Source organism: Suncus etruscus, chromosome 18, assembly GCF_024139225.1.
Source record: "Suncus etruscus isolate mSunEtr1 chromosome 18, mSunEtr1.pri.cur, whole genome shotgun sequence".
Lineage (NCBI taxonomy): Eukaryota > Metazoa > Chordata > Mammalia > Eulipotyphla > Soricidae > Suncus > Suncus etruscus.
In genome coordinates, this window is record NC_064865.1 from 41,202,644 (window position 1) to 41,346,822 (window position 144,179).

Consider the following 144,179-nt stretch of genomic DNA (forward strand, 5'->3'; position numbering starts at 1 on the left):
TTGCTAGTCATTTAACCATCTCCCTGATGTCTTTGTTAGTAAAGTAAAAATGCAGAAGAAACCCAAGTTTGAATTGGGGAACTCATGGAGCTTTATTATGAAGAAAGAGTTTGGGACAAGCTACTGAGAATAAGACAGGTGACAAAATTGAATGAGTTGCTGGATATGAACCATCAGTGCAAGAATATATTTGAAATTTACACTTTCAGTGGTGACAAATAAAATGCTTTATTTGTGGGGGAAAATACCCAGTTTCCAGTAACTGGCTATGAGTCATCAATTCTCCCCAAAATGGGGAGGAGAAATGAATAGACACTTCTCTGAAGAAGATACACAAGACCAAGAAGCACAAGAAAAAGTGCTCACCATCACTTATTATCAGGTAAATCCAAATCAATAGATAGGTATAATCACATCCCAGTTAAAATGGCACATGTCAAAAAATGGGCACAATTTGTGTTGGCATGGATGTAGCAAAAAATTAACTCCTATCCACTGCTGGTAAAAATGATATCTGTTCAGCTCCTATAGCAAACAGTATAGAGATTTCTCAGAAAATAAGAATTGAACTGATCTGTGTGACCCAGTAGTTCCACTTTTACGTATCTAACCTTAGGACACAAAACACATTTTTTCAAAAGCACATATGCACACCATTATTCACTAAAGTACTTAGCACAATAGTTAAGCTTTGAACTCAACCAATGTGTTCAGCAGAAGAGTGTATTTTGAAGGTGTAGTGTACACCTTCCATTGTACCCATAAAATGGAATGCTAGGCAGCTTCAAAGAGCAATGAAATCTGTAATTTACTGCAATATTAATGGAAATGGAGAATATTATGTTAAGTGAAGTAGGTCAGAAGGAGGATAAACCTAGGATGATATGACTTATGTATGATATATAAAATAACAGGATAAAGGAAAACATCATATTAAAGGTGAGATACCTATGTTGCCCTAATCTCTGAAGTGAAAGGACAGAAAAAAGAAAGAAATCAAGTGGAAATTAAGAAGAAGTAGACATGAAATAACAGTACTAAGTAGGGACTTTGGTATATTAGTAGAATAGAGACACAATATTTCTATATATCCATATATCCAAATCACTGAGAGAGAAGAATGCTGGAAGCACAAGATCCTAACTACAGCAATCAAGGAGGCAGATTGGGGGTTGGGAAGAAACCTGGGGACACTGATAGAGAAATGTTGATGTCAGTGGCTGGATTAGTGTGGAAAATTGTATGCTTAAAAAGCAACTATGAATAGCTTTGCAAATTACAGTACCTTAATAATAAAAAAAAAAAACCAGCCTCCAGTAGCAAGCTATGAATCACCAATTCCTCCATTCTTTTCCTTTCTTATTTCCATAAAAGCCCATACCATAAATTATAAATAATGCATGTTTGTTACTGGTTGTTTCTATTTATCTTTCAGAAAATCACTGTTAAAAGTTTTGAGTCCATTTTCAAATTTGTGTCTACAACCAAGTCATAGGACTTATTGTAGTTCTAATAAGTCCACTTTTTCCTGAGTAAAAGTGGAAAAATAGTGGTCCTCAAACTATGGCCCATGGGCCACATATTGTATTTATATTTGTTTTGTTTCTTCATTGCAAAATAAGATATATGCAGCGTGCATAAGAACTCGTTCATAAGTTTTGTTTTTATTATAGTCAGACCCTCAAATGGTCTGAGGGGCAGTGAACTGGCCCCCTGTTTAAAAAGTTTGAGGACCCCTGCCGGAGAACTTCAATAATCAGAAGTCAAAGATATACCCCAAGTTTCCCGGTCCCTCTTATTTATAACCCAAGTTATCCCAGTCCTGTGATTGTAGGTGACAGCTTTGACTATGATAGAATTTCACTTTATTCTATGAATTTATGAAAAAGAGGATGAATCTGAGCTAACATAATGAAGAAGCAGAATCTTGCTTAAGGGAGATTTGAAATCACAGAGATACACTTGCTGATTCTGAAAAAGCCAACCTTATTGTGAACTGTCTATGGAGGAGAAGATCTATGGGCAATCCAAGAACTAGAGTGTAGCCTTCATTAGTTGACAGAAAAAAGTAGAAACTTAGACACACAATTGCAATGAATACATTCTGTTGTAATCTGAGGGTAAACATAAGGAATCTCTTCTCCATTAGCTTCCAGGTGAGAAAATGATATAGCTGGCATCCTGACTACAAGCTGATCAGTCCCTAAGCATAGATCACAGCAAAGATGGTAACAGAATTTTGACCCCCAGAAACTTTGAGGCAACAAGTTTTCATTATTTTGCTTTAGATGACTCTGCTAAATGAATCTGGTTACTCAGAAAACTAAAATAGTTCTTAGCACTGCATATCAGGTAGAAAGGTGGGCAAGTGGACATTTCCTTTTCTCCTTGTCACCAATTCCGTAACACAGGCTTAGCCAACCAGATTTACCCACCTGGAACTGACTGTAGAGGGCTTCGAAGACACAAAAATTCCAAGAAAATTTAACCCTCTCAGAGGGTAGTGACAAATGAACAATGTCTAGTAATGGTGGTCTGAGACAGCTTTGAAAACACATGTGATTATGGCATGACTTTGCATTAGTCACAAACAAGTTTCCTTAGTCCTGACAATTCTTCATTCTTTGCTGTTTATGTAAATTCCTCACATACACAGGATAAAACAATGACAAATCCCTGACTTGTGGGTAATAAAACTCATTACTATGCAGTGGAAGTAGAGAGAAGAGAATGATAGGTGGAGTAGAAGTGACTTAGAGACAGAGGTAGAGGGTCTTGGGCACTTTGGTGGTAGTTGTGTGCAGTAATTTTTTACATCGAGTGCATAAACATTTGCGGGATATTATAAGCACATTGCTTTAAGCTATAATAAAAACTAGTTCTAAAAAATCCCACTATTTATATCTACCCATTATTTTTCAAGTACATTAATTGCTGCTCTAATTAACCAGAAATGACCTTTGTTATTTGCTAAGAATTTAATTATAACTCATGTAAGCAAAAGTGGCCTGTAAGTCATCCAATACCATAATGTATTTAGCATAAAATGTGTTTATGTTAAATACCTTATAATACATACATTCTAGTATTTAATGCATTATAATACTGTATTGTAATTTAATTGTCCTCTGCTTTCACTTTCCTGCAGGTTCCTATATATGAACTAAGATCCTATCTAGTTTTAATATTTACCATCATCACATTGATAGTTCAATAACTGACCAGTCTGTATAGAACAAAAGACACATTTTCAAAATAATTGAGTCCACAAACATAAATACTCAGAATAGAAGTGATTTCTTTGGAGTTTGAAGGACTTACTTAAATTGAAAGGAGTTGCCTTTGGCTAAACTCAAAAGTCAAATAGAACAATTGCTGTCTGTCTTCAGTCATGTCAGAAACAAAAGCTTGCTGCGAGGGCTTCCAGTAAAGATGCTTCCTAAGTCTTGAGAAGATAACACACATGTTCTGAAGGGTTCAAAATCATATCTAGAATTCATATTTTACTTGCAATGAACCAGAGTCTGTATATAACTGTATGGACTTCCTGCATTCCTGAAACTGAAAAATGCAGAATGAGGAGTAATTGTGATGAGAGGCATCTATTTGAAAATAAATTCTTCTCTGTCTTTCCTGAACTCTGGAAGCTCTCCTCAGAGCCCTGGGAAGCAAACCCCAAAGAAACTACATTCGGAAGCTACCCAGCCAGCCAGTGAGTGAGTGAGAAATGGCTGCATGTGGGGGTTTCCAGGCAGAGTGCTGATTGCTCTACCTGCAGAGTCTCCACCTGGCTGTGCTTCTTCTGAGGAACTGAGCACCGGAAGGGAGCCCTGTCTTACCCTTCTCTGTCTTTCCTGAACTCTAGAAGCTCTCCTCAGAGCCCTGGGAAGCGAACCCCAAAGAAACTACATTCGGGAGCTACCCAGCCAGCCAGTGAGTGAGTGAGAAATGGCTGCATGTGGGGGTTTCCAGGCAGAGTGCTGATTGCTCTACCTGCAGAGTCTCCACCGGGCTGTGCTTCTTCTGAGGAACTGAGCACCGGAAGGGAGCCCTGTCCTACCCTTCTCTGTCTTTCCTGAACTCTAGAAGCTCTCCTCAGAGCCCTGGGAAGCGAACCTCAAAGAAACTACATTCGGAAGCTACCCAGCCAGCCAGTGAGTGAGTGAGAAATGGCTGCATGTGGGGGTTTCCAGGCAGAGTGCTGATTGCTCTACCTGCAGAGTCTCCACCCGGCTGTGCTTCTTCTGAGGAAACTGAGCACCGGAAGGGAGCCCTGTCCTACTCGTCTCTGTCTTTCCTGAACTCTGGAAGCTCTCCTCAGAGCCCTGGAAAGCGAACCCCAAAGAAACTACATTCGGGAGCTACCCAGCCAGCCAGTGAGTGAGTGAGAAATGGCTGCATGTGGGGGTTTCCAGGCAGAGTGCTGATTGCTCTACCTGCAGAGTCTCCACCGGGCTGTGCTTCTTCTGAGGAACTGAGCACCGGAAGGGAGCCCTATCCTACCCTTCTCTGTCTTTCCTGAACTCTAGAAGCTCTCCTCAGAGCCCTGGGAAGCGAACCCCAAAGAAACTACATTTGGGAGCTACCCTGCCAGCCAGTGAGTGAGAAATGGCTGCATGTGGGGGTTTCCAGGCAGAGTGCTGATTGCTCTACCTGCAGAGTCTCCACCGGGCTGTGCTTCTTCTGAGGAACTGAGCACCGGAAGGGAGCCCTGTCCTACCCTTCTCTGTCTTTCCTGAACTCTAGAAGCTCTCCTCAGAGCCCTGGGAAGCGAACCTCAAAGAAACTACATTCGGAAGCTACCCAGCCAGCCAGTGAGTGAGTGAGAAATGGCTGCATGTGGGGGTTTCCAGGCAGAGTGCTGATTGCTCTACCTGCAGAGTCTCCACCTGGCTGTGCTTCTTCTGAGGAAACTGAGCACCGGAAGGGAGCCCTGTCCTACTCGTCTCTGTCTTTCCTGAACTCTGGAAGCTCTCCTCAGAGCCCTGGGAAGCGAACCCCAAAGAAACTACATTCGGGAGCTACCCAGCCAGCCAGTGAGTGAGTGAGAAATGGCTGCATGTGGGGGTTTCCAGGCAGAGTGCTGATTGCTCTACCTGCTGAGTCTCCACCGGGCTGTGCTTCTTCTGAGGAACTGAGCACCAGAAGGGAGCCCTGTCCTACCCTTCTCTGTCTTTCCTGAACTCTGGAAGCTCTCCTCAGAGCCCTGGGAAGCGAACCCCAAAGAAACTACATTTGGAAGCTACCCAGCGAACCAGAAACTGAGCACCTGAAGGGAGCCCTGTCCTACTCTTCTCTGTCTTTCCTGAACTCTGGAAGCTCCCCTCAGAGCCCTGGGAAGCGAACCCCAAAGAAACTACATTCGGGAGCTACCCAGCGAGCCAGTGAGTGAATAAGAAATGGCTGGATGTGGGGGTTTCCAGGCAGAGTGCTGATTGCTCTACCTGCAGAGTCTCCACCCGGCTGTGCTTCTTCTGAGGAAACTGAGCACCGGAAGGGAGCCCTGTCCTACCCTTCTCTGTCTTTCCTGAACTCTGGAAGCTCTCCTCAGAGCCCTGGGAAGCGAACCCCAAAGAAACTACATTCGGAAGCTACCCAGCGAGCCAGTGACTCTTCTCAGAGTCCTGGGAAGTGAACCCTAAAAATACAGCATTCTGAAGCTGCCCAGCGAGCGAGTGAAAACGACGCCTGACCAGTGGGGCCCGACTGTGAAAAACTGTGAGTGCTGCCTGTGTGTGTCTCTCTGCTATCCTGTTGCGTGAACCTCCTGAGAGTGGGCTGAAAAGAGGCTCCAGAAGGCACTTAGCTCCACTTCGCTACGCAGCCGTGCGCTCCTTCTAAAAAAAAGAACACCGTCACAAGAAGAAAAAAACCACACTAAGAACTGTGCTGGATCACAGAAGCAAGAATTTCTCTCCAGACTGTCTTCTCTGCTGCGTGCTTGGGCCTAAGGTTTGATCCTGTGTGAGGCTTCATCCACAGAGGACTCCCCTACCTTGGAGGCAAGTCGGCCCATCCAGAAAGGGCGGAGCCAGAGAAGTGTGTTGCCTGCATCATATAACCAATGAATACCACCACAACATGTAGAAAAACCCACAATACAAGTGTGACAATGGGGAAACAACGCAGGCCAGCATCAGACATAGAGAATGAAGATGACAATTCTGATGACCAGTTAACGACCAACCAACTAATCAATCTCTCAGATAAGGACTTTGAAGGACTTTAGAGTTTAGAGTAGCAATATGGAATATACTCAAAGAACTCAAAGAAACCATGAATAGAATAGAACAGAACACTAATAAGAATCAAGAAAATATAAAGACAGAAATCACAAAACTCCAAACTGAAATAACAGGTGAAATAACAGGCCTGAAAAAATCAGTAAACGAAGTGAATGACAAAATGGATAAGCTCTGGGACAGGGTATCAGAAGCTGAGAATAGACTTGGTGCTGTGGAAGATGAGATATATAACAATTCCATACAACAGGAGAGATTGGAAAAAAAACTTAAAACAAATGAACAGACAATGGAAAAATTAGTCAAAGAATGGGAACAGATGAAAATAGAGGTCTATGATAAGATCAACAGAAACAACTTAAGAATCATTGGAGTCCCAGAGACCCAGGAAGAAAATTTCCAGGAAGAATCAGCGGTCAAGAACATCATTAAAGAGAAACTCCCAGAGCTAAAGAATATATGTGATCAAATCCTGCATGCTCGAAGAGTACCAACCAAAAGAGACCCAAGAAAAACCACCCCAAGACACATCCTAGTCACAATGACAAATCCCACAGATAGAGACAGAATTCTGAAAACAGCAAGATCAAAAGGGGAAATTACATTCAAGCAAGCATCCTTGAGATTTACAGCAGACCTGTCACCAGAAACACTAAATGCCAGAAAGCAGTGGTGGGATGTAGCATGAAATAATTAACGATGGTGCTGGATGGCGATGGATGGAGGCCTTTGTGCTTAGGCCCCAACCACGTGGCTTCATCCCCATCCAGCTGGCGGATTCCAGGCCCAGGTAATCGGCGTAATCAAGACTCACTCACATGCAGGCTTCAGGAAGCATTAACTTTATTCATGCCCTATTCACCACATGTGTGTGGCCTATCTCATAACCTTTTAAGCACTAGTTATTCTTGGCCCTGCATCTAAACTCCTTTTAGCCATCTTCCCTTTGGGCTCCATGCTGGTCAAAGACCAGAACACAGAAACCCAAAAGACAGAGCGCCCAGCAGCGCAGAACGGGCAAAGAGCCAAAAAGGGCAAAAAGCCAAAAAGGCCGAATTCCCTTGGTCCAAGCCTTATCTACCTTTTCCCCGACCCCTCCCAGGAATGGGAGGGTCTAGCAGGTAAGGTTACACCTACTATCCGGTTTCCAAGACCCCTCCCCGAAATGGGTGGGTCTAGGGTCTTAAATAGGTACACCCACAGTGGGATATTGTGACAAGACTGAATAAAATGAATGCTTCACCTAGAATACTGTACCCAGCAAAACTCACTTTCCGGTTTGACGGAAGAATACATGGTTTCACAGACAAAAAACAGCTCAGAAACTTTACAGACTCAAAACCAGTTTTAAGAGAAAAACTGAAAGACCTAATCTAAGACAAGACTGACCAAAAGACACACCAAATTTCGATATAAAGATGGCATTAAATCCCGGGACAATTCTTTCTCTCAACGTCAGTGGACTAAATGCACCAGTCAAGAGACACAGAGTGGCTAAATGGATCAAAAAACTCAATCCAACCTTCTGCTGCCTACAAGAAACGCACCTGAATAGTCAGAACAAACATAGACTCAAAATAAAAGGCTGGAGAAAAGTTATCCAAGCAAACAACACCCATAAAAAAGCTGGAGTGGCCATACTAATATCAGATAATGCAAACTTTATACTCAGGAAGGTTGTAAGGGACAAAGATGGACATTTTATATTAATCAAGGGGTATGTAGAGCAGGAAGAAATAACTCTCCTAAACATATATGCACCAAATGAGGGGCCAGCAAAATATTTAAAACAACTGTTGACAAATCTGAAAAACAATATCAATAACAACACAATAATTGTGGGGGACCTCAACACTGCTTTGTCAACACTGGATAGGTCAACCAGACTGAAACCCAACAAGAATATACTAGACCTGAGGAGAGAAATGGAAGAAAGAGGCCTAGTGGATATATATAGGACACTCCATCCCCAGAAACCTGGATACACACTCTTCTCCAATGTACATGGGACATTCTCCAGGATAGACTACATGCTGGCACATAAAACATACCTCCATAAGATCAAGAGGATAGAAATTTTGCAGACTACCTTCGCTGACCACAAGGCTCTGAAATTATTTGTGAATTCCAAAGGGACTCAGAAGAAAAACTTTAACACCTGGAAGTTAAACAGCCTCATACTCAATGACCAGTGGGTCCGAGATGAAATCAAGAAGGAAATCAAAAGGTTCCTGGAAACAAATGACAATAAAGACACAAACTATCAGAACTTATGGGACACAGCAAAAGCAGTACTGAGAGGAAAATTTATAGCTTTACAAGCACACATCAGGAAGGAAGAAGGAGCTTACCTGAGTAGCTTAATGACACAGCTAATAGAACTAGAAAGTACTCAACAAAAGGTCCCAAAAATAGGAAGACAGAAGGAAATAACAAAGCTGAGAGCAGAAATCAACGAAGTGGAAACCCAAAAAACAATCCGAAAGATCAACGAAAGCAGAAGTTGGTTCTTGGAAAAAATAAACAAGATTGATAGACCACTGGCAAACCTAACAAAGAAAGAGAGAGAGAGAAACTTGATAACTCGTATTAGGAATGAAAAAGGAGAGATCACTACTGATATGACAGAGATTCAAAGGGTAATCAGAAACTACTTTGAAAAACTCTATGCCACTAAAAATGAGAACCTGGAAGAAATGGATAAATTCTTGGACTCTTATAATCTTCCACGGTTGAAAGAAGAGGATGTAGCATATCTAAACACCCCCATCACCATTGATGAAATAAAAATGGTAATCAAAAGTCTGCCCAAAAACAAAAGCCCAGGCCCAGGTGGATTCACTAATGAATTCTATCAAACTTTCCAAGAGGAACTACTACCAATCCTGGCAAGACTCTTTCATGAAATTGAACAAGTGGAAACACTCCCAAATAGCTTTTATGAAGCCAACATCACCTTGATACCTAAACCAGACAGAGATGCTACGAAAAAAGAAAATTACAGACCAATATCGCTGATGAATGCAGATGCAAAGATCCTCAACAAAATCCTGCCAAATAGGATTCAATGCCTCATTAAGAAGATCATCCACTACGTTCAAGTAGGTTTCATCCCAGGAATGCAAGGATGGTTTAACATCCGTAAGTCTATCAACATAATACACAACATCAACAACAAGAAAAATAAAAACCACATGATTATATCAATAGATGCAGAGAAAGCAGCAAGGTCCAACACCCATTCTTGATCAAAACTCTCAGCAAGATGGGAATGGAAGGAACCTTTCTCAATATAGTTAAGGCCATCTACCACAAGCCAGTGGCAAATATTATCCTCAATGGAGAAAAACTAAAAGCCTTCCCTCTAAATTCTGGCACAAGACAAGGCTTTCCTCTCTCACCACTCCTATTCAACATAGCACTGGAAGTACTTGCTATAGCGATTAGGCAAGAAAAAGATATCAAGGGAATCCAGATAGGAAAGGAAGAAGTCAAGCTCTCACTGTTTGCAGATGACATGATGCTCTACTTAGAAAACCCTAAAGACTCTACCAAAAAGCTTCTAGAAACAATAGACTCATATAGCAAGGTGGCAGGCTACAAAATTAACACACAAAAATCAATGTCCTTTCTATACACCAATAGTAATAAGGAAGAAATAGACATTAAGAAAACAACCCCATTCACAATAGTGCCACACAAACTCAAATATCTTGAAATCAACTTGACTAAAAATGTGAAAGACCTATACAAAGAAAACTATAAAACTCTGCTCCAAGAAATAAGAGAGGACACGCGGAAATGGAAACACATACCCTGCTCATGGATTGGCAGGATTAACATTATCAAAATGGCAATAATCCTCAAGGCGTTATACAGATTCAACACTATCCCTCTAAAGATACCTATGACATTCTTCAAAGAGGTAGATCAGGCACTTTTGAAATTTGTTTGGAACAATAAACACCCTAGAATACTAAAGCAATCATTGGGAAAAAGAATATGGGAGGAATTACTTTCCCCAACTTTAAACTTTTCTACAAAGCAATAGTTATCAAAACAGCATGGTATTGGAATAAGGACAGACCCTCAGATCAGTGGAATAGGCTTGAATACTCAGAAAATGTTCCCCAGACATACAATCACCTAATTTTTGATAAAGGAGCAGGAAATCCTAAATGGAGCAAGGAAAGCCTCTTCAACAAGTGGTGTTGGCACAACTGGCTAGCCACTTGCAAAAAATTGAACTTAGACCCCCAGCTAACATCATGTACGAAGGTAAAATCCAAATGGATTAACGACCTCGATATCCGACCCCAAACCATAAGATATATAGAACAACACATAGGCAAAACTCTCCAGGACATTGAGACTACAGGCATCTTCAAGGAGGAAACTGCACTCTCCAAGCAAGTGAAAGCAGAGATTAACAGATGGGAATATATTAAGTTGAGAAGCTTCTGCACCTCAAAGGAAATAGTGCCCAGGATACAAGAGCCACCCACTGAGTGGGAGAATCTATTCACCCAATACCCATCAGACAAAGGGCTAATCTCCAAAATATACAAGGCACTGACAGAAATTTTACAAGAAAAAAACATCTAATCCCATCAAAAACTGGGGAGAAGAAATGAACAGACACTTTGACAAAGAAGAAATGCAAATGGCCAAAAGACACATGAAGAAATGCTCCACATCACTAATCATCAGAGAGATGCAAATCAAAACAACAATGAGATACCACCTCACACCACAGAGAATGGCACACATCACAAAGAATGAGAACAAACAGTGCTGGCGGGGATGTGGAGAGAAAGGAACCCTTATCCACTGCTGGTGGGAATGCCGTCTAGTTCAACCTTTATGGAAGGCAATATGGAGATTCCTCCAAAAACTGGAAATCGAGCTCCCATACGATCCAGCTATACCACTCCTAGGAATATACCCTAAGAACACAAAAATACAATACAAAAATTCCTTCCTTACACCTATATTCATTGCAGCACTATTTACCATAGCAAGACTCTGGAAACAACCAAGATGCCCTTCAACAGACGAATGGCTAAAGAAACTGTGGTACATATACACAATGGAATATTATGCAGCTGTCAGAAGGGATGAAGTCATGAAATTTTCCTATACATGGATGTACACAGAATCTATTATGCTGAGTAAAATAAGTCAGAGAGAGAGAGAAAAACGCAGAATGGTCTCACTCATCTATGGGTTTTAAGAAAAATGAAAGACATTCTTGCAATAATAAATTTCAGACACAAAAGAGAAAAGAGCTGGAAGTTCCAGCTCACCTCAGGAAGCTCACCACAAAGAGTGATGAGTTTAGTTAGAGAAATAACTACATTTTGAACTGTCCTAATATTGAGAATGTATGAGGGAAATGTAGAGCCTGTTTAGGGTACAGGCGGGGGTTGGGTGGGGAGGAGGGAGATTTGGGACTTGGGTGATGGGAATGTTGCACTGGTGATGGGTGGTGTTCCTTTTATGACTGAAACCCAAACACAATCATGTATGTAATCAAGGTGTTTAAATTAAAAAAAAAAGAAAATAAATTCTTGCGAAGCACAGTTTAAAACTTCTCCTCCCCTGTTCCCCACCCCATCACATAAAGCCTCTCAGTGCCTTGGTTATAGTATGGAAAGAAAAGGAAGAAAGTTCAGGTGATTAACCAAACTCAGCTCTGGTTTTATTGTTATGCTCATAGATTTACTGTTGGGATTTGGAGGCTAAATCAGTTTTGAGACTCCATTTGATAGCAGAACTCTTCGATTCTACAACTCCAAGATGAAAGGGTCAACTTATCTATGGCCAAAGGGGTCCTAGGTATCTCGGATGATAAGTTCTGTACATAAAATATAAAAATCACTTTATTTACACTGGAGATTGAACTCAAGAGCTCATACATGTGAGGCTGGTCTATATCCCCTTTTCTAGTTCTTATAGGGGTTAAGAGACAAGACCAAGAGATCATTTCTATTAGTCTCCAGCCAGGGGAAATATTTTTTGCTCTCTCTGATCTCTGACCAGAGAGTTCTTGTGGAGCTGGAAGTTCATTTGGAACTGGAGGCAGGTAAGAAAAAATGTCTCAGAGCCAGAAGTAAGGGAGCAGGAGAAAGAAGAACTAGACTGTTGAATGTTTTTTGGGTAGCTTCTCCAGCATAACAACTTGAGGACTGGACTTCATTTAAGTTTCTAAGGAGAAGAAAAGACAGTAACAATGACCTCAATAGAGAAAGTATAAAAGTAAATAAGTACAGCAATCTTGGCTAGCTGTTGAGCTGTAGCAATTGGAACAGAAATAAGAACAAACAATAAAACCAAAACCATGGTGCCAGAGCAGGAACTGACTATGGACAGCCCCTTATCTTCTCTGGTGGGAGCTATTTTTCTGAGGATCCTAATATTGTTCCAGTATTTTAGGATTTTTCCAGCACAGGAGAAATCAAATGGCTAGGGGACTTGGCAGTGTTTGGAGTTTTGAGTCATCTCTGGGTTTGATGTTTTACAGAAACAAAAGTATAATTATAAGTCATAGTTTTGTGCTGATTGATGCCGCTGAATAAAGGTAATAACCACCAGCTTTGGGGTGATTGAACTCAGAGCAGCTATTTGTTCAGTGTATGAACATGGGCTGTGATATAATGAAACCTCGTAGCTTTTAAATTTGCTCTTGAAATGATGTTTTCAGTGCAAGATCATCTCAGCACCCCAAGGCTCAAAGGACCACCAAAAATTAGTGGAAAGGAATTTGTCTCATTTCATGAAGAATTCCATTTCATAAAGCCCTAAGACAGGCACTTTATATTCAGAATGAACCTTGCTTGAAATACCTCATTCACATAATTCAGATCATGAAGTCAAAGCAGCAAATCTGAACCTAAACCATTGAAAGATTCCATCAGAGAATAAGGGAAACTGATGTTTACAAATATTTTGACGTAGTGCTGGAACCCTACGTGACTGACAACAGCCTCTTCCCTAACGCATGTTCTAGTTGGCAGCTTTCGTTGAAGCTTTGGTATGGCTGAGAGGGAGAACATAAAGTTTGATAAGGAGTCCTCCTACCTCCCAGGGAGTGACAAATGTGTCAGGGATATAAATATAAATAGGAACATGTTGTGACTCGGCCGAGACCAGTCATGGCAACTCTCTACTGAACATTTCATCGATGCCAGCAACTGTACTGAATTTTTGATGAGTGAGAACTGGGTCTTTACAATCGGCTGTTAAGTTTTGTTGTCTCTGTTTTACAAGTCAATGGGCAACATACCTAAGAATATAGATGGTCAGTACGTGGTCAGATGCTGCTATAGACCATAATTGTGATGACAGTGATAATGAGGAAAACAACTGAGATGAAATCTTATCCATAACCATACTTTATGTTAACAGAATACATTTTAGCTAAAGAATTTTATTGGCTCTCAATAGCACTCAAAGAAATCAGGCAGGCTTAGTTAATAATTTTATTTCTTTCATTTGAAGCTTTGTACTGAAACTACATTAAAAACAATATTTTTACTTTGCCTTTTTTTTTTTGTAGGGGGGACACCCAGTGGCTCAAGCACGGCTCACGACTCTGCGCTCAAAAATAGCTCCTGGCAGGCTCAAGGGACCATATGGGATGCTGAGAATTGAACCCAGGTCTGTCCTGGGTCAGCCACAAGCAAGGCAAATGCCCTACCGCTGTGCTATCGCTCTGACCCCAAAAAGTAATATTCTATTTTTTTTTTTTTTAGGTTTTTGGGCCACACCCAGGGGCACCAGGGGTTACTCCTGGCTCGCTCCTGGCAGGTTCAGGGGACCATATGGGATGCCGGGGGATTGAACCGCGGTCGCGATCTTTCCTTGGCTAGCGCTTATAAGGCAGACACCTTACCTCTAGCACTACCTCACTGGCCCCGACCATATTAGCTCCTGGCAGGCACGGGGGACCATATGGGACACCAGGATTCGAACCAACCACCTTTGGTCCTGGATCGGCTGCTTGCAAGGCAAATGCCGCTGTGCTATCTCTCCGGGCTCCCCGACCATATTTTCTTATACCAGCTTTTTGAAGTGCAAGGTGTAAAAATGATAATTATAAATTGTTTTGTATTGTTGGGTTTGATAAATGCTAAACATTTAAAAACAGTTGTACTATATATTTTAAATTCCTTAGGTCTTTTTCTCCCAGGATTCTATTTTACAAAGCTGGCAAAAATACTTTCAATTATAACAATAATAACAACATTTTTAATAATCCTTGGCCCAGTAGTGTGGCTTGATGGTCCAAGGCTAGGGACACAGTGCTTGAGGGCCACATAAACTTCATTCTATAGTGCTTAGTGCTCATACAAGGAGAGGGCTTGAACTCAGAGCCTCTTATATGCAAGTCCTGCTCATTAACCTTTTAACCTATTTTCCAGCTCCAGTGAATGCATTTTGACCCAATAATTCGACTTCTCTGTGCATCTTTACAAACAATAATTCAAGACCTCCAGTGACAGTACTCAAAGCAAAATAATTTTCTTTTCTTTCTGCATCATTGAAGTCTCTTAGATCTTGGTCTGATCATTTTATGTTATATCATTTATTTGCTACCTTTAAGGAGTTTAGAAATTATTTTATTAATTAATTAATTTTGATTAGTTTTACGGGAAATGGGATCAAATAACTGGTTATTTTTAAGCATGGCGAAGGAAAAAAATTGAAATTCTCAATAGTCTTTTTCATCATTTGTAAGTCTAAAATTATATGCCAAGTTGAAAAGTTTCACTATATAAAAATGATGAGTAAGGAAATTAAAAAGAAAGAAGTTAGGGAGTGACCAACTAAGAAGAAATATTTGAAACTGATATAAAGAAGCTCAGAATCAAGAGGAGAAATTAATTCCCTTCACATATTAAAAGCTAAATATTATGATGAATTTATATATAGTAAATTTCCTCAAAATTTAGCAGCTTAGGGCCTGGAGTGATAGCAGAAAGCAAGTAGGGCATTTGCGTTGCACGCGGTCGATCAGGATTCAATCCCTAGCATCCTATATGGTCCCCCGAGTCTAATAGGAGTGATTTCTGAGCACACAACCAGGAGTAATCTCTGAACATTGTTAATGTGGCCCAAAATCAAGCAAATAAATTTAGCAGCTTAGGAAAGCAGATGTATATAACTGAAAGCAGTTTGGTTTCTAGCTTTGAGTTTGTTATATGTTGTAGTTCAGGTGCTGGATTGGGCTGCAGTCTCATCTGAAGGTTCAGATTGGGTGTGATATTTACTTCCTAGTTTTTTCACACAACTCTTAGTAGGAAACTTAGATTCTAACTGACCACTTGTTGGAGACCTCATCATAGGCTCTTTTTCATCAGCAAATCACTGAGATGGCAGCTGATTTTCTCCAGACAAAAGAGTCAAGAGAAGGAGCCACCGAAAGAGAAATTTAGGTGTTTTATAAGTTTATCCTGAAAATAAAATATCATCCCATTTTCCTTGTACCAAGGCTTCCTGAGCTTGTGACCCCTTTTCACCTGAGAAACTTTCACACAACCCAGGGCTGTTGGATGTAAAATAGATACGTAAATAAAATATTTAGTCATAGTTAAGTCATGTAGTAAATCCTGATAATTAAACATGTACGGAAACTATTATAAAATCAAGACATTTATTTTACATATCATAAAATCAAGATATTTATTTGAAAATACTTAGATATTTTAAATTTATTTAATTTTTTTAATTTAAACACCATGGTTTTAAGGTTATTCATATTACAGTTTTTTTTTCCATTGACAAAGTTGCTCATGATTGAGTTATAGCCATATAAGGTACAACAATCTTTACCAATGCGCATTTCCTGTCACCAATGTCAACCGTTTCCCTCTCACCCTCCCTGAAGCCCTCTATAAAATAAGTATTTTAGACTTTTTACAACATTCACAGTCAGTTTAAGAAGCAAGGCCATATATTCTTGACCATTCAGCCCAACGCTGGGAGAGAATTATGCAAGGTCATGAACACCAAAGTTAGTAAACAAGTGGGACTTTCTTGGTGATTACCTACTACAAGTTCCTACCATTCAATAAGAAATAAAAAAAATTTCAACAGTGAAAAAAAAAACTCTCATAGTCTACTTATAGAAAATGCCTGCTAACATATCTTAAGTATAAAACATTTCCAAACTCACTCAACATCAGAATAATGTGTTTGAATCATATCGATACTCCATTTTTATCCAGAAGATGATGTAATAAATTGCTTTTCTTTTGAAGATTTAGGAAAATAAGACCTCCTATTTTGTCAGGTGTTAGACCTTTGGAAAACCTCCATGATGAGTAATTTGGAAATAACTATCAAAAGTAAAAATACACATTTTACTTGATCCAACAAATTCTATTTTTAGGAATGTATCTTAAGCAGATTTTGCCACATGTGCAAAGTGATGGTGGTATGAAGGTATTTCCATATCAACTTACAATAGCGAAAGATTGGGAACCATCTGAATTTCTGTCAATAGAGAAGTGATTGCATAGCTATGGTAAAATATATATAATATTCTGTGCATTTTATTTTAAAATTCAGACAGCCCCCTTTAATTTTTCATTTTCTTCTACGTGCACTAAAAGATGTAAAAACAAAGTAAAAAACTGAAAATATACATCCAAATGTGCTTACATGTGAATCTGGTAAATCTGGAAGCAAATGTTAGATATTAGAATTATAAAATTGGGTTTCTTTCATTTAAGAAGGTGGAGTCAATTGTTTTATTCATAGCACTGCAAATTTTAATTTTTTTTTTTTTGGTTTTTGGGCCACACCCGTTTGACGCTCAGGGGTTACTCCTGGCTATGTGCTCAGAAGTCGCCCCTGGCTTGGGGGGACCATATGGGACGCCGGGGGATCGAACCGCGGTCCTTCCTTGGCTAGCGCTTGCAAGGCAGACACCTTACCTCCAGCGCCACCTACCCGGCCCGCAAATTTTAATTTTTAAAGTGTATGCATGCATGTATTAGCCATTAAAAATAACTATTATTATGACCATCTAAAATGATGATGCTTAATCTAAATTGGCATCACTAGAACTTAAAGAAGTAGAATGGTCAGAACATGATAAATCATTGGCTTGGAGAAACAAAGAGTCAAAATGGTGCTTAGATTCTTGCTTTCATAACTCAGGTGGATAGAGAACCTGAAAGAATTTGGAGATCTGTGGACTGGGATGATGAGCTTATATTGTGACCACAGTATTGGTGGGGTCCCTCTTAAGGTCCCCAGTACCATCAACTTCAAGGCCAGTATGTCCTTGAGGTTTCTTACCAATTGAGCCTCTTGTTCAAGAGTTACATGAGTCTATGTCATTGGCCACTGTCATTGGTACAAATATGGTGGAAAATTCTATGGAACATAATGGGAGTGACTTCCAGGTCTTCTGGAAGTACGAAACTACTGGGTTGGTAGAGGCACCCTGGCCTGGCTCCAAACTGTGCCCAGAGATGTCAGCCACAAAATTGGCATACCTGAAGTTGTTGGCAGCTAGGAGATCCTCAGAGATCAGTGGAAAAGTGGTGAAGTGGGCATTGGCATGACAGTGGTAATAGGGTAGGTCTGAGCATGCAACTTCAGGGTTTCAAGATATTGGCTATATTTAAAAAAATTAAATTTCTAAAGATACGTTATATCCTTTCAGAAGGCAGATTAAGTATCCAGATACTTGCAGTGTGGTTATAGAAAAGATTAAAGTTAAAATATCTCATCTTTTCTTTAACCTGAGTGTAAGGCAAGTCAGATAGAGAAAAGATAAAGTTCATGAAGCAAGTTGCTAATTAAAGACTGAAGAGATAGTACACTGGGTAGATCTCTTACCTTACACACAGTCAAGAGGGGTACAATCCCTATTATTCCATATGGTCCTCTGAGCACAACCAGACCAGGAGTGATTCCTGAGTACAGAGCCAGGAGAAACACCTGAAGACAGCTGCATTTATCCCCCACTTTCATCCTCTTAAAGGAAACATTACTAATTGGAACATGGGACTTAGAAAACATTTATAAATATCTTTTAAGATTTCTCAGGAAAGAAAACAATCAATTTAGCCACCAGAGGGCTCTCACCATTCTTTTTACTTGTAGGCCTACAACTATTCATGTTACAATGGAAAATGCAGTTGAAAACCAGAAGAGTATAATATATATTCTCTCTTACTCCATTAACTTTATACCACCACTGTCAGGGCATTCTGCCAAGGCTTCTTATTATAAGATGAAGGCATTGAAACTCAGCAAATGTGCTTTAAATACTATGTCTCCAAATGTCAAAGAGGGCCTCCTTGTCTTTTATGGATAAAGAGTATATATCTCTAGTGCTTTGCAATGCATGAACTAAGAAGGAGGAATTCCCATGTTGGGTGGCAAGAATGTGGAGATTTCAAGTGCCTGTGGCTATGCTTGTTGAAACTTTAGTCCTTCATAAAGATGTAGAAAAACTACATCTAGGATTGTATTATTTTGTATTTGTTTACTTAAATGAGAAATTTTCTTTGATAACATTTCATTTCTTTTTTCAGACACTGTGGTTTACAGAGTTGTTCATAATTTCTGGTATTCAATATACCACCACAAATCTAAAATTATTTCCAACCTGGTCATCAGTTTTCCAACCTCCCCAAAGCCTGCCCCTTGGCAAGTAGGAAAAGTTTACTTAATGTTTGTGTAACACTACTGGGAAATCAAAATAAAAAGTATTGGTGTTGTGTGCTCACTTGCACATCCTCATGGTACACATACTTGAGAATCTGCTGCATTGGGCTGATATGTTGGCAGCAGTGATTCATAGCTGATCACGTTGGACTAGCTCCAGTGTGATCAGCTGCAAGGCTGGCATGTCCATGAATTTTTCTTGCTAGTTGGGTCTCTTTGTTGAGAGTTAATTCAGTCTATGGCTTTAACCACTTGTGCAGGCATGGGGGAAGGCTCTGGTTTGTTTGCTTGGCTGCCAGAGGCATTTGGAAGTACAGAGGGGTAAGGATGGGGGTTGGTTTTGGGGGCCCAACCTGGCTCCAAGGTTCCCTGGGGATGTCAGCTCCCAAACTGGCAAACCTGGAGTGTTTGGTTTTAAGAGTCTCTGTAGAGATGAGTGGAGAAGTGGTGAAGCTGGGCCATTGGCATGGAGGCAGTTGTAGAGTGGGTCTTTGTGTGCAGCTCAACGGCTTTAGTAGAGCAGAGAACTCGCCCCTGGCCCCTCTGAAGGGCTCCAGTGCTATCAACTGCGAGGTTGGTATGTCCATATGCTTTTCCTGCCTTTCAAGAGTTCCATGAGTCTATGGCGTTGGACACTTGCGCAGACATGGTGGAAACAATTGTAATAAGTTTTATTGCCCTTTTCCTGTTTTGTTCTGTTGAATTATGTGTATAGTCTTTTATTTGTATTTCAAGTAATGGAATGGCTCTAGGAACATGTAATTGAAAGCTTTAGATTGATTTTTTGTGACGTTATGCAAACTATTTTCCCTCCCATTAAAATCTTACATTTTGTTTTTGTTTATTTTCAGCCACACCCAACAATGCTTAGTGCTTCGTCTCTGATCTTTGTGTGCTCAGGGATCACTCTTGGTGGAGTTTGGGGGGACCATCTTGGGCACTGACATCAAATTATCCTTGTGCAAGGTAAGTACCTTATTCACTGTACTATTGCTCTAGTCCCTAAGGAAATTTTTTGACCCATGTTATCCTCCAATTATTTTATATAATTCAACAATTAACTGATACCTAGGTTCCTTATAAGATTCCATCTGTATAATAACTCTAATGCAAGGTATTATACCCCAATCTACATATAGAAAATCCACCTTTGAAAGGTTGAATGACTAGCCATAGGTGGTAAATGCTGTGGAAATGGGACTAAGTCAATTTTGCCTAAAGCTCACATATATTCTAACATTGCAGTATTTTTTCCCAATTCCTTCATTTCTCCCCAACAAAGATATGGGCTTATGTTTTGGACTACATTTATCTTCTAAATATCATCCTCTTCCCAAACCATTCTGAATTCATTGAAATGCTGGTTCATTAATGGACTGCTATGGTTGTGTGACCTGTAGCCTTTGCATGTCTATTGCGAATGTGGTTTAATGGTAGGGGCAACAGCATCACAACATCCTTTTTTCATGTGATAGGAAGTAAATGGTAGTACCCCAAATCCTCTATCACCCACAGTGCAGAGAAACTGATTAAATCCATCCAAGAGTTTGGCATTAACTGCCATAGGTAACCATGCACACTCTGCTCATTTTAGCTACTAAAAGCCTCTGATCCTGTGTGGGGTAGGGCAAATGGGCCACTAGGCCAGACACACTGCTTTTCGCTGCAGATTTCATGTATTAATCACTTGTGTCAAACTTGTATAATAATAGGTCTTGTTTCCAAGGGAATGCAGAGGGGCCCACTGCCAAAAGGACAAATGCGTATGAGTTTGCTACTTATCCTTCTCATCAATTTATCTGGTAAACAATGAGCAGGATGATATATGAGGTTGATTATAAAAATCTGTCTCCATGAAGAGTAGGTATCACAATCAGGAAGCTATGTCCAAGGCCATGTCCTTGTGAGCATCATTAACCCATGTGAAAATGCTTTAAACACAAATATGAGTAGAACAGACCCAAACTCTCACATTCTAGCTTCTAAGACTGAGCATTCTGAAATACCAAGTCTTCTTTTAGTCACATGTGGAACAGTCTCAGAAGTGAAATTTTAAAGCAAAGCCACACATTTGGGTTTTCTTTCTAAAATCTGTTCCACCGAATGGGCTCATCTGAGAGAGGACAGATTGTTGTTCTCTTGATTGGATGATGTAGAATTGCAGGAGACTCTTGAATGGAGAGAAGAATTTGACAAAGGTTTATTATAGGCATATGAGTCACAGGGATTTGTAGACACATTTTTTGAGGAGAAATGAGAGAGACACAAGGTACAGAGCAGTGCTGGACAGATGGAGAGAGGGAAGAAAGATCAGAGAAAAGGGAGAGAGAGTTGTATGAGTCAGGGGTCTCCAGAGAAATAACCCATGGAATGTTCATGTAATTTTTATATGTCTACATCACCTACATCTGTCTATCTATATCTATATCTATATCTATATATCTATGTCTAAACTATATTATATGCAGGGGTCTTAAACTCACGGCCCGTGGGCCGTTTGAGGCCCTCCATACAACATTTTGTGGCCCTGCCCTAGAGGAATCTTTTTTGTTTTGTTTTGTTTTAGTTGTTTGGGTCACACACACCCCCATGTTCAAGGCTTACTACTAACTTTGCACTCAAGGATCACCCCAACTTTGCCTCCTGCGGCCCCCAGGTAAATTAAGTTTGAGACCCCTGATATAGGGTTTTTATAATAATTTCTTTACTTAATAACCATTGTTACAAAAATGTTCATAGTTGGGTTTCAGTCATTAAATTTTACCACCCTTCAATAGTGTTACTTTCCCATCACCAATGTTCCCTGTTTCCCTCTTCCCCCACCCCGTCTGTCTTTGGTACAGGCATTCTATTTATTTCTCTCATTGTCATTGTCATGGTCGTTGTTAGTGCAGTTATTTCTCTAACTGCGCTCACTACTCTTTATGGTAAGCTTCATATCATGGGCTGGTTCTTCTGGACCACATCACTACTGTCTCTGGGTATTGTCATACTGTCTTTTATTTTTCTTGAATTGCACATATGAGCGAGACTTTTCTGTGTCTTTCTCTCTCTGACTCATTTCACTCAGCATGATAGTATCCATGTCCATTTATGTATAGGCAAATTTCATGATTTTATTTTTCTTAACAGCTGTGTAGTATTTCATAGTGTAAAAGCACCACAGTTTCTGTAGCCATTCATCTGTTGTCAGGCATCTGGATTGTTTCCAGATTATGGCTGTTGTAAATATATATTTTGAAGGAATATATTATTTATTTCTATAAATAAAGAAAATAAAATACTGTTATTTTAGGGATTGATAACTCCAATATCTGTGAGGTGGTACAGAAGGTTGGAGATTGTGGAGAATCAGTGTTACAGTGTAGGCCTATAATAATTGACTGGAGATCTCAGAAATAGTTGATGCTGCTTTTCAAGTACCTAGGTTGATTGATGGCAGAATTCCCACAATGAGATTTCACTGTGTTCTTCCAGAATAGGAACTCTTTCACTGCTAAGGAAGTTGCATATTTGGGAACTGCAGATAGTGCATGAAAGATCAACCAGAAAATTCTGCAGAGGCCCCAGGAACTATTCTAAGAGATTGATCCTATATGTTCTTCATTCACTTCTAGTATTGTACTTCTAGTATCGTAGAGGTACCAGTCATAAAAGTGTTTGATTTGATAGTGATCAATGGTACTAAAATGTTGATAGTGGTGTGATATACACACTTATCAGGATATAAAACTATATTCCCGAAAAGTATACAGTATTGTCAACCAAATGGCAAATTAATTAAATCAAAAATAAAGTAACAAATCAGACCATCAAATTTGTCAAATTCTAAAATGGCAGGGTAAGAGAAGGCAACTAGAAAAAAAAAGATGGCGACTCTTTTAGGTGATATTTAAAACAATCTGGTGTATGTGTGTGTTTGGGAGGTGGGTGTTGGGGAGAGTTTATATTCTCAGTTTATGTCCCTCAATACTGCTGAGTCTGACTCCATTCTCTATTTCTAATAATTTGAAAGTTCCATTATTTAACCTTTACTGCTGTGAAAATCAAAGAAGTTTCAAAAACAGATTCCCATGTATAAGTATCTCTAACTCTGCACATTAGAAATCTTTTGAAAACTCCTAATGACTATTCCATAGCCCAAATGCAGAATCTCTGGAGGAGGGATTTGGGCACACTGACTTTTATAAGCTTTCCAGATGACACCAGAGCTGAGTAGTTCTGCCAAAGACCTTTCAGTAGACCTTATGGATTTTCTCTCCCTCTCAATGTGAAGCTCCCCTTATTTAGATAATTTTCATGGCCATTGTAGCTTTTTACACACAATTATGAGATTTTTCTCAGAGCCTGGACCTTACCATATGCTTCTTTTTTTGTTTGTTTTTGTTTGGGGGAAGTAGTATTTAGGGCTTACTCCTGACTTTGCTTAGGCATTAATCCTGGTAGGGCTTGAGGAACCATATACGGTACCAGTGATAGAACCTGAATTTACTACATTCAAGACAATAACTTTATTTATTGCTCTGGTCCATATTAAAAATTCTAACCATTGACCTTGTGAGAGAGAATAAAGGTTGTTTTTGTCAATGCATCATGAACAATTCAGATAGGACTTGGGGTATTCTTCCTCATAAAAATCTACAATAGAGCCTTGTTATAGCCTTAATTTTGAAATAAATAAATAAATAAATAGTGGAACTGTAATTTCTATCTTTCAGCAAAGAACTATGGAGAAAACTATGGGTAATGAATGTTGAATGGCTGTCCTAAAGGAGTTGCTCACAGGTGTTTTGATTTGGAGAGGACAGCTTGAATTAAGACAAATGAGAATAAAAGCTGAAATTTTGTATCTTATGACCTCTTGGTTTCTTCATTTATAGTGATAGTTAGGTTAAATAGTATTCCCAATATTTATATCAACATGTAGCTAGCTAGCTTCAGAATATGACCTTATTTGGTGGTTGTGAAAAGGTTGAAGATATGAATAGTTAATTTCAACACAACATTTTCTTGGACTTAGGGTTGGTCCTAAAACTAATGACTGGTGTTTACATGAGAGGGATGGGTCCAGAAAGGTAATAGAGTAGGCAGGACACTTGTCTTGCAAGTGTCTGACTTGAATTTGATCCTCTGCATTCCATATGAACAACTGAGTGCCACCAAGAGTGATCCCTGAGCAGAGAACCAGGAAGATAAGCCCTATATAACGGTGGGTGTCCCTGAACCCAATCCCCAAGGGAAAAAAAAAAAAACCGGGAGAGAAAAATGTTGGACACAGACTTCAGATTTTCTTTGAAAGTGTGTACTACAGATACTAACATGCCAGAATGTTATATAAAGATGGAAGCAGAGACTGGGGCTAGACATTGGAAGTCGCCTCTAGAAGGGAGATTCTTTCCAAAAGTCCTCAGAAAGTTTGTGGTACTGTGTTTCACACTGTTAGCTGGCAGCACTTCCAGGGAACCAATTTGTGTTGTTTTTAAGCCAGCTAATATGTGGTCTTTTGTGACCAAAAAAAAAAATACATACAGTATAGATAAAAAAAAAAAAAAAACAACTATACTATTTCTAGGTTGTTTCAACACAAATTAATGTACATTTAAGTAAGTACATGTTAGTAATGGTAAAATTTTTGCTTAAGTGTTCACAGTGAACATTTAGATACTGGATAAATAACCTAGCCTGATACTATTCTGTAAGAGGAGCTAAAACTATGTGAGAAGGAGAAAGAGAAATAACAAGTGCTGAGCGTGGGAAGGGACCAGGTAAGGTAACAAGTTGAAACTAAAGAGTTGCCTGTCTTGGGCAATTCTACTTATTAACTTATTATTGACTGCCCTTTGATATCAAACACACAAATGCAACTCTTTGTAACACTCATGACACCTTCACAGGCAAATAGACGAGAGCGTCATTGGCTTCTGTCCTCTGAGATTGTACCTCGAATTTACTTTCCATCTCTTCCCGAATCAGCTGATTACAATGGAAGCTGAATTTACAGAAAATGTGTCTTGAACATTTTTAGTAAATTCTTTAGACTGCTCAGGAAAGTTTCTCTTCATCATTGTTAATATTTTCACTGTTAATATCATCATTATTAATATCCCTGTTTATAGGCCCACATGGACTCCAGTTCATCTGTGAATGTGTTTTGCTTTTTTGGTTGAAAACCAGCCTTTAAGTCCCCTTATTTTGAGATTCATATCAAAATTCACAGTTCTAAACTTCAACAGAGGATGACTGTTGACTAAAGTAGTGACAGACAGATCTCCCCTTAGTTTTGGTAGCATCAGGGTACTAAGAGGTGGGCATGGGAGGAAGAGACTAGCATGGAAATATACAGACACTGTCAATGCAATCTCTTTACAATGAAAATAATTTAACTTAACATTTTAAAATTATGGCAAAGCTGTGTTAATGTACCTATAATATAGCCGCATGAGTGCATTTTAGGAGAGCTGGAAATCTTTTTGTATGGAATAAAGCACACATAGGTTGAGAGTTTTCAGAATCACTTACCAGATTCCTGGCAAGGTAAAAGTCATACTGTATTTGTTTTCCTGCCTCGACATCATCTAACTTCATAATTTGAATCTTAATAAAATTAAGTGTTGAGTGAAAACAAATCCCTAAAGTGTAACCAAATATATCTGCTCAGGCCAGACTTAAGCCTCAGCGGAAGATTTTGTAAGCTCTTGTAGTGGAAGCATTTTTTTCTCTTCTTCCTGTCAGCATCTCAGAGGAGCTGAGTGTAACAGAACAGCTGCTAACAGTGAGCTGGAAAAACAAGACTTGGTTCTATGTTCCCAAAGGTGCTGCAGGATGGAAGGATGGAAAGCTCTAATCTTAAATGCAAATGGTCCAAGCGATGACAACTACATCCTTGCCCTCAGGCCATGCCATGTCTCTGGTCAGGGTCAGACATGCTAAAATGCCTTATTCAGTACATGAATGAATCTTACAGCACTGAGACCTATTTTTGGACTCAGAAAGCTCTTTGATGATCAATACATTAAAAATTTAAAAATAGGAAATAATGGGTCATAAAATAAAAGGATCTAAATTACATATTAAAACTTTTGTGTTTCTAACAGATTGTGAGTAAATTGTATTTATGAGGGTATCAGTGAAGAAGATTGAAACCACTGGAAAAATGGAGATTATTGAGCATTTGGGTCAGATAAGTGTTTGGATTTTTAGAGGACCATATTCAGCAGTGTTGTGGGGCTTGGGACATGTGGTCTTGGGCCCCAACGTGAAGTTCCCCGTGCAATACTGTCTAGTCCTCTGATCCATTGTCTCAGCCCGTGAGCTTGAATTCTGATGTCAACCCAAGACCACATTAAACATGAGTGCCAACTTTGTGTTTAAATCTGTTGTAAATTATGCACTGTCACCGTGTACTGTGTGGAGGACACAGTGGTGTGGAATAATTCCCTTGGCAAAAGCAGTCAGTGTGTTCTTACTAAGTGTCAGTCTATCTTCAACACTTCAGGATCTCTGGGACTGGTTGATAAGATTTTAGGGGTAAAATTCATCTTAAGAAAGTTGGACTCTGGCTAAAACTCTTCAAGAGACAATGGAATCTCATTCTCCCCCTTTGCTTTGCTCTGTTTCCGCTCTTAAAAATGGTGGCAGCCCGGTACCACATTTTATCCTCAGCCATTAAGCAAGTCTAAATTCCTGTCATGCCAGCTCCAGAAAAATAAAAACTGGAATTAAACAGAATGGTATGTCACAGCTATGCCTCCTCTTTCCACTCCTCCAAAGGCATGCAGAATGTTGTTGACCCATCATGACTGTATAGCTCTATTTTGGGATGTTCTATGCAGAGTGAGCTCCCTCAGGGAGGGGTGTAAAGCCAAGACACTACTCACATGGTAAAACATGGTGGACAAAATGAGTTTTGTTCTCAGAGTCAGCACGTAACCCTTCTGTACTTGGTCTTTTTCTCAGACTATACCCATTTTTACACAGCCAAGCATATCTTTTCTCACATTAAGCCTTGCATTTATCAAATATTCTTCTTTAGATCATTGAACATGAATAAGTCAACAGCTTACCTCATATATTAGATTTGTCTCTTGGTATAAAAGGGATGACTTAATCCTTTGAGAAAAACTCTCTGGTGCATTAGTAACATTTTGGGTGGTAGAAGAGAAGGACCTTTCTGTGGTCTCAGAGCACTCAAACCATTGGAGGTCTTGGTTATGAGGAAGTTAGAGTCAGACTAGATCAGACTCTACTGAGAACTCATGTCAGCTTCAACATGAGTGAGCAGGACCTAACAAAACATAATTTCTCATGAAAAAATAATTGTCTTGTTGGGGATATAGGCAAATAGACATGCCTATTGCAATCTCTCAAGGGATTTGCAAATAGGGTCAGGTGAGAGATATTGGTCCTGAACATTTGCATTCACTACTTTAAGCAGGGCCTTATTTAATCACATGACTTTAAGGAAATAAGACTCAAAAAATATAAAAAATTTTTTTGGCTCCTTTATAAACAGTGAGGCATAGGATGAGGATTTGGATCCAGTTTATATCTTTTCAGCATTCTATGTTGTTGTGGAGATAGATGTGAAGAGCCGATGAAGACTGATGGAATGCTCGTAAGACTGCTGTGGCCATAGTTGAAGAAGGGGATAAGCCTAAGAGCTAATGGTAGAACATGTGCTGGCCATATGCAAAACCTGAGATCAATTCACAGCACCATATGACCTGTGTGGCCCTGGTGGTGCCTAAGAATTGTCATGTATGGCTCTTACAAAAAAAAAAAGCACGCAAGAAAGATAGTACATTGGGGTAGATGCTGTCTTGCAGGTGGTCAACCTGGGTTTGATCCCTGTCATCCCATATGTCCCTGAAGTAACATCAGAAATGACCCCTGAGCATAGGGCCAGGACTAAGCTCTGAGCATTGCCAGATTTGACCCCCCCCCCCACACACACACAATAAATACAATAAAGAGAACTTTCTTGCAGGGACATTCCATTAAGTTCTGATTCCACAAAGGACAACTTATTTATTCCATAAACTGGCAGAGGAGACCTTTCAAGGCCAGGAACCACTTTAAAGAGAATCTTGGGATAGAAATAATAATGTGCTGAAGGCAAAAGGAAGGAGATTGGATTAAAAATTCTTAAGGAGACAGGGAATGAAGAATTTTCATGTGTAGGCCATACTCCTTTTTTTTTTTTTTTTTTTTTTTTTTTTTTACCCTCATCCTAATTTCTCCAAAGGGAGCAAAGAAAAAGTAGAAAAGTCTACAGTTCAAGAACAGGATCTTTCAACACTGTGCTCTGAACCCAATGCCTGTGAGGAGGAGATGGTTCAGGGACACCCCCCCTCCCAAGGCTGGACTGCACTGCAAGCTTTCTGGGGGGGCTGCAGGAAGGAGCCAGGTGCTCTTCTCTTCCCTTTCAGAATCCTGGCCTGTTTCAATTTACATAACACAGCTTAATCCCCAGAAACAGGAGCCTCCAGGTAGGTCTTTCTCCTTTTTTCCTCGCCAAGACACGGAAACCTTTATTTTCTCCCTACACCACAAACCAGTACTGTTAAATAATATTGGATAATTGCACCTGTCGTACGTCCCATATTGTGCTGAGGAAAAATAATTGCTGGTTTTCTGCTTTGCAGTTTAGCTGTGACTCCATCATTTGACTCGGAGCATGTCATTTTCTCCCGTTTTAAACTGTGTACAGTCAAACCGTGTGAAAGGACTCACGGATAGCAGCCCTGCGTGTGTGAGTGGGCGCCGGCCTCATTCAGCAACGATTTCTAATTTCTACAGCAGTGAAAATCCACAGCTATAAATAAACAGTACTGACTGGCTTTCCTGCCTACTCAAATGCTTTATTAAAAAAAAAAAAAAAAAGGCACCACCAACTGCCTGAGACAGAAAAACAATGTCTGGCTATGGACTCTGATTTCTGACACTTGGATTTGGGGGCGTGTGTTTGTGGGGGTGGGAGGGGAGGGCACCCAGACAGGCTGACGTCAGTGCTCTGCCAGGCAGCCTTCAGGGATGCTGGCCTCTCTCCTCCTTCAACCCCCTCACCAGTCCCACATGCAGGCCCAATGAGTTTGGGGATTACGATGTATGAAACTGACTTCCTGTTATGACAAGTCTTGCAAGCAAGTAGGTGCAGGCGAGCTGAAAATAGCCTGAGAAATGCATGACCCTTTTGTGCAGGGAGGATGAGGTTAACGTAAAGGGGAGGCAAACTCACTTAGTTGCCTCCTCCAAATTCAAATTGGTGGCCAAACGTGACATCTAGAACCTGAGCATCATTTATGCTTGGACCAGTCTATGCAGCAGGTGGGTCCCCTTTTCCTCTGCCTGGATGGGTGAAAGTTTTGGCCGAGGTGGAATTCCTGACTGTTAATGGAGCATCTGTTAGTAGAGCCTATGGCTCCAAAATGAGGGTCTGGTGAGATGCAAGCCTGGAAGCAAACGTCGATGCAGGAAATAATCCACACAGTGAAGAGGTACAAAAATGGGTTCAGGAAATCCAGTGCTCAAGCAAGGAATTCAACCACCCAAGCTTTACGTTCTTAAAATGGAACGCAGCTCAGTGGAATAAGACTGAAGAAATGAGCCTCTGCCTTCCTCAGATCCCTTCTTTCATTGACAAGAATCTGGCCCCACCCTAGGGTGGCAAAAGAATACCAAGTAGGAAATAATCCAATATTCTATCACCAGTTCATACCCTATGGTGGATTATGAATATTGATTAGGATAGGTAACCCAACACCTTCTTTGGTCTTATATTGTAAACTCATGCATTTGAAGTGCTAATAAAGGCACTATAATGAATGCATCTATAATAAAGATATCAAGGTTGTTCTCATCATTTTTCAACTCTGTACAGCTTGGTTAAGGCTTGTACCATCAGGGAGTGCTTAAAGGCCTTACATTTTTATTCTTCCCCAAGATGACTTATATAGAATTTCTAATACACAGTATCAGAAATTGTACTCTCATTGACAAAATGAGGACGTAACAATATTTGATTGAATATAAAAGAGATGGCAAGGTACACATGGTTGTAAATTATACTATGCAATAAAGTTTTATTGCCAATATTAAATCATCATTTTCTTTTTCTAATTATGATAGGCCTAACACAGTAGATGAATACAAATACAAGAAAACTTTTAATGGATGTTTCAACAGGGTTCATTGCTTGTCTTTTGTGGCTCCCGTCTTCTGCTACTGCAGTACTGATGAAACACTGTATACTTGTGTCCAATGGGAAATGGGTATGAGGTATATTTTGGTGCTGGAATAGATATTACACAGAGGCCAGTCATGCAGCAATCAAAGTTTAATTTGGTCCTTGGGACAATGAAGCCACAAATAGAATTGTGAAGGTTGACTACAGTCAAAAGCTTGGTGTGACTGAGAAGTATATAGTCCAAGTCATCTTTGGGGTGTGGAAAATTTAGGTGATCCCCTGTGAGCTTCACACTTGGGGAATTTCCACTGTGACAACTGTTTCTAGGCTCTTGGGGAGATCAAGGGCTCAGAGCAGGCAAGAAACAGCAGGTGTGGGTAGTGTTTCTAGCTCAGTATAAAATGATTTCAGGACCATATTCACATGATAGTATGAAAGTGTAGGAACAAGCATGCTTCTTAGTTCCTGTCTTAGACATCACCTGAATTACCTGTCCAACTGAGCTAGCTGCTCTCTTATCTGTTTGAGATTTCTCTTGATGTCCATTTTATCAAATTCTCTTGCATATTTTTATGTTGCCTAAGACCCAGCTCCTCTGGACTGCTGACAATAGACTTGAATATATTTGCCCTTTAGATAAATGTGAGTTGAATATTTTTCCCCAAAAGATGTGCCATAAATAAAGAACTGTAAAATTCTACTAGAAAAAGTAGAGTATGAGTCATTAATGTGTATATTAAATCACCTAATAATCTTCTTGTTAAACCATAAACTCAATAAGTATACAATATACTTATTGTATACCTTTGTATAAGGTAACCTCAGCAAGCTTCATTAATTATATCACTTTCTATTCAAATTATGTCCCAAATAATATGTATATTTATTTGATGACTTAATATTTGAGTGACATATATATGCACACATTGGTTTTGGGGTCATACCTGGTGATGTTCAGAGCTTACTCCTGGGTCTGTGATCAGGAATTATTCCTCATGGACTTGGGTGACCATATGAGATGCTGGGAATTGAACTCAGGTCATCTGTGTGCAAGGAAAATGCCCTACCTTCTACAGTATTTTTTTGACCCCCGGTTAAATACATTTTGGCATGTTACTGCATTCAATGTTTATAGCTGCTAAAAATACCTCTTAACAGAGGAACAGAATTCCCACTATGTTTTATAATTTTTTATTTTGTACTAAATAATTTTGCTATCACAACAAGTAGACAACTTCAGGTGAAGTCATTTCTATTTTGAGCAAATAGAGACATCAATAAACAATCCATAAAAATAGCTAGCACAAGAAAATGCATATTTTAAAGAATGTTGACATCATTCAAAACTGGCAGAGAACTGGGAATTAGAGTATATAAGATCAAAAGCTATTCTCTTGGTTCTGACATCAACTATCTGGCTTCATGCTGGTGACTTATCTAAGTTATTAGCATCCTCCTTTGAAAAAAGTGAAGAATTTGGATGATGATCCACATTACTATGCTTTCTAAACATTCTCTTTTATCAAATTTATGTGAATTCTTTTGGTCTTTGACCAAAGACTTTGACCATAGCTATTTTCCAAAGAAGTCAGATGAAGGTTACAAATTCTGAGCAGCAAGAATTGTTAGTGTCTTACACTAACGAGTCAGAGTAATAGTATAGTGGGTACTGAAGTAATTTGCTTTGCAAGTGACTGACCCAGACATACTTCCTGGCATCAGATATGATACCCTGAGCACTACCAGGAGTAATCTGGTTGCAGAGCCAGGAGCAAGCCCTGACAGCTCAAATGCCCAACAATCAAGAGACCACATGACCACAATCAAGCTACCTTTACATTGAATTCAAATATAATCCCTTGTCCTTTCTTTCTATTTCCTATGCAGTTCAGTGCTTCCCTCCATAGCAACCCATACCACAAAAAAAAAAAAAAAAGAAAAAAACCTAAATTCATGTTTTCTTCCTCCTTAATTCTTGGAAAACAGTGTATCACTTCTTCTTCTCTGACTGTGTCACGCCACCTGCACAAACAAGAACAAAGAGAAACCTCAGACTCAGGGTTTCCCTACCCAATATTCTGGTATGGGCAGATATCAACACTAAGTTGGGTCAGTAGAAGGTTGAGGAATTTTCTGCAAGGCAAGAATGTATACCATAAGAATATACAAAACCAAAATCAAGCAAGAAATCAAAAAATTTCCCATCACTACTACCAATAGGAGAAAGTAACATTGCTGCCCCTCCCTTGTGCCAATTATTCATCTTTCCAAGGAGAGGTAATGGCTTTTATTTTGTATGGTTCTGCTTATTTATTTGCTTCTTTATGTATTTATTAAAATTTGGGCCATCCCAGAAGTACTCAGGATTTATTCTTGGCTTTACACTCAGAGATTACTTATGATGGGGCTTGAGATCATATGGGATATTTGGGATGGAACCTGAATGAACTATGTATAAGGCAAGAGCCATACTAGATATATTTATATCTTTCTGGAATTTTAGGGGTTTCATAGTTTCATTGAAGTTACCAGAAATTGATTCCCAGGGCCTCACACTTCCAAGGCACACACTTTACTGTAAGTCACACTCCTGGATTGTGGCTCTGTGTATTTAATGTGAAAAACAGATATGGTTACTTCTGCCATATATGCACAGGCTACATACATGATACATCAATTAAGGTTGACAATTGTAGATAAAAATAAAGAGAACACATCAAATTAGAGAAAAAGAGAAGAGCAGGAAAGTCCATATTCTCATGACAAATCCACTTATTGACTTAGTATTCTTGATTTGCTTTGCTTTGAGTATTTGTGCATTGATTTGCTTAGAGGGTCTTTGTGCTTCTAAAAATATAGGATTTGATATCCAGGGTTGTTTTAGTCTACCAATAAGTAGTACTACCATATCCTATGATCATAAGTTTTTGTATATGCTTTAAAATTTTTAAAACTTCTTGTTGCCAAGCACAGTCAAATCTACCTTAAAAACATGTCATTTATTTTGAAAGATGAAGCCTTCTTTTTTTTTATGGTGGGGGGGTCACATTCAGCAGCCTTCCTACCTAGTGTGCTATCACTCCAGCCCCCCAGATGAAGCCTTCCAAAGATCTTGACTTGGTATTTGCTACCATGACCTCAAGCTCCCAATTACATGCTTCATCCTCCATTAATTATACTCTAAACAAAACATTAAATATATTCTTATAATTTTATTTTGCTGGAACTCTCCTCAGGATTTACAAAATAATAAAAGTATGGGCCCGGAGAGATAGCACAGCGGTGTTTGCCTTGCAAGCAGCTGATCCAGGACCAAAGGTGGTTGGTTTGAATCCGGTGTCCCATATGGTCCCCCGTGCCTGCCAGGAGCTATTTCTGAGTAGACAGCCAGGAGTAACCCCTGAGCACCGCTGGGTGTGGCCCCAAAAATAATAAAAGTATTACCTGTGATTCCTTCAATACACTGATTTCCTGGAACAACCCTCCTGGCCATCCTTTTAATCATGCCTTTTAACCATTTCAAGGGCAATCCTTGCCTCTTTCTTCTACCAGTCAATTTATACTATCCCTTTTCTAATTTATCTAGCATTATAGGCTTGATGCTCTTTTAAATTATGCTACCACTTATCAGAGAAATATGATGTGAACTATTTCTTCTCCAGTTAAGTTTTATTTTTCTTTTTGATCTCTGAGCACAAACAGAACCTCCTTATTTCTGAAGTTTATATATTGGCCTTTTATGAGTTCTTTTTCAGTTAAGTAACATAATTTCCTCATGGTCAAGAGCTCAGTTAATATAAACTCTCCAATTTATTCTATTGCATGAAACTTCATACATATTAACTAACCCCAGGCCCTAGAGTCTAACTTCATTCTTCAACCCTAAGAGCCTAGTATTAAGAATACTTCACATTAAAAAATGCTAACAGAATATGAAGTGAAGAAGTCAGGCAAAGAAAAGATGATAAAAAAATTCCTTTGAATGGGAAGAGAAGGTGGCTTCTTTCTTTGGACAAGTCTCTCATATCCAACATTACATACACCACTAGATGTAACATTAAGAAACTCCCACATATCCAATATACAAAAGAAGTAGCCTCTCCAAATGTGTCTCTGGGTAGAGCTCAACAGTTACTTATGCTGTAGATATATGGTAGAAATAATTACAGAAATTATATTTGCAAATGGGTAGCTAATGGAAATGATTCCTCAGTTTACATTTCATTGAGTTGAGAAATTTCTAAGCTTCTTTGAGTCTTCAAAATTGCTTGATGGCCATATTTATATAGTAGTCATAGACAAGGATCTGGAGCTAAGGAGCTGGAGATAGGAACTTTTGACTTAAATTTTCTTATTAAAAAATACACAGAATGAATGTTCAACTTGGGGGAAAGTATTGTTTGTTATCACCTATTACTTCATTGAGGAGAATTTTCTCCTTTGTGTTTGGGAAATAGTTAAATAATAATAGTTAATAACTAATGACTATTTGGTTAATAGTTAAGATCAATCCTGTCTTATTTTAGTTCCTTATTTATCCTGCTAGATAATAGTATCAAAAAGTAGAGGTATTTTTAGGACATTCTTAATGTTCATCTTGTGTGAGTTTATTGCTGACATGAAAAATAAATCATTTATAAGTCAGTATCAATACACATTCTGTTCATAATTATGTGCCTAAGCATTTTAGTGGATCAAAGAATAAATAAAAGCATTATTCACAAATATTTACATTTATGTATAGAAAATCATACAACTGCTAAGCATTGCTGTGAAAATTTCAAAAACATCTACATAGTGTTAATGGCTGACTTATACAAGGATAAGGAGGCTGATAGTTTAGTTGGGAGCATGAGAAATTTAAGGAATGAGGTTTGAGCATAGATGACTCAAAATCTTAGTGCATAAGTAATTGATGAATATGTTGTCAAAAGCTGACTGGACAAAATTTTGTAAAGGGTGAAGCAAGAAAAGATCCTGAGTAGACTGTCTGAGCTTAAGGGGAAGACATTATGACAAGAAAGAAAATAATAGGGGGATGAGGAAAAAAATAGATCTATTTTTCTTAGTAACTATTCTGAGAGCCTGTGAACATAGTTTCTTTAACCATACTTTCCAAGTTTACATTTGATTCCTGATATCACTTCCAACCAGGCTCTTGTCACTCTTCAATTTTCACCCACTTACATGACTCAACAGGGACAAAAATGAGAAGGCATTCTGCAACTCTGGCCATCACAATCCCTCAGTCCAGTAACTGAGTGGGAAAACCTAGACAATAATGTCTGCAGACATTATTATCTAAACTTGGAGGAGTTCTGGGTCCAAATGTATTCAGGACTTGCCCTCAGACCAACACTGAGTCTCTGGAACCCAAATCACTGGGATAACTAATTTTTTGTTTGTTTTTGGGCCACACCCAGAGATGCTCAGGGGTTACTCCTGGCTATGTGCTCAGAAATAGCTCTTGGCTTGGGCAAACATATGGGATGCTGAGGGATTAAACTGCAGTCCATCCTAGGTTAGTATGAGCAAGGCAAACACCCTACCACTTGCACCACCACTCTGGCCCCAGGGATAGTGGTTCTTAATCCCAACTACAAACTCAAATAATAGGATTGAACAATATATATATTACCGGTTCTTACCTCCACAAGCATAAATTTAATATTGATATTTTATTTATTTTGTTTTGGTTCTATACCTAGTGGTACTCAGGGCTTACTCCTGGATCTTGCATTCAAGGGATCATTCCTGGTGGGGTTTCATGGATCAGATGGAGTTTTAGGGATTAAATATGAGTCAGTTAGCTGATTGCAAGGCAAATGTCCTACCCACTGTATTCTCTATCTAGCCCCGAGAATTGGTGCTTTAAAGCATAGTGATTATAATGTAAAGTCCAGGTCAAGTCCAACTATTGCCAGATGTTAATTGTGCATATTGGGAGAGTCTTGGTTGATATTTCGTGGCCACTCAGTACTTGGCTGGGCACACTGTGTCTCCAGATTTTAGAAACAGAGATTCCAGTTAATTCTCACTCTGATTAGCCCGATCTCCTATTTCACTCTGTCAATTCTTAAGTAACTGTAGAATCCTTGTCAACATAAGCCCCATAACTTCAGTAAGGAAGTTGTTGCCTTTAATCATTGTCAGCTGGGAAAATTGGTAATCCATGCATAAAATTGGAAGTAAAGAGTGGAATATCAGATAGAAAAGCTCACTAATTTGTGTGTGTGTGTGTGTGTGTGTGTGTGTGTGTGTGAGAGAGAGAGAGAGAGAGAGAGAGAGAGAGAGAGAGAGAGAGAGAGAGAGAGAGAGAGAGAATGTTAACAGCATTAGTTATAGGCCTAGTCCTAGACACCAGACCTAATTCTTAGCCATTGACTAAAGACATTTGTGGCCAATAATACATTAGAAGGAGGGCACTAGGGCACTAGTGTTCTCTGCATGATGCATTAGTAAAAAGCTACTGAGCTCTCTGCCCAGAATTATAGGACTACAAGTAGCAATACTGTTGCCTCCCCAATCTGTCACTAAATTACTCCTTCAAACTTCTGGTTTCAGCTCAAGCTATAAGAGGCAAGAACACAGAATTAGTCCTAGATTTTGAGAAAGTAGGTAAAAAAAAATCTTGTTTATATAGACACAGAAGTATGGAGGTGGAATCTTAGATAGAGGAATAACACCATTGATCAAGTCAGATTAAGGTAAAATCCCTTGCTCATTGGTAGCTGGTTAGAAGCAGAACTTTCCTAGGTAAACTGAGTGGCTGCAGGACTTAGTGGTCAGCCTCTAAGCTACAGTGCATTTTCCTAGACTGCATGGTTAGATTGTGGCCAGGGGAGGAATGTAGCTATGATGTTTGATTCTGTTTTCAATGTTCTTCCTGTTTTTGTTATCTTCCCTTTAGATTTCTTTTTTCAATAATGCTCCTATCAGTGTACCATAGGATTATCCTGCCATCTTCTTAGACTCTTTAACCAATACTTTATTCTCCAATCATTAGAGTCACAGTGACCACTTTTTCCAAAATTCCTTTGAACAAAATATTTCTTTTAGTCCAGAGAGAATAGCTCTGAGGTGTCTTTCTATCGACCTCTATTGACTCAGTAACCATTGGGTAAGTTAATAAAAAAGGAGGTTCAAAATGAAGTTAATGAAAATGGGAAATCGTGGTTCTAAATCTTAAGAAATGAAGACTCGGTTGTAAAAAACAAACCTCTGGACAGACCTGGGAAGATTTCTGGGGTAAGAGTTGATGAGAGGATGTGAATTAGACAAAGACTGTATTACATAAGTGACAGAAGCCCATGGGCCAGAATTTCTTTACCCATTTGTCTTTTCTTGGACACGTGGGTTTGTTTCCAGATTTTGGTCATTATGCTGCAAGGAACAAAGAGGTGCAAGTTTCTTTTATCCATCTTGTTTTGGGGATTTTGGGGTATATTCCAAGAAGAAAGTTGTTGGATCAAAGGAAAGTTCAATTCCTAGACTTTTTAGGAATGTCAGTATTGTTTTCCGAAAAGGCTGGACCAGTCGATATTCACACCAGAAGTGAATGAGAGTGCTTTTCTCCCCATATTTGTGCCAGGACTGTTTCCTTTTTTTTTCTTTTTTGAGAAGGAAAGTATGCCAGTCTCTGCAGTATTTTGTTTTGCATCTCCCTCATTGTTAGTGATGTAGAGCACTTGTTCAAGTACCTTTCGGCCATTTGTATTTCTTCTTTGTTTTTTTTTTTTTTTTTGGTTTTTTTTTTTTTTTGGTTTTGGGGCCACACCCAGCGGTGCTCAGGGGTTACTCCTGGCTGGCTGCTCAGAAATAGCTCCTGGCAGGCACGGGGGACCATATGGGACACCGGGATTCGAACCAACCACCTTTGGTCCTGGATCGGCAAGGCAAATGCTGCTGTGCTATCTCTCCGGGCCCCTGTATTTCTTCTTTGAAGCAGATTTTGTTCATCTCTTCTCCCTAGTTTTTGATGAAGCTGGATTTTTTTTCTTGTAAAGTCCTATCAGTACCTTATATATCTCTGTTATCTCTGATATTAATTCCCTATCAGATGATGGTGGGTAAATACATTTTATGGGCCATCTTTGTATCATGTTTATCTGGATAAAGAAACTATGGTACACATACACAGTGGTGTATTACTTGGCCATAAGAAAAGATAAAGTCCTGAAATTTGCTGCCACATGGAAGAACCTGGAGAGTATCATGCTGGATGGAGTTTGGAGAAAGAATGACACAAAAACTACAGAGGCTCGGCTGGGCTCAGAACACTCCACATGCCAGGATTTTGTGTGCCTTTGACTGGTATGATGGGGGCTCTGGGCAGGACAGCTAGCCATAGGACCCCTGGGCTGACCACTTAGTCCAGGTGAACAAGATTCCCCCCACACCAGGCGGGTCTTCAGGGCCACGCCTGGTTAATCGGGCCCTGGGGGGAGGGGTGAGAAATTCCTCCCTAGGCATCCAAAAACTACAGAACCAAAAACTACAGTACTTCATGTATTCAGAATATTCCTTATTCTTATGTTATGTTTTGCGTATACAGAATGTTCATTTTGTATTTTGCCCTTTCCCACACCCCTACAAAGCTCTTTTTTACTCCTTAACTCTCTAACCCCCTCTCAAACATCACTAACCTACATTACTCTTTTTAACTTCAGTAGTGTACAATCCTAATCACAGTCCAAAGCTGTGCATTGTGTGTGACAACCCCAAACTGTTTCAAGATACATAAAATGGACACGTATTTCTTTAGAATATTTTGTGTTTTTTCTCTGACAGCTATAAGTCTTCCTAAATGTTGTCTTATACAGTGATGATTCTAACCACTTTTTATCTTCTCTTTTTGAGCTGTTTAACAAGGAATTTTGGTGGAAGAGTCCCCCAGTTTAATGCTTATGATTGAACCATGTCATGGGAATCATTGGAATTGTTCTTATGGCCCCCATATGCACCAATAACACCACGTGGCATTGCTTCTTATTTGCATAGGCACATTAAAATGGGAAAATACTATACATACAAATAAGACCTATCTAATAGAGATTGGAACACACAAATCTTGTAGTGCAAAGGGACCTTACACCCTGAACATTGACATAACGACCTGGCACAGACCTCAGAAGAAAGGGCATAATCCATTCTCCCCTGAACCAGGAAAGCCATCCATGAAACATCCAGGCTGGTCTATAACATCACCTGGAAGCAATCCTCTACCACGGAAGACCTACACTGCTCAGACTTCGACCTGCTCAAAAGAGACTTCCCTTAACACTGAGAAGACTTAACAACAACAATGACCTGCTTACAGGACAGGGCTCCCTGCATTGCCCTTTGATTGTGAGGTGAAAGGAGAGGATGTTCCACAACCTGACTTCAATGTAAGATATGCAGATTCCAGGATCTTTAATACAGAAACATGATACCAACAACAGAGACTGTGTGAAAAATAAAAGTGTGTTGGCACTACAGACAATGTCTTGGATTGGACGATTTAGCTTGCCTGGAGCCTAGACTTGGTCTTGTGCCAGGAAACTTCAGGGGTCTGGTCTCTTTGTACTTAGGCCAAGGTTATTTCTTTCCATGTCCCTCATATTTTGGTGGGCCTATGCAAACAACAATTGCCACTCTAACACCATTTTTACTGTGCTCCTTTGACTCTAATCCTTAAAAACTCACTTAAAATTTGAGGTTAACTTAAGCTAATATGCATGTATATGGAAATGTAAGAAAATACTATGCCTGTAATGTTTAAAGAGTTACGTAAGTTTTATGGCTTTAGATTGCCTTGTGTACTGTTAAGAAATATTATAATGTGTTACAATATGGGGACTTGAGGGACAAAGTAATTGTACATGGATTCTGTCTTATTTATCTTAATGTTCTTTGGCTGAAATTTCAAAGTTAAGACATCAGCAAGGGGACTTCTGAGAAATATGTTATGGGTGATTGTCCTTCCACTGTAACTTTACCTTGTCCTCTTTCTTTGCACCCTTGTTCTCATAATTAAAAATAAAATTAAAAAAAAAAGAATGATACAGAATGATCTGTCTCACATATAGTATATATGATGCTGCTGAAGTGAGTTCAATCTCTCTTATATATGGGATATAAAGAAATAAAGTGGTGGAGTAACAAATCCAAAGACAATGGAATCAAGAAACATGAGAATTGGTATTCAGTAGAAAACCTGCCACTCGGAAAACTGGTGGATAGGGAGGGGGTGACTTCTATGGTGGAAGGAAGTATTCAACCAGGAGGAGGAAAATTGTTCTGTATGAAAACCTACCAGCAATAATAGTGTAATCCACAATGTAAACAAAAAGGGGGTGGATGGGAAAGAGATATATCTCTTTTTCCCAAATTGTGTCACAAGATATAAGTTGATTTCACATGTTGATGTTGGCCTATGTTGTGAGACAAATCTAGTGAAGCAGTTGAAAAATTGCATATAATACTAAAATAGATAGGCTCAACAGCAGAGCTTTCTGTGGAAAATAATGACCTCAGGGATATTAAGTACAACTAAAATATTTTTAATTTATTTGATGCTTAACATTCACTGCATTATTAAACTCACAGATCTAGATTAAAAAACCTACTGTTCTCTAAACTCTGACTAATTGCATTGCTTCACATCTTATATATTCCAAATTCCCAAACTATTAATTACTTTCTTCTTTACTTCCTTTCTTTCTGTCTTTGTTAAATCTATATTTGGAGATGTCATTAACATTATTTATTTAGAACTTCAAGTAGCCAAAACTATCACATCTGAAATGCCAATATTTTTTCTTCCTGGGTAATTTCATGTGATTTAGAATTTTGATTTTTTTGAGTAATAAAGGTTAGTTTTATTTTTAAAATGTTTTTATCTTTTCAAGGACAATGCTGATTTTTAGATTTTTCTCAATTTCTAATTTTTAGAAATTAACCAATTTCTCTAAGAGTAAGAAACCTGGGTACACACACACATATACACAAAACCAAGTTGCAATTTCATTTTCTAGGGTCCTTGTCTTTTCTCAGGAAGACACGTTTTGTACTGAACTTTCTGAAACTGTCAATTTTTTGCAACATAGGCTTATGTTTTCACACCAGTTCATAGATTGGGTAGAAGATGTCACTTCTGCCATTTCTATTTTGATCGAACAGAATGGCCTGTGGGTGTGTGGTGTATTCTCTGTGACACTTGTTTTACTTTGAACAAAATCAGGGTAGAGTTCTTGCACTTTTCTTTCAATTGGAGAGGGAGAATCATGAACTTTTGCAACCTAAATTTTTGGTAGTTGTTTTTTCCCAACAAGACAATAGTCTTGGATGGAAGAAGGGAATGATGGAAGAAGAATAAAATCTTCCATTTAAAATAAACCGGGGTCGGAGTGGTAGAATAGTGGTAGGGCATTTGCCTTGCATGTGTCTGACCTAGGATGGACATGGGTTTCATCCCCGGCATCCCATATGGTCCTCTGAGCCAGGAACAATTTTTGAGCACAGAGCCAGGAGTAACCCCTTAGAGCTGCTGGCTGTGGCCCCCCAACAATCAAACAAGCAAACAAATAAGCAAAAAAAAAACTAAGATAAGATTGTTGTTTTTGTTTTTATGAAGAAGAAACGTGGCTGCCCACCTATAATTAGAAATTTCTGCTTCCTAACTCACTTACATTACCCAAAACCCTAAGTGAAACTTAGAATCTCAAATACTCTGGTGAGTATTTCAATAAAGGAAAAGAAGCAATCTAATAATGGTAAAGAATGAGAATTCATCTAAAAGTAGAAGAGCTAGGAGGGCAATCTAGACTCAGACCCTTCAAAAATAAAACCTTGGCATTTTAATAGTTTGACTTCCTTATGCCTCATTTAAGGGTGGGGACACAGAATTCCTGTTTCTTTTTTTCTTTTCTTTTTTTCCCTTTTATTTGCATGGTGTTGGGGTGAGATGGGGGAATAGGTATAATCAATAGTACTCAGGAAATATCTCTGACTCGACACTCTGGGGTCATTTTTGGTGGGACTCAGGATCTAGTCAAGTCAACTGCATGCAAGGCAAATGCACTGCCTGTATTGTCTTATTTCTCAAGTCCTCTTTTTCATGGTAGAAATGGAGATAATTTATTTTTGGACGCTAAACTCTTTGAACGAGACTTTTTTTTTCCAGTTAAATGATGTGTTGTTAGAGGAAGGTGGGATATATTTGATGAGGTCATTTGAGAAGGACAAACATTCCAGGCTTCTCTGCCTACGTTGGTAGACAGAGTCTGAATTCTTTAGACCAATTTACCTGGGAGCCACAGGAGGCAAAGTTGGGGTGAGGCAGGGCTGCATAAGAGATTTCACAAAAAAGTCCTCAAACGTCATTCTTAACAGTTTTAATTATTTCTTCTGAACATGAATAGAACATTGAGTGAAGATCATGAACAGTTCTTCTGAACATGGCATCTTTTGCCTATTCTTTGCCGCCAGAGAATTGACAGCACTTCTTCTCACAAATCTGAATCACATTTGGCTTTAGAGAGGAAGCAGTTGAGACCCTCAGTATGACTTGAAGATGATCATCATTAAATCTAGACCTGTACTTTGACTTATTGAAGTTCAATGTGGAGAATAAATTTTCACACAAATATGTGCTCCCAAAAAGGCACATGGTGCGCTTGAACATTCGGGAAAGCTCAGGGAAGCTGGGGGCAATTCTCTCAAAAATTGCCCATGCATGTCTGCCTTTCCACTAATCTCCCTGAACTTGGTTTTGAGAACAGAGTTGCATTGCAGGTCAATGAGCTCCATTTGAAGCACAGGAGAGACATCTTGCACATCAAAGAAAAAGGGGTCCACAAAAATTTGGAAAGTGGCTCTGTGCTTTTTGAAGTCTGCAAATCTGTGATCAAATTTCTTCTCTAGCTTAAAAATAGCATCAACATATTTTTCACCATTGAATGGTATGCCTGCATCCACAAGTTCCTTGCATGCTGGGAAATGACAAAGGTTTGTCTGAGAGAGCTGGGATTTCCATAATGCTCTCACGATGTCATAGGCAGCACTAATAAGCTGCCCCAGGCCTTGTAACATCTTGTTTAGTACATTCAGCTTATGTGTGATGTCAACAAGAAAAGCTAAGTCCATGAGCCATTTGTGATCACTCAACTCAGAAACAGCATTCCCAATCCTTCTCCATGAAGGCTTTTACTTCTTCTCTCAACTCAAAAAATCTTTTCAGGACATTTCCCCTGCTGAGCCAACATACCTTGGTGAAATAGAGCACATCTCCATATTCTGACTCCATTTCCTCTAAAAAAAAGCATGGAACCTCCTGTGCTTTAAGCCCATGGATCTGATTTGGTTGATGCATTTCACAACAACAGACATCACATTGTCACACGGCAGGTATTTACTGCAAAGGACCTGCTGATGGATAATGCAGTGAAGAGCAATGGCCTTCTCTACACCCTCCTCTTCAAGTTTTATTTGAACAAGTGCCACCAGTCGGTGAGTGCTGCCTGTGTATGTCTGTCTTCTGTCCTGTCACTTGAACCTCTTGGGAGTGGGCTGAAAAGAGGATCCAGAAAATTCGCTCTCCCAGAGGCTCATTCAAGGGCAGGCACACAAAGGAACTGCTTCACAACATGAAAACCGGCTATAAGCAGTAGTTTGCAGAAGTCAGGTCCCCTGTTTGTGATGTCAGGCTGGGAAAATCTACGAAACTACACCTGCCCAGTGGGGCCTGACCATGAGAAATTGTGAGTGCTGCCTGTGTGTGTCTGTCTCCTGTTCTGTCGCTTGAACCTCTTGGGAGTGGGCTGAAAATAGGCTCCAGCAGAGCACGGCCACTCCACTTTGCTACGTGGTGGTGCGCTCTTTCTAAGGAAAGAACGCCATTGAAGCAAGAAGAAAAAAGTCACACTAAGAACTGTGCTGGAGGCTGAACTCTGCTGGAACTCAGATGCCAGCACCCCTGTCAGCCTGTCTTCTGTGCTGTGCTTCATTTTCAGCCTGATTTCATCCTGTGTGTGGCTCATCTGCAGATGGCTCGCCTTCCCTGGAGCCTTTCCTGGAGGTGAGTTTACAAGCCCAGAAAGGGGAAGCCGCTGAACTCTGCTGGAACTCACCACAAACAGGAATGAGTTTAATTAGAGAAATAACTACGTTTTGAACTATCCTAATAATGAGCATGTATGAGGGAAATAGAAAGCCTATCTAGTGTACAGGCGGGGGTTGGGTGGGGAGGAGGGAGATTTGGGACATTGGTGATGGGAATGTTGCATTGGTGGTGGGTGGTGTTCTTTACATGACTGAAACCCAAACACAATCATGTATGTAATAAAGTTGTTTAAATAAAAAAAATCGAACAAGTGCCACCAGTCCATTTTTTCTCCCTGTCATCGATGGCGCTTCATCAGTTATTATTCCAACTATCCTCTTCCATGGCAAACCTGCATTCTCAATGGCATCACACAGATGCTGAAATATCTCATTAGCGGTGGTCTGGCCATGCATTGGAATTATTGTGAGCAGCTCCTCTGTCAATTCAAAATTGCAATCAACACCATGGACATAAATTATGAGCTGCACAGTGTCTGTTATATCCTTGCCCATGTCAAGAGCAACTGAGTATGCATCAAAACATTTGGCTTTCTCACACAGTTGATGATAAATGTCACTTGACAAGTCAGAAATGTGCTCTGACACAGTGTTGGCAGAAAGGCTGATTTTTCTAAACTGACCTTTCTTTTCTGACAGATAATACTTGCAGCCTGTAACATGCATTTTTTTTAACAAACTCTCCTTCTGTGAATGGTTTCCCTGCCTTAGCAATCATCTCACTAACCATATAACTAGCTTCGACTGATGCAACATTCTCTTTGGTTGCTTTCTTGAAGAAAACTTGTTGCCTCATTAGACATGCTTTAAGACTGGCAACCCGCTTGGCTCTCTCATTTCCTTCATATTTTGCACATCCCTCAGCATGTTTGTTGAATAATGACGTTTTAAGTTGTATTCCTTGTGCACTGCAACTTTCTCTGAGCAAATAAGACATGTGGGCATGCCCCTGTGCTCAACAAAAAAAAATACTGTGTCTTCCACTTTTCCTGAAATTGTCTGTGTTCGTCATCAGTCTTTCTCTTCACTGCAGGCTTTAATGAAGTCATGATGAAGGTATGACAAAATCTAACTCTGTAATAAACTTCTCTCCCTTAGGCCTCCAATAATGCAAGGGACAGCGGGCAGGAGCAGTAGAAATGACATCTGCGCTAGGCGCAAAGTATTTGCGATTATTCGCTTACCGAATATTCACAATAAAAAATCACAATTGTAAGAAAAAAATTGCAAAAAATCGCATTAAACATTTGCATACCCCCAGTGGAACTGCTCGGGGTATGCGAATGTTTAATGCAATTTTTTTCTTACTAATGTGATTTTTATTGCGATTATTCGGTAAGCAAATAATCGTGAATACTGCAATATTTGAAAGCTGGCCGCGGGCCACAAAATGTTGTACGGAGGGCCGCAAATGGCCTGTGGGTCGTGAGTTTGAGACCCCTGTTCTAGACAAAAAAAAAAAAATCAAACATCACTTGCCTTTGCCTTTAAGCTAGTTTTTTTTTCTCTTTCTAAGATAAGGTGAGTGAACATATGAAAAATATTTTTTTTACATACAAGAGAAACCAACTGACCCAATTTTCAGAAGTTGAGTTTCTCTCCAAATAGATAGATGCCAATGCTAAAGATGTAGTTGAGAAGAAAGAAGGCTGCAATAACCACTGGACTGAGTTTGTAAAACACAGGGTGCCTGTTTTAAAGTAGAACCATGTAATCCTGCAGAGAATGACAAGTCACAATGGTCAGGAAAATGAGGAGAAATCTCAGTAGAGTGGAGCTCTGAATCCTAAACAGATTAAGAGGAGTCATGAGATATTAATTAACAGGCAAGATGTCATGTACAACTTTAGACATGTCTTTCCTGGGTATAGTGACTTGATTTAGTGAGATCTCTATTTTTCCAAACAGGGTTGACTATTTTAATAAATCCATTAAAATTCAATGTTAGTGAAAGATAATTGCAGAATATCAAGTCCATTATCATCGAAAGAAAAGTGTGTGATTCAGAATTATCCCTTTCCCTGAGCCATGTTGTTCACTTAGATATTGAATCTGTTAAAGATGCGGGTTACTTGTTAGCTTTCAGTTAAATAAATGGAGTTAGCTTTTCTGTATCTAAGAGTCAAATATTAGTTCTCTAAGGCCATTGTAGTCAGAAGGGCTGAGAAACATTATTGCTCTGATATAACATGCTTGGAGTTGGTGGCCCTAATTTCAGCTCATGGATATAACTATGGGTAAAGTGTTAGGTAGGAATGAATGAACTTATAGGAGTCTCAGTTCTCAGTCATGCAAAGAGAGAATGTAAGTCATTTTTGTGAACCCAAAGAAAGTAAATACCACTATTGGAGAAGTGCCATAAAGTCAAAAAAGTAAAAAAAAGCTTTTTTTAGAGACCAATTGCACTGAAAAAAATAAAAAGTACAGAATACTTTTCATAATTAAATGCAAGGAAAGCATGTATTAGTTACAGTTTATAACAGGTTAAGAGTACAAATTCTGGAGCAAGGTGATTCAAATACTAATCCTGTCATCTATCAGCTATATTACCTTCAGGAATTTATTCAACTTTTCTGGTCCCCTGCTCTCACATATAAAGCAGAGGTGCAAATGGCATATACCTTACAAGGCTATTGTGAAGATTAGGGGAGTTAATGCATAAAAATTACACAGAACAGTGCAGACCCATTATAACAATTTAATGAATTTTAAAGCTTCTCTCCTTGGAGGAATGGCACAGTTGGAATCTTCTCAGCAACCAGTTTTTGAAGCTGCTCATCTCTTGTAAAAGTTAAGATGGGTTAAGGTTATGCTTCAGAAACAGCATTCACATTTGTCCAAATTCAAGTTGTCAAAAGAGTTACAATGGAACAATAAAATTATACATGTAATTAGACTTTCAAAACATCAAGTATGATCTTGGCTGCTCCAAGTGCTAGAAGTTTGAATAGATATTTCTCCAAAGAAGAAATGTCATTAATCAGAGAAATAAAAATAAAAACTACAAGGAGATAACACTTCACACCAATTAGTGTGCCTACAAGATTTTTTTAAATGCAAGTGTTAAAAAAGATGTAGAAAAATAGGAAAGTTTTGCACTGTTGGTAGAAATATAAAGTGGTAAGACTACTATGCCAAACAATATCACAGTTCTTCAAAAACTTAAAGATGGAATTAACACAATCTGGCAAGTCAGGGTTCATACCTCAAGGAATAAAAAGGAAAGATTCAAAGAGTTATTTTGAATATCCATGCTCATATTAGCTTTATTCACAATTGCTAAAATATAAAGGCAACCCAAGCATCCATCTACAGAAAAATTAGTTTCTTAAATGAACTATTATGAGGCCGGAAGAGATAGTACAGAGAGTAAGGTGCTTGCCATGGATGTGTTTGACCTGGCTATGATTTCTGGCATCTTGTATGATCTACCCAAGTTTCCTAGGATTCTTTGAGTGGAGAGACAGGAAGCCCAGAGCATGCTTTCTAAGTTCACAAAGAGTGATCTCTGAGCACAGAGTCAGAAATAAATCCTGACCACCCCCAATGTGGCCCAGAAACAAAAAGCAAAAACCAAAAGCTATTATTATTGTATTAAAAAAAAGGAATGACATTCTGAAATATATTTACAAATTGGCGTTATTATGTTAAAGGAAATAAGACACAATGCATACAATATGATTCCACTTAGATCAATTAAATTCATAGGAACACAAGTTAGTATGGTGGTGTCAGTGTCTGGGTGGAAAGTATTGAAGCTAAGGGAAAAGAATAACAGTTTAGAAATAAAGGCCTGAATGGATAATGATGATTAAACTAAATGCTTATTAAGATACTTATTAAGATCACGAAATTCTGTTACATGTCTTTTACAATAAGCACATTTTAAGGAAAGGTATCATTCTTAGGATTATGTCAGTGTGGGCTGGGTTACTGATCTCTCTCTCTCGGTTTGTTCCCCAAAACTTTTTTCTTATGTAGATTACTAGATTGGAACAGAAAATAATTTATTGCAACTCTGTGAAGTTTGCTTCTAACCACTTGCCAAAGAGGGATTTCTATAGACTTTTATTCTGCACCCTGCTTCTCCGGACAGGACAGAGGGACTGAAAGTAAATATCTCCATATAGCAAGGTCAAGGCATTTAAGACAACAAAGGAGAAGTGAATGCTCTCTAAATGGACTGCATTAATTATTTCATTGTTTATAGATCTAAAATTAGACCTTTCTCATTCTCATGCAGACTTATAAAAAGATAGTCACAAAAAACAAACAAACAAACAAACAAACAAAAAAACAATGACATTCCCTAGAGATTGTTTTCACCTCAATTTTGTTTCCTCAGTATTAGGTTTGTTCAGAAGTTCCTTTAGGGAGATTACAAAATCTATGCTTTCATAAAAAAAAGTTCAAAGGAAGTTACATATGAGTTAACTGACAGTAAGCAAAGAAATGAATATATAAATAGCGTACCAGTCAAAATTAAAGTCATTTCATAGAGGGCAATCTTCAGAAAGGCTAAAATGAGGAAAAATTACATTCTATCGGTAGTAACCTTTATTGATTGAGTAGATTTTGAGAAGAGAGGGAGGGAGCGAGGAAGGATAAAAAGAAGGAAGGAAAATAGGAAAGAGTAGGAAGGAAGATATAATGGGTGGAAGGTAAAAAGAAAGGAAGAAAGTTAGGATGGAAGGTAATACAGAAGGAAGAAAGGAAGGAAGGTAATATTGAATAATAAAAAGGAAGGAAGAAAGGACAGAAGGTAACTTGAAATTAAGGGAATTAACAGAGGTGCTACTTTTCTCTCTACTAAGATAAGATCTATAAATCTTATGCCCACTTAAGTACTGATATATAATATATTCTTTACATTTGAATACTATTATGTTTATATAGCTCCCCCCAAATTTTTATTCCCCTTAATTGTTGCTCAATGTAGTTGCTGTAAATAACTCTCAACTACTTGACCTACCAACAACACTGCAACCTCTGATAAATTGGAAATGTATCTAGTAACCTTACTTACACATTCTAGTAATCTGAGGGTTAATTTAATTAATTTATTTACTTATTTTCGGTTTTTTTGACCACACTCAGTGACGCCCAGGGGTTACTCCTAGCTATGCACTCAGAAATCGCTCCTGGCTAGGGAGACCATATGGGACGCTTGGGATCAAACCAAGTCCTTCTTGGATCTGCCACGTGCAAGGCAAATGCCCTACTGCTGTACTGTTGCTCCAGCCCCCTGAGAGTTAATTTTATTGCAATTCTAAGAAGCAAATGATTTAAGATTAATAATATTTGACCTTCTGAAGTTACCTGTTGTGAAAAATTAAGTGACTTGGGGTGGACAAGCCAACGATGTGGCTCAGCAATAAAGCTTGTGTGACTTACGTGCAGGTGATATATGAATGAGACTGAAAATAAAGTAAAAATAAACCAAAAACTGGGAGAAAATTTATGTTTTATAGTTTCTTCACCCTAAACCTTATAGCATTGAATGACTACTATGAAATTCTCATTTTTGTTATCCCCAAATAGGAAACTCATAGAAATTTATGGGTTAGAGATTAGTAAATCGTTCTAATTCAACAGTCACTAGATTAAATGGAAACTCTCTTCCTAGGATCTCATGCTGATTTAATTCAAAGTGTGTGTGTGTGTGTGTGTGTGTGTGTGTGAATATGTGTAGGTGGGATGTTTCCTGGTTGCCTCTGGAAGACAAGGACAATTTCTATTTATAAGTGAATGCTACAAGTTAATGGAAGACTTCCACATTACAAGAGCTATTTCTAAGAACAAATGCTCTGTTGAGTTCTCAGTATGAGACTTTAATCTGTTTTTACCCTTAAAACTTCTCTGTCACATTTCGAAGCACTAAGCTTTACAGGATTTATATTAATTTCTCCAAATTTCTCTTCATATAATATGAATGATGATTTATTTAAAGCGATCTTTAGCTTTAGTTGCAAAAACAAAACAAAACAAAACAAAAAAACAATAACTCTGGGGAGAGAGATAGCACATAGGTGAAGGTGATTATCTTGCATGTAACTCTTCCCAATTTGATTCTGAGATCCACTAGATATGATTCCAAACCAAAAATCAAAAAGTATGGATAAAAATAACCGATTTCTAACATTTATTTTTATTATCGTAATAAAATTTACTTTACTTTTAAATATGCTTTAGGTCATGTCAAAAACTAAAACAGTAATAAGGAAGTATGAAGTTTGTACATTCAAGAAATACCTAAATATTTTAAAGCGGAAATCATCAGAATCAGAGTGGCAACCTCTGCAAAGCTTCAAAAATACCCCCACTTCTTGGAACTGTATAGGATCTTCTTCCTTTTGGGGATTATGGGGTTTCTAGCTAGTTCTGGTTTTCTACCAGATCATTGTTCTTTGTTACTTAGCTTTTACCCCTTAAGACCCTTGGTTGAAGAACTTTCACTAGAATTTTCCACTCCCCATCCCCTGGTCTAACTATGTTAGAGAGATCTCTCAATCTCTCTAACAATCTCATGCCACTGGAAGAAATCGCAGGATCTTTGAAATTTCATCTTTGAAAAAGTCAGGTCTAAATTTCCAAAGGGAAGTTCCACAAGGCAAATGGTTTTCAATCTTGGCTCAGATGTATCCTGAGCAATCAACTCATAGTCTTTGGGAATGGAGCCCAGATATGAGATTTTAAACTGACTTTTTCACTTACACCCAAAACTATTTCTTTCACAACTTTCCTACATCTATTAATGGAATCACCATCTTGCCAGTCTGCTAACTAAAAATTCTTAGACTTATCCTTGATTTTCCCTTTCATCCGCCACCTACATACTAATTAATCTACAGAACCTATTCTGTTACCTCAACAATGTGTTTTAGATTTGTCCCTAATTCCTGATTTAATCCTATTCAAGATGTTAGAGAAATGTCTAATTTCTCTAACAGGCATTTTGGCTGAGAAGGAACTGAAGTTTGAGCTTCAGGAAGGATGAGAAGTAGAGATAACTATTCTTCCTCTAGAACTCTATTCTCCAATCCAGTCATTCTACATCCTGGCTGAGCTGGACCCCAAAACTGATTGAAAGGAGAATTATGTGACATTTTTCTTAGATTAATGTACATCAGAAGTGTATGTGAATAATAGCTTTCTGATCCAATCTTATAGTTTCAAATTTTTAAACTATAGTGTATCTGGGTGGTCCCAGAGGAAGTCAATTTTTTCAAGATAGAATAGCCATGAATTATGGTAATTCTCTGTAATGCAGCAGTAAGATGAAGAGGGTCCTGTTGAGGTGGCTCACCTTAGAAGTCAAGCTTAGAAGTTGTCTCTGGCAGTTTTTAATGTATCCTAGGATAACCATGTATTAGTATTTCTGCATAAATGAGTACATGAATTTAGATTATTGTTTAGGCAACTTTCCTTTGGGACTCAGATTGTGAGCAAATATAAAACAAAAGTTTAGGAGACTGGGAGTATAGCAAATAAGGTGTTTGTTTGCATTGTATGTGGCTGACTTGAGATTGAGCCTCAACATTCCATATGGTTCCTGATCTCCCCACTAGAAATGAACCTTAAGCACAAAGCCAGGAGTAAATCCTGAGCACAGCTGGGAGTAGCCCCCAACCCTCCAAAATAGGGGGGAAAAAGAAGAAAGAATTTATTCTTTTGTACTATAAGAATGTGTTGCAAAGTGCCTTTATAGACACTTCTCACTAGTTTGGGGTTATAATTGCCTATCAGTTGACATTTGCACTCACCATACAAGAATTTAGATACTAGTAAAGACACCTATTGGAAGATTTTTGTATTATGAAAAGTCTGGTGGTAATACATTCTAGATGGGGCTATTGCAGTGTTCAGTAGCATCCTTGTATATCTATTAAATAAAAGATTAAAGAGAAATAGCATTGTTATTTGTGGGCTCAGAGGTTAACTTTAAAATGGAGCCAGATAGAGATACCAAGGACTAAATACTAGGTGTTGCGACCTTTCAATCTGTGTCAGAGAGCAATGTTTAGGCCAGTGTGCACTGTGGAGCTCTTTAGGATATGAAGTCCTGAAGTCTAAATTTCGTAAACATGAAATAACACTAGTATAATGAGGAAGCTACAACTAAGAGCAAGAATGTCTGGCTAAGTTTTACTAGATACTCTCTTATTCTATTGCTTCCCATGTCTTGCCACTCATTTTAGGTGCAATTTTCAAGATAGTCTTTTGGAAATGTAATTTATGGTAAAGTCTCTCCCCACCCAATCCCCACTTCTACTTCCACACCATAAAACCAGCCAGCCAAATCGCCTATCACCTTTGCTATTTCTAACCTCTACTTGCAGCCACAGTTCTTCATGAGAAGACAGACCTAGTGTCATTTTCTATTAGTCGATTTCACTGTAAACCCAGCCAAAGCAATTTGTCGACCATTTTCATAATGTATTCTGTGCTCTTTTGGGCTTTGGGCTGTGCTCTTGTTCATTTTCTCCCATTTCTTTTTTTGTTTGTTTTATTTTTAGGCCACACCCAGCAGCATTTAGGGAATATTCCTGGATCTGTGCTTAGAAATCGCTCCTGGCAGGCTTGGGGGACCACATGGGATAGTGGGGATCAAACCGAGGTCTGTCCTGGGCAGACTATGTGCAAAGCAAATGCCCTACCACTGTACTATCACTCTGGCCCCTTCTCCCATTTCTTACTGTTCCAAACCAGTCAGTCCTCAGGGAGCAGATTTAATGCACACCTTTCAGGAAACCATGTAACTGCTCATGTCTATGCTCTGAATTTCTGGCGCTTCTCACATGTTATTCTTCAAATATGTATGCACGGCTCAGATCCATTTATTAAGTATAAACATATGACACACTGACTTTGGTTTCACATAAAGTTATATAAAAAACTTTGCCCATTCAAGGAAAATTTCTACTAGGGGAAATACTTGTTTAGTGAATAAAAAGTCAGCAATAGGAACCTTTCTATTCACTTGCTCCTTACCATTGCTTCAGAGAAAGGTAGCTGGGAGGTTTGGGCACATAAGAAGGGAGGAACAAGTTACCATATTTATAGGTGACTAATGCTTTCCAAAGGAAATGGAAGATTTGCTGTTATTACTACTTTGCAAAGCTCTATTTTCCCACTTAGGGGTTAGCCCTCCAATTTTGTAATTTGAAAAAAATAACCAAAATCAAGTGCCACATTGGAGGCAGTTTCCAGTTTTAGGGGCTATTTTTAGGACTCGTAACATAGTCTCAGCAATGAGAGACTTCTCTGGCTCAGAGCTATTGCTGGTTTTTCTTGCTCATGTTGGTTTCTCACGCTCTTTCTAGACTGAGCTCATATTCTTCCCCTCAATCCTCCTAGGCTGCTTCCCTATTTGACCATCGAAAGGGACACACGCCTAAGAGCTGACACATAATCACTTCCCTTAAAAATCTCCATGGATATTTGAACTTTGTGGACATTATTGACAATAATCTCTGGCTGTGGACCCCAGAGATGGTGTGCAGTTGGTGATGGGAGGGAACAGAATTTGAACCTACCTACCTGTCCAGGGAATGAACCAAGGGGAGTCAGAAAAAAAATTCAGCAAAATATGTTAACAAAAAAGGGCCTGTGAGGTGGCGCTAGAGGTAAAGTGTCTGCCTTGCAAGCGCTAGCCAAGGAAGGACAGCAGTTCGATCCCCCTGCGTCTCACATGGTCCCCCCAAGCCAACGGCAATTTCTGAGCACTTAGCCAGGAGTAACCCCTGAGCATCAAATGGGTGTGGCCTTAAAAAACAAAAGACAAAACAAAACAAAAAATTATGTTCAAAAACAATTATATTTGACTCTTTCTGGCAAAAGTGAGGCTTGATTGGCTAAATGTTGATTTAGTGCTTTGTTATACAAATTTTAAGCCATTACAGTTTTGTTTTGTTTTGTTTTGGGGGGGGCACACCAGGCGGTGCTCAGGGGTTACTCCTGGCTGTTTGCTCAGAAATAGCTCCTGGCAGGCATGGGGGACCATATGGGACACCGGGATTCGAACCAACCACCTTTGGTCCTGGATCGGCTGCTTGCAAGGCAAACGCCACTGTGCTATCTCTCCAGGTCCGCCATTAGTTTTTAATGACAGTCCACCCATTTACTTTCCTGTCACTGCCTATCTACCCCCTTTCTTCCATAGGTTTCTTTGACCTCACTGTAATAGCCAATTCAGGCGAAGAAACTTTAAACTCAAAAGAGGAGGTTAACCCTTTTCCCATGCTCACCCTTGCCATTTAATGGTTTATTTTACCTTTATTAATTGCTGTTGCCTATATACCTGGCCATGAGAAAACAGTAAACTGAGTAAACAGAGAACTGAATTGGGAAATAGGTGAGCTGGTTTAAGTTTCAGTCCTAGCTCTGATGTGCCTGCCCAAAGTTGTTGAACCCACTGAACTTTCAGGTTTCCCACACCAAATGATCTCTAAGTAAACTTCCACCCTTCAAACCTCTGTAAGTTCTTTGCAGATTGAAACTGTCAGTGGTTGGCTAAAATCAATTATCCTGAATTACCACATAAGTCATCAGTTGGTGTCTTTGTTTTGGTTCTCTTTAACAGATACTCTTCAGTCAGAATTGTCTTTCTTACAACTGTAAACATTTCATTCTTCTGCTGAAAGCTTTTTCACAGAAAAGTCCTCCGTTTTAAAGTCAAAACGTACTGTTGTGAATTTGAACAAATTCTTTACCAGTCCTTCAATTCAGCTGAATCCTCAGCTGCTTCTTCCTTGTAGGTACTGTTCTGACTACCTGTTAGTTTTTATCCTGTCTCCGATAATACACATTTCTTGGGTTCCAACTGAGACATTATGTTCTTGAAAGGAGAGTCCTCAGCATCCAATAGCATTCTGTCTTTATCTCTATTGAAGCTCAGAACTCTGCCTTTTCATAGCTTTTGTACTTCCCTCTCCCTGGAAGGTCCTAATGTTTGCAAGCATTGCATCTCATACAATGTGGAATCCTCAAATCTTAGCAAGTTTCTGGTGCCAATGAATTATAGAATGGATGTATAATGTCCTTGCACCTGGTTCCCATATTATTATTCCTCCCTTTCCAACATTCTTGGTATCAAAATAAATGGTCAGATATCTTATGTCAGGTTCTTTAGACCACTGCTTCTCATCTTTATGATCACAGTATTTTCCTTCAAAAATTCTTGTAAGTGTAGGTGTGTTATTTTTTTTTTACCTTCTTAGCCTCTGAAGATAAAGTGTAAGACATGAGTCTGATGATCACCATCCAAATTCTTAGCTAAAAAGTTAGTTAAAATGTCAAAATTTACCATACATGTTGAATTCAGATGTGACCCTTGGAAAGACTAGCTTAAAGTTGACCAGTAAACTAAAAGAGAAACTTCTTGTGTCTAACCAGTCAATGTTTTCCTGAATCTACAACGAAAAGAAAAGCTGTACATACGATCTTCCACCATCACTAGGGCCCAGATAGTCTCATCTTTAGCTTTAGGAATTTATTTCTTTGGGTTAAGTCACATCACCTGAATTATTTATTCTCATGCTATTCACAGATCTTGACAACCTTTTTTGGGGAAAATACCATCTCAGAATCTTTGTCAACACAGCACTCCAGATATTATCTACCAGTAGGTAACTGACTTCAGCCTTATGCTCTAAAAATGCCTTTAAAATACAAAGGAGAATAGTATAAACTACTGGAGATTTATTGAGCAAGTGCTTTATAGGAGATGTAAGAAAGATTATGACCAGAGTATGAGAAGTACAGGAGAGGAAGCAGCAGGCATAATGTAAGGGAAGAAGAGGCTAGAGAGGAACCACTGTTTGAGTACAAAAGATACTGGCACTGAGACCAGGTTGGTGAAGTCTTCCCAGGTCCTTTGTTCTGTGTTCCATTTCTGACTTCCATCACTGGAAGACCACTATACTAAATAAACTACCCCAAACCTCAGTCACATAAGGATTGGGATTACTCAGATCTTCAAATATGAACAACATTCAAATTTAGAATAAAGGAGGCATATCAGTATGAGCTCAGTATGAGCTTCCAATGACATGGCCTTCTCTTTAAAGCAACAGCATGGCAGTGGATAATAAGGCTAGGAAATGAAAAGGGGTTTTCCAGTGATTGGGGGAAGACCAAGTGCTTTTCCTTAATTACATATCATTGAGCAGTATTTCTGAGAATTAGTGCTGCTAGCTGGCTAAAGATTAGGTCAAGCCCTTAATTTTTTCCCCTGACCTGCTTAAGACTGTTTTTTCAGGCTTCAAAGTAATTCCTAAATACCCTCTAGGAACTCTAGGACCCAACATTAATGCAAATCAACCTACAATGGTAGAAACAACAGGAAAGAACCAAACTTAAAATATATTCTCTGTCAAATGACTTTTTAGGCAAAATATATTTAGATGCCTCTTATTCCACCATTCAAATATTTGAATTTCTGGACCATTGAGATAATATAGTAGGTAGGGCATTTGCCCCATATACCTCCCTGCAACATCACCAGGAGTGATCCTGAGTGCAGAGCCTAAAGTAAGCATAAGCACTTCGAGGTGTGACCCCAAAAACAAAACCCCAAATCAAATATTTTAATTTCAAATGTAACTAAAAATCAATATTTCCTTGGGGAAGATAACAGGTGTAGCTTTATAATTTTTTTTTATGAGAGGAAGAGAAGAAACTCATGTTTGTATATTTGGGGGCACTTCGGGATCTTTCCATAGTAATCAAAGTGATTACTTCTTACCTAAAATATTGGAAGATGGTCAAGTACCTGCTGCTAACTGAAGATAAAGATACTCATAAAAAGCAGTATATTTATTCTGAAATAGCCTTCAGGTATTTATTAACTTATAAATTTAATAGGTTTTCTTTCTACAGTTCTTACCTGCAGATATAAAAAAGACAAGCAATGGTCAACAAACTGAGTCCTTTTTTCTTTGGAGATGATAGGAATGTGGCCTCTGCATAATTTCAACTAAGGACAAGGGTAATATAAAAGTATGCTATAGGAGGGGGAAAAAAAGCAAATCGCGATGTCAGGATGTCCTGGCTACCAACAGTACTTATATCTTTCCTTTTCTTCTTTTTTTGTTTTTTTGAGCCACACCTGGAAATACTCAGGGGTTACTCCTGGTTATGCATTCAGAAATTGCTCCTGGCTTGGGGAACCATATGGGATGCCAGAGGATGGAATCGTGATCCATCCTAGCTAACTCGGGCAAGGCAGATGCTTTACCACTGGCATCACCGCTCCAGGGCCCAGTATTTCTATCTTTGTACTTCTCCTCCAATAGATTTTCTTACAGATGAAATTTATCACATGAAACATACCCAAATTTGACTAAAACTGTGCTCCTTAGATGCCCAAGAATCTACAGTGCCTTTTTATTACTACCAGGCTGTTTCAGACTTATTTGTCTTTGATTTGTTTTGTTTTGGTTTTTGGTTTTTGGGTCACCTAGCAGCACTCAGGGGTTACTCCTGGCTCTATGCTCAGAAATTGTTCCTGGCAGGCTTGGTGGACGATATGGGATGCCAGGATTTGAACCACCATCCTTCTGCATGCAAGGCAAACCACCTTACCTCCATGATATCTTCACAGCCCCTTGTCTTTGATTTGTAATATGTTATCTTTGATTGGTCCTGCTTATCGCATGCTGCTTGAGCCTCCTGATACACAAGCAACACACACACACACCATCCACACTCATACCCAACATATATTGCTCCAATATGCCAAGACTGTGTTTTTATTCTCTTTGGTAGTCAGTATGCTGGCCCTCACGGCCATGCTTTCTGTTTATGCCTCAACTCTATGTGGAATGTGTCTTCTCTCCTTGCATCCATCTTATTGGTAGCTGGTGGAATCTTCTCAGATCATGTCTCCCAATATTCCTCTCACTAATTTCTTCCATTCAGTTCGTTCACATTTATTTACTGTGCCATAAAGTTCAACATATATTAACATAAAGTCCAATGTATATTTGCAAGTTGAAGGAGGGTGGGCAGAAAACACAGCTTAATAGTCTCTGCATTCTTCATTCCGTGGCACCATGGAAGTGCTCTTTTGACAGATGGTTATTGCATGGGGGTGTGAGGTCCACCATCAGAAATTCCATGTTCTCCCACTCTTTCAGTTTTGCCCATTCCTCCATAATCATCAGCTTTCTCACATCTTTCACATCCTTAACACTTGTTTAATACAGAATTAAAAAAAAAAAAAAGACCTTTAGGAAAGTTATAAAACAACCAAGATTAACTGCCCACTTGCTTATAGGAACTAACTTGGAAAAGGTGATTCCATGTATATTTAATGAATGTTCCTTCTTGAATAAATGGACATATTTGTTAAAACTCTTCAACCATATTCTGTACTTATTGATAATATTGGTCAACTATATCATATTTATATATATGTTTTATTTTTTGGTTTGTAGCTGCCATTCCTCTTTCATCCTTGCTCTTCAGTTGTCTCAATTCTTGGTAGCCTCATGTTTCTATCCTATTTCTATTTTCATTCCTGAATCCCAAAGAAACTGAGTCACACTACAGTTACTATGGTAACTGAGGCTGAAGAGTGTTAGAGTACCCATGTCAGCATATTCCTATGGGATCCCAGGCACTAGGATTCTGGGCTTTGGTTCTAGATGCTGGTTTGATTGCAAATCACATCAAAATTGTGCTCCATCAAAAATAAATAAAATAAGGGATAGCACAGAAGTTAAGGCAACTGTCATATATACAGCTGTTTGATTCCCCAAATTTAATCCCCAGCACCTTATATGGTGTCCTGAACCCGTCAGAAGTAATGATTCCTGAGCACAGAGCCAGGAGTAAGCACTGTTGTGTGTGGCAAAAAAAATTGTGTTTCAGAGCCATCTCCAAGGGACAATAGCTTTCTCCTGCTCGACTTAGGTTAAGAAGGGCACAGTCATAACAGAATCCTCAGATAAGAAACATGACAGACACTTTTTGATGGAGCAAGGTTGGAATGAAGAGGAAATGGCCTGAAACTGAGGACAGTACTGTGAAGAGGGGACTTTCGGGAGTATCCCCATCAATGCTGTAGTTGTATGGCAAAAAACTACTATGCTTCTTAAAGGCTTCACATTACTAGGAAAAAGCTAGAGAAATATTCTGGTGAATAGGCAATAGCTTTCATTTTTTAATCAAGATAGCTCTAGAACATACAGACTGGTTTGAACCTACAAAAGGAAGTAATTTCAGACCCATGTACAACCTTTTTTTTTTTTTTAATTTTAGACTGCTGGTGGTACTGTGTCTCTCCCTTCAACAAAGAAGTGTGGCATTTAGGGGCACATTATTTTCAAATCTAACTTTTGACTAGGTTCCTGTCTGGCTGCCTGCCAATCTTCCTATGGTTGGAGACTGATCTGGGTGAGGTGAGACTTGGGGATGGCCACAGCACCAGGTGCCCAGATACCTCCTGACCTTAGACCTGCAAGAGGTGGAACTAGGCGAGTGTCTGGAGGTGGTGGCAGAGCCTTTTCAAATCTGCTTATCTCCTCCCACTGACCACAGGTGGAGCCTGTAAAGCCCAGCCATGACTAGTCCAGTGCTTGGCAATGCTGTACGACTGACACAACTGCTTTTTCATCTAGAGGCTTCCTCCAAAGTCAGGCGAGAGATGGGGCTGTGTGCCCAGTACAGCCACCTGGTCTACTGTCTGCATTTACTGGGTCTCAGTCAGGAAGATCCACTTCTATCAGGAATCATTAACTGTCCCATTATACTGGCCATTGATCTGACAGATTTTATTAACCCTGCCCACAGTCAGCAGCTTCTGCTCTCTACTTTAATGATCATTTAGAAGAAGATTCCTGTGGAATAATGTAGTGTTCTTGCATTAAGAGCAAATGAGTTCACAGTGATTAATGCTTTTACAACAAATAATTCAGAAATGCATGGTTGGTCATCTCTTCCAGGATCCTGCCCTTTACAAGTGACATTCAATTGGATTTCCAAATGAATTCTCTCTGATAGCTTCTGGGAAGTTTACTTCAGTGATGTCATTAGTGATGGGCCATATGCTTAATACCAGCGAAAAGGTCTTAAAAAGAAGCTGAGTTTTGGGTAGTAGGACTAAAAAAAAAAGAGAAAGACCACATTCTTTGAGTTGTCTGAATATCGAGCTATTTCAAGGAGCCAATTATCAAGCAATAAGCTTCTTGGCTTTTTAAGAAAGGTACTGCTATTTCATCTCATGTTAATATAAATTAGACAATCTCTTTAGTCGGCCCATATTTTTCAAAATAAAGGGGAACTTCAGTAAGAGAAAAATCAAATATGTTTTCTGCTTCCAAAAAATCTAATAATTAAGCTAGGATTGACACAAATTAGAATGCTGCCAAAAATTACTGAAAACAGTGACTCATTCTGTATTTCAATTAACAGTTTCTCAGTTTCCCTTATAAACAGTGAAGCTGACAAAAATTAATTATCTCAGAGGGGGTAAAATATTTCCTTCCAAAGTAAACAAAGCATCACTGGTTGAGACAATAGTCTGTAAACAGAGGGGATTGAATAAAGCTATCTTTCCTTGTCTACTGAGCCATCATTTTGGTAGATTCTCCTTGAAAGATCTCATGCCAAAAGCATGGCTTTAAAGGATCATGTGGTTTTCCTCTCATCCTTTTCTACTTAATTACACCTTCTCTTTTTGACCTTGGTGTTTACCTATAACTGATTTAAATATCTTATAGGCATAAACATGAAATATTCAATTAAGTACTGATCTACTTGTACTTCATATTGCTTTGTTATCAAATAGCCTTTACATGAGTACTTTTAGAGAAGGACTAAAATTTATCAACATATAGGAAAGTTTTGCAAAATTACATGAGCGCCACGCCAAAATATAAAATTACAGATTTATTCATCCTATACTAATAGATAAGTAACTTCCTTGTGTGTGAGTGAAATTTATAAACAGGATGCATTTGTATCACCCTTGCAAATGGACAAGTCATGGTCATGAATAATCATGGAGAAATGAATGTGACATTTTTATCATTGTCCTGCAGGTTTCAAGGATGGGCATATTTTTAAAATTTGAGAAAGCCCAAGATCACTTAATCTTCTTTAGTGAAAGAAATTTAGGAAGCCTACACAGTTTGCAAAGAAGATAATATCACATTTAACCTCTGACACTATTTCCTTGCTGGGTTCACTCTTGTATTGAGTTAGCTTGACCAAATTAAACAAGACAGCTTCTTTTTAACCTGGTCATTGAAAAACTTTTTCCTCCAATGCTGTTGTTAATAATATGTTTGCTTAATATTTACCCACTTCATGCTTTTCTCTGTATTCTTCCTTCCTTTCTCTGTTCAGGCAACACTTGCATCTAGAATTTCTCTTGCAGTTGGTTCTTTCACTTCTGAGACCCTTTGTTCTAAGTTCCTATGATGATTTTTTGGTGTGCTTTGCTAATGGGTAGTTTTAAATGAAGTTTCATTGACATGATAAGACCTCATTTCTGGGTACAATAACAATGATCTTTTTGCTTAAGTATATTCAATATATCTTTTTTATTTATGATTTAAGAAATGGAAGCCTTCAGAAAGTCTCTTCAGGGGCCCACACATGATCAAAACATCAATTAAAATGTAAGTGTAAATGCAGCAGATGTGGAAACGAAGGCAACATAAACCTTAACAAAATGCCATTATATCCAAGCTTGTTATTACACTGCTGGATCGGTTCCTTAATCTTGAATATTTCTGTGGTAAAAACACAAAATAATAGTTGTTTTGTGATTTCTAGGATGGCAAACTTTGATTCTGATAATACACTCAAGAACTAAGTCTTTTGCTTCATTATATACCCACTATAGTTTCTGCTTTCCTATAGGTAGAGGCAATTGTGATGGTTTCTCTGGGGAATTCTTCATATCTAAATGTAGAGACCATTTGTATTCTGTCTGCTTTGATGGTGTTTAAAGATGTTAAAAGTTTAGCATCTGAAAAAAGAATCTGCTATGTGGAAACCTGAAAATACAGAAAAAAGGCACTACTTATATACCTAGAATACAATATTTTAAAAATCTCTCCCACATAAACTACTGGCAGGAGTCTTTTCAGTCCCAAATTCTAGTTTTTAAAAGATAGTTGGATTTGTAAACATTTTCTCTTCCACTCTCTAGGAACTCAAGTGCACAGGCTAGGCACCACTGTAATGAGAGTCCTGTTAAAGTGCTAGTGGAGGATGGATCGGAAGACAAGCCACCCACAGAAAGAGCCTTCTCTGTGATCTCTCAGTCTTTCTAGGTGTGCTAATCACCAGTCTGGTAAAAAAAAAATTAGAAAAGGAGGTCAAAACCTAGTTCTACTGACTGTAGAATAGTAATGTTTGCAATGTACTCTGAAATGCAACAGAATGGGTGAATGATGGGTAAATGAACAGATTTATGATATAGTAAAAATAGTAAACTATTAAAACTATTCAGTATAATCTAAATAGCAGGCAATACAAATATTTACTGTAAAATTCTCTCGTCTTTATTTCATGTTTGAAAATTTTGATATAAATTGTTGGAGGTCAATTCTTTACTCACCTAGAGAAGTAAATTGCCCCCATTGGATTGAGGAAGAAAAGAATCTCTGAGGAATGCCCCTGATTCAATGTCACTATGTACCTAAAATACTACTGTGAATGATTCGTAATCTACTTTGGTCAAAATAAAAATGATTAATTAATAAAAAAGAATTAACATCATAAACATTAAAAAATTAACATCTTAAAAAAAAAGAATCTCTGTTGTGAGCTCATGGGGATTGAACAGGTAGTAAAATAAAACTGAATCATTTAAGGAGAGTTTCTAAGGGATATCACTTACTATACTCTGCTGTCTTGGTCAATATTTTAAAGCATTATTCCTTCACTAGAAAGTGTGTCTGCTGTGATTGTTGCCAGTATGATAAAGAAGTGGCCATTTGAGGGCCGAGAGATAGCACAGCAGTAGGGCGTTTGCCTTGCAAGAGGCCGAATTAGGACCAAAGGTGGATGGAATCCCTGCATCTCATATGGGCCCCTGTGCCTACCAGGAGTGATTTCTGAGCAGATAGCCAGGAGTAACCCCTGAGCGCTGCTGGCTGTGGCCCCCAAACAAAAACAAACAAAAATAGAAGTGGCCACTTAGTCTTTCAGTTAAAGATAAGACAAAAACAACAGCAACAACAAAAGGATATGCAATCTTATATAGTAGTCAAGTCTGGGGTATAGGAACATACCTGTCACTTCCTGTTCTTCTCTTCTTTTCCCTTCCTCCTTCTATCCCCTCCAAATCTCCCTCTAATTTCACACTCTTCCACAATAATAACACCCTGGGCATTTGTTATAATCACTGACTCATTACTTCTCATATCTAAACTTGATTCACTCCCCTCACCCAATGCTTCCCATAGCTGCTTATTCTTTACTCTTCCTCTAGCACTTGCCTCCCCTAATTCCCCTTATTTTTGTGCATAATTGACAGTGCAATTAGGCCAACCTTTCTAAAACAAGTTATGTGTTTTGCTACTCTCTTCTCAGAAACCGTCTGTGTCTCCATACTTTCCCACAGTATGTCAACAGGCTCTCTTCTTTCAAATTTAAACCAGTCTCTTTAGTATTCTTGTTTTAGTCTATTTTCTTTCCTGGAATTCTCCTTCTCTTTTCTCATTTGCTTTATTCTTTTTTAATTTTTCTATCCCAGCTAGCCACACACATACCTTTCAGATGTTTTACAGCCAAGAGCACTTATATTAATATGAAAGTATCATAAAAAAATTTCAGGAGGCTACTGCAAAATAAATATACTAAAAAGAGGCTTGCTGAGCTGATATTATTGAGATTCAAGGAAGATTGAATGCACTCAAATATTTTTTTTATTAAACAAAATTGAGTTTGCCCCTTAGTACTTAGTTCTCAAGGAAATTTTAAACATCACATTAAAAGTTAGTCCTTAAAAGAAGCAGAGCTCTCATGGCAAAACAGTTCAAAGTTCTATATGCCATCAACTGATCAAATCTGAAAGCAAAATAAGAAGGCAATCTATTGAAGAAGATTCTGCAAGTAAGGAGATACTATTACATAATTATGTGGCCATTTGATAATCAGAGCAGTACATGGATTCCAGAAATACCATTCTCTCCTGGGTGCTTTTGTTTGTTTTTCCAATTATGAGTCAGACAACAGCCAGTATTTATTGCCTGTTTAGAGCCTGGAGTGGAGGCTGTATACCCCATTGATGACACAGAGATCTAACTGCTGGGAGATTTAGAATCAATGATAATGCCCTTTTATTGCAAGAAAGAGCCTCACAAAAAATCTTGCCTTTTGGAGCTGGGTCAACAGCCCTCACTGCCACCTCTGGGGCCATCTCACACCCAAGTTACACACACCCTATGTTCTGAAGCATCAGATGCTCATTTCCTGTCCTCCCACATTTCTGGTCTGCCCAGAATCTCTAATGATTGATTTTTATCCCTGTTTCATTTTTGTAGACTGTCCATTTCATCTATTTTTATTTTTTTCTGGAGGAGGTTATAAATTCTGAGAGCAAAACTGTTGTCATATTTTTCATGTCTCCTCTCCACCCTCTGTTAAATACAATTTTTGACTTTATTTGAACTTATATGTTGTAAAGGAAAAATCAAGCTTCAGTGTGGCCTGAAGAGCCCATTGTGATCTAGTACCTGTCTTATCAATGTGCATTTCCCATCTGTTGCCTACACCCTACCCCCAAACCCTAATGACCCTGCAATTCAAACAATTCCTTCATCCTCTGCCCACCGCACCCATTCCACCTCAACTCCCTTTCAATATACAGGACACAGCAGAAAACCACTTCCCTTAGGGAACCTTGGAAGAAAGAATTTTGATACCTCCAGAAGGTGATCTTCCTTGGCCCTTTACATCTACCTATAATAATCAGCACAACTTCCCAGTCATGTATTTGCTTTATATACTGGCCAAATCTCCCTGACAAAGAAACAACTCCAGATTTAGGACTGCTACCATTTTTCTCAATGTCTAGCTAGATACTTGACCAGTTCTATCCACTTAATATCTATGACAGTGTTGAATGGACCAATGAAATTAATGGGGTGGGGCAGAAGAGGAAGAAGGAGTTGGATTTATGCTTAGCCTGGAACACAATTCAGTGTGCTGATGCAAGAAAATGGCAAATGTAGCCTGTAACAACTGCCATGGGCAACCACAAAGCAAGTATTAGGGTCACTGAGTCCATTTCACATCAGGTTAGTCACATGTACACTCTTTCATAGCAATAGAAACACCCCAAATCCTACAAGAGTGTGTTTTAGGTGTTAAGGAAATCTGCCATTGTTGATTCCTAGGAGCAGATCTGTGCCCATCCTGGGAAGCTATCATTTAAGAGTTGGTTGTACTGCAAGATAATAAAAAAATTTTTTAGCTAGTAAAGGCAACCCTTGGCTCCTTGATGGATTGAATAACCCATGTACTCTTCTATTCTGAGACTGGACCAGGTGGAACCCCCTCCCAGGCTCTTCCCAATATATTTTCTTTGTTAAATAGCTTCTTTTCATCAATCTGTAATCTATCTTTCCTCCTCACTTCTCTGCCTGGTTCCACATGACATGAAGACTGGTTTCAAGGCAGATGGGAAATTCTCTAGAAAACTGCTCCAACTTAAAGGAGATTTGTTTTCAAGAGAAAGTTTCTATGGGGAACTAATTTTGCTTTGAGCCACTCTCTCAGGGTACCTTCTTTCTAGATTTTATCACAATCTCAATAGAGGACATAGAACATAGAGACAGCTGGTTTTGGAAGGGTGGGGGAGTTGATTTGGGGAAAAGTGATTTGGAAAGTGATTTGGGGAAAACACCCTATAGGCTACAGCTCTGGGACAAAGTTCCAAACTCCAGCACGACTTATCCTATGATAAATTAGTTTCCACAATTCTTTTCTCTCTTGCTTCTTGCTTTTCCTTCATGACCCATCAGGAAATTCCTAAAGGGCCAGTCAAGAATAAGATAAGCAGTTACTCACTATTGAGATCACCTACTGCAAATTGTGCATGGATTTAGGCTTAGTCTTTATGAGAAGGGGGTAGGCCACTATGAAGTTTTACTAGTAGAAAGGGGAATAACTGTGAATGGGGCCTACAAATAAAAGAGAACATGTTTGCTTGGGAAATTCCTTCATTTCATTTACATCAAATATCTCATGAGAAACAGTGATCTCAGCACAATAATATGTTCAAAATCGAATGAATTTTAACTTTTGTTTGTAGTAACCATACAGTCACATATTGGTTCAAAGCTATTCTAATATCTTATGCAGTGAAGACTCTGGACTGAGCCCTAACTTGTACAATAAAAGATGATGAGCTTCTGCTTAATGTGTAGAATTAGTTCTCATTTGCAAGGTTACTAGATAAAAAAAAAAATCTTCCTAACACCATATTTTTTAAGCATTATTGATGGTATTCCAAACAATGTCTAATTATCTTATAGAATGTCACTAAATTGTGTTTTATCATTTTAAAATATGTTATCTTTTGTGGAACTAGACAGATAATTCAGATATTATACTGTTGCTTTATACTCAATTAATCTCAGTTCTCTCTACAGCACTGAGTATAAATTCCATGCATCAGCAAGAGTATCCCACGAATACAAAGCCAGGGGTTAGCACTGAGCCCCCCACCTGAGATGGCACTCATGTCCCATAACTTTTATTTACTTTTATTAAAAATAACCATCACTGAACTTATCAATTAAAAGTCAGAGGAGGGGTAATGAAGAGCAGAACAAAGTTTACATCAGAACAGTGGTGGAAACTCATGCTCGTTTTGGTTGTCGAACTTTGTAAATCAATAAAGTTTAGATATGGCAACACTCATAAGCATATGCACTTTCTAAAAATGGAAAATTATGAATTTTCTCTTTAAAATTTTTTCCCTGTAGAAGAGAAATTGTCCATCACAATTTTTTTTTCTTACAGAGGTTTATTTAATGAAGATGTTCAGTAGGGTGGTACTCAGAAGAGAAATCTAACATGAGATAAGGAATTTGGGAGCCTAAGTGTTAGATATAGTTTTTGTTATTGGTGGTGGAGAAATTACCCACAGAGGGGGTATGTACGAGGAGACAAGATGTTGGAGGAAATACTGTCTAACTGGAAGAGTATTCTCAACCTCCACACCATAAATGTAGAGTCAATGATTCATTATGGAGGGATGCACGTCGATTGCTGGATGTTTATCAACATCTCTGTCTTCTATTCAAGAGCTTTTAGGGGCACCTATTTCCCCCACCCAGTTCTGACAATACAGCTGTTAATTGCTCCTTGAAGAGAAGAATCAGTCCCAATAGAGAATCCCTGATATAAGTTATGGGCAAAAAAAAAAAAAAAAAAAGCATCTTACAATAGTTACTAAAGGCCTGGATATGTATTAAGAGCTGAACATTGAAACCCCTGGTTTTAGGCATGAGAAAACTGTGATACACAGTTACTGTATTTTCCGGCGTATAAGACGACCCCTAATTTTGCAGTTAAAACATAGGTTTAGGCCTATATTCGCTGTATGACAGAATGTTCCTGTGCTACAACTGTATGTACCACAGTGAGCCAATCACAACAAGCAAAGGTTCAAAGGTTAGACTGTCATAGAGTTCCTCTCTGACTCTGGCCAATCTGAGCAGATTTTTGACAGTGTAGATTCAGGTCCAGAACACTGTATAATTTGCATGCATAAAAAGCCTGCTTGGATTGGCTGAGTTAGAGAGGCGGTCCGAGCAGTCTGGCAGTGATTGGTGCAGGATCGAGTTGGAAAATTTGTTTTGTGGCAATATTCAGACAATTTTCATTTAGCGGCATATTGAAACATTTTTTAGGATATACTCGGAGTATAAGACGACCCCCGATTTTCTTTTTTTTTCTTTATTTAAACATCTTGATTACATAAATGATTGTGATTAGGTTTCAGTCATGTAAAGAACACACCCTTCACCAGTGCAACATTCCCACCACCAATGTCCCAAATCTCCCTCCATCCCACCCCACCCCTACCTATACTCCAGACAGGCTTTCCAGTTCCCTCATTCATTCACATGATTATGGTAGTTCTCTGTGTAGTTATTTCTATAGCTGCATTCACCACTCTTTGTGGTGAGCTTCATGAAGTGAGCTGCAAGTTCCAGCCTTCCTCTCATTGTCTCTGAGGATTGTTGCAAAAAATGACTTTTATTTTTCTTAAAACCCATAGATGAGTGAGACTATTCTGCATCTCTCTCTCCCTCTGACTTATTTCACTCAGCATGATAGATTCCATGTACATCCATGTATAGGAAAATTTCATGACTTCATCTCTCCTGACAGCTGCATAATATTCCATTGTGTATATGTACCACAGTTTCTTTAGCCATTCGTCTGTTGAAGGGCATCTTGGTTGTTTCCAGAGCCTGGCTATTGTGAATAGTGCTGCAATAAATATAGGTGTGAGGAAGGGGTTTTTGTATTGTATTTTTGTGTTCCTAGGGTATATCCCTAGGAGTGGAATAGCTGGGTCGAATGGGAGTTCAATGTCCAGATTTTGGAGGAATCTCCATATCGCTTTCCATAGAGGCTGGAATAGACGGCATTCCCACCAGCAGTGAATAAGAGTTCCTTTCTCTCCACATCCCCACCAGCACTGATCGTTCTCATTCTTTGTGATGTGCGCCAATCTCTGTGTTGTGAGGTGGTATCTCATCATTTTGATTTGCATCTCCCTGATGATTAGTAACGAGGAGCATTTTTTCATGTGCCTTCTGGCCATTTGTATTTCTTTTTTTTATCAAAGTGTCTGTTCACTTCTCCCCATTTTTTTTATGGGATTAGATTTTTTTTTCTTGTAAGTTCTGCCAGTGCCCTGTATATTTTGGATATTAGCCCTTTATCTGATGGGTGTTGGGTGAATAGTTTCTCCCACTCGGTGGGTGACTCTTGTATCCTGGGCACTATTTCTTTTGAGGTGCAGAAGCTTCTCAGCTTAATGTATTTCCATCTGTTGATCTCTGCTTCCATTTATTTGGAAAGTGCAGTTTCCTCCTTGAAGATGCCTTTAGTCTCAATGTCATGGAATGTTTTACCTATGTGTTGTTCTATATACCTTATGATATCAGGTCTGATATTAAGGTCTTTAATCCATTTGGATTTTACCTTCGTACATGATCTATGTTCGCTTTTTTGCAAGTGGCTAACCAGTTCTGCCAGCATCACTTGTTGAAGAGGTTTTCCCTGCTCCACTTAGGATTTCTTGCTCCTTTGTAAAAAATTAGGTAATTGTATGTCTGGGGGACAATAAGACGACTCCCGATTTTCGGTTCACTTTTTTTTTTGTTTCAAAAGTCGTCTTATACATCGGAAAATATGGTAGCTTGCCTCACGGTGTCCCCAAGTCTTTTATTGGCAATAAAAACTTTAAATGGCTATATCATTATAAACATAAAACTTAAACTATAATTTTAAAATTCTTTAAAATTTTTAAAATAAAAAATTAAGCTCATGCAATGCTTAAATAAATCTTACATGTCAGTTGAAAATAAAAACTTTTTTCTTTTTTTTTTTTAATAAAAACTTTTTTCGTGTCCCGGCAGAGATACCAAAAAACAAACAAACAAACAAACAAAAAACAGACAAACAAAGAAAATAAAAACTTTGAAGAAATAAAAATGAACTTGTAATGCTGTTTGCTTCTTTTATTTCAAAATTGTTCTGTTTTCTTTCCAGGCTGAGCCCTATATCCCTAGTCTAGTTTCTTGCACATTTGGGTTTCAATCATCTGTTCATAATATTATTAAACTTGTACTTTGGTGCCCCGGGATTTTGAGGACAGGTTTACCCAGAAAAGTCTGCGTGTATGTGACTGCCATCTCTCCCATAAACATCAAGTGTGGTTAGAAATCTGGACACATTTTAACAACAGAATTGGGGAAGTTACATCTGCATGGCTATTTGCCCAAAGCCATCCTGGAAAAACAAACTGGGGCATAGAGACAAGCTTCCCTGGCCAAGAAGCTGAACTCACTTCCCTAATGTGGTCTTCTCAGGTAAAACAATATAAAATTTCTCAAAAGGTCACAAAATCCCTTCTCATCACAGATTAGTAAAAATGTGATGTGTTTGAAGAGGGAGGGTAAAACATACACAGTTATTCCCAATCAATTTTGTGTGAGAACTCATTGGAATACCTCTCTGAAATGTTGCTTAATTTCCAAACACCTCTCCTTCCCATCCTCACCAAAAGCACAAAAGTTTTTGCTTCACTTGTTAAGCTTGGCTTTCAACACAAAATGTTTACTGGTAAACCATTCTTCTCAATAAAACTAGACTACGGAATTCTCTGATGACTCTTATATACTAACTATATTTATTGTAGTACTATTCAAAATAGCCAAGATTTGAAAACAACCCAGATGTCAAACAACAATTGAATGGATAAAGAAGTTGTGGTATGTATGCACAAAGGAATATAACTCAGCTGTAAGAAAATTTTAAAATCTTAACTTTTGCTTGCTGCAGTGTACAAGGATCTAGAGGGATCAAACTAAATAAACAAGAAGAAAGGGAAAGATAAATACTGGATGGTCTTATGTATATGTGGTACATGAAGAACAAAATAAGGGAATTAACATTATCCTCTAAAACACAAATCCTTATACTCTGAAAAAGGGTGGGGGAGGCAAAGGAAGGGAAGGATAATATAGACACTGGTGAAGGGAGATTGGCAGTTTGGTGATGGATAGTGGGTGGTATAATTTTACCCTAAAAAATAAAATAACTTACATTCCTATTAACCAATGTTACTTCAATACAGAATAAAGATAAAATAAATAAAATATAAAATTGATGTCATAAAAATAAAACTTACTGGTATTGAATTGCCAAAGCTTCCGATTGTATAGCAACCACTAAAAAACTTGTACTATTTTCATTAGTGGAGTTGTAAATTTGTTATACATATGCTAATATACTCATAACAAGCTAGTTTGACCATCAATAGGAATCTACAATTGGATATTTTTTAAATATATATCTCAGGTCAGTGCCAGATGGGCAATAACAAGGTGAGAGGAATTGATCTTTCATATCATTTTAGAACTTTAGAAAAAGAATTAAAAAAAATAAATTTTCCTATTCTTTGGCTACCTTTCTTACATCATGCTATCCATAATCATATATCAGGAGTTATTCCTGGTTATGCTCTCAGAAATCACTCCTTGCTTGGGGGACCATATGGGACACCAGGGATCAAACCCAGATTCATCTTGGGTCAGCTGAGTGCAAGACAAATGCCCTACCACTGCATTATTGCTCCAGCCTCTTTCCTCCTTAATTTTAGCCTCTTCTCTCATCTTTGATTCAGTAGTGCTTATGACCAATTTTTGTCAACATAAATGCTCAACATTTAAAAATGGTGCCAACTCTGTTGAAGGGAGGTGTTCTTTACCTGACTGAAACCTAACCACAATCGTGTTTGTAATCAAGGTGTTTAAATAAAGATATTATTTTAAAAAATGGTGCCAACAAGAGGATAGTACAAGACTAAAGATGATTCTGCTGGAGAGCATCCATTTTTGTGCCATAACTACAGTGAGAATAAACATAATCTCTAACAAAATACATTAGTTACTATTACATCCTTTTAAACATTAACAAGTAATATATAATGTACCACACAGGTGTCAGTAATCTCTCTAAAATTTTCTTCAACTTTTGGTAGAAAATCAAACCTCAATGTTTCAGCACTTAGTGTATTAGCCATAAGCTCTAACACAGAGCTGCTAAAATTTTCCCCTCTGCCTGTTTCATGCTGCTCTGCCTAGGAGTTCTGGTGCCAGGCAGGCCACAGAGAAAAGGCCAGAGTCGGGATAGATCTTACTTGTTCTTTCATGTGACAGTAAATACTCATTAGACATTTATTGTAAATCAGGTGCTGTGTAAAGGCTTAGAGAGTAAATGTCTTTCCTCTGGCAAATCTTATTTTAATCAGAAAGATTTTCTATTGAGAAGTTAAAAAAATGCACATAGAAACCAATTATATGTGCTATGAAAGAATCTTTTTATAAAAAGTGGAGGGATATACTTTAAATAAAGTAATTTAGGGAAGGTTACTCTGAGTTCCATTTAAGCTGAAGCATACATTTAATAAAGGGGTGGAAAACTAGATTCTTCTAGGTAAGAATGGAAGCACCTGCATAGATTGAGGGGTGGGAAAGTGCTTCAAAGTTCGCAGAAATAAAGTAGAGACCAAAGCTACTAAAACATGGTTTTTTTGGGGGGAAAAGGAGGGGTTCAATTTGTGTCCAAAGAACTAAGCAGAGACCAGATTGCATCATAAGAAAGAGAATGGACTATTGTATGATTGTCACTGCAGAGGAAGGTGACTTGATTGCTTGACTACTTTGCTGCTGTATGAAAATTGTTGGAAATATGAGTAAAAATATCAGTTTGGTGATGGTGTGGTGATGTAGATAAGAAGTGATTCTGGACATCAAGATGTCAGCAGTGTAGCTAGAACGTGGAAGATTTAGTACATATTGCATGTAGTTACAATGACAAAAAATTGGATTTGATGGTCATAGGATGAAGGGAATTGGTAACGTCAATGATAGAATCTTTTTAGAACCTTTTTGAACATTGTGGCCCCATTTTCAGAGATAGATGGATGCAGCTCATGTTAAGCAGTGAGTATGCCTTGTCAGTACTAAACTTACTGACTCAGGGATGTCTGTTACATGCCTTTAGATGTATATATGAAGCTAAGTATTAAAATAGGTTATTAAAAGATGCACATCTGGAACTCAAGGATGTGAACTGGGGTACAGTATCATGGATAAAATTATAGCCACAGGAGATGAACATGGTTATTGGGGTAAAGAGTGCTAGTTAAAAAAGAGGGCTAGAGTATGTCTGAAAGAACTCCATCATTTAAATTACAGGTAGAAAACACAAAGACAGAGAGTATGTTGAAGAAAGTGAGTCAATAGATTCAAAAAAGCTGAGTTTTTTGAAACACAGCTAAGAAGTCTGTATGTTAGGGACAACAACAGCAACAATGAATTTGGCAATGTGCAGACAGTTGGTGACCAAATTAGGAAGAATGAACCATACAACTATAGATAATATGCTTGGGTTGGGGAACACTTTAAGACTTTTTCCCATTGGAAAAGGATTATCTTGCATCTTGAATCACATCCTGACTTTTATGTAGGATATGGACATATTCCAGGATCCTTAGCTACAGAAACCTGACACCAACAACAGTGACTGTGTGAAAAATATAGTGTATTGGCACTACAGACAATGACTTGGGTTGGACAACCTAGTATACCTGGAGCCTAGAGTTGGTCTATGCCAGAAAGCTTCAGGGATAAGGTCTCCTTCTATTTAGGCCGACACTTTTCCTTTCCATGTCCCCTATATTTTGCTGGGCCTATGCCAAAAATTGCCACTCTAACACTGTATTTGCTGTGCTCCTTTGACTCATCCGTAATAAAATAATGTATTATGATCAACTGTGTCAGCAATACTGTATCCTTTAATGTTAAAGGAGTTACATAAATTTTGTGGCTTTAGATTGCTTTGTGTACTGCTAAGAAATGTTATAATGTACTACAATCTGGGGAATTGAGGGACAAAGTAATTGTGCATGTGTTTTGTTTTATTTTTCTTAATGTTTTTTTGTCTGCAAATTCAAAATTAAGGTGTCAGCAAGTGGATTTCTTTGGAGAATTCTGTTTATGGGTGATTGTCTTCCCACTGTAACTTTACCTTGTCCTTTCTTTGCATCTTTGTCTTCACAAAATAAAAAAATAAAATAGAAATTTAAAAAAAAATTTCATTCACTATTAGTGGGAATGGCATCTGGATCAGCCTCCATGGAAAGCAATATAGAGACTTCTCAAAAAGCAAATAATAGAATTACTATATGACTCAGCAATACTACTTGACATCTATCCCCCCAAACACATAAACATTAATTAAAAAGATATATGCACACCTAAGTTTACTGCAGCAGCTAATACAATAGCCAAGATATAGAAACAACCCAAATACAGAGCTACAAACAAACGAATCAAAAAGTTGTAGTTAGCTACACAAAGCAATACTATGCAGTTCCAATAAAGGGGGAAAAAATGACACAATTTGATGCAACATGACACCAGAGGACATTGTCTGAATAAATTCCTTCAGAAGGAAAAGGATAGAGCAGGGGTGGCAAACAAGTTCGACACAAAGAGCAAAAATTTTAAACTGTGAGAGTCAGAGAGCCATACCACGCAGTGACCTGCCAAAACAGACAAACACTCCCGCAAAAGCATAAAATTTTCACAATAATCTATGAAACACATATTGCATTTTGCCATTTTGAGTGAGGGGCAAAATCCTGCAGTGATGGTGAGGGTGTGCTGCGTCCTCCACACTAAGAACTAATGGCAAGATGGGACCCAACGTGTGACACACGGGTTCCCCCCCCATTCGCTGGCCCGTGCAGTTATTTCTGAGGGATGGGAGACGGGACTACGCGCTTGGAGATCTCTCCTCAAAGGTCCCTCCCTTCTCAGAAGCAGCAGAGCAAAATCCAAACTTGGCAAAGAGCCACAGTATACAAAATTATGAGAAGAGGCAAAGAGCCGCATTCATTTTGGCCTGGAGTCGCATGCGGCTCGAGAGCCGCGTGTTCGCCACCCCTGGGATAGAGAATGGTCTCTCGCGTGCAGTATTTAAAGATAAGAGTAGAGAAGCAAAAAACAAAATGACCAAAGGTCACGGAACTGGAGAGATGATTTTAAAAAACTGAGGTTTTTTTTTTCATTAGGGAGGGGGAAATTAGAAGGTGGGGAAGCTTTGGGACCTCGGGTGAGAGAAATGAGCATATTGGTGGTGGGCACAGGATTTATGCAGGAAAGCATTGTTAACAGTATAGTGAATCACTGTATCTAAATACTTAAAAATTTATGTGTGTGTATATATATCAATGTGTATATATGTATATATATAATAAAAGTTTAGAAATTGTGTTTTCCTCTCAAATGCATTCTGGCAACAATATTGGCATTCCTACATTTCTGACAATGTAGTGAAATCAATTACCAGTTAGTAATATAATTTATGCTGCTTTCTATACTTGTGGTTCTGACTCTACCCCATATTAACTCCTATTAACACCTCTGCACATTAACCTTATGGCAGTCTCTGACCATGAAGTCTTATCAAGCAATCTCCTATTTATTTTACATTTTTGATTGGTATGCAAGTCATGACATTAATTTCTATAATTTTAAAGTTTTCAGCATGCATCATTTCTAGACCCTCCTCACCAGCAGTGCAAGAAAATCTGAAACATCTTTGATTTAAATTAACCTTTGCACTCTATGTTTTGTGGGGGGGAGTGTCACACCTGATGGCGCTCAGGGGTTACTCCTTGCTCTGTGCTCAGAAATCGCCCCCTGGCAGGCTGGGAGGACCATCTGGGATGCTGGGGATTGAACCTGGATCCGTCCTGGGTCATCTGCATGCAAGGCAAATGCTCTACCGCTGTGCTATCTTTATACTCTATTTCCATCCAATTTTTAGCCTTGTCTTTATAAAAATCACCATCAGTGCCAGAAGAGGCAGTACAATGGGTAAAGCACTTATTTGCCTTACATGCAGCTGATTCTTGAGTGCAGAGCCAGAAGTAAGCTCTGAGCATTGCCAGATGAGCCCCATAAAACAAGCAAACAAACAAACAAATATATATAACAAAAGAAATCACTATCAGTTGGATAAAATGTTTTCCACTGCTTTTATTACCTCAAACCTCCCCCTGCTCCCCAACATTTCCTTTCCTTGGGGCTAAAATCTACTTCAGTATGGGAAATGTTTTCGCTTTGCTTGTTTTACAAGATTCTTCCAATGGGTAAATTTGCAGACACTTTTTTCTTCGACTGCTCTGAAGCTCTTATTTTACCCTTTTTTGGCTTCTGTGTTGCTATTGAGAAATCACTTATGAATCAGTAGCCATTTCTTTTCTGACATCTGCTTGCTTCTAGGAACATCTTTTTGTGTAAGTTGACCAGAAGGGCCTACAATTGATTTGATATCTGCTTTTTAACCTATACAGTATTTTTCTTTTGTTCTGAAGTCTTTAAATCTATGATTTATTTTTAAGAATTCTGGAAAAAATTGGAGATCACATCTGCAAATATAACCTGTTAACTGTGTTGACTCCACTTATTTTTTATTTTAATGTTGGGAGATTTTCAGTACCGTCTTGTCACCAAATTCAACATTTCAAATATAAAGTTAAGGAGCACTCCAATCTCAGATTGATCACTTCCTAGTACCAGTGGGCAGAATTTGTTTTCCTTTACTTTTCTTTCATATTTCCCAAGTTAAAATTGCTATTTTCTTAAAATATCGAATAACAAAATATAGATACAAATATTTTTGTTGTCTTCTTTTGCTTTGATTTATTTGTGTTTGTTTCAGAATATTTTCCACTACACAGCAAAAAAAAAATAACAACAACAAAACAAAAGACAAAAACCCAAAAATCAATCTGATCTTGTGTCCTTAGAATGGCTAGCTTGCTACTCATGTTAAAGGTTGTGGGCATGATTTAGAAGAAATCAGGAAACTTTACTGTCATGAGTCATTTAGGATCCCATTAGTTACCAAGACATCTATGGAGGGATTCTAAGAAAAATGACATTAGGTGAGTAGAACTATAGCTTCCCTACATTCTGTTGGAAAGAAAGTCAGAGAAATTTCTCCGTAGACTGGGGTTAATTTAAGGGAACTGACTAAAGAAGATGTGATGAATCCCAGAGTCTTTGAGACTTGTCACCATTGACTCAGCTGCCTGTTCTATGAACTGTGTAATTCCTAGTTGTTTGTCTTATGATAAGCTGACGCAAAGCTCATGTCTGCAATCTCCTCATATATCTGTTTCTCCGCTGGAGAACAATAACATCTTTTCTCCCATACCTCATATTCACAGTGGCTAACCTGAACCTGAAATCAGGTGGAGGGTAAAGGATTTCTAAGTTTATCCCCTGCAATGCAGAAGAGAATAAAAAAAAGGGATGAAGGGATTTCCTCTTGTTGACTTAGGACATTGTATATCACATATTGTACTGTGCATTACATGTTAATTATTTTATTTCTTACTTACAGAAATAATGACTAATAAGAATGATTAGTATACCTATTATAGGAAATTCAATATCCAGAGAAATATATCTATTTTCCTAAAATCACACAGCTTTGTCATGGCAGAAACGAGACTAAAATTTAAAATCAAGGCTTCTGGTACTTACGTCAATTCTTTTCATATAGCAAAACTTAAACTTGTAAAAAAAAAAAACAGCTGAGATCGACCATTTTTTACAGCTAAGGAAGAATAATAAGAATTGTTTTTTTCCAGGGCTAGAGCCAAAGCACAGTGCTTAGAGCTTTTGCCTTGCATGTGGCCAATTTGGGTTCGATCCCCAGCATCCCATATGGTTACCTGAGCCTGCCAAGACTAATTTCTAAACCCAGAGTCAGGAATAACCCCTGAGCATCACAGGGTGTGGCCCAACAACAGACAGATTTTTTTTTGGTTGTTTTTATTCGTTACACTCTAAGTTTTAGGGCTCAAATCCAACACATTTCTTCTTAAAAATTTAGTCTTTTCAATTTTTTTTGGACAAGCAAACATATAACTAGAGTGAAAGTATGCTTGTAAGGACTGATTTAGGTGCTCCATTGTCTCATGTCCTGTATGTAACATGAGGATGTTTTGCATAATTTGCACCACAGTCTAAAGGTTATCATCCTCAGAAAAAGTCACTAAGGTTAAGTGTCATTCACCTTGAGCATGCAGCTCAATGTTTCGTTACTAAATGTCACTCAAGTTTTTAAGCAAGATTTTTTTGTGTGTGTCAGGCGTACAATTCTGTGATTATCATGCGACTGACTCTGACATTATTAGGTTAGTAAAGTATTCTAAAATATGTCAGTAAAAAGTATGCATATTAATTAAAATGCTCCCACATAGAAGCCTTAAACTTAACTCCCTGGGTTGGTAGGAGACAAAAGGCTTTTATGAAATTATATGTGATAGTTAAGAATTTTAGTTTCTCTGCCAATCATTTATACAAAAAATGTATTTACTTTTTAGCACAAAATTATGAAAATAATAAAAGGGGGAATCACTGTCACATATTGTCTGTGAGAATTGTGTGTACTTACACAAAGCAAACACAGAATTTAGTTGCTTAATTAATCAATTTTTGGACAGCAACCACATGTGATCAGGACTTACTTCTGGCTCTTCATTCAGAGTTCACTCCTGTGATTGGGTGACCATATGGACTGTCAGGGATCAAACACAGGTTGGTCATATGCAATGCAAGAGCTCTACCTTTCCAGTGGTCCTCAAATTTTTAAACAGGGGACCAGTGCACTGTCTTTCAGACCATTAGAGGGCCGGACTATAGTAAAAACAAAAACTATAAACAAATTTCTATGTACATTGCATATATCTTATTTTGAAGTGAAGAAACAAAACAGGAACAAATACAATATGTGGCCCGCGGGTCAGAGTTTGAGGGCCACTGCAAACTCTTCAGCCCCAAACAACATTTTAAAGCAAATGTCTTACCCTTCTGTTATTAATAAGCTTCATATCTACAAATGATTTTGTTTTGTTTTGTTTTGTTTCTGGGTCACACTAGGCTGTGCTCAGGCATTACTCCTGGCTCTAGGCTCAGAAATCACTCCTGGCAGGGTCGGGGGACCATATGGGATGCTGGGATTTGAACCACCATCTTTCTGCATGCAAGGCCTATCTCCATGCTATCTTTCCAGTTCCTACAAATAATTTTAATTCTGCATATAAGTCATCATAATTAGATGGTTGAGTGGCGAGGTGTTTGCCAACATGCCTTTAGTCTTTTATATTAATGGAAATATGTTCTAATCACATCCAGCACACATTAGTTTTTTAGTCTGCTGTAAAATGTATACACTTATATAACACACATATATAGTACATATATAACACATACATACACATGTGTATATAATATAACATGTATGTATATAAATATATATTTTAAAATATGTCAGTTAAAATTAATTAAAATGTTCCTACATAGAAGCCTTAAACTTAATTTTATAGGCCAATATAAAAGTTTGCACATATATACACTTTTATGAGTATATAGTGATACCCATGTGCAACCACTGAGTATAAAAGCAGGATTCCCAATCTGAACAAATTTAAGTCACTCCTCTCCCACCCTCACATGTTCAGTCACCCATGTCATGCTTTTTTTAACACATGAATTCCCTAGAGAAAAAAAAGCTTTTTTTTTTTTTTTTTTTGCCTTACATCCTCACATCTCTTTAGCTTTTTTGTAGTATAACATTTTAGAGGAAATGGATGAATCTAGTTAAGTCCCTGAAGATGAAAGACAATGATCCTGATAATAAGTATGGTTGGTAAGAGGAATCGGTGAAATTTAGGGAGGTTTGGGGAAAACAAGTATTTAATCTGAATAAATTATTCCTTGGATTGAAAGAGGATAAGGGGCAAGACAGAATTCAGAAGCTCACTATTCCTGTGAGTTCATAAGAAAATGGGGGCTGGTATCACAAAGAGTAGATACACAAATATTACTGTTGGCATTATTTACAATTGCCAAGACAGGGAAAAAACTATCTACTAATGAATCACAATAAAAATAATATAATTTACGGTGTTGGCACAACTGGCTAGCCACTTGCAAAAAAGCAAACTTAGATGCCCAGCTAACATCATGTACGAAGGTAAAATCCAACTGGACCTTGATATCAGACCTGAAACCATAAGGTATATAGAGCAACACGTAGGTAGAACACTCCATGACATTGAGACTAAAGGCATCTTCAAGGAGGAAACTGCACTCACCAAGCAAGTGAAAGCTGAGATTAACAGATGGGAATATATTAAGCTGAGAAGCTTCTGCACCTCGAAGGAAATAGTGTCCAGGATACAAGAACCACCCACTGATTGGGAGAAACTACTCACCCAATACCCATCAGATTAGGGGCTAATATCCAAAATATACAGGGCACTGACAGAATTCTACAAGAAAAAACATCTAATCCCATCAAAAAATGGGGAGAAGAAATAGACAGACACTTTGATAAAGAAGAAATACAAATGGCCAAAAGGCACATGAAAAATGCTCCACATCACTAATAATCAGGGAGATGCAAATCAAAACAACTATGATGTACCACCTCACACCACAGAGACTGGCACACATCACAAAGAATGAAAACAAGCAGTGTTGGTGGGGATGCGGTGAGAAAGGAACTCTTATCCACTGCTGTTGGGAATTCCGACTAGTTTAATGTTTCTGGAGAGCAATATGGAAATTCCTCCAAAAACTGAAAATTGAGCTCCCATATAATTCAGCTATACCACTCCTAGGAATATACTGTAGGAACACAAAAATACAATACAAAAACCCCTTCCTTACACCTATATTCATTGCAGCACTATTTACCATAGCAAGACTCTGGAAACAACCAAGATGCCCTTCAACAGATGAATGGCTAAAGAAACTGTGGTACATATACACAATGGAATATTATGCAATTTTCAGAAGACATGAAGTCATGAAATTTTTCTATACATAGATGTACATGTAATCTATTATGCTGAGTGAAATAAGTCAGAGAGAAATAGAAAGATGGAGAATGGTCTCACTCATCTATGGGTTTTAAGAAAAATGAAAGACATGTCTCAACAATTTTCAGAGACAAAAGAGAGGAGGGCTGGATGTTACAGCCCACCTCATGAATCTCACCACAAAGAATGATGAGTTTAGTTAGAGAAATAACCACATTGCGAACTATCCTAACAATGAGAATATATGAGAGAAGTGGAAAGCCTGTCTCGAGTACAGGTAGGGGTGGGGAGGGGAGGAGGGATATTTGAGTCATTGGTGATGGGAATGTTTCACAGGTGATGGGGGATGTGTCATCTGATATGACTGATATGATATCATGTTTGTAACCAAGGTGTTGAAATAAAAATATTTAAAAAATAATATAACATATATGGAATATGACTCAATAAACAATTAAAGTGAATCTTGCCATTTGTAAAAATGTGGACAAACCCTGAGAGAATTATGCTAAGTGAAGTAAATCAGAAAGTTAAGTACCATATGATTTTACTTATAAATATAGAGTCACAAAACAATTGAACAAAGCACAAAATAAAACCGGGATGAGAAAACAGAATTGTGGTTGCCAGAAGACAGGAGAGTTTGAGGAGGAGATGAAGGATCCCTCAGGAAGAAAAACGTTTGCTACAGAGGTAGGCAGGGTGAGGGAGGCAGGGAGAGAACTCGGGGACATTATTGGTGTGACATTTCCCATTTGCACTGGTGAAAGGTGTTGTACATTATATGACTGAAACGCAAACATGAACAAATTTGAAACTGTGTATCTCTTGGTGATTCAATTAAAGAATTTATTTTAAAGAATTTAAAAATGTGTTTCTCAAGAGGCCAAACTTAACAAGTAAAAATTAATATGTCATGGATATGTAATAATGTAATATAATTTTACCATAGTAAAATTGTTTTTGCTGCTAACTTATTAGTTGCCAAGAAAAAATGCCAATAATAAATCTGATCAAATAAAATAATGACTTGTTTTGCTTTATTTTGTTTTGGGGGTCACACCTAAGAGTGTTCAGGGCTCACTCCTCGCTCTGCACTCAGGGCTCACTCCTGGCGGTGCCAAGAAGATTCTATGAAGTACTGAGGATTGAACCTGGTCAGGGCATGCAAGGTAAACACCCTACCTACTGTACTTTTTCTCCAGTCTCTGTATGATAATGGCTTTGTGATTTAATAATGTACACAAATATTAAATACTTATATTGTGTACCTGAAGCCAATTTAATGTTCTATATCAGTTATTTCCCAATATATTTTTATAAACAATCTAATAATGTCCTAAAGAAATATTATGTAAAGACCTCAGGATGAAAGGGAGAGAGAACATTTTTACAAACTTGAATTTATAATTAAGCATAAATATTGCTCTGTAGGTGAAGGAAATTAAGGAAAGACATTTAGAGGCTGGTTGGAAACCTGTCAGCAGCTCATGTTCAAGGCTAACATGGGCCCTACCGTTGTCACAGTGCCTGCCTGTTAAATTATAAAGTTATAGGAGCATGACAGGCTTATTTTCCCCGACACTGCTTAGCTAATCAGGAAGGGGGTACCCATTTGAATCTAGCAGTGAAAGCTTTAACACCCAGCAGGCAAGTTTTTGGACATTTTCACTTCCGAGATCATGAAACTTTTGCTTATTTCTTACCTATTTAAAATTTCTTTCTTTCTCTTGGTATCTCAGAAGAGCTTCAGATTTTTGGTTATGAGTTTCTGTATTCAAGAATTTATTCTCCAGCAAAAAAATAAAATTATTCTTTCCAATGTTAGTATTGCACATGGTTGCCATGGAAGTGAGGATTAATTGCATCCCATAGGAGGGAAGACTTACTTGCAAATCCTCAGGGGCACCAAATAATTTAAATTATTCAAATTCCTGGCAACCTCTAAGGACATCTGTACTTTTTGGTCATTAAAGACATCTGAACCTGATTTTTAAATTTGGGATATAATTTCAACTGGTAATTTCATTTCAAACCTAATTTGTTGATAATCACTGGCTAATAAAATGATAAAAAAAAAACCAAGCTACTCTAATATTGAAAGGTTTCTGAACTGGGTTATTTAAAAAAAATGTTTTTGTCATCCTGTTTTCTGATCTCAAGAGGGTAAAAAAAAAAGCAGGTTTTATGGATGGTTGGTTCAAAACCTTAATCAGAACTGGTAATCCTTCAGCAGTTCATTATCATCATCCTCTACTTACTTTAAGACTTCCTGGGGGGCAGGAAGGTTTCATTGTCCTCACTCAGCTGGCTCTGCTACCTAATCCCACTTTAGCTTCTGATTTCACTGCTGAGCTTTAAGCACTCATTTAACTTCTCAGTCTTTCTCAGGTGAATGCCAATGCAGAATCTAACCTGTTTTCAATTAAGAAGTCGATGGAATAAAAGAAGGGATTGCTAGAAAGTGGTCTGCAACAAGAGGAAAACTCATAAATAAGATGATAGAAATTATTATTGCTGAAAAAATACTTAATATCAGGGCATGCTGACTGCTATCTTGTTTTCATTCTTGTTTCAGCAGCCTTAGAATAATGCTTCGTGGGGTCGGAGCGGTGACGCAGCAGTAGGGCATTTGTCTTGCACACAGCTGACCTAGGACGGACCATGGTTTGATCCCCGGCATCCCATATGGTCTCCCAAGCTAGGAGCGATTTCTGAGTACAGAGCCAGGAATAACCTCTGAGCGTCACCTGACCCCAAAACAAAACAAAACAAAAAAGAATGATGCGTTGAAATGATATTACTATGGTACATCATTGAAATATCTACACTGGGTATATTTTTATTAAACCTATTCAATGGTATGTCAGTGTTCTGGATGCTGTTAGTAGTGCCCAGAATTTTCCCTTTATAATTTGAACCAGTTTAGAATATTTTATTCTCTTTTAGATTAAAGGTCTATGATTTCTTAGAATTGAATTGCAAAACAGGTAAAGAGAAGAAAAAAAAAACCATGATCGAAAGATGGTGGTTCGAACTATTGGAAAAAAAATGAGGAAACAATTTTTTCTCTAAGCCTTCAGGAATAATATACTCTGTCAGCACCTGAATTTTATTTCTTGAGCCTCACTTTTTTGAACTTCTGTCATCCAGCATTTAAAGATAATATAATATAATTCTGTTATTCTAACTTGTTAAGTGTTTGTGTTCATTTCTTACGAGTCAAATGGAACGCATTCTACAACGCAGCGAAGACACTCTAGCCTGTTCTATCAAACTGTCCTTGAAGTCACCAGAGTTCAAACCATTGAAGAGAATGAACAGTTCTTTTTTTTTTTTGCCCCCCCCCATTCGAGAATGGACAGTTCTAACTTAGTCATCTTGCTTAAACTTTTAACTTTTTTTGACATAGAGAATTCCTATTTCTTAAAACATTTTTCTTGGAAGTCAAATCTTGGAAGATTAACCTTCACTGGGGGTTCTCCCCATTTCTCAGTCTCCTTTGCTGTACCTTTCTTCATTTCCTTCCAAACACTGAGTATTGGATTATTGCAAAGCTTAGTCCTGGGATAACTTCTTTTAACCACACTTATTCTAACTCAATCTTTTTTAATGATAAGAAAAAACAATCTTGGAGATAAAGACAACCAAATGTGTGCTGCCAGACAACTACTTCCCCAGGCTCATGCTCTCCAGTTGCCTACTCTGCATGACCAAAAGTCTTCTCATTACCACAGCTCAGTCAATTCTACTGCACATCTATAGTGAGCATATAGTAAACACTGTCCGACCTTTAGTGCAAATCTCCATCACTTGAGTACAGCAACAATAAGATGTTCCACTGCCACCACCTTCTAATTTACTCTTTTAATCTCCCCTTCCTCAACACACTTTCTCTATGCAAGCACTTAATTTATTTCAACAGTGAATGTGATACTCTCGCAATTGCACAAGATAAACGAGTGACAGATAAATGATAGCTATAGGGAAATACAGAGGAAAAGGGATATGTATCCTATGATAAAATATAAGACAACATAATATATGAGTGGATGATAATGTAATACACGATACTTTTAATGCATTATATCATATAACAGTGCTTAAAGAAACATATGCAGATAGATAGGTGGGTAAATCTTTAGCCTGTTTGTTAACCTTCACACTGATTTGGTTTTCTTTTGGGTCCACACCCAGTGGTATTCAGGGCTTAGTCTTTCCGTCCCTGCTCTGTGTTCAAGATCACTCCTGATGGGTCAGTAAAATATATGGGGTGCTAGACATTGAACCAGGGTCAGCTGTATGCAAAGCAAATGTCCTACCTCTTGTGCTATCGCTTTGACCCAACCTTCATGTTATTAATTCAGTTTAAATACTAAAAGTGTTCACTCAGAAAGGCAGGTTAGGGCTTCTTCAAAAGATCCCTTTCTGTATTATACTCAGAACACAATCTTTTTTTTTTTTTGGTTTTTGGGTCACACCCGGCAGTGCTCAGGGGATACTTCTGACTCTATGCTCAGAAATTGCCCCCAGCAGGCTCGAGGGGACTATATGGGATGCCGGGATTTGAACCACCGTCCTTCCGCATGAAAGACAAACGCCTTACCGCTGTGATATTTCTCTGGCCCCTCAGAACACAATCTTGACTCGTTATAAATCAGGTGTTTCCTAATCTAAACCCTAACTACACTGGCTACAATTTTAGCATCCTATCTCTTTATCCTTCTCTTTATCTCCTTGAATCTTCCTTTATCCTCCTCTTAATCAAGTCCACTATCCCACTTTTTATTTTTTAAAAGTTTCAGTATATTTTTTAGGGTTTTGTCTTTTTCTCCTGCCCTGGACTTCTTATTTTGCTTCAACTTTTGAAGCTGCTTCCTTCATGTTTTTTTGGGGGGGTGCACACCTGGTGACACTCAGGGGTTACTCCTGGCTATGCTCTCAGAAATCATTCCTGGCTTGGGGGACCATATGGGACACTGGAGATAGAACCTCGCGAGGTCTGTCCTGGGTCAGATGCGTGCAAGGCAAACCCCTACCACTGTGCTATATTGCTCCAGTCCCTGCTTCTCTCATTTTATAAACAATTTTACTAGACTATCTTCTCATCATCAAGGCATTCTATGACCATCCTGTTTCCCCAGCATCATATTAAACCATTTCTAATCCCTGCCAATACCTATACACATCATGTACACAGAAACATACACACCTCCCACTCTGTTCTAGCCTTACTTTACTTTTAGCTTAACATTTTCCCACCTGACATCATATTACTCATTCACGTTTTCACATTCACTTAAATATTAGAATATGCAAAATGCTAAAAAATATTTTAATAGTCTTGTTTAGTTTTGCTATCATCAGCCTCTAGAAAAGTGCTCTTCATTAGACATATCATTGCTAATGAACACATCTCTGCGCAAGAAAAAATTTTACCCATAAATTATTCTATATAACTATAATATATGTATTTATACAGTAATATCTATTTAATATTCATATATAGTATTGATAATTTAAGTGCTTGAAAGGAGAACTCATATATTGTCTTTTTCTTGTCATTTGTCACCCCACGTAGGTGAAGACAGCCCTCAGCACATACTAATGATTTTTGAAAATAAATTATCTCTTTTTTTGAAAATTTAGCAACGGTGGAATTACAAAGTTATTCATGATTGAGTTGCAGGAATACAGTGTTCCAACACTGATCTCTTCACAAATGGCCACTTGACTCCATCAAAGCTACTTTCATCCCCATTTACCTCCCACTTACCAGACTGGTTCTACGATGGAGGTACTTTGTTTTTTGCATTGATTTACAGTTTTGTTGCTAATAGGGTTTCATGCATAACTTTACCACCTTTCAGCCCCACTTTCTCCTCTTGGTGGAACAGGCTGCAGCTTCCCTGTGCTATTCCTTAGTCTCCAAAAAATGTCATGTTTCCTACTGAATGCCAGTTCTCATGTTGTTTTCACTATCTTTGGATAGTCATTGGTCCACCATTATGTTTCTTTCTTTCTGTCCTGCATGAGAGATCATTCTGTCATTTTCTCTCCTCTGACTAATTTCACTCAGCATAATACTCTTCAAGTGCCTCCATGCAGCAAATTGCATGCCTTTATGTATGTACCATACTTAAAATATGTACTTTAGTTTCTTTATCCAATCAGTAGATCTTAGACTCTAGGATTGTCTCCAAATTTTGGCTAAGGTGCTGAAAGGAACACATGGATACAAATATCTTTTCTCCACTTGATTTTAGGTCCCTGGGTGTTTATATCCAAAAAAGTGGAGTATCTCAGTCAAATAGAAGCTCAATTCATAGATTTATTTCTTAGAAATATCCATACTGTTTTCCAAAAAGACTTAACCAGTCTATGATACTATGGTAATAAATGGGAATCTCTTTCTTCTTACATACACCCAGCACTATTTGTTCTTGTTCTTTGTGATGTGTGGTATGAGATGGTATCTCATGTTTTGATTTGCTTCTCCCTGATGATCAGTGGTGCAGAGTATTTTTTCATATGCCTTTGGCCATATGGATTTCTTTTTTGAAAGTTTCTATTCATCTCTTCTCTTCATTTTTTGATAGAATTATATTTTTTCTTGTAAAGTTCTACCAGTGGCTTATATTTTTTTGATATTAACCTCTTATCAGATGATAGTGGGAAAATTCTCTCTCCCTTTCCATGAACTGCCTTTATAGTGGTCATCATTTTCTTTGAGATGCAGAAGATTCTTAATTTAATGTAGACCTATTTATCTTTGTTTCCACCTGCTTGATCAGTGGTGCTTTATCTTTGAAGAAGCCTTAAGCTTCAATGTCATTGAGGACTCTGCATGCATTTCCTTCTATTTACCTTATGAATTCAGATCTCATCTTAATGTCTTTAATCCATTTATTTGACTTTTTTGCATGGCATCAGAAAGAGGTTTGAGCTCATTTTTGCATGCAACTGACTAGTTTTCCCAACATTACTCATGAAGAGGTTTTCCTTGCTCCTCTAACAAATGAATAGTTATTGATTTGTCTTTTTTAATTTGAACTCAGACTTGTGAATCATCTGAAAGACCTCTTCAAATATAGGTGCCGATATGTTAAAACACCTTATTCTAAAACCCACAGATGGAATTTTGAGGTGCATAGACCTAAACTTTTATATATAACTTGATGCTCAGGACCAGTTCAACCAGTGCAGGAATTAGGGTGTATGTCTTGCATGTGCCCAAACTGCTTAAAATCCTGCACCATGACAGAGAACTGATACAAAGACCCCGGCACTGCAGAGCCTAGTTAATACCGCATCTTGAATCACTATCCAACTGACCTAGAATAACCAGAGGTGAACATCTGAGCACTATTTAAGTAAAGCAATTAAAAATTTTAAGTGGCTTGAAGTGGGTACCTATATATTGTCCTTTTCTTGTCACTTGATACCTCACATAGGTGAAAATAGCCCTATTTTTTAATTGCTTTACTTAAGCACCTTGGTTATAAAATTGTTCATTATTGGGTTTCAGTCATGCAATGTACACCATCCTTCACTATTGCATCCTTCCCACCACCAACGTTTTCCATTTCCCACCCACCATCACCTTCCCCCCACACCTATATTTAGGGCAGCACGCACACACTCTTTCTTCTTTTTGACTCTAGTTTTCACTATTGTTAATGGAGGGCTGCCTTGCATGTTACATTTTTAAATGACTGTGTTTTCCATGGTATGAAAGAAACCACAGGCTTTAAAACTAAGATATAGGTTTTTCTAATCTACAAGGAATCATTTTCTTAAGGTTGAAGGGGCCAGAGAAATAGTACAGTGGATAGGACATTTGCCTTGCATGCTACTGATCCAAGTTGGAGCCTTAATAGGAATACCACCAGGAATGGTACCTGAGTATAGAGCCAGAGATAAGCTTATCATGTGTGCCTCACTAAAGACAAAACTAAAAATAATAATTAATAATAATAATAATAGGGGCCAGAGTGGTGGCACAGTGGTAGGGCATTTGTCTTGCATGCAGCTGACCTAGGACAGACCACAGTTCAATCTTCCAGTGTCCCATATGGTCCCCCAAGCCAGGAGAAATTTCTGAGTTTATAGCCAGGAATAACCCCTGAGCATCACTGGGTGTGGCCCCAAAAACAAACACGAAAACAAAAATAATAAAAACAGTTTCTTATGACTGAGAATCATTGATCTATCAAGATTAGTTAGATTTTCTGAGATTCCCAGCCTCAGGAAATTGTGATGAAAGAATCAGGAAGGGAGGAGAGAAGAGTTTGTAATGCTTAATGACAATGCACAGTTATCTAGAGCACTCTTCTTCATCCCAAACAGATACAAGTGGGGAAATGAGTGGAAGGCAGGAGGAAATCAGAGACTAGGAATGAAGTTAGTGATGAATAAAATCTTATAGGATATGACAGAGGAAGAACTTGGAAGATTTAGATTCTCATTCTCTATCAGATCCCCTACAAAAGACTCAAAGATCTTTCAGGCATTGCAGTATGACCATGTTATGGTCATAGTTGTTCCAGGACATTATGAAAATAGTTTCCATAGTGACACTCTTTTAGTGTCATTAATTTGGCAATAATCACATATCAATGCATGACAGCACCTATATTATTTATTATCTTGCATTAGTATTAGCTATTTTGACTTAGCAAGTGTATGACATATTCAACCAGATTATAGGGGTGAATAAATCAAATAAAACATTATCATCAGAACTGTAATTCACTTTTACACACATAGTAGTTACTTGATCATTTTTTCTAGTAAACAAATACTTTCACACTAAATTGTATTTGTCATACAATTTCAAGAACCACACAAGTCCCATTTATTAACATATTATTTTGAAAATTCCATTGTTATTCAGGTATTCTTTAAAACTCTGTGATCATAGATTGATAGTTTTACATAATAATTATTTGTTCTTATGCAGATCTTGGTTTTGCGCTTATTTTTAAATATAGAAAACCTCTAAACTTGTTCTCTGCTATAATTCACCTATGCTTTGGGGAAACCTGAACAATTTAGGTTTATTTTCAGAGAATTAAGTTCCTCAACTCTCTTCAGGTGAGGATTTGATATTTTCCTTAGTTACTGAGTCTTTCTACTGCTATTTAAACTTGTCTCCTTTGGTTCTATCTTTAGTAATCATTAGGTAGGACTTGAGTTAATGTTTTCCTGGCAAAACCTGGAGGAATTATTCACTGTTCTTATTCTTCTTTCATGAAGACTGGAGCCTTGATTAGCAATGAAACAGCCAGTTTGATCTACTTTAAATAAACCATCTTAGTCCAAATGGGAGTTTTTAGGATGTCCACAAATGGCATATGTCTATACAGGTCATGTAAATTTCTCACTGACATTACTACTTTGCTTGAAGAACAATCCATTAGAGATCATAGGGAAGTTTGAATAACCTTACTGCAAGGATAGGTCTTCATTGAGCTAGAAGAGTTGAAGCAGGAACATTCTAAAGACTTGATGAATTGTGAATTTTTTAGAACCACACTGTCAAAGGTGAGAGTGATATTTATTAATTTGACAAATACTGCTCATAAAATCCAGGGCAGCGTTGCAAATGAAACCATGGAAAATTTCCCACAGCTAACGTATGAGCAAAGAAAGTAACGATTGTTGTTAAATAAAAGAATCTTTCAGAAAGTGTGACATTTGTGCCTAAGGAAATAAATCTTATATTATGAAAGAGGAAAAGGAGCAATAGAGGGAATAAACCCCTTTAAGTCAGGGCTAATCTGTCTCACACGATTGCAGCTGGGACCAACTGGCCATCATCACTTTGGTTGCTTTTGTAGTGGTTTCCTAAAATTTCCTTTGACTTGGGAGGACACTTGTCATGGAAAGCCAATATAGAAAATAGGATGTAAAAGTCAATCTAGTAATGTTCATTTCTATATTCGTTCACACTGATATTTAAGAAAGCAGAGGGGCCAGATCGATATAACATGGGTAGGATATTTGCCTTGCATGCTGCCAATCCTGATTTATTTAATCAGTAGCACCCCAGATTCCCTGAGCAAGCCAGGAGTAAATCCTGACTACAGAGCCAGTAGTGTGTAGCTTCCATACCCCCTAAAAAAAGATTTTGCAGAGAGAGAATCTTGTGGTCCTAGACCAGGAAGAATTAATGGTGATTGAGAAATTACTCAGTCTAAGAGACATCATTGCTTACATTTTAGGGATTATATTTTATATCTTAGAGGCAGGAGATGAAGTCACAAGTAAAATTTAGAGCAGACACCACAGAAAGATGGAAGTTGGAGCATAATTTCATTAGGGATTCTCTATATAGGTTTTGCTGATGCCAACATTTTTTCCCTAGAAATGATTCTTTGTGGAGTTCCTACAGTTAAACTTAAAAAAAAAATACAACAAATTTGTATCTGAACCAAGGCAGGCTCCTTTTTCATCTTGGTTTTTGTTTGTTTGTTTTGTTTTGTTTTGTTTGTCATTATTGTCCCATCTCCCTTGACTCTATCTTTCTAAGGGATGTGCCTTACTTAAATGATCTAAGGACAAAAACAGAGTCCACAGAACCCCCCAATTTGTGAAGCACAAAACACTTTTAGGATTGTTTTGTGCAGTATCTGCCTTGCTAAATTAAGCTCATGGATACAATATAGATTATCAAATGCTTTGCTTCCAAAATTACTAAAAATCCATATGGCTGTTTAGTAAGGTCACAAATACTGGTGAACATCATCATAACTATTTGGAGGAAGTCCAATATTACTTACATGCAGAAAACAGGACCCCCAAAGATGGTTAAATTGTAGAAAAACTACTAGATTAACTTGTGGACCTGTTCAAGTGCTTAGAACAGGCATTTGATCTTTAAACTTGACCCCAAATAAAAGACATTCAAGATTCTGCCTTTTAATTTTACTATCATCTCAGTCAATTGCCCCACATTACCACTTTCCTTAGGCTGATTTTATGTTTATTAGTCTACATATGGGGGTTTTGTGTTTTTTAAGTGAGAATTCGCACTTTGCTGTGTTAATCAAGCAAAATGTTGTCCTTTTGATTGCCTGGAAAATTGTAAAGCCAGATCAAACCTCAAGTTCTGCACTCACTGTAGTAAAAAGCAATGAAGAGTAAAATAGTTTTGGATTGAAATCTTAACCATTCCACTTTTTTAAACTGTGTCCCCATGATAATCACTTAAGGTCTATGAGCTTTAAACATCTTTTAATTTGTAAAGAAAAAAAAAGTTGCTATTTAAAGAAGTGAATCAAGTAATATGTGGGAAATATGCTTCATATGATATGTTCCCTAAATAGGTGTCTGAGATTAATGTTTATGAAAAACTGGAAAATGAGCTCATAGCTTGGAAGAAACAAGATGTTTGGTGTGTCTGAAAGATAAAGTTTATTTAATTTATAGCTTTTGTTCCTGAACTCTAAATTAGTGGAGAACTTGGGTATTTTAGTTGGCTTATAAATCAGTCTTTATGGATGAATATAGAGAGGATTATGCTGAGTCAGTTCGAGAGGGATAGACATAGAATGATCGCACTCATTTGTGGGTTATAAAAAATAGATAGTATGGTTATAATGTCCAGAGACAATAAAAGCGAAGGCCAGAAGGACCAGTCCATGGTAGGAAGCTTGTTACAAATAGTGGAGCAGTGCAGTTAGGGTAGAGAAAGGACAATGCTATTTGGAAATGATCACTCTGAACAAGAACTGGTGCTGAAAGAAGATAAAATAGTATGTATGATATACCCCTTCAGTGACAATATTGCCAACCACAGTGTCTAAAAGGAAATAAAATGGAGAGAGAGAGAAAGACAAAATGTTTGCCTCAGAGGCAAGCAGGGGAGAGTGTGTGGGAGGGTGGGAGGGAAATTGGGGACATCGGGGATGGGAAATGTGTACTGGTGAAGGGCGTTGTACATTTCGTGACAAAGATTCAATCATGAACAACTTTCTAACTGTGAAAAAACCCAACAGTATTATGAACAACCTTATAAGCTAGAGTGTTTAAAGTAATTTTTAAAACTCTAAAATAGTCAACATCTTATGGAGTAATTAAAGTAAAATACATTAATCCCTCAGTGTGAGATATATAAAAGGAAGAACTAATGGGCTGATTTTTTAAATATATTTTTTACTTAAGTAACATGATTATAGTTGGGTTACAGTCACAAACAGAACACACCCCCTTCACCAGTATAACATTCCCCCTTCCTAATCCCCCCTCTTTCCTTCCCAATCACCATTGTTTGCATAAACCCAGAAAAATATGGGGAAAATGAAAAAAAAATCCTTGGCCTGATTACAAGTTTATTGGCATAAGACCTACTCTGGGCTTCAGGCATACCAGTCTGTCCATCAGTGGTCCCGGTGAAACTTTTTCACACTTTAGCTGTTGTTGGTATCAGGTTCCTATATTAAGGATTCTGAATTCTATGCATTTCTTTCATCGAAGTCAGGCTGATGTGGATCATCCTCTGGTTTCAGCACACCATTAGATGTGGAAGGATCTGCCCTGTAAGCGGCTGTTGCTGAGTTGTCTCTGTGTTGAGAGCACTCTTTGGAGTAAGTCAATGCCAGAACAATGGTAGGTCTTCCCTGGTAGAGGTTTGTTATAGACAAACCTGGTAATGTTATAGACAATTGTGGTTGTTTAATGGGCTGATTTTTAAAATGAAAAATTATATAAGTTGTGACAATGGATGACTTAAGGATAGAAGAGAATATTAAGGATACTGCCAATGCTACTACTTTATGATTTCCCATTGGCTTTAAAATGTCATCTAAGTGCTTATGAACTGATTAATCTGGAGGCACAGTAAAGACTGAGAAGTTGCCACTGAGACTGAATGACCACTTATCCATGCAGCCTCAGTGATCCAAATCACCCCAACCCACTTGTTCTAAATGATGGGAAACCTGGCTTCAGCTTTGCTTGTCCAGATTAGTATCACTGGTACTTCTAAACCAATTGGCTGACTATTTAAGAACAGATTCTACTTATTGTTTGGCACCTTAAAAGTAAATTCATCCCTCGAAAACATAACCAAATGAGACTATAGTCATAAAAATGAAAACAATTTGTGGTCAACAGTATTGATCAACTGTTAGCTAGGAAACTGTTGTTATGCTGAAAGTCTTTGAATGTTGGGCTGGATTTTGTTTGTTTGGGGACTCAGTAGTACATTGAGGCTATTCCCAACCTGGTGCTTGCATTATCATGTAGGACCAAGGATCAAACTCGGGGGGTCCTTAATGCAGCAAACTTTTGAACTATCTTTCTGGGTCTGGGGTGAATATTTAAAAATTTGCTTGATTCCCTGTCTAGATAGCACATAACTACATGTTATATGGGTCCAGAAATATATATACTAAGAAAGTCCCTGTGCTCTTGGTTGTGGGTTCGGTCTCCCCCTACCCATGACCTCACAAGTCACTTAGCAAAAATTGTTGCCTGGACATCCCCTCTGCTCGCAATGACTCCAAATATAGTAACAGTTTTTGTTCATGTGGCATTTTCAATGCTCTCTTTATATAAATAGTGGCAGGAGAAAGAGGGAGAAGTTAGTGGAAACTTGGGGTTTTAGAGTATGCACACACACACACACACACACACACACACTTCTTAGTCCAGAGACTAATTGACTTGTTATATTCACTAAATTTTTCCTTCACTCACCATCTCACCATTGCATGATTCAACCATGTTGGAATTAAGTCATCTAAGGCCTTTGGGAAAACAAGTTCTTGATCATATAGAAAGAAGATCCAGAATGTCAAAAATATAAACTGGAAAATAAGACACAAAGAGAACATCAGCGTGTCTGTTTGCCTCAGAGCTTCCTAAGACAAACTTGGAAATAGAAAAATAAAAATAGGTATCAGTTTTGAAGATAACTTACATATGTATTTATTATAGAGACATACTTGGGGACTTCCTCTAGAAAGTTAAGGATTAATGATTTACCATTATGGTAGACAGGAGATATATATGGATAAAATAGATTTATGAACGATAAAGTCATTTAATTTTAATCCATTCTAACCATTTCTTTCTTCCTTAAGTTTTCTCAGGAAGTGCTTACTGTAAACATAGACTCCCACTGCCTTACTAACTCTAAATAGGCAGGAAAAGGCGAATCAGGGAGGTTGAAAACAGTGACCAGCTCCCAGGAGCTTGCTAATTGGGATTTAGTGGCCTTATCCTTGAGAGCTTTTAGTTGGTTCCATCCTATTATTCCTTGACTATCTTGCCAGTACGTGTCTTGTATGTTACAAAGTAATACAGAAATAATATCTGATCCTTCCATCTTCTTAAATTTTAAACAGTTTACAAGCCTTACAAAAGTGAATAAAATTAGAATAGCTATGAGTAATAGAGATGTCTTGCAAAATAAATCAGGAACAGCAGAACTTGCTTTTTTTTTTTTCTTATTTGAGTCTGGTGGATTTTATTTTGTATTTAAGTTTATAGTTTCAATACTTTAAGAAGCAGAGCAATGCCAGGTGGGAAAAGGTGGTTATTTTTAATTATAGGCCCTGCTGGGTAGATTTTGTTCTTGTGTTCAGTTTGTTCCAGTTTTTAACTAATGAATGAAGACATGAACAATGCCAGAGTAATGTGGACAGCTCAATAAACAAGCTTATTGCCCTCTTTGGATATTCCTTACTTGTTCCCAATATGGTGTGGTCATTAGACAGAACAATTATGTAAATAGAGTTGCTCTGGCTAACATTGATGAACTAACAAACATCTTTGACCCGGAAGAAGTGTTGTCCCCTATGCACAAGTCACTGACATGGCACATCCATCTTTGTGACTTACTGTGGAGATTGGGAAAACCAATGTGGTAAAAAAGCTGATCTCTCAAGGCAGTTATGAACTTCATGTCGTTTTTCCCTTTCATTCTTTTCAGCACATCTTCCAGGCAGGCGACCCCATAGAAAATGGCCTGCAAGTACTAAATTCATTACAACAAATGAGGACATTTTCATTTCGTTTAATTAATACATTCCTCACCAACATAAAGCTCTATGCCTCTGGGAGCAATGTTGAGTTGAATAGGAGGGGCTAGTGACTGTTTTGGTAGAGAGCCAATTCAAGAGCTGGTCTTCCAGTCCACTGGGTTCTGACCTTGCTCACTAAAACTGATTGAGTAAAGTCATTTAGAGGATAATAATGTGTACAGTATTTAGTGTAATGGACAAGTTAAAATGGAAGCAAAATAAAGTCAGCTTTAAAAGAGAATGTAATGAGGTAGATACCTGGGCAGCACAGATGTGGGATAAACAACAACAACAACAACAACAAAAACCCCAACCAAACAAAAAACAAAACCCCACAAGGATCAAGAACTAGACACGTGCTCGCTTCGGCAGCACATATACTGGAATTGGAACGATACAGAGAAGATTAGCATGGCCCCTGTGCAAGGATGACACGCAAATTCGTGAAGCATTCCATATTAAAAAAAAAAAGAACTAGACACAAGGATGGACATGTTTGGGTTTTTCCCTATGAATAAAAGTTAACAAAAAAATAACCAGTGCTGCAATTCATCAGAAAAGCCAAAATGTGGATTAAATGACACAATGCAACTCTTCACTCTTTTTAAGGAGAGGCACAAATGTTACTTTAATTTTTTTTTAGAGGGAATAACCAATGCTCCTTCTTCCTTACAGAGCAAGTTTCAAGTGGTCAGGGAAGCAGTTCAAAGACCAGAGTATCTGTCATGCATGTCCAAATCACCCAATGTAGTCCCAGCACCGCCACTTATAGTCATCTTGGCCCCTGACAACTGCTAAATATGGCCCTCAAGTCTTTGCATGGGTGCCCTGTTAAGTATCCAAAGGTATTATAAAGAAAATGTGTTTGAGGGCCAGAGAGATAGCATGGAGGTAAGGCATTTGTCTTGCATGCAGAAGGATGGTAGTTTGAATCCTGGCATCCCATATGGTCCCCTGAGACTGCCAGGAGCATTTTTTAAGCATAGAGCCAGAAGTAACCCCTGAGTTCTGCCGGGTGTGACCCAAAAACCAAAAAAAAAAAAAAAAAAAAGGAAAGGAAAATGTGTTTGAGTCAGAAAATGATTGAAATCCAAAGGGAGAAAGCAATTTATGGATTCTGGGGCCTCTATATGTCACAGAAGTCCTAGAGCCAAAGGAAAAGGTAGCAGGATCTTACAGTCAATAAAGCAAGGTCAAAAGAAAACAAATGTTGGTCTAGTGGGTCACAAGTGATGCCAAGTTTGGTTGTTTTTAGTTGAACTTGCATCAGAATTCATCCCATCCTTAGTAGTAATTTCAGCATCTCTCCACTTAGTGAAATATAGGACTTCAGCCCTATCAGCATGTATAATCAGAGTCTGGAGATAAGACACAGGAAAGAACACGGAACATAGGACACATAAGCTGCTCAGGTGTTCTTTCAATAGGTAAATAATTAAAAAACTAAGGGACTAGACATAAATTAGTCCTTAAAAAATTCAACCAAGAATCCAAAACTACAATAGCTGATTTATTTATCACTTACTATATGCTAGGCAATGATCTAAGATTGTGTCTCATCAAAACCTTATGATATGATTATGCTCCAAACAAAGAGAAGTGAAGAAAGGTAAAATTTCATTAATCCAAGACAAGAATTGAAACCCAGTCTGAATCTAGAGTCAGTCTTAAAAAAATGTACCCAATTTCTTAGACCAATTCATAGAAAGCACTCCAAGAGGTCAGAAGAAACACAGAGTTATCTCTGTGTAAGAGAATTCAGCATGGCTTCAAAATATATTGGTGCCAAGTTCTTAGCCTTAAGATTTGTAACTTACTGGGTCCAAGGGATATGTTTTTTTTGTTTGTTTGTTTGTTTGTTTTTTTTGCCAGAGTCTAGGCTTTAGGATGAAAATTTTTCTTCCAATTGATTCTAATCTGATATTCAAAGAAGAGAATCATTTGGCCTGGAGAACTGCCACTTGTAAATACAGGCCTGATTGTATCAAGCAAGACCCAAGGAGTCTAGTGGAAAGGGAATAAGAAAATAGTGAAAGGGTAGACAAGGGAAGAAAAAGAGAGAAATGGGAAATGAATGCTAGAGAAAGACCCTCAAAGAGACAGAAGGGGCCAGGAGGCAGCAAAGTAGCAGAGAGGAATCATATGGTAGAAAACTAAGAATATACAATAGCTTGTTGGCCCAGAGAAGAGGAGGAAACTTTCAGTCAGGAGGGGTCATTCCGGAAGTGGAGTATGTGGTCGAGGGTAAAGGCCAAAGCTTTAAATTCTATGAAGACATTGCTTCTCAGCATTCATCATTTGTTTCGGATGCCCAGTCCCTATGCGTGTATGAATTTTAGAGTACAGTCATCTGCACATCGATGTCACCTCCTCCTACCCTGCCTCCCCCAGCTCTTACCTCTCCCCTGGTTTCACTTCCATCTGCTCAGGCCACAGCAGGCAACTGCTTTAGTTAGGAAGGGCAGACATGGGGCCTGGGCCCTGGTGAGGAGGCCTGAGCCATTCTGTCAACACAGCAATTAATCAGGCTCTGAGCACTGAGTGTCTGCCAGGCTTTCCCTCTTGGGGAGAGGCGCCTCCACCCAGCATGTGAAGCCATGTGACTTCCTTCTTAGCAAGTGTTTCTAGAGCTATCCTAAGTGCGCCCAGCCTTACTCTTGCCTTTCCCAGTCACAGGAGATGGAAATTGGATTGGAGAAAAGAACACATTACTCAGAGCCTCCAAGGCTTCTTCGTCATCAATAAAAATTTGTTCCACCCCACAACCTTGCCAATCACCTCTCCCTCTCTTCTCCCAGCTCCACGTTGTTTCAGACATATGCCACATTGGGAAGTGCCAACTGTGTACACAAGGCAGCCTTGTCTTCATTGATCTTAATCCACAGTGACATGCTATTATCTGCATCAACCAGAGTATTTATGGAGCCCCCATCTAGGATCTCAAGAGGAAGGTGCTAGGTGCTGCCAAGAGAAATAAATAGTCAAGAACTAGGGCATAGAAAAGCCAAACAGCAGAACTGAAAGCCAGGAGAGGAGGTTCCATGAGCTCACTCAGTGGGGAGGCTTCCCAAAGCCTCAAGGGCAGGTTTGGATCAGCTTCCTGAATCTGACAACAGTCTGTTCATTCTCTAAGGACAATAGAATGAAATGCATACAAATGTGAACACAAATCGCTATCCTGGAGAAAATGCCAGCTGAGATGAACTCCATTGGTTCACCCCCTCACCCCACTCAAGTCAGTTCGAACCCTCAAGAATACCAGAAAGCCTTTGCAAATAAGGTCATGAAAGGGGCAATTGAGTGGAAAGGAAGGCCCTTATTTTTGAATTTACTAGTGTCTTTCTAAGAAGAGGAGGTTAGAACATAGACAGTATGAGCCATGTGAAGATGCAGGGAGAAGACACTAGAGATATTTTTCGAGGAAGACTTCACTTGAACTTAAACTTCTAGTTTCCAGAACTATGAAAAGTAAGATAATGTATGGACCACCAAGTCCCTGCATTTTTGTGTGGGCACACATGGCAAGACTAAGTGATAACACCTGACTTTGCATTCAGGAATCACTCCTGGAGGACTTGAGGAAGCATATTGTTTGCCAGAGATAGAACTCAGGTCAGCTGTAGACAAGGCAAGCACCCTACCCACTGGACTTTCTGTTCCCTGCACCTTCTTATGGTAGCACTAGCAAACTGATGTTTAGTACGTTGAAATAAAGTAGCAATAACCTGACTGTTAAGAATGCTTTGACAAGGGCCGGAGCCATAGTGCAACGGTAGGGCGTTTGCCTTGCTCATGGCTGACCCAGGATGGACATGGGTTCCATCCCCGGAGTCCCATATAGTCCCCCAAACCAGGAGCGATTTCTGAGCTCATAGCCAGGAGTAACCCCTGAGCGTCACGGGGGTATGACAAACAAAACAAAACAAAAAAAACAAAAAAACAAAGAAAAAGAAAGCTTTGACAAAGTTGTTCTCATTAATATTCTAAAGTGTCTTGGCTGCCCCAACACACCCCCTCAAAAAAAAACAAAAAAACAAAGAAAAACCAAAAACCACTATCTCCTTGGTTTAAATTTACTTCAGATCTGCTGTTTTGATTTATGTTACCAGATCTTCCCTAATTTTGTTTTTCCTTTTATGGCTTTTTCTGGAATGTTGCTGATGTCAATGTGTTTTCTTCCATTTTTCTTACTAACAGATACACGTAGGACCTGGTAGTTTATTTCCTTTTGAAAATTATTATTAGTGAACTTAAACAAAAATTAAGCATCTGATTGTTTTATTTGTATTTACATATGTAATTGCTTGTTTAAGAAACCATAACTAAAAAATCTTCGGTTTTTATGTGTCTATAAAACCTCTGAAATCACAGAAACTTACCCTTTATAAGTCATCAAGTTTGTGTTTTGCCTCTGAGTCAGAACCCTCTTAAACTCTCTCAGGAAATGAGAGTTTCTTCCATTAAAATCATTCCAAAGAGGGAGATTCCACAAGTTTTTTAAGCAAGACATTACAACCCTTTCTTGATGAGTCAAGCAACCGAAAAGCCAGCTCAGGACTCCGTGTCTGACTCCAACAGGCTGGGACTTTCTTAATTTTTTCTCTTTCAAATGATGCAATTCAGTGAAAGACTATTTAAAAAGAAAGCAGCATATGATGGCTTTTATGATGACGATTTGTATATAACCTGGATGGTGAGGGCTGTAATATCTGGAGCAGGTACTCAAAAATTTTAATATATATCTGCATTATTTTGAGACTATTTCAATCATCATGTATATACACTTAGGTTAAGAAATACAAACATGAATATATGCATATACATACATATGTATATGTATATGTATATGTATATATATATATATATATATGACCAGAGTGATCATAGAGTACCACCAGAGTATCACCAGAGTGATAACAGTGATAGTAGAGTACTTGACTTGCATGAAGCTGCAATGGGTTTGATCCCTGACATCACATATGGTTCCCCAAACACTCCAAGGAGTAAGTCTTAAAAGCAGTGTCTGGATATGGTCTGGAAAAACAAACAAAAAAAGAAATTGAAAAAATGACTTCAAGGCCAACAAAAAGAAGAAAGAAAGAAGCTGAAAAAATGATATAAAGAACAAAAAGTAGACTAAAGAAATTAAAAAAAAAAGTAAACTAAGATCATTAAGGAACAAGTTGTAAAGACTTATAAGGCTCCTTGTCCAGGAGCTGGAAAAATAGTAAAGGGGTTAATGCGTATGCTTTGTACATAACCAATCCTGGTTTCATTCCTGTCACTGCATGCCAACCCTTGAGCTGGGAGGCCTCTGGGCCTCTTAAGCACCGCTTGGAACCCTTTCAATAAATTTATTCTTAGTCAGAGCTCTAATTCTTATGACAACTGGTTTTGCTATAGCTGTATGGTCTAATTTACCTTAAGGGGTTCTCAAAAAAAGTGGTTCTTATCAGCTAGAACCACATTCTGATTTATTCAAGAAATTCATTCACAGAGTGCCTGTTAGGTACTGGATATTATATTATTATATAATAGAGATAAAAGCAGGCTCCACATAATTCTGTCTTTATGAAGAAGGAAAGAGGAGGAGGGGAGGAGCAGAAGACTTCTCTGATGTTCGATGACAGTGCAGTTTGATGGAACCTGCTGATCCAGCCCTTCAGAGTTGCCCTGGAGTTAAGCCTCTGTACCCTTTCAAATCAATCAATCCTCATGGATTCAGTAGCCCTAAGAAGAGTCCCATAAAACTTGCTGTAAGTTGTAAACAGTTCAGGGAGTAAACACCCCCCTTCTTTTGGCAGCAGGGGAACTTGTATTTTGATGCTGAGGAGGTGAAAGGAGTGTCTGGGTACAATAGTGTTCACTAAATCTGAGGCAAAGAAGGACAGAAAAGTCACTCTTCAAAATCCCTGGTGAGCCACTGGCAAATTAATTACACCAGCAGGCAGGGTCCAGAAAGTAGGTAGATAATCATTAATCTCTATACTTGGTGAGGAATCAAAATGTCACAATTTACATCATAATTGATAACATTCTATTTGGAGCTTAGGAGGGTACTATTTCCTTTTATCAGCCCTCCTGGTTTTTAGATGTCTGAGAGCAATGGCCTTAAACAATTTTGTGAAAGAGGCGGTTGTATGTATTTCTATCTCATTGAGCTAGAGTTTTTGCTTATAAATACATTAACTGGTGATGGAAATTAATTTTTCCCCAAGTAATGAGGTAGGTGCAAGTACATAATTAGATCTGTATCTTCTCTCTGTTCACAATCTGTCTTGGCTTTTGGAGCATCCAGGATTTCTCTTTCTTGACTGTGTTGCCATCTTCAGGATATGATGTATGATGAGTTCACTGTTGTCATCGCAAGAATGGAAAGTCAAAATGTCAGAGCTCAATGAGGCTCCAAAAACTTTATGAAGATGGGAGACAAAAGTTATACATCTTGAACAAGAGTTGGGAAATAGCAGAGGAACCCAACAAATACCTCCCTTGGAGAAGTTCCCAATATATAGTATCATCTTGAACATGGTTCCAGAAAAAAGTTAATTTTCAATAAAATTAGACCATAAAAAGTCTGCATGTCAAATGACAGATAAATACTCCCTGGTATCAGTGACATTCCATGGATAGAAATGAAGTGAATAGATAGGAAACAACACAACTTGAATTGGGAACCTCGGGCACTAGATGTTTGAGTCAATATGAACCCATCTCCAGCACTACATTGTCTTCATACTCAGCTTCTAGAGATGTTCCCAATTATCAGCACATACTTCTCTACTCGAATCTAAAACTTCCACTTCTAGGACCATACAAGTGCTCCCCCTTGGGTGATTCTGGCAGGCAAAGCAGTGTTTCCACTTTGCTCCTATTCTAATTGAGAAGTCAGAGGGCAACAATGATGGAGGTGAGTGACTCAGGCTTGGTTCCATCACCTATTAAACTTGATCCTCAATGTACTGCTGTTTCATTATATTACTCTTACCTGTTACCATTACACTCAATGATATAAAGCACACCTCTATTATAAGATTCCCTTCTCCCAATGCCTTTAATCCCTCCTGGATGGTCATACCCGCCCACACCTGGAATGAGAGGGTGATTTTGAATAAAGAAAAGGATTTGTCTGGAGGGGAAGGGAGAGGAGAAAGAATCAGAGAGCCAGAGGGGAAGTAGAAGAGAAAAAGCTGCTTGGAATAATTTTGGCATAGAATCCAAGTGAGAAAAAGCATATGGCGGATAGGGCCTTGGAATAAAGTTGGCTGACTCCGATGAAACTCTGACTGCTTGTGAATTAATCTCTCTGCTGTTATCCTTCATGCAATCTTCAGACTCATCCGCCAAAGGGACCAGGCCATCCTATGCCAAGAAAGGCCTCACCCAGACAAGTGGACATTAGACATTATACTTTATATTAAATCAACACTCTATGTTTATTTTGTCTCCATTATTGCTGTCCCCATTATTATGAATGCTTCCTCCATTTCAGGTCATGTATCCATCTTGATCACTCAAGACGGATCATGCACCATTTTTATTTGACAGTTTTAGAAGTAGGAGGTACAACGAAATATTTGTTCTGGGGTCAGAACCAGTAAAGAATCATCCCAAAGCTTATGCATGTAACAACTAGGAGTTGTTCTAATTGACTACCTTTTGGTAAGGGTACATTTTAATCTCTGCCCCCTACTTAAGCAAATTACATAAAAACTGTCCTTGTTTGTAGTTCTCCTTTGACACTAGGCAGAAATTTGTCACTGACCAATTCTTAGCGGCACCTCTTCTTCCCCTAGCACCCTACCTTCTTGCTTGCTTTTCTTTTGAACCCTTTGGGATAAGTTCAAGAGGAAATGAAGCATAGACTGCTGACTTACTCTAAGGAGAACTTGTCTTTTAAGTGGAGACATCTGCTATTCACCAAACTAGGAATTAAAACTGTTTAAGGGGTGGAGGGTATATATTCTGGAAAGAAAGATGGAATACTGACTTCATAAAGTTTGAGAGAAAAAATTTAGAGTTTACAGTTACTTCAAAAATAATTCCTTTGGTTTCTGGGCCACACCTGATACTGCTCAGGCCTTACTCCTGGCTTCATGCTCAGGGATCACCCTTGGCAATAATTAGGGAACCATATTCAGTGCTGATAATTAAACTTGAGTCAACTGCTTGCAGGGAAAGCACCATATCGGCTCCACTCTCTCCAACACCAGACTGTTATAAGCACAATTATTAACTAATTAATCACACATTAACTTTAATCAATCATTGGAAACACAACCAATTCATCAATATATGAGACCTCAAGAGCTAGAAACTTTAAGTCCCAACATTTCACCTTAAAAGACATATTTAAAATTTATCCTTAAATGGATCTTCTGGAACACATTCAACCCAACCCTGCCAATTGGAAAATTGCATTAAGTCACACTCTCCAGATGAGACCTAACAGAGTATAGAAAGGAAATGGCCTCCAGCAAGCCCTAAAAGACTCAATTTCTCAGGAATGCAGAAAAAAAAGTGAAGGTTAAGACAGTCATTCTTTTTTTTTTTTTTTTGGTTATGGGACATCCTGTGCAGACTGAACATGGGCTAGCAATGACATTAGAGAAAAACTTCCTACTTTGAAGCCATTTACAATCTGATCAGAACTTTAAGACACAAGTGGGTAGAAATTAGACAACATTAATATACATAAATAAGCAGTGACAGAGAAGCTATAAAACCCCAAGAGAATGAAAAACAAATGAGTGTTGCAGAGGGTTAACAGGGCCTTAAGGAGAATATTGGATCTTGGATCGTTTATGAAAGTCACAAAATGGAGAACAGGTCTTTCATTTAAGGAAAGCATGAATATGGAAAGAGCAGGAACATCAGGGAGTGTGGAAGCCAGCACATAGGAGACACCAGTCTTTCTAGAGCAAAGGGAACCCCAAGCTCAGTGAGCTCTGAGGATCAGGAATCCCAGGACAAATAGAGGCTGGATAAAGCGACAGTGAAACTGATGAAGAAAAAATTAACCCAGCAAAAATAATACCTAGGCTAGGTGGCTGATTAGAGTAGCACAAAATGATTAACACCAGAAAATAATGGTATTTTTGCCAAGAAAAAGAGAAATGCAATCGAATGACTATAAATCAGTTCTTTATGGAGTAGGTGATAAATCTGGTTTTAGCTATGCCTTAGGAACATGTATACTGGAACCTGGGTTTTATTAAAATATTAATCCTGGCTATTGACATCCCCTTTTCAACTAATCATTACATATCCTATTCATTAAACATTAAATAGAATATTACATATTATAGCATGCACTTTCTGAATTAGTAGTAATAATGGCAATAAAGTTCCAAACAAGCTTTTGTTGATGTTATTTTCTGATTTTCTTTTCCAAAAAGTGTATGATTTAAAGAAATATGTAAGTCACTTTGATATTTTTCAATGACAATAAATTGGTATTTTCAGGGCTCAGATTTTGCGGGCCCAAATCCAGGTCTAGAAAAATGAACAGAAAAGTAGCAGAATCTCCAAGCCACTTAGATTTGAGCTCTGTTTCTTTTTTCATATTAGAAAGTCATTTTTCCTGATCATATATAAACTGTGCTGGGGATTGTGATTCCAAAGCTTTGGAATATTTCATCTTGTTTTAGAAATCAGGTGTTTAGGACACTGAATTGTAGTTAATCTCAAACATCAATTAGCATTACCAAGAGATATAGCATTTTTAGCTTTTATTTTATTTTTTGGGTCACACCCGGCAATGCTCAAGGGTTACTCCTGGCTCAGAAATTGCTCCTGGTGGGCTCAGGTGACCATATGGGATGCCGGGATTCACACCACCGACCTTCTGCATGGGAGGCAAACGCCACCTCCATGTTATCTCTCCGGCCCTGCATTTTTAGCTTTTAAATATAAAATTATACCTATCCTCAAAACACTATCATAGATTTTTTTCTCCTATTTATGTAGGCTTCATTTATCAGAAGGTGATTAGCTTAATCAGGAAGACAAAAGAAAGGTATTAAGTCACACAAGTGATTTTTAAACAGTCTAAAAAATTGTGTAATAACCATTTGGTTAGGTGATTTGTCCTTTAAGATGAAGCCTAAGCCTATAAAAAAAATGAAGTGGGATCTGAAGATGGCAAAATGTGTTTTCTTTTCTTAGATAAATCTGTTAGTGTCTGTGTGCTGTAAAATGGCATTATTCTTTCATTGGAAATTGCACTTCCTACGCAACATACGCTATTCTGCCTTCTTCCTCAGACTTCCCCCATGCAAAGTTCAAAATCTCTCTTGCATTTGTAGTCAGTTTCAGGTAAAAAACCATTAATGTAATCTCCCATTTGAGCTCATTAGAGAAGAGTTCCAAAGATAAAATTCTTCTCAAGAGTATTTATTAATTAGTCAGCACACAATGGAGCCTTGAATAATTTTCAGATAAGAGTTCTCAGAGTACTTTGTCAAGTGAAAGAGAAAACCCAACTTCATGAGCAATGAAGAAGGAAGACAAATTATTTTGTATGTAATAAAATCCAAAGAAGATTTGTGTAGAAAGCACTCACACTAAAATCTTAGATTGCTTCCTGGTATAGCCCACTTACCAGATTAAGGAAGGTCAAGTACTTCCACTGCCCGCCATTCTGAAAAATATGAGATTTCTGTGGAGCCCCTTCTTGTTTCGAGATAAAATAATTGAGTAAAACATACCAGCTAAAAACAAGGAAGTGGTATATGCATATAGAATTCTTTATCATGGCTGGTTGTTACTGTGGATGAATCTCCTGTCTTTCTGAGGTTATTCTGCTGGTCACTACTAAAGTCCTACCACAGACTACAGATTATAAAACACAACCCTCTCAGATGGAGACCTTCAACAAGGCTGAATTTTGCTTCTCTCCTGGGTTCTTTTCCTGAAATTCTTAGGAGACAGTTTTTAGATACCTTCATTTCATATAGATGATCTTAAAATCTACATAAGCTTCAACATTAAGCATTGAAGTGGGCAAAGAATGACGAAAAGCAACACTTTGTGCTCTCTGGGAAGGGAATATAGTGAAGTGATCTTATTATGAAGTAACTATAAATTAATAAAATAACACCATGACCATATTCTCCTTCATTTTATTTTCTTTCAGAAATAAAAAGGTTGTAATAGTATAGCTTGAGATAACAAGGAGCTAGTGAAGAGCAGAGATAGATGGATGGATAGATATAGGAGAGAATGAAAGAATGTTTAGGATTTGGGGAGAAGTAGAAAGAGAAAGGAGAACAGGTTAATCCTATTTCTGAAGTCCCTGAAAAAAATTTTCCTGTAGTATGCTCCTGAGACATCAGTGAATAACTCTAAGAAATTTTTGGTTGTTCACCTATACCTTAAAGAACCAAATGTTACTCAGAACTATATTCTATTCTATTTGTTCCTAGGAAGAGGTAAGTGGTCACAAATACATTATACCTAAAACATTGCTGGAAGGAAGTGAGGGTCTCTGCATTCTTGGGACAGGACAAGAATATGCTTAGGCAGGAATGTTTGTGAATTTAGGCTCTGCCACAGAAGGCCCATAGAGAGAGGGAACTGTGATAGCTTGTGACATCATTAATTTGTATCCCTGAGCAACGAACTCACAGAGTTCTGAGCAAACCTATAGGGAAAGTTCAATATGATAATGTAAGCTGGTAATTGGTGCTGTTTGATGATTCAAACTGGGCTTACAAAAATTAGGAGGAGACTAAAGGTTACCAATAACATCATCCCCAAATGGGGAGCTGATGAAGACACTTCCCAGAAGAGGATCTGTGAATAATTAGTATATATAGAGGGGAGATGTTCAGTTATTTGTTATCAGGTATCACTGAGACATTATTTCTCACTAGTGAGAATGGCACAGAGCAAAAAGACCAAGAAACCACCAGTCTTAGTGACAATTTGATGAAAAAGGAACTGAACCTTCTTTCAGTGTTGAGAATTTCATTGTTTCAGTCTCTGTGGAAAAAAGCATGGAGACTTCTCATAAAACTAAGAATAGAACTTCCACATTAAACTGTGATTCTCTTTCCTGGCATCTGCTCCCAAAATACAGAAGAAAATTAATTTGAAAAGATACATCCACACCTCATTGTACTTAGTGCTAAGTACAATATTCAGGATATAGAGACAGTCCAAATGTTCAGGGACAGAGATGAATGGATAAAGAAGCTGTGGTATAAATGCACAATCAAATACTGTAGCTGTAAAAACGTTTTGCTGTTATCTGCAGTGTGGATAGAATTGGAAGGCATCATGTCAAACTGAAGAACCCAGAGGGGAAAGGACAAATACAGACAAAACAAGGGAAGAGACAGTATCAATTGATGACAAAACCTTGGCCTTGGATTACAAATCTGAGATTTGGCCTAAGGCTGGGGAAAATGAAGAGACAGGCTAGAAGTGGCATCGGTATAGTGGAGAAGGGTCTTGGACACTCAGGTGGTGGCCATATGCACTAATTTGTATGTAAATACCATAAGCTTAAAATATATTTATCATAACACAGTGATTTACCAAATAGATGTTTTAGATATTAAATGTCCAAACACCAATCTCTCCACCAGTGAGACCTTCCCATCACCAATATTTCCTGTTTCCCACTCACCACCCAAACCTGAAACCTTGCAGGCACAAACAAATTTACATCATATTGTTTGTTACAATACCATACCATAAGTTTAAGCACTATTCCACAATTTTTATAAATATTTATTAAAATATATTTACATATGTTTATAAAATATATTCATATAGTTATAAAATTAATAATTTTACATTGGTTTATAAATATATGTAAATTATAATTATATATTTTAAATAAATTGTACTTAGGTAGACTATAAAATATAAGTAAGTAAACACAGGAGCAGAAAAAATTTAAAGACTACACAGTGCAGAGATGCTGCACAGATACAAAATCAAATTCACCTAACTGTTATTGGACCTAGAATATTAGAAACTGAAGATGGAGGAAGAAAGATAGTGAGTTTATGTTAGAAATTCTCTGTTGTGACCTTTTTCCTTTCTTATTTATTTATTTATTTAATTATTTATTTTGGTTTTGGGGCCACACCTGATGGTGCTCAGGGGTTACTCCTGAATCTCCACTCAGAAATTGCTCCTGGAAGGCTTGGCTCAGGGGACCATATGAGATACCAGGGATTGAAACTGGGTTCATCCCAGATTGGCTGTGCGCAAGACAAACGCCTTACTACTGTGCTATTGCTCTTCTAGACCCATGTTGTGACCATTTTTAAAGTACAGGGGGGCTGGAAAATGGGTCACCATTTAGTGACCAGTGTATCACCAAATGGTTAATGGGACCATTGAAATGAATCAACAAAAAACTGCAAACAATTCTCTGGCCATGGTGAAAATTGCATATTACAGTAGCAGCTAATATTTTAAATAGCACTTACTATGTGGCAAGCAGGAATGTATCAGTTATTTGACTATTCTTTTATAGTAAGTGTACTATAAAATTGGACACATACTAACCCACTTAAAACTCTAAGCACCACTATGAGCTAAGTGCTATTATGATCCTCATTTTAAGATAAGGAAATTGATAGCAAAGCGCGAAATGACTAATAAAAGACCAAGCTGATGACTGTGTTTGAATCATTGTGTTCTGACCAGAAAGAAACATTTGCTGTCCAACTCTCAGGCTCATTTCCCAATGTTTCTAAAATCTACAGAGGAACCTGGAATCAAGATAAAAGTGCAAGGGAGATAAAGACAGATTAAAATCTCTGAAATGTGTGTGCGATTACCTGGGGGCTGATTGATCTGTTAACACTAATTTTTTTCTGCTTTAACCTTAATGTTCAAAAATGAGGCCTGTCATAACTATTGGTATTTATATTTATTTGTAAGAGGTACCTTATTTAGATCAGAATACAGTTGTTAGCATTAGGTAAATGCTAACCTATAATAAATATAATTTTGGTGTATATAAATGTAGAAATACTCAATTCCTTCATTAAATATATTCTTATGAAATTTTACACAGGTGTTTCCTAAGGAAGTTTTACATCATGATCAAATTCATATCATAATCTGAATATCTGGTTGAATAACCAGATAAATTTTCATGACGTACTTTGGCCATCTGTCTCTCTCTCAAACCAGGTGGAGCATGGTGGAATGATTCTGGTGTCATTACACAATATTCAAGTGAATGCATACTAGATCTGTTGTTAGCCTATCTCTCCTCAAGTATCTGAAAACCTCAAATCATAAACTGCACAAGTGATAGAAAAGTGTTCATAGAGTTAAAGAAAACCTTAAAGAATTTTTTCTTATAATTTTTATAAGAAATGTTAAAAGCATATAATATTTTCATATTTTTATCTGACCATGATATAGGCAATATAATCTGCCTCCTAAAGACAGCCTCATTATCCACTGGGGAGATTTCCCTGTCATTACTCTCCCCCTTACATCCCAATTACAAATAACTACCAAAGTCTGTCAAGTTCATTGCCCATATCCAGCTCAAATTTGTCCTCTTCTCTCCATGTCTTCCACCACTAACCATAGTCTGTCACTTTTCAATCCTGTAACAACTCTTCCATGGTTTTCCTGACTGTTCTCTTGGTTCTTAACTCTGTTCTTCATAAGATTAGGGAGAATTTATATGAATATTTCTCTACAAAGTTTTAGTCCATTTACCAAATTAATGTCACCTTTAGAATAATATTCAAACTTTATAATGTTTTTGGTTTGGGGGACACACCCAGTGTCACTCAGGGATTACTCCTGCTCTGCATTCTCTTGGTTTTGGTTGTGGAGTCAGGAATGCCAGAATCGAACCTAGGCTGACTGTTTGCAAGGCAAATGTGCTACTGGCTGTGCTATTGCTCTATTCCCCTATAACTGTTGATAAATCATTTGCTGTCACTTTATCCAGTCATTCTCCCCATCTTCATTTATTGTCTCACACTTGATGCTCTTTCAACACAATTCAATTGGCAGAATCTTCCTCTCGCACCTGTCAGTCATATCTTAGTGCCATTAGTCCTGTTTCCTGTTTCTGATAGTTCCCCAAAACATTTTTAACTGGTTCTCATAAGTGTCCTTTAAAATATAGTCAGCAGCTTCCTTTCCTAAAACCCCTTTCTTAACTTCCCTTCAATACCAACCAGGCTATCTTCATTAGCCTCCTCTAGATTTCACTTGAGTATCTCTTCAAATTGTATCATGATTGGTACCAGTTCAGTGAAAATGCTACACTATTAAAGACAAGGTGTCTTTGAATAACAAAAACTTATTTACCCCAGTTCTAGAGACTGGGAAATCTAAGATCAGGGAACCAACAAATTGTGTTTCTGGTAAGAACTCATTTTTTTTTCCTGCAGTTATCTTCTTGTACATATCCTCACATGTTAGAAGGGCAAAGGATCTTTGGTAAGAGTGTTAATCCTATTCACTGAGCTTCTGTAGTCATGATCAGATAACCTTGCAAAGGCTCTAATCCATGCAAACATCATATTTGGGGTTAGGACTTTAACACATAAATTATTTTTTGAAAATACAAACATTTACTTACCACAAATAGTAATTTATCTTTTCATGTGCCTTTTGGCTCAATTATAGTGTACTTAAATCCTAGATCTTATTCTTGTACTTAGTGAGCAGCTGTTGAATAAATTAGTATGTGCATACCTGATAGCACTAATCTGGTATATTTTACTATAAAGTTGACTTACTGGCTAAAAGCTTACTACATTTAATATGTTTATCTGCTGATTCTTTGCAGGATATAAAATATGACAACGTATAAGATAGAGTGTAAGCCCTGGAGGAGCTCAGTCTAGTAGCAGAGACAGATATATAAACAAAAAATTATGCAAGAAGTAGTAAGTACTCTAATAGAACTATGCATAATGTACTAATGGAGCCCAAATTATCCTGCTCATTATCCTGTCATTCTAAATTTACAGAAGATTGAGTTAAAGATGAATGCTTGAGTACATCATGGGAAACTCCAGACATTGTGTAGGAGAAGATAAAGACTGAAGTAATCTCATTGAGCAAAGGAGTTATGGTCACCATCATTGATAATGGTTCACCTGGTAGATATTATAACACACACACACACACACACACACACACGCGCGCGCACACACACACACACACACACACACACACACACACACACACACACGCGCGCACACACACACACACACACCTGTGAGCTGCAAAGTACTAAAATGTAGGTGAACCCTTCCCCCAACTTCCTTTTTCCCTAACCTAACCTCTTCCTTTGAGATGTAAAAACCCACAGGATAGTTGCTTTTGTATCTGACTTGACTTTCCCCTACTTGGGATTGAGGGTTGGTTTGAATAAAGAGAGAGGTCTTGTTTTGGACTCCAGAGAGAAAGAGCTTGACAGAGAAAAGCCATGAGGAAAGGCAGACTAATTCTGATAAATCTTGTGCTGACTGGCTTGATATTATTTCTCAGCCGCTACCCTGCTGCATCAGACCCATCCTCCTAAGCCTTAGGGTTAGAAACATGGTGCCTGGGGTGGTCTCACCCAATTCGTGGATTTATTTTTAAATTTTTATTTTACACTAATACATGAAGAAGAAAGATTCAGAACTGATCCTGAGTACACTATGACCTAGGTGGTCTAGTCATCATTCACACTGGTATTTTAGATTTCTTCAGTATGAATGGGGTCAAGGGAACTGGTGTGGTAATTCCTTCCTAAAGATATTAGATCATTTAAGGAGACCAGGGAGGGCTACCTTCGAGAGTGAAGTCCTGCACCCAGAAATATCCATTCCCCCAACACCAAGAAGAAAACTCAAGGAATTTAAGACTCTCCAAAGTGATGACTGCAGGAAGTGCAGTAGTACAGAGTCAGAAGGTAGCAGAGGTGGTGGGGTGAGGTGAAAATTTTACATGTGGAATGCGATTTCATTCTGGCACAAAGAACTCCGTCCAGCAATTTGATCTCAATACATCACGAGTAAATCCTAATCATTTTAAGTTTTGAGACATGCTTTTGAATTAATCCATACTGCACTTCATTTTAGCCATTACAGAGCTTATTCCCTTTACAATTAACATAAGTTTCTGAGGCCTCCAGAGTAGAGCTCTTGAAGGCCTAGAAACCTACATGGAAAAGTCACTTATTTTTAAAATAGACAAATGACTATGCTACCTAATGTAGTCAGAGAATATGGGCTCTGCTCCTGGAATCTGATTGCAGGTAAACTCCAGACGCTAATAAATATTTATTTATATTCTCACCATCTATTCAAATTCTTGAAAATTACTACTCTCTTCAACCCAGTATTCTTTGTATTTCTACATAATCCCTGCTACCTGCAGATCATTTTTTATCCTCACTGTGTTTTAAAAGCTCTCTTTTCAGTGAAATGTCAGTAATTTGGTAAATAATTAAACATGGATGTAAAGCCCATGATTTGGTTTAATTTGGGTTTTATTCATTTAAAGCCAAGATGCAGGGAAATTGATCTTATTATTCTAATAGATTTTTCACCCCTACAAGCACTGCTCATTTTCTGTCTGTGTAGCTAAGAAATGAATTAGAAAGAAGTGTTTTTCTTTCAATGGGCTATTTATACCTCAATCTGAAAACTTAAAAACTAGGATATCAATTAAAAGTTCCCTTCTGGGGGCTGGAGAGATAGAACAGTGGTAGGGCTTTTGCCTTGCATGCTGTCCAATCAGGAAGAACGGTAGTTCTAATTCCGGCATCCCATATGGTCCCGGGTGCTGGCCAGGGGCGAATTCTGAGCTCAGAGCCAGGAGTAACCTCTGAGTGCCACCAGGTATGGCCCAAACACCAAAAAAAAAAAAAAAAAAAAAAAAAAAGTTCCCCTCTGAAGTTGAAGAGCATGTGTGGCTATCTACCAAAACAAGCCAACTCGAAAAATCTGGGACTTCAGTCTGTGAGGACTTTCCCATGCAACAACTTTTCCTTTGGCATTGAGAAATCTGATTAAAATTTACCATTTTCTTTAAATCTTCTATCTGGCCTTTACAGAGGAAATCAATATTACATAATGATCTTCTCGGATTCATTGAGTGGAGCAGTTGGTAGTGTTGATATTGTATACTCAATTAGGAAATCAAAGAACCCTATCTTTTGGGGAGATTAGCTGGAAGGCCAACTGGCATGTCCAGGAGCCTTTCCTGTTAGTTAGGCCTCTCCTCTGAGAGTTATGAGTCTAAGACATTGGCAGCTTGCTCGGACATGGTGAAAGGCTCTAGAATCTGGGCATGACTGCTAGAGACATCTGAAAGTACAGAGGCATGGAAGGAGGTGGCCTTTCTGGCTCCAAAGCTTCCTGGGGATGCTAGCCACAAAACCAGAAAAGCTGAAGTGCTGACTGCTAATAGTGGAGAGTCTGTGAAGTGGCCATTGATGTGGAAGCAGTTGTAAGACAGATTTGGGTGTGCAGCCCCAGGGCTTCAGCAGGGTAAAGGGACTTGCCCTGCCTTCTCTGAAGGGCCTCAAGTTTGATCAGCTTCGAGGACCATATGTCCATGATTTGCTGCTCGCTGGTCCCAACTTTTGAGAGTTACATGGGCCGATGGCATTAGCCGCTGTAATTACATACTTTCTGATGCTTCCACTTTCCTTTTTTCATCCTTGCTTTTCCATTTCTTTAATCTCTATGAGAACATGTTTGTTGACAACAAAAGTCTTTAAGTTTTAACCTAAGAGTTATTTCTCCTTTGTTCCTGAAATATATTTTTTAAGATGTAGGATTCATTGTTGGTCATTTTCTTTGTTTTTAGTACTTGAAAATGTTTCACAACTTCCTTTTGGCTTCCATGATTTCAGATGAGAAACATGTTTTCGTTTGAATTTGTATTCTTGTGATTTCTCTCTCGTGGCTTTGAAGATTTTTTTGATGCCTTTAGCTTTCAGTTTAATTATGATGGAGTGTGCTATAAGTTTCTTTGGGTTTACCATATTTAGAAAAAAGTTAAGTTCTTACATCTGTAGACTTATGTCTTTCACCAAATTTGAGAAACATTTTAGCTATTATTTTTTAATGTTTTTCCATCACAATTCTTTCATTCTCTCCTTTTGAAACTCCAAAATATATGAAGTTTGATTCTTTTTTATACTCCCACAGTTTGCTGGGTTATGTTTTTCCCCAATTTATTTTTATGTTTATCAAAGGAACAAATTCTACTTATTAGTCCTGTGACTCTGAGTTCTATCATCATTACTATGCCATGCTAAAAGTTTTGTTTTCTTTCTATCATTCATTTTTATAATCTACATTTGGATTTTTATTTGTCTGAATGTGTGGGGTCTTCTCAGAAATGCTCAGGCCATTCCTTGAGATACTCAGACTAGATGTGTGGGCCTAACACTTCAGTGCTCATCTAGCAATCCAAATCTACTTGAACCTGTTGATTTTGGGCCCCTAGGACCATACATATATGTTCTCAGTATAATAGGCAGTTCCAGGAATTGAATTTAGGTCGAGGCATGTGTCCCAGGCTTTTGAATTACATACCAAAAGCAAGCTATTTTTCCTGACATTGTATATGCTTATTTTGTTTTAGAGACTTGTAACTGTGTACTGAAATATTTTAGTTTTGTTTGGAGTCATATTCTTAGGGCTTATCTCTGACTCTGTTTAGGAATCATTCTTGGAGGGGCTTGGGAAACCATATGGGGTACTGTGTATCAAACCCAGTTTAGTCACATTATAAGGCAAGAGCTTTACCTGCTTCTATTATATGTCTACTCCTTTACTTAAGTATATTTAATGAAAACTCTCTTAAGATCTTTGTCAGATAATTCCAGTAAATAAGTTATCTCAGTATTAGTACCAATGAATACTATTTTTTATTTCAAGTTCTATTTTTCTGGTGCTTGGGATGGCCCATGACTTTCAGGTGTATGATCTGAAAAAGAAGTCTGTGAGTTGTAGAAGGAGAGATAACTCTAAGAGCTGAAGAGCACATACTTTGCATGATGGAGCTTCAGTTTTGGTCCCCACGCCTGCATAGCCCCTGTGGCACTTTTGAATACTACCTAGTGTGAACCATAAACACCATTAGAGGTTGACCCCAAACCAAGAGTTTCTGAGTCCTATACAAATATTTAACTTTACATTAGTCATTCAATTTAGGTTTACTACATTGGACTTATTTGAATTTTATAGGTTATATCCAAAGACAACTTTAATTTATGAACTGTTGAGCTCTGCTTTATCATATATGTTCATCTGGTGCAATGGGGCATGCCAATATAACAACCAAAGAAAATACCAAAATTCCCATGGAGAAAAATTCAATCAAATTCAAGTTCACTACTCAAATCAGAAGTACTCATTGTGGGGCCAGAGCAGTGGCGAAGCGGTAGGGCGTTTGCCTTGCATGTGGCTGACCTAGGACTGACCTCGGTTTGATTCCCCTGGCGTCCACTATGGTCCCCCACCTACACCCCCAAGCCAGGAGCAATTTCTAAGCGTATAGCCAGGAGTAACCACTGTGAATCACCGGGTGTGGCCCAAAAACAAAAACAAACAAACAAAAAAAAGTACTCTTTGTGGCATGTGTTAGATATGTCATAATGATGTGGAAAGGAAGAATGTTTTGATTTGGTTTGGTTTGGTTTGGTTTTGGGGACCACATTCAGCAACGCTCAGGGGTTACTCCTGGCAGGGTTGGGGGATCATATAGAATGCTGGGGATCAAACCTGGGCTGGCTACATGCAAGGCAAACACCTGACCTGTTGTGCTATCATTACATTTACTATTAGAAGATTGTATTATTCTCCAAAATATTTTTATCACTTTGGGATACCAATCTGTTGTTAACTTCTGTGGGTTGGAATAAGAAAAAGACTTTATTTACCTTTTTCTATATATGCCCATACTTGTACTCAAGGAGGATATTTATTATACTTCTATAGTGGATCAGGATTTGATTTCCTGTATTATCCAGCTCAAAACTAATCTAGCCTTTGACAAACAAGTGGTCCTTATTAAGGAATTATAGCTATCAAGTTTCAAGGTGTAATCCTATTAGCTGTATATATGTGCATAAACAGGCACAATTATACTTTCTACTTTAAGATCTGTTGCTAGAAATTGATATAAGGTACAGCTATACTTGTTGGTTTATTTTGAATTTTTTTACATTGCTCTCATGTAGAAATGACTTTATGTGCCCCTTTAAAGGTATTAATTTTCTACCTAGAAAAAAGGGGGAGTATTTGGCACAAGGAAGGAAAAGATTGCTATGATTTTTTAAAATCCTTTTAACTAAAAAAAATGGAATAAAGAAAGAAGATACCACATTGTTTACAGTTAGTTGTTTTCTTTGGTCTAAAGAAGTTGTTTTGAATAATTGTTCACTGTCCTCTGAAGAGAAATACTATTCTCAAAAGGTATGGAAATGAAATGAAGCCTCAAAGAACACTAGTTTACAAACTAGCTGAAATTTCAGGCCAAAGTTATTGTCATTCTTTGCTTGCCAAGCAAATCTGAATATTACATATTAATTATTCATCTTGAATTATATCATAGTAGTTCGCTGATTAAGACACATTCATGATCACCAACATTTTTCTATTAGTCTCCTCTATAGTCTTTTAAGCTGTCAAAATATTTGGCTCCTAAAGTAAGTGTCACACCAATGCAGAATAAAATTAGCATAGGGGTCAGAGTGATAGTATAGCAGGTAGGGTGTTTGCCTTGCAAGCTAGTCAATTCCTGGCACCCCATATGTTCTTCCAAGCCCATTAGTTCAGATCCCTGAATGCAGAGCTAGTAGTAATCCCTGAGCACTACTGGGTATGCCCCCCTCCACAAAAAAAAAAAAAAGGAAAAGAAAACCAAATAAATAAATAAATAGTAAAATTAAATTTTACAAGTGCCTCTTTTTAAACTGAGTAAGATTCTTTGAAAATTGTCCTGCCCTGATAACAGTGTTTTATAGGTTTGGGTAATTTAGGGACCTAGAAGTAGAACCAATGGAACTGTCCCCTTCAGACCTTCTACTTATATGCCTCTTTTCCTCCCTCCCTTCCTCCCTCTCTCATCCCTCCTTCCTTCCTCCCTTTCTCCCTCTTTTCTTCCCTTTCTCTTTTCCTCCTTCCCTTCCTCCCTCCCTCTCTCTCCCTCCCTTTTTTCCTCCCTCCCTCCCTTCCTTTCTCCCTGACTCCCTCCCTTCCTTCCTCCTTGTCTCCCTCCCTTCCTTCCTCCCTCCCTTCCTTCCTCTCTGACTCCCTCCCTTCCTTCCTTCCTGTCTCCCTCCCTACCTTCCTCCCTGTCTTCCTCCCTCCTTCCCTTCATCCCTCCCTCCCTCCCTCCCTTCCTTCCTTCCTTCCTCCCTCCCTCCCTTCCTTCCTTCCTTCCTTCCTTCCTTCCTTCCTTCCTTCCTTCCTTCCTTCCTTCCTTCCTTCCTTCTTTCCTTTCCTCCCTCCCTCCCTCCCTTCTTCCTTCTGTTTTGTTTTCCTCCCTTCCTTCCTTTTCTTCCTTCCTTTTTGGGGCCACAATTGGCATTTGTTCAGAGGTTAACTCTTTGTTCTACACTCAGGAATCACTCCTGGTGACATTTCAGGGTCCATATGGGATGCCAGGGATTTAACCTGTGAGACTGCAAAGTGAACTTTTTACCTGCTATACTTTCTCTCCAGCCCCACTGTGAGTACTCTTAATTCCATCAATCTAAATGTAACTTTTAAAGTGCATGCTGCAAGAAAGTTAAGGGAAAATTCACCAGAATTACAAACACCCGGTTAAGTGATCGAGTAGAAAAAGCCAGGAGCTGTTCTACCATCAGTGATATCCATTATGGGGATGCTTATAGAAAGAGAATCACTAAAGAAATGTTTATAAGGTGCTAAATGATTTAAACATCACTCAAATGACTTTCTGACATTTTGGCGAGGAAGCCAGCATGTAGTTAAAATGTCAGCTTTCAAAGAAGTGTGTGTGGGGTAAGGTGAGGGGGCAGAGGCAGACACTTTGGTGGAGGTGGTGGTGATGCAACATTATCTCCAGGAAACTCCATTATTAGTAGTATTGTAAATGGCTGCACATAAAAGGAAAAAGTAAGTAAGACCAAGTATTCATTTAACTAACCTTCTCAACACCTTATACCTGTTTCCTGACAGTCAACCTATTATGTGCAACTAATATTGGTTTGCTTAATAATTCCTTTCAGTTGAGCTTTGTGTTGGTGGACACTGTGTAGAAGGGTGCCTTTGTCTCCATGTGTCTCTTTTCCCCCTTTAATTAATGTTCAATGGATGACAAAAAAAGTGATGAAATTATAAAGAAGTATGAACTCTAATGTGAAATGAAGGCGCACAATGGCCCAGATGGTGCCCTCAAAGGTTAGCGTGTCCTTTAGTGAATCTTGGCTTCTTGCTTTTCCACCACTATAAAGGATAATGAAGAACTCACTGAAGCTCTCCACTTAGTTCCCTGGACTGTACCATAAGAACTGTACCATGACCCATGTCATGGCCATGCAGTGAACACAGTGAAGAGATCTTATATGGCAGTGAAGACTTGATGAGCTTTAGTTGTATCCAAGGAAGCATTTTGAGAAAGTCTGTCTTCACAGCCTTCTCCTAAGAGAACCATCTGCTTAACAACAAGTGTGGGAAAGTGTGTTTGCGGAGCAACTTTTGCAACCAAAGACACAGTTATTTTGCTTCCCAGAACAGGACATAATTCAGTAACAAGTTCTACATGCAACTCGCCTAGACTCTTTGCAGAAAACATAGATGAGAACAACTTTCAAACATCTAGAACATAATATAAGTCAACTATAACATTTTAACTGAACAAATGTCATTTCTCAAGAGCTGGGGCTTTCCATGAAGACTGTAATGACCCCAAATTTCCCAATTCCTAAGAAATGTGAATAACAACTGAAATTGTCCTAAAATTTAATATTAATATTAATATTTAATATTAATAAATTATAATCTCTGGGAGAGAATATGTATAAGTATATATACAGGCTAGCACATGTGAACTAGGGTACAAGTTTGTGAGTAAAGAAAGAGAAAAGGAAAAACAGAGTTGAACTCTTGCCTTTCTTTAAGAACCAGTATTGATATGACAACGAGGAAAGGAAAACTTGACCTAAGACCAGGCTGTCCTATCACATCACCTAACACTAAATGGAAATCAGAAGAGCTATCGTCCTTTGAACTGTGAAAAATAAGAGCACCAACAACAGAAAACTAACTTTGACAACTGTGACTGAACAGAGCCTACCATGGGACTAATAAGGAAAACCCCACCCTAGGCTGTAGTCCAGGACACATAAAAAACAACAACAACAACAACAACAACAACAACATGTCTTATTGCAGAGGTCCAACTTGGACACCAGAGACTGAGCAGAACCTTTGAACCCATAATATCCTTGGCTTCAGCTTAGGGACTTAACAAAAACAGGGAGCAAGTGTTACAAAAGACTGAACACCACAACGAGGATGGATAGGAACCTCTAGAACCTAGAGACTCTATCCTAGACCCTGACCTATAACCTGCACAAATACCAAGATCGCTAGCTACAGTGGCTTGAATTTCTCACACACAACCGAGAGGAAACTTTCCTGGCATCACAAAAAAGCCTTTGGGATGGGGTAATGAGTATATATGGAGCCAGAAGTTGATCCCATGATGGTATTCTTCAAGAATGGAGAAACCCTGAATCTCTTAGGCCACGGGAATTCCCTTTCTTCCCCAGTGCTGACTGTGCCTATGCAAAAAGAAAAAAAAAAGTGGGGGGAACGCCAAACCCTACCACTCCAGCACCCATACTTTTTCTTGTTTTGTTTTGATTTGTTAGTTTTTGACTTTATTTTCCTTCTCTTTGTTCTTCCACTTTTCTCTTTCTTTTTCACACGTGTGGTTATTATTTAGAGATTTATTTTTATTTTTATTTGCCGGGTCCATTTTTTTCTTTTTTCTTCCATTTTTCTTTTTTTTTTTTCTTTTCTCCTTTCCTTTTTTGGTAGTTGTCACCAAATTTTTTTCTCCCCTTTTTCTTATCCTTATTTATCTCCAATGATGGTGGAATGGATGCTCAATCTACAACAAACTGTAAAGTGGAGACCAGTTGCACTGGCATACTGGAGTGTAGAGGAGGGAGATGTGGAATGCATGCTGGGAATAGGGACGGAGGGAGGACAGCACTGGTGGTGGGAATGCCCCTCATTCATTGTCACTATGTACCATAAATGATGCATGAAAGATTTGTAATGCACTTTGGTCACAATAAAAATTAAAAAAATACTCAGGAGTATGCTAATAAATGAAAATGTTTGTGTGACTAGCAGAGAAAAAAAAAGAGATCTTCTATTTAAAAGAGAGATGAAAATGTTTGTGTGACTAGCAGAGAAAAAAAGAGATCTTCTATTTAACAAGTTATAAATTTCAGAAAACTGATTATGAATGTATCACACAAACACTGACTAGTAAGAGGTCTTTCCACAGATTTATAATAGGAGGTAAAGTGTAAAAGGGGATAAGTGTGTGTAGCCCTGAAAAACCACAGAGCTTAAGGGAGTCCTGGGAGTTTTTGTTTGAGACATTGAGAAGCTACCCTCATTATCTCTGAGAACACAGAACTAGAAATAGAGAATGAAATGCATGCTGCCTAGTTTTTCTACCCTCCACCTTTATTCCCAGCTCAGCAGGGAAGAAATGGAAAGCTGAGTTGGCATCATCCTCAGCTCCACACAAAAGGGAGGCGTCCTTACTTCTGAATCCTCTATTCCTGACAGAGTGTTCTTTGAGGTACCCCAGTGATCCAATTCTCGAACAAAACATGTCAACTCACCATCCTGGATAAAAAAGACAGAAATGTGTGTGCCCCTCCAAAATTCTTAGATTGAGTTCTTGATCCTAGTTGAATGGAAACAAATGGATAAAATTCTTTGGGGAGGTATATCACAAAGGAGTTATCATAAAAAGAGATTGGATTTTCTCTTTCTCTGTTCTCCACCATGTAAGAAATAAATAAAGGCTATTTGTCAACCTGAGAGTGAGTCTCACTTGTCACTGGATCTGTTTGAGTCTTAATCCTGGGCATCTAGCCTCATAAACTGCAGAGTGCTTTTCTGTTGTTCAGCCATATAGCCCATGACAATAGCTATGCCCAGACCATCCTTTCTCTGTTTCTCTTTTTTTTCCTCTCAGTAGGTACCCTGACTGTGGACTCTCAAGGTCAACTTCAGGGTACCTACTGAACTGGAGTTTGAACTCAACCATGGTCTTGCATTTTCCAAACAAGAACTATAAATCATCAACTCTTCCCTCCTTTTTGTCAAGTAGAAAGAGACTTTTTCCCCACGAAGTTAAGGAGATAGAAGGTGAATCCAATGGTCTGCTGTGAACTGACAATGGAAATGGATTAGAATTAAAATTTCCTTCAATTGCATGAGAAAAGCTTTTGGATAAGAAAAAAATGGAATTTACTTTTCAAAGTCCTCCAGCTATTAACATTAGATACTAGTCCTTTAAATCTCTTGAAATCTTTTATTATGCAAAAATGTTGGTTGCTTGTTAATCATTTTTATTTTTTTCTATAACAAATATATTTCCATATAGATAATAACTACTGTTGTTTAATATTTCACTGGCCCAAACATGTAACCAACCACTTTACATATATTTTTTTCTTTTTTAACTTCCTATAATCCTCTTAAACAATTATTACTGTGTCATTTTTGCTATTATATTGGTACATTTTCAAATTTAAAATGCTGTGATTAAATAAATTGTCCAAGCATGCAAAATATGTGTAACATTCTGAAGGCTTTATGTAGCATCTTTGCAATTATTCTGTAACTAAAATTACTTAAAAATAAAAAAGTTTACTTAGAAATTTAAATCCAGGCCCAGAGCTATGGCACATCGGTAGGGTGTTTGCCTTGCAAGCAGCTGATTCAGTTGGACTGTGCTGTTCCGATCCCCCGCATCTCATATGGTCCCCCAAGCCAGGAGCGATTTCTGAACTCATAGCCAGGAATAATCCCTGAGCATCACAGGGTGTGCCCCCCCCCCTCAAATTTTAAGTCCAAATACTGGTGAAATAGCTCAAGGGGCTGGAACATATGCCTTGCAGGCTTCAGTCCTCAAGTTCGATCCTGATTACTGTAAAACTTTATGGGCTCTATCAGGAGAAACGCAAGGGGCATCTAGCACTGCAGTGACTAACTAGCATTGAATCACTGACCCAAGCATTGATACCTGGCCACATTGATTGCCAGGAGTGGTCCCTGGTCTCTGGTCCTCAGAGCATTTCTGGGGAGGCCATACAAAACAAAATAAAATCCCTAGCTCAAATTTCCTACCATGCTTTCTTTCCAAATAACTGATGAGAGTTTTCCTTAATAATAGGCTCCGTTTCCTGGAAAGTTTGAAAAACAGTGAATTTTATTTTAACCTGGGGAGCTTTCCAACATCTCTATTCCCCAAATATTGCCTGTTCTTGTTTATGTAAAGCACCGAGAATAGAACTTGTCATCTGGATTCTTCCCATGTATTATCTTCACATTTTCATCCTCTCCATCATCATCCTTTTCTCCACAAAAATCATTTTGTTGTTTTTGTATTGTGTAAGATCAGAGAACAGATTTTCATGCACACCCTACCCAGCATCTTTCCCACTAGGAGTAGAATCTGTGTGGTGTGTGTGTGTGTGTGTGTGTGTGTGTGTGTGTGTGTGTGTGTGTGTGTGTGTACTCAATAACATCTTATAAAACTAATAAATCCTTGTGCTTACTATTAGGCCTTTCAGCAATGCATCTTTAAGTGGACAGCAGTTTGTTTCTGTTTCTAATTCATTTTTCCCCTAGGGATAAAGGGATATTGCCAAAACACTGTCCTCTCCATGACTCTTGGCCACGTTGTAAGAGGAAGAAGCTTGTTTCTCTATCCAACTAATAATTGACCTAAGGTCTCCCCTTCCTAAGGTGCTTTTTCCCATGCATGTCTTCCTTCACCTCTAATTCAGTTAGATCGAGCTGTCTGCTTTGTTAGCCTGTCCACCAGGATGAAAATCTCCAAATGGAAACAAACTTAGTTTAAACATTGTGCCTCATGGACACAATGTAAAGAGGTCAAGTGAGGTTTTTGTTATGTTAAAATGTTAAGCATGTCATGTTCTCATTTCCACTAAATATTCTCTACTGTTTATAAATTCCTGGTGACCTAGGATGATGGAGAGCATCGTTCTAGATCTTGGAGCATCAGGAAATGTGAATTCTGAAAAAATAAGTGTTCCCTGAAACTCTACTCAACTAGCATAGCCTGTGTTCCCTCCCTTCCCATCACATGCGTTTGTACATGCAACAGGTGACATGACTGTAAAATACTGCTTTTAGAAATGTGAGTTAGAGTGATTATAGAAAATACAGCCAGTTCTACTCAACACTGCATTTTGTAATGATGGAGATTTTAATATCTCCACAGTCCAGTAAGGTAGTGACAAGCCACTTGCAGTATCTGACAGATCATCAGTACAACAAAGGAACTAAATTTTTTGAATTTCAAAATTTAATTTATTGAAATATCACCAGCCCTATGTGTCTATGACTCCCCGAGGAGGGTAATGCAGCTATTGGTAATCAAACTTACCAGTTTAGCCAAGACTGAAGACTGAAGTTAAAATGTTTAGTGGATAAACAAGAACAAAGAGATTTTAGTCATCTTAAAACAAATCTCTTGTCAATTCTGCTTGGCCTTTTTTTTTTTATTTTGAAGCAAAAATTATGCACGTGTCAGTATTCTAAAAGGATTTGCGATATATATTTAAGAAAATAACCAGGAGATTTCTTTCCGAAGCACTTGGGCAATGATTTTCAAACACAAATGAAAAAGAAAATATTTAAAATAATTTGGGCATATAGCATAGTGATAGGGTGTAGCACACTTGAAGTCCTGTGCTCAGTCCCTGCAGGGCATTGCAAAAGAAAAAGTTTAAACAAATTAATGAAGTTGATGAGATCACAAGGTTTGACATTATAGTGGAAATAGTCTATACATTCCAATGAAAATTGACATGGAAAACAAGATACTTATTTTCAAACTTCCTGTGTAACCCTAAGTAACATCAGTTATATTTTAAATTCCACTGGAAATGGAGAAAGATTGGGGAGCTAAAGGAATTATTAGAACCACCTTGAATTCCTGATCTCAGCCAAAGATCTGATTAGAAATCATGAGAAGGTTTTTCTCAGAGAGGCTTCACTTGGAAGACCTTAGCTACACCATTATATCATCTATCTGTTAATAGACAGCCTGAAGCTAACCATAAAAATTTTAGCCTTTAGGTTAAACATTGCTCTCTCTCTACTGAAATACAAGTGTCTTCGGAAGGAATTGCTTGAAACTATTGAGATTCTGAAGTAATAAAATTGACTACAGCCATGGTCTTATACATTTTTTATTGTACTTTTTGACTCTGACTCAATGGTGGAAGCAGAAGTTGTGGTGTTAGAACATTGCTGTCATGAAGCCTGATCATTAACAGTATTGCAGTATTATAAATCACAGTGCCTAAGATAAAATTTAAAAATAAAGGCTTGGATAGATAATATAGGTGGTAAGCTACTTGCCTTGCTTGCAGCTGATCCTGATTTGAATGCCAGTTTGGCATATGGTCTCCAAGTACCGCCAAGAGTAATCCCTGAGCACAGAGCCATTTATAAGACCTAAACACTTCTTGTATGAAATTAACCCTAACACCCCCTAAAATGGAAATGCATTAGATACATATGTGTATAATTATTCTTTTTTTTTTGGTTTTTGGGCCACACCCGTTTGACGCTCAGGGGTTATTCCTGGCTATGCGCTCAGAAATCGCCCCTGGCTTGGGGGGACCATATGGGACACCGGGGGATCGAACCGCAGTCCGTCCTACGCTAGCGCTTGCAAGGTAGACACCTTACCTCTAGCGCCACCTTCCCGGCCCGTATAATTATTCTTATATTAAATTTATAAATGTACATAAATTTATATACATATTTTATAAAAATAATGTTTTTTCCAGGTGTTATTTTTTTACTACTGTTTACTTTTGATGTGCTTGACTGTCTCTAACTTACATCAGTATTCATATTTAAAAATTAAATATAATTTTACTAATATTAGTTACCTGAATCATACTTCTGTAACTATTAATAGTTCAAGTGTCTTTCGATCATTATGGAAAATTAAAATGGACTAAATATGTATTTATTGATTTTTTTCGTGTTTTGTTTCTTCATATTTAATCTCTTCATGTGGGTTTCTTGTCATTTGGCTCTCAGAGAATGGCAGTGGAAATCAAAGCTCTGAAGGCTATGATAAGTACAAGAATGAAATTAAGGTATGGGGTGTGTCTCCTGTGTGAGCTAATGTATGCACATTATTTCTGGTAATGGTTACTAAAATGTATTGCATCTGTGAAGTACTTGGGATTCTAACTTAAAAACAATAGTAATAGGCAGCAGAGAAATAGTACAGGGGGACTCAGGACCACATGCCTTGCATGCAGCAAACCCTGGTTTTATCCCTAACACCAATATGATCTCAGAGCTAAGAGTAACCTGTGAACACTGTAGGTGTGTCCTCCAAACCAACAGAACAACTGATTTCCTGATTAGTCACCCCCCAAAAAAATTCTGTTTCAATAGATCTAAGGAGAGTTAAAAACTCAGAAGTCTTAAGACTCCCTTGGTTTTTGATATGCAGACAGCTTAAAATTGAGTATGCTCATAGCCCCCAAAATTACTGGCAGAAGAGTAGGAGTCAGGCATCACCAATAAAAGGGCAGTATTGAATGGAACAATTCTAACTTGGTGAGTCATGATTATTACATGGTAATCACAGTTCAGATGCATGATTTTTGTTAAAGAATTTGTGGGAATGGAGAATAGAGATTTGTGGGTGTGGGGAGTGAGGGATATGGTTAGATTCAGATACAATACTTGGTGTCACTTTACAAAGCTGAACTCTGAAGTTGGTTTTCTTTTTCTTTCTCAAAGGGAATATAACATTAATATAATAATAATAATAATATATTGTTTGAATATAACATTTGTTTTGGTTTTTGGGCCACACCCTGTGAAGCTCAGGGGCTACTCCTGTCTATGTGATCAGAAATCTCTCCTGGTTTGGGGGACCATATGGGATGCTGGGGATAGAACCATGATCTGTCCTAGATCAGCTGCATGCAAGGCAAATACTCTACCACGGAGCCACTGCTCAGGTCCCTGAATATAACAGTTTTCTTTCTTTTGTTTTTTGGGCCACAACCAGTGACACTCAGGGGTTACTCCTGGCTATGTGCTCAGAAATCGCTTTTGGTTTGGGGACCATATGGAGCACCAGGGGATCAAACTGCGATCCATCCTAGGCTAGTGTGGGCAAGATAGATGCCTTACCCCCTATGACACTGCTCCTGCTCCTGAATATAACATTTTTAATTAACTAAGTATGACTTTAGAAATTATACCTTTAAAACCATATATCTGTAAAGAATCATTTGTAAAGTTAGTTTCTTCTTAACAATTGTTCCATTTCACCTAGAAGAAAGATAGATACCAAATAGAGGAACCTGCTCCCTAAAAGTATTCAGAACTATCTGTATCCCATCATGAACAGGCCACCATTTGGAAGGCAAGATTCAAGATCTGCTCATTGATAAAGAGCATAAAGATGATTGTTGATTACAAAGACATTACTTCAAGATTATTTCTAAGATATTGTGATTTTTAAAGATATTGTGACTTAAAAAAACTTTACAAATTTTTTTGGGCCCGAGTGGTGATGCAGGGTATAAGGCACGCGCCTTGCACGCGCTAGCCTAGGACAGACCTTGGTTCAATCCCTCGGCGTCCCATATGGTCCCCCAAGCCAGGAGTGATTTCTAAGTGTATAGCCTGGAATAATCCCTGAGCGTCAAGAGGTATGCCCCCCCCCCACAACCTGAAAAAAACTTTACAAATTTTTATTCTTTTGTTTGAACTATGAAAGTTCCATTAATGTAATTAGTCAAAAAATGAAATTTTTCTCTTTCTGTTGATAGGTCCATTAATTAATAAAGCATGTTTGAGCAAAATCTAGAAATAACCCAATTGCCACCCAAGAACAGATAAATGGATAAAGAAGCTCTGGTACATATACACAATGGAATACTACTGGTCATGAGAACTCATGCCATTTGCTCATAGATGAATGGATCCTATAAAGTCTCATGCTGAATTAAATGAGTCAGAGGGAGAGTGACACACAAAAGGATCAGTTTCATTTGTGAGATATAAAGAAAAAAAAAGAAATAGAATAACTAGCTTGTAGGCAATTGAAATGAAAAGCAGAACTGGTCCTTTGTAGGAAATCTGACCCTGGGGAAAGAAGTTCAGTGAAGGGATCACTATGACAGTGATAGAGAGAAGTGGTCAATCTGGACCAGATCTCGGTGCTGAAAGGAGGTAAATGGCAGTATTCTAAATCATAGAGTCTCAAAAGGAGGGTCAGGTGGGGAAGGAAAAAAAAAAGAAAAAAAGAAAACAGTGTCTTCCATACTGTGTGTATATATGTGTAGTGGGGGGTATAGAGGGAAAATTGACCCAACTAGTGTTGGAACATTATATGCCTGAAACTCAACCATGAGTAATTTTGTACTCTGTAGTTCGTGGTTATTCAATTAAAACCATTAAAACAAAACAACAACAATAAAAAATCTCTAACACATTCTATCTACCAGTTCTGGATGATCATTTTGAAAGGCTGCAGACAGCCTGTGTGAAGAAAGGAGCTGCAGAACTTCCAAAAAATCTTGTGAAACAAACAAACAAACAAATAAACAAAAAAGAGGGTTTTTTTTTTTTTGGTTTTTGGGTCACTCAGGGGTTACTCCTGGCTCTACACTCAGAAATCAATCTTGGCAGGATCGGGGGTCCATATGGGATGCTGGAGTTCGAACCACCATCCTTCTGCATGCAAGGCAAACGCCGTACCACCATGCTATCTCTCCAGCCCCAGGGTTTCTTATTTCTTGATTTCACATTAAGCAAAGATTCAAGCATACCTCTATGATTTGGTGCTCACTGAGATCATGTCAGTTCTGAAAGAAAAAGTATTCTAGGGATCAAAGTCATGACATTTTTGTCCCAGTGGGCCTTGGGATTTGCTAGTTTGGTTCAATAGGAAACTCCCCTTGCACAGGGACTGAAAACAAAGAGCTGACATCAAATACTTCATTTATCACATTCTTAGGAAATTACCACTCTCCCCTCTCCAAACTCATCTCCGCAATCTTGTATGGCTCCAACATGGTTTTCATTGTACCAACTAAATTCACTTTTAGGTGAATAGAGAGTTAACTATGAGAGATGAGGCAGAGAACTGATCAGCTTCCTGTGTCCCACAAGCTAGCAGTCTGCAACTTTCCCATCAGCTTTAGTTGTGTGTACTGTGGAGATGATCCCACAATACCTAATTGCATTTTCTTCTACCAAAATGGTAAGCACTGCACATGTGTAAATATATAAGACACTGGGAACTGGGAAATGATACAGACTACACAAATATAAACAGTTGTGTTTTCTGGGTTTTTGTTTTGTTGTTTTTTTGTTTTGTTTTGTTTTTACAAATTCTTCCTTAATACACAGGGAAAGATTTTCTGATTGTATTGAGAGAACGAATTACAGTTGAACTCCTAGGTTTTTAAAAGCGTGAAAATGACTTCTATTAATGAAAATTCATCTTGTTCCAGGGGGTTCCTTCTGCTGATTATCTGGATAGGTAGGTTAGGCACAGTATGGAGAGGGAGTACATACCAATATAACAAGTGACAGAACAAGCCTAGGCTTGCACTTTGGATTTCTGTTTCATTAGATTGTGTCATCAAGGTCTTCCCTTAGAGGTGTTACTCATCAGTCATCATGTGATGACTCTGGTGGCCTTACCAGGGACCTTTGGACAGAAACAGCCCTCTACTTATTTTAACTAACCTACACTGACATAGCTGTCTTGATGTTTCCATCAAGTTTAGGTTTCATTAGAGAAGGTATAGTGCACAAAGAAATTCTACAAGTACATTGTAAACTCCATCAGACTGATACCTATCTGTTTCATACTTTCTACCTATAAGTTAGGTTGAAACTGTCATGTTCAGTGCCTGAGCAGATTAGGAAGTATTACTTACTCCATAGAAGTTTGATGATATAACAATGTGAATGAATGAGGGAAGTAGAAAGCCTGTCTGGAGTACAGGCAGGGGTGGGATGGGGAGGAGGGAGACTTGAGACATTGGTGATGGGAATGTTGCACTGGTGAAGGGGAGTGTTATTTACATGACTGAAACCCAACTACAATATATTTGTAATCAATGTGTTTAAATAAAGATTAAAAAAAAGAAGTGTGATGATAAGAATTTCCATGTTTAGTTGGGTAATGTTCCAGAACAAATAAAAAGGAATGAGATGCCCTGAATAGAATATATATCAGAGAACAGTGGAAGCAAATAATTCAAAGGCCATGCTCTTGAATCCAACTGTCTAAGGGCCAAAAAGATACCTGCTGGTTTCTTTCTCATCGTAACCATAATAGTAAATAGCATTGCCCTCCTTAATGCAATTCTATTCTTGTACTGTATATGGGTACATGGGATAAGTGTTCAGAAACCACATTTCAACTCTGAGACCAAATGAATCTATTCTGTGCCTCTGTTTTCCAGCTCTCACCCCCATCCTCTCTTTGCAGTGTTTACAACTGTGCAATATGGGACCTTGGCTGCTGACACAAGCATGTGTGGGCTGCCCCAGTCTCCTGAGAAGGGAAATGCAGAGAGTTCAGCTTCAAACCTGACTTCCTGTGCGGGGGGGGAGGGGGGGATATCCATACCCAAGCTAGTACTGCTGAGAGCTGATCTGACTAGATCAGACAGGGGAGTAGCAATCTCATCTCTGCCCAACCGCATAGCTTCTTAACCAAATCAAGCACGGTTCTGACAGAACGCTTACATGTCAATTTATTTTCTTAAGATTTGGTCTCACTTAGTGGGGTTTCCTCAGAATGGCTTTCTTGTGAAAGGCTATTATGGTGGCCAGGGTGCTAAAGAGCTAAGTTCACCTTGGAAGCTTATTGGTAGTTCAAATGTCAGCTGAAAAGCAGAATAAGAAAGAGAGCTCTGGTCTGGAGAGTCTCTGAGGTTAGCTCGTCTTAAGAACTCTTGGAAGATGTTGGCAGCACATGTGACAGATGAACCGTGGCAGCCATGACCGCAAGCCTGGGCACAGCTGCTGGCAAATATAAACTGTTTCCCCCCCTTTGGTAAATGAGAGTTCAGAGGTAACACCCTATAGAGCTGTCATCAGTTACCTGCAATCTGCTGGTGCAGAAAAAGGAAGTAGAGAGAGCATATATGAAAGGGTAGATGCAACTTGACAGAGAAGCTAAAATTTGGGCTTCCTTTGCTAAAAAATATAAAAATAGTGACAGATATCTTGAAGTATAAATAATGTACCAAGAATTTCACATAGCTCATATGTGTAATTTCATGAGAAAGGACATGTGCAAACACCTGGGTTACCACAATGATGGTAGCAGACAAGTCTAACACCTTCCAAAGTTTCCTTGTGCCTCTTAGAATTTTTCCTTTGCTCTTTTCTTTGTTTATAGTAAATATTTAAACTAAGATTTCCCCTCTTAACAATTTCAAGTGCCTAAAATCATCTTGCTGGCTAGAAGCACTGTGTCTATAGTAAGTCTCTGGAACTTGGTCATGTGGCATCACTGAATCTATACTGATTGAACAACTCTTCATTTAAGAGTTGACTGTGCCTCAACAAAAAGAAAAAAGAAACCTTTAACCAAAGGAAGAAAAAGACTTTAAGATTGTCTTCAAAGAAGTAACAAAGCTTTATAGTGGTTTTCAAAGTACAAGGAAAACATTGTTTTTCCTTTTTTCTAAGCAAATTCCTACAACTGAGCCCAAAATGATAAGATCAAAGCAGAACCAATGTAATTGGGTAGATGCTGGCCCCAGAGCCCAAATGCTCTACAAATCCTCTTCTCAATGGCTAGGAAGGTACCAGGGTTCCCATGTGGAGGCACCAAAAAGAAGGAGTGGAAAGAATGAATAGAAAAATAATCTGGCTTCTCTAGTCATGTGGGCCTGGCTTTGGATCCTCGCTTTTTTTTTTTTTTTTTTTTTTTGCGAGATCTTAATGTTTGGATCCCTGTTTGAATCCTGATGTTGCTATATAAAACATAACCTTTCTTTAAAATCGTGGTACTGTAAATTATTTTCCTTATCTGTAAAATGGGGTTGATCATATATTATTATAGGTTTGAAAAAATGCAGTGATGGCATGTTGTCTGACACATTGCATATTCACAAAACTTATTGTTACTGTCATTATTTTAAGAAGGTCTAGAATGCAGGTTGCTTTGTGAATGGGGAGTGGGGCCAGTTTGGGGAAGAGAGAAGACAAAAGAAGAGAACATTAGCATGAAACTGTTTTGGTTTGTTACTCATTTATTTGATGCTCCTTTCACCAAAGCAATTCAGTACTAAATTTGGTATTTTATCTTCAAAAAGAGGCCACTGATCCAGAAAAGTCGTACTGTCCTTAAGCTGTCTCCATTGCCTATGACAGATGCCAGTTTGAGCCCCAGCACCATATGGTCTCCTAAGCTTCATTGAGTATATACAGCCTGGAGTAACTGAGCACATCTAGGTGTGGCCCTTGAGGTTCCTGAGGATTGTCAAAATAACTCAGGTAGATCTAGGCACCAAAGATCCCCTCATCTTCAAACAAAGGCCCAGTTGGCCAAGAAATGTCGCGAGAGTCCTCCGTTGCCTCCTGACACTGCTTAGGAGACCCAAAAACAGTAACAAGAACAGTAACAAGAACAAGTCAATTAACAATTTCCAGGGATAAGCTCAATGGCTTAGATACCTAATGAGCTCTACAACTCAAATGTACACAAGCACCACAACTAAAAAAGTGTGATACCTGGTAAACACCAAGACAGGCATAGCAATTAAGGAAGTGTAACCCTTGGCTGCAAGTACTGAAGTCAAAAGATTGCATGCTACAACCTTATGTATGAATTCTGGTAAGTAGCACAGCTACTTGTGCAAGTGTGATGGCTATGTTTGTGTACCACACCCAGTCACAACAATGAAAGGAAGAAAATAGGGAAAATAAACATTAAAACAGAATGGTCTGGGGCCAGAGTGGTGGCGCAGGGTGTAAGGCCTAGGACAGATCTCGGTTTGATCTCCTGGCATCCCATATGGTCCCCAAGCCAAGAGCAATTTCTAAGCACATACACAGGAGTAACCCCTGAGCATCACTTGGGTATGGCCCAAAAACCAAACAACCAACCAACCAACCAACCAACCAACCAACCAACTAACTAACTAACCAACCAACAAACAAAAACCCAGAATGGTCAAATTATATAAAATCAAATTAATTAAATGGATAAAGACAAATAGTGAATGATTTACTCTCGCAGAATAAAAAGAAACAAAACATGAGATTAAACAACATCAATTAAAACAATCAAGCAGGAAGTGAAAAGCATGGAAAAGGAACCTAGGAATGGGTTTAGATATCGGAACTTTAGTGATGGGTGTGATGCAATAACTTTGTAATCATGTTAGCTCAATAATTTTGTTAAAAAGAAAAGAGCCATCAAGAGAGTAAGTGCATAACTTACTGAAGAGGAAAAATATTTGTAACTACTATATATGGAAAGTCTAATATTCTAAATATATGAAGAACTCTCTAACTCAGAACTAAAAGGCAAAAGCAGCACAAATTAAAAATAGTAAAAATAACTTGAATGGTTACTACTCCAAAGAAGTTATACAAATGACTATCAACGCATGGAAAAATATTTGTTCAACATTTCTGGTTATTAGGGAAATGTGAATAAAAACCACAATGTGATACCACTGCCTAGCCTCTAGGGTAAAATAAAGATAGAGAAAATAGCAAGTGAGGATATGGAAAATTTGTAACCCTCACTCCTGCTGGGGGTTGGTGTGTAAATGGCAAATCCTTTGTAAAAAACAGTTTAGCAGTCCTTTAATAAAATAAATTGATTTGTTATTTGTTTAAACAATCCTACTTCAAGGTAAAGATAGAGAGATATGCTCAAAGGAAGTGAGTTAAATAAATGTTCAAACAAAAATTTGTGTGCAATTGTGTCTAGCAACACTACTCACAACATTCAAAAGATAGAAACAACCCAAATGTCTGATAAGTGTATAAAAATATGATTTCTCTATTAATTATATCTGAAATAAGTCAAGTATTGATACATGGTATAAACGATATGAACATTTAAAATATTAATATAAGTGAAAGAGGCCAAACCTAATAGGTTCATATAGAATGATAACATATATATTAAATATCCAGAAAGGGGCCAGATAAAGATGGATCCAACCTATGTTCACTCTGTGGCACCACAAGTGGTGTCCCAAGCACCACCAGGCATGATCCCTGAACACTGTCCCAGAAGTTAGCTCTGCACACTGCTAGATGTGGCCCACCCTCTCTCCTTTCACTCAGAAGAGGAAAATTTGATAACAGATTAGTGATTGCCAGAAGCTGGGAAGTGAGGCTGGGATAGTGACAATGGGTATCAATCTCTCTTTAGGATACTAAGAAAGTTCTAGAACTAAATGGTAGTAATAGAAGTATAATATCTTAAATGTGCCTTATGGTACTGAACTGTATACTTTACTTGAAAGGCCTCCCTAAGAGTGGTCAAGGACCCATTTAGCATGATCCTTAGCCCAATTGTGTGAGACTTCTTTTTTTGGGTCACACCCTGCAGTGCTCAGGGCTTATTCCTGGCGCCATGCTCAGAAGTCGCTCCTGGCAGGCTCGGGGGATGATATGGGATGCCGGGATTCAAAACAATGACCTTCTGCATGAAAGGCAAATGCCTTACCTCCATGCTATCTCTCTGGCCCCAGTGTGTGAGACTTCTTAATCTTCAGGGCTACAGTGGTGATGGAGGAACCAGAGATGCTGGGATTGAGTTTATGTACTTTCACATATAAGGCATAAACTCCAGCCCTTTAAGCTATCTCTAAAATGTATTTTTTAAATTATAGAACATAAGATTTTTATTATATGTATTTTAATAGAAAGCATATAACATACAAACAAGAAAGTGTCTGTCCTGGTCAAAATGACAGACTAAGGATATTTTAATTTTTTTAAATTTTTAATGTATTTTTATTTTGGAATAATTAATTTTCTATTCAATTAGCATTGGTTTACAACATTTATAAATTTTAGAACTACAGTTTCACGGCTCAATAAATATATGTACAACACATTATACTCATCACTAGATCATGAGATGCATTTGCTACCTTCCAAATGTCTCCCTCTGCCAGTTCCATCACACACACACACACACACACACACACACACACACACACACACACACACACATTGTTTTGAGCCACCTCACTGTCTTCTAGTCTGGTGCCAGAATCTTGTTGTCAGATTCTAAGAGATGTTTTGTTTGGTATTGTTTGCTCTTTTACTTCATTTCATTATATACCATACTGTATGGTATTTGTATAATTTTTCTGATTTACTTCCTTTAGCACACACCAGTAAAGGTCCGTCAAAACTGTTGCAAATTAACCTATGTAATTCAAAAGAGTTTATAAAAACTTAGTTTTCCTTTTTTTCTTAAACTTTACCATCTTGTATTTCATAGACATCACAAAACACAGTCTTGAATGGCTAAGACATCTGGATTTAAGGCCAAAGGAGGTAGTCATAGATAATGAGTGCCCTTTTCTCCCTCATGGAGACCTCTAAGGTGCCCAAGCCAAAACCAAGTTGAGACTGATGAAATGTCCCAATTCATGGTAAATAACTTAAAGACAGAAACATCAAATTGGGATCTTTGCAAAAGAGGCTGGATCAGAACAGGAAATGTGTTTGTGTGAAACGGAACTAAGAGGTAAGGCCAAATTACTCTTCATCTATGAATCCATATAAACTAATTCAATGATTCTTTTAGTTTGTTCTTTAGATTGGATGTAGCTATTCTCAGCTTAGGGGAAAATGCCCATTGCTAACGGGCTTTGGCTTGCTACGTTTCCCTATTAAGTCCATAACCTATGTCCTCTTCCCTAATCAAGGGATCATCTCATTTCAGAAGCTCTAGTAAAAGGGTTATTTCTGGACACTTCAAATGAGATTGAGACAGGGAAAACTGTGTAAACCAGTAGATGTGTTAGACTAAGATACCACCCTTTTAGTCACTTTGGCTCTTGCCATTATTCTTTTGAGAAGAAGGTCCTCCCAAGGGGATGCTCAGGGTCCTGGGAGCCATTCTCAGTGGTCCAACTAATCTAACAATTTAGTGGTAGGGCCCAAAGATATTTTGTTGCTTTGAGTTTGAAAATACTTGTGACCACCGGGCCATACTTGACAGTGCTTGGGGGCCATTAGGGTTATACCCAGAGTTACTCAGGAGGTCATGCAGTTCTGAGCATAAAACCCAAGTTGGGCACATGCCCTGCTTACTTTCTTAACTGTCTCCTTGGACCATCTTGTTATTATTTTTAATTTTCAGATCATGCAGAGCACCTTTCACAAGTTGTCTTCTGGTCAAACATAAAGCTCTTTCCCTCATTCCATTTTATTGCTACCCTTTTAGCACTGCTAAAAAAAATGAAACTCTTTGTGAAGTAAAGAAATTTGTTTCAGCTAACTAAAGAACAATCTTGAGGAAGTCCATATGGATTCATGGATAAAGGATAACTTGATCTAACCTCTCAGTTTCTCTTCATACAAATATGTTTCCTGTTCTGATCCAGTCTCTCTCCCAAAGAGCCCAATTTGATGTTTCTCTCTTTAAGTTATTTACAGTTTAAATTTAGTTCACTACTCTTTCTGTATAGTAGTTTCCTAACGTACAACCAGAAGCAGAAGTAACAATGAGAGAGAGAAAAAGGGAGAGAGAGAGGGAGAGAAAGGGAGGGAGAGAGAGAGAAAGGGAGAGAGAGAGAGAGAGAGAGAGAGAGAGAGAGAGAGAGAGAGAGAGAAGAGAGCACCATTAGAGGTAAATCTGAGATGTCCAGACAAATTACAGGCACAAAACAAAACCCAGTACCATCAAATCTCAATGACTCAAGTGAAGCAAGGTACAAAGATGTCTACAATGAAATAACCAGTTCTTTCTTTTTTTTTTTTTTTACATCCATTCAGCAGTTCTGATGTGTTGGCATGATGCATAGTACTTGTTAACCACTCCAGGAAAAGAAAGAGCCACTCACTCTGATTAGCTGTCAGAACTAATTTTCAGTCCTGTTATTATGTGGTAAAGGGAAAAAAAGGAAATTCAAGGAAACTGTGTTTAAGGCCAGCGCCGTAATCAGGTTTTTTCCTCTTCATCTGTTTCATACAAAAGCTGACTAGAATCACCAGTGTGAGCCATTAAGGTCCTCTCTTCAAGTGTTAATTAAATGTGATATTTTAAAATATGCACTCCTCTTTCCAGGTAGAACAAACCAGGCCCTTTGTAAATTGCTCAGTGCCTCCTGGTACCTTCTCATTGCTTTACTTCATTGCTGTGTTGCTTATATTCCCCTGTTGGGCCACAACCCCAACAGCAATAAGTATAGAGTAATTATTTCTGCAAGGAATATTCTTCCTGAAAGAGGCTTGCAATATTTTGGTTTGTCTATGTGTGTGCTTGAAAGAATGGCATATTATAACATCAGGCCTCTTTGTTTTCCCTCTTTTAATACCCACTGGTTCTCCAAGATGTCATTGGCAAACGCAGCATTTGCTTTTGTTCCCTTTACAAATATTTTCCACTTGAGCCCTATTTCTTACTTACAACTGCTGAGTGTCTTGCTATGGAAAGCAACTGTTCCAAAGTAGTAGACTGAATAAACACAGCCTGTGCAGTTTTGATGTAGGAAATGTTTGCTAAGCTTTTGGTCTAAAATGCCTTGGAACTCGAACAGCCTATAGTCTCTTGGGTCCTTAAAGGCAACTGACATGTTAGGTATGTGTATACAATGTTTGTTTGCTGGGGGCACATGGGGAAACTTGGAAAATCCAATTAATCTGTCATGTTGTTGCATTTATGCAATTTTCCATTCAACAATTGCTGAATGACAACTCTGTGTTTTGCTATTCCTGGACCAATTAGGACTCTGTGGGTGACTATTAAAACCACATAGAAAGCTTGTGTTAAACATTTCACGTTGGGAAGGTCAAGGAACCAAATTTCATCTTTGTCACAAATTTTTGTGAAATAGAAACCTTATCCAGATATGTAGAGACACAGAACATTTCTGTATCTCAGAAGGTTTACCACAGACTTTTACCCAATTTAGTACTTCTACTTAAAAATCATTTTATATTATACCAATAGACAAACCACATTACTGCTCCTAGCTTTGTTAAATTCTCAGATTATTTTACAAGGTTGTTTTTTTTTTTGTTTTGTTTTGTTTTGTTTTTCAGTTTTCTTGGAAGCGTTCTTTGAAATAAGGAACTAAAAAGGGGCTCTTTCTGCTTAGATTAGGTTATTTATGAAAGCTTTTGACCCGATACTAAGTTGTCAACAAAGAGTCAGACAATAAGAGCCTGGATGAGTCTCAAAATTCTGCCTTTTTCTCAAAATATCACCCTCCTCTCCAGATACACTCCAATTTAAATTTGTTCGGGCGCTATGATTCATTTCCCCAGATGGTCATCTAGCCCAATTCTAGCAACCATTAAGACTGTGTATCAAGTGAAGCAATCGTTTCTTTAGTTTTCTTCCATTAAGTTCTTGATGGGTTTGGAGCACAGAGAAGTTTTAGAATATGTGAAGAGTTATCCTAAAGGGATTCTCCTTTCAAGCATACATCAAAGTACTTATGACATGGGAGCAAGTACAGAAAAAGCTTACTAGCTCTTCCTTTCTTTGCAGTCCATTGTACATTGTCTAGTGCTAGCAGCGAAGTATGCACAAGTGTTGCTATAGAACATACACATTAGAAGGCTCCATTGACTGGCAGAATCAACTGATTTTTTTTCATCCAGGAAATAAAAATGAACTCTGAACTTTTCTCCATTCTGTACTCTGGCAAGATCGCTTTAGTTCCACAGAACAAGAGTAATTGCACAGAAGAAGAATGAAATACAGGAAACCTATTCAAATCAGGCAACCCCCTCTTGAATTTCTTAAAGCAATGTCAAAAGTCTTTTCCTGCCATTTAAAAGTTCAAGCACCTTGGGAGAGGATTTTTAAATGACCAGGCAGCAGACGATGCTTTCAACAGTCACTAACAGTATCTTGCCTCCCACAGCTCTCTGGCATTCTGTTCTTGCCATTGAAGAAGTATACCTTCAGAATGATCTTTCTTGTTTGCTTCTCAAAGAAACAAAGTACGGGTTTCAAAACTGCCCACAGGCAAACCAAAATGTAAACTGGTTTTTAGCAGGAAGTTCACCAAAAGGAAGGGCTGTGGGAGAAGAAGGAGGGGAGAGACACCAGAACAATGGTGGAAGAGAAAAGACCTTCTGTGAGACGCTGTGGTGCTGAACTGGGTTATGCATGAAACCCTACCACTAGAACATTGTCAATGACAGTACCTAAAATAAAATACAATGAATAAAGGTTTAATCACCTTCTTTGCATCCTGGGCTGGCCCAGTGACCTTTGTTAATAAATATAATGTCACAGTACTAGTTTGTCACCTCAAAAGCAAATATCATAACTTCTTTGGCCTCTCTGTTCTTTCCAAATATAGAAAAGTGCTGGAACTGATGGCCCCACTAATCTGAGTTCCCAGACAGGTATCAATACCATATTCCAACAATGTGACTAGGCTGTTTTTAAATCACTTAATATACTCTACCTAGAAAACCCTAACGTCTCTACAAAAAAGCTTCTAGAAACAATAGACTCATATAGCAAGGTGGCAGGCTACAAAATTAACACACAAAAATCAATGGCCTTTCTATACACCAATAGTAATAAGGAAGAAATGAACATTAAGAAAACAACCCCATTCATAATAGTGCCACACAAACTCAAATATCTTGGAGTAACTTGACTAAAAATGTGAAGGACCTAAACAAACAAAAAAAAACTATAAAACTTTGCTCCAAGAAATAAGAGAGGACACGTGGAAATGGAAACACATACCCTGCTCATGGATTGGCAGGATTAACATCATTAAAATGGCAATACTTCCCAAAGCTTTGTACAGATTTAATGCGATCCCTCTAAAGATACCCATGACAGTCTTCAAAGAAGTGGATCAGGCACTTTTGAAATTCATTTGGAACAATAAACACCTTAGAATAGCTAAAGCAATCATTGGGAAAAAGAATATGGGAGGAATTACTTTCCCCAACTTTAAACTGTACTACAAAGCAATAGTTATCAAAACAGCATGGTATTGGAATAAAGACAGGCCCTCAGATCAGTGGACTAGGCTTGAATACTCAGAGAATGTTCCCCAGACATACAATCACATACAATCACCTAATTTTTGATAAAGGAGCAAGAAATCCTAAATGGAGCAAAGAAAGCCTCTTCAACAAATGGTGTTGGCACAACTGGCTAGCCACTTGCAAAAAATTGAACTTAGACCCCCAGCTAACATCGTGTACAAAGGTTAAATCCAAATGGTGAAAGACCTCGATATCAGACCCGAAACCATAAGATATATAGAACAACACTTAGGTAAAACACTCCAGGACATTGAGACTAAAGGCATCTTCAAAGAGGAAACTGCACTCTCCAAGCAAGAGAAAGCAGAGATTAACAGATGGAAATATATTAAACTGAGAAGCTTCTACACCTCAAAAGAAATAGTGCCCAGGATACAAGAGTCTCCCACTGAGTGGGATAAACTATTCACCCAATACCCATCAGACAAGGGGTTAATCTCCAAAATATACAAGGCACTGACAGAAATTTACAAGAAAAAAACATCTAATCCCATCAAAAATGGGAAGAAGAAATGGACAAACACTTTGACAAAGAAGAAATACAAATGGCCAAAAGACACATGATGCTCCACATCACTAATCATCAGGGAGATGCAAATCAAAACAACTATGAGGTACCACCTCACACCCCAGAGATTGGCACACATCAAAAATGGGAAGAAGAAATGGACAAACACTTTGACAAAGAAGAAATACAAATGGCCAAAAGACACATGATGCTCCACATCACTAATCATCAGGGAGATGCAAATCAAAACAACTATGAGGTACCACCTCACACCCCAGAGATTGGCACACATCACAAAGAATGAAAACAAGCAGTGTTGGTGGGGATGTGGAGAGAAAGGAACTCTTATCCACTGCTGTTGGGAATGCTGTCTAGTTCAACCTTTATGGAAAGCAATATGGAGATTTCTCCAAAAACTGGAAATCGAGTTCCCATATGATCCAGCTATACCACTCCTAGGAATATACCCTAGGAACACAAAAATACAATACAGAAATCCCTTTCTTACACCTATATTCATTGCAGCACTATTTACCATAGCAAGACTCTGGAAACAGCCAAGATACCCTTCAACAGATGAATGGCTAAAGAAACTGTGGTACATATACACAATGGAATATTATGCAGCTGTCAGGAGAGATGAAGTCATAAAATTTCCCTATACATGTATGTACATGGAATCTATTATCTGAGTGAAATAAGTCAGAGAGAGAGAGAAAGATGCAGAATGGTCTCACTCATCTATGGCTTTTAAGAAAAATGAAAGACATTCTCGTAATAATAACTTTCAGACACAAAAGAGAAAAGAGCTGGAAGTTACAGCTCACCTCATGAAGCTCACCACAAACAGGGATGAGTTTAGTTAGAGAAATAACTACATTTTGAACTATCGTAATAATGAGAATGTACGAGGGAAATAGAAAGCCTGTCTAGAGTCCAGGCGGGGGTTGGGTGGGGAGGAGGGAGATTTGGGACATTGGTGATAGGAATGTTGCACTGGTGATGGGTGGTGTTCTTTACATGACTGAAACCCAAACACAATCATGTATGTAATAAAGTTGTTTAAATAAAAAAATCTAAAAAAGTATTCTAGCACATAGCGGGTATTATGCAAAGGAAAAATTGTGAAAATTACTAAGTTATTCTATATTTTTGGTGGAAGACTTTTTTTGTTTGTTTTTTGGGTCACACCAGCAATGCTCTGGGGTTCCTCCTGGTTCTATGCTCAGAAATCCCTCTTGGCAGGCTCAAAGGGGGGACCATATGGGATGCCGGGATTTGAACCAATGACCTTCTGCCTGAAGGGCAAATGCCTTACCTCCATGCTATCTCTCCAGCCCCATGTTATTCTATATTTTTTATATCCCACCAAGTTCTGAGATGATTAGAGCCTTTTAAGGGGTCTTTATCTCCTATAGATTATTTAGGTATGTGAGCATGGCATAAAATTTTCAAAAAAATTACTCTTATGTGTAATATTTGGCTGATCCAATACTTTTACTGTGGGCCAGATAATAGCTAGTTAGCCTCGTAGTTTGATAAAGGAAAATATTAACATTTCTCCTGAGGTTGAAATTTGTTGTCTTAGTCATTTTGCTCTATCCTTCCCGCTTCTATGAGTATGATCATTACTTATATAAATAAACTCAATTAGTGATGACATATTAGAACAAGTTCCTTATTCAAAAGTCACCATCTTTTTTTATATTAATAATAAACTCATTACATCAAGAATGCTTTTTTGTTGAAGGTCAGATGCTAATTGGGGAGAAAATGGTAGACACATGCTTAGAAAAAAGAACTCGAAATAAAAAGCCACAGAAGAGAGTTAATGTTCAGATCCAGCTAAGATTTCTGATTTCTAGAAATTCATATGGACAGGGAACAGAAAGATAGGTCAGCATTTAAGGTTCTTGCCTTGCATACAGCTAACCTAGGTTCCTTGGAAAACCATATGGTCCCTTGAGCACCAGTCAGGAGTGATCCTAAATATAGAGCCCTGAGCACCACTAGGTATGTTTCCTCCCCAAGAAGAAAATAATAAATTCTTATTGGACAATACAAAGTGTAGAATATGTTTTGAACCCATATGAAAAATTAGATGCTCATTCTTATGAACTATAGTCAGATAGACTACTTAGAGGTAATAAATATTTTCTAGAATAAAAAAAATACATAAAATGCTCAGACACATTTGTAACGGATCAGATTAAACATCTGCAGTATATGAAAGAAAATACTAAGAATTATTACATACTGGTCTTCTAACAAAAGAAAGCTATTTAAGTAGCTTTAATTGTGCCCCAAATTCAAGTTGTGCTACTCAATTCAGGAAGAAAATGATATCTATGCAGTGGGCCATGTTTCCCCATAAACCACCATATTCAAACAGTAGCTAGAAAGAGGAATGATACTGTTATAGTTTGAATTTCTGAATACTAGCACCAAAAGCAAACAAATTATGTTTCAGGGTTGAAATCATTTATGGGCAATAGGACCTGTGGCTTTTAATCAAGCTCCAGAAGTTTCTAAAAACATGAACATATATTCCTTAAGCAGAAACATTGGTTAATGGAATGCCTGACATTGGTGAGATGGTAGCAGCGAAACTATCTCATTTTATGTAAATGTACAGTTATGATCCTTATAATTATGCCATTGAGTTTTCTAAGAACTCTCACAGGTAATTGAGAAGGAGAGAAAGTAAAGATAATTTAAAAATGTCTTTTTGTTATGTAAGTGTTTCGTTGTTTTTTTGTGCCACACCCAGCTAGACTCAGGATTTTCCACCTGGATCTATAACAGGGATCAGACTGGCAGTTTTGGAGGATAATATGAGGTGCTGGTAATCAATTGGGGGTAAGCTGAGTATAAAGCAAATGCCTTACCCCTTGTCCTATCACTCTCTGCTCCAAGAAATATTGTTTATTATTCTTTGGGACACACCTACCAATGCTCAGACTTACTCCTGGTTCTGTATTTAGGGATCACTTCTGGTAGGGCTTAGGGGGGACCATATGTGGTGTTGCTGGTATTAAATCCAGGTTGGCCATGTGTAAGACACATGCCCATGCCCTGCTCACTCTACTATGGCTCTTGCCCCACCCAGAAACATTTTTATTTGAATAATAACATACTAAGACAGGCCCTGACTGGCCAATTTAATTCTCTTGTGTAGATAAAGCTTCTTTAGTGGCGAGGAAAGAAGTAAGGAGCAACTTCTC

General features: G+C 38.2%; 1 protein-coding gene and 1 non-coding gene across 2 annotated transcripts; one reads left to right on the forward strand and one right to left on the reverse strand.

Annotated features, from left to right (window-relative positions):
- Nucleotides 1-45,798: 45,798 nt before the first annotated feature.
- On the reverse strand, nt 45,799-106,687 carry ADTRP (androgen dependent TFPI regulating protein). The gene is given in 7 exon segments (XM_049764802.1): nt 45,799-45,907; nt 57,104-57,162; nt 57,165-57,221; nt 94,612-94,713; nt 95,750-95,779; nt 95,781-95,885; nt 106,535-106,687. Coding segments are annotated over 7 exon segments (615 nt in total).
- Nucleotides 96,288-96,394, forward strand: LOC125996700 (U6 spliceosomal RNA). Its single transcript, XR_007491381.1, has one exon. It is a non-coding gene; the product is annotated as a U6 spliceosomal RNA (small nuclear RNA).
- Nucleotides 106,688-144,179: the final 37,492 nt, after the last annotated feature.